At 41.1% G+C, this 144,179-nt stretch overlaps 4 protein-coding genes across 11 annotated transcripts in view; 3 read left to right on the forward strand and 1 right to left on the reverse strand.

Annotated features, from left to right (window-relative positions):
• Positions 1–1,125: 1,125 nt before the first annotated feature.
• LOC124857969 (NACHT, LRR and PYD domains-containing protein 12-like) lies at positions 1,126–46,180 on the forward strand. Of its 7 annotated transcripts, none has more exons than XM_047349601.1 (13): positions 1,126–1,615; positions 2,756–2,862; positions 7,598–7,741; positions 7,840–7,950; positions 9,957–10,067; positions 18,299–18,504; positions 24,186–25,962; positions 32,037–32,210; positions 39,946–40,119; positions 40,256–40,432; positions 43,029–43,202; positions 44,753–44,926; positions 45,291–46,180. In XM_047349601.1, the coding sequence occupies exons 3-13, from the start codon at positions 7,704–7,706 to the stop codon at positions 45,337–45,339; spliced, it is 3,165 nt and encodes a 1,054-aa protein (XP_047205557.1). In that variant the 5' UTR covers positions 1,126–1,615; positions 2,756–2,862; positions 7,598–7,703; the 3' UTR covers positions 45,340–46,180. The 7 variants fall into 7 exon arrangements, with proteins under 7 accessions (XP_047205557.1, XP_047205561.1, XP_047205560.1 ...); XM_047349605.1 differs by having other exon boundaries at positions 1,126–1,494; XM_047349604.1 differs by lacking the exon at positions 1,126–1,615 and adding an exon at positions 2,011–2,184.
• A 15,495-nt stretch (positions 46,181–61,675) lies between these two features.
• On the forward strand, positions 61,676–75,281 carry LOC124857970 (NLR family CARD domain-containing protein 3-like). Its single transcript, XM_047349608.1, is given in 10 exon segments — positions 61,676–61,703; positions 61,796–61,890; positions 62,541–62,785; positions 63,392–63,627; positions 68,691–69,641; positions 69,644–70,613; positions 71,881–72,054; positions 72,326–72,499; positions 73,748–73,918; positions 74,936–75,281. Coding segments are annotated over 8 exon segments (2,817 nt in total). The 5' UTR covers positions 61,676–61,703; positions 61,796–61,890; positions 62,541–62,654; the 3' UTR covers positions 74,946–75,281.
• A 5,327-nt stretch (positions 75,282–80,608) lies between these two features.
• On the reverse strand, positions 80,609–95,398 carry LOC124857901 (NLR family CARD domain-containing protein 3-like). The gene is given in 10 exon segments (XM_047349461.1): positions 80,609–80,912; positions 81,136–81,309; positions 82,070–82,243; positions 82,933–83,109; positions 84,634–84,810; positions 85,042–86,833; positions 88,906–89,141; positions 89,290–89,547; positions 90,858–91,047; positions 95,333–95,398. Coding segments are annotated over 9 exon segments (3,126 nt in total). The 5' UTR covers positions 90,986–91,047; positions 95,333–95,398; the 3' UTR covers positions 80,609–80,902.
• A 42,774-nt stretch (positions 95,399–138,172) lies between these two features.
• Positions 138,173–144,179, forward strand: part of inhbaa (inhibin subunit beta Aa) — a 16,530-nt gene continuing 10,523 nt past the window's right edge. Inside the window, exons 1-2 of one of the 2 annotated variants that reach the window (XM_047349643.1) lie at positions 138,173–138,277; positions 138,585–139,358. In XM_047349643.1, coding sequence (XP_047205599.1) covers positions 138,830–139,358 — 529 coding nt within the window. In that variant the 5' untranslated portion in view covers positions 138,173–138,277; positions 138,585–138,829. Of the gene's footprint in view, positions 138,278–138,303; positions 139,359–144,179 lie in introns of those variants that run through there. The other variant, XM_047349642.1, reaches the window with a different exon arrangement.

The raw sequence follows: 144,179 nt of genomic DNA on the forward strand, positions 1-144,179 counted from the left end.
TCCGCCTCTGCTTCCTGAGCGCGACCAATCCGATTCGACCAACAATGAATTATGGGAAATTGTGGCTGCTGCCGTATTCTGATCTACCGGAAGTAACAGAAATTACGCTGTGAACGCGATGGATGATAAAACTGAAGTAGTAAAAATAGAGGGGCTAAAATCAAGGCAATGAAGGAAAACAGGCAACATTAAATGTAATTACCTTAATATTTATGACATAATATTTACCATGTTATCATTTTAATGACCTCCAAATTCCCCGATTCCAGTTTTCACAGAGGCGACATTAATCACATGTTGGTTTTTATGGCATTTAATTTGACCAGGTTCAGAATTTCACACCTTCAATTCATTTCAAGTTTATTTTTGTTTCTACTGCCTCTCATACAAACCTCCACCTCTTCATGGGCACCTCCAGACATGATTGGGTCATAAATGTGATGTTAGAATCATTCTGGACTCTGAGCTGAACTTTAAACTGTTTCAACTGTCTCTTCTAAAGTTCTCCTGCTGTCAGCTGCAGAACTTTCCAGGATTAAGGGACTGATGTTTCTGAGGGATTTCATCAGATCCATAAGGATGGGCAGCTGATTGAATCCTCAGCAGAAACATGAATCTTCTGCCTCGGTTCTGACCCCATGTTGTTCACAGAGTTCATTTAAAACGCAGCTGCTGCTTTCAGAAGGTTTAAGTGGTCAAGGACCAAACCCTGGATCCCCCAGCATCTCAAATCATCTGGAAAATGTTTGTTTTCTGTCCTCAGAGCTCAAAGCAAGCACAGAGAAGCTGCTTTCAGTCCCTGAACTCCAAAAATGTGGAACAAATTCAGAAATATTCAAAACGTTAGTGTCTTTTACATATTTTCAGTCAAACCTTCCTGATTTCCACCGCAGATTGAATTACGCTGAAGGACTTTCATTCCTAATTTTAACGGCACCACATCTGTCTTCATTTGTTTGTGAAGTTTTTACTGCCGGTGTTGAAGACCCATGCTGCTTTTATGTGTTTCATGTTTTAAAGCTGGAATAATCTTTTATTGGGTTTAATGATACACTTTCAGCGAGGTATTACTGTAGAAATTTTAATTCAGGCTAACAGAAAAGTTTCAGTTTTTCTGAAAGTAAATCTGACCTCAGAGCAAACCATGAAGCTTTTATTAGCCGCAGTTTGGTGGTTTTTCAGGGGAAAAACTTTCTCCTCACCATCAGTCATTTACTGTGAAATATTTGCAGCTTCTCCATCTTTTTCTGACTACGTTCAGTTCAGATCTGTTAGATCCTTCCTGCAGAGACCTGAACTTTCCAACATGATTCCTGTTTGATTCCAGCAGAGCAACAACACAGAGGATGGTTTAAAGAACTGAACCAGATGCAAACATGAAGGATTGATGGTTGCAATTAGTTGCTTTGGACAGAAGGTGGCGCTGCTGCAGGACACAGAGGAAGAGCAGCAGCTTCCTGCAGGGACACATGAAGACAAACAGGAACCTGAGCTGTGAGACATGAAGCTTTAACATTTCCTGAACTCTTCAGTTTCATTTTCCCTCAGATTTCCCCTGAAGCAGCTTTAAGGTGGAAAACTGCTGCAGTGGTTTCAGTGGAATATTTATAAATAAGTGAGTGTAGAAAATGTAAAATGAACAAAGAAATATGTCTGATTTATAGTTCAACCAAAGGTAATTTGTGCTGCTAAGTCAGTCATTTACAAAGAAACACGTTTAAATAAAATGTTAACTTAAAAGAAGCAAACACTAAATATATTCAAATATGAGCCGAGTGTTTTACTGCTGAGAAGGATGGATTTAATGTAACTGAAGAGGTGAGGAGAAATGAAAGAGGAAGTGTTTAAACACAGGTAAACTCACCTGGTCTCCTATACAGGAGAAGGCAAGGAGCTTCAGGTGTCCAATCAGGTAAATGATAAAACCTAGTTCATTGTCACTTTTGTCTCAATAGACAAGCAGAAAGGAAAGTTCAAGTTTTAACATTTATTACAAATATTCACAATTATTCTCTTATCTGAACACGCCTTCAGCAGACATTTTGCTATAAAGTACGAAGTAGAGGATTTCTTCTTTGTCCTGCAACAAATTCTATGAATCCTTATGGAAGACCGTAAACGCATCACGATGATCTCCACTCTGAGTTTATAATTGTAATGTGAGATTGGGTGTAGAGAAGGCAGGTGAGGATCACAGCATGAAGATTTCTGCTTTGTATTTAAAGGTTGAGAAACTGCACAGACCTACAGTCACCTGTCAACAAATGTACAAACCTGAATTACAAATTTAGTTCTTTTTTTACCAAGCTGAAGCCAGAATATGTATGGAGCTAAATTGCGGCCACAAAGTTTGTTCAAAAGGAAAACATTTGAACGTGAAAAATTATTTTGAACCTCCAACCTAAAAAAATTGCACACTGGAAAAAAGTTTAGCAACTGAAAAAAGATGTGAAACGGACTTATATCTGGTAACCATTGCCCTAAACCATGAGTGCCTGGCTGCAGACCATGCATCTTATCTCTACCAGGCCGACTTTCCTGATTGCTTAATTAGGTCTATAATTATTTTACAGCTACAGTTCATTTTTAATCCTATACCTGGGTTTTGACCTCCATATAATTACAGGTTGTATTCTTTCTCCGCCTTATTCCCTCCTCATTATTCTAGAAATGATTTCTATTTTTTTGTGGTTTTCTCGTCGTTCCAAAGTGCATATCTAAACCCCAGTTTTATTTCTGCTCCTTTTTAAATCAGTCTTTTTCCACTGTATCTCCTCTGTCTTCTGTGCGGACCATTTCCTGGTTTGTGACCGGTTGGTGGCTGCCGTCCCAGTAAACACTGGCAGTCTGAGGAAGCTGCAGGTGAGTCTCCTGGTTCAGAACAGACGGTTGATGCGCATTATGAACACCTGAAACATGGTTTTACTAACTTGCCCTAAACGGAGTGTAACAGGTAAAAACTGGACAAGTGACTGAGACCAGTTTCTGTACTTTTAGGTTGTTTAAACATCTAATGACCATAATTCTAAATGGGCCGCCTGATTTATTTTTTGTGTTTTATTTAATGGCTGCTTTTCATCATTCATTCATTCATTCATTTGCATTCACTGCCGAACAGTCTTCCCTCGCTTAGCGTATCTTGACGCAGCATCTAGTGTATTGTGTAATATACTCTATGGAAAGCCATCTAGTTCAAAAACACGCTTCACGTGTTTTTGAACTAGATGGCTTTCCATACTTTTGGACGGGTGTCGTGCCAAGATAGATAGCGACAATAACTCAAAGAGTCATCTGGAAACAGACCCGATTATCCTCAGATTTAACCACTAACTGAACGATAAAGTAACGACACTCTTCTTTTACTTGGTTAACAAAAGTAAAACATCTTTATTTCCACGTCTAGTGGGTTGGAAATGAGGCGGAGTTGACTGGATCCGCTCTTCCTGTTGAATGCGCGCTCCCGACGCAGGGATCCACATTCTGTCGGGGGTCACTATCTTGGCACGACACCTGTCTTACCTGTCTTACCTGTCTTACCTACCTGTCTACAGTCAGGTGAAGCTTCCTGTGTTGACTTCGGGGCCGTCTATTTCCTGGACAGTTATTGAAGAATGAGCGGGAAACCGTCTAGGGGCGGCTTCCCTTGTTTCCTGGCGGGACATTGAGGTTGGGGTCAATAGTTGGACTTTTGGTTTCTCCCATTTTCTTCTCTTTCTAACAGCTGCAGTTTAGTTCACTATTACGGGTCAGTGTTCGGTGGTTCTGGCCGGTTTGCGGCATTGCAGTGATATGTGGGTCTGAGTGTATTTCTAGGGTAGTTGCTGCATAAATTATTCTTTGCTAATTACTGTTATTTGGATTTATTTTAAGCAATGTTCTTTATTTTCTGGAAAGTGACATTTGAGGTTCTGCTCAGGCCCGGTTCTAGTTATGCATATATGAGGAACATCATCTTGCTACACATTATGCTCCAGCATGTTTATTGTAGTTGTTTATTAGTGTTGTCTTTATGGGATTGGAGTAAACTGTGTAGTGCTGTGCCATTTACCAGACTGGACTGGTTTTCCCCCAGTTGGGCTTCTTTTAAATATGTTGGACTAGAATAAAAGAGCTTAGTGAGGGTTGTTAAAATGTGGGCTGCCTTCACAACATTTGGAGGGTTTTTAGAAATGATTCATGGGAAAAGTCATCATAATAATTGTCATTATGAGACAGAAAAGTAAAAACCTCCACATCTCAACATGTCGATTCTTTGTCCTCATATCAGTAGTTCATTGATTTTAAACAAGAGAATCTGTTGAACTAGACACCATCAATCAGTGATGGTCATTGGTTCATCAGCTGTCACTGGGAGATTATACTGGTCAATTGTAAACGGCCAAAACGCTGTTAAGAGTTCATCTAATATAGACTGAGGTGCAGCCTTTACTTTGTTAAGCTTTGACTTGATGTGGAGAGAAAGCTTCAGGCTCAAGAGGAAAATACAAAAGATATCCAGAAAGCTAAAATCAGACCAACACCACAACCCAGTTGGAACTGGTGCTGGTCAGAACATGCACAGACACGTTTGGAGGCAGGTGCCAAAAAGTGGCATCCATTGGCAAATTAATTTATAGAATTAAAATACAAAACCAGGATATATTTATGGTTTTCTAGCCTGGCTTTTCCTGGCATTATGCTGCAAAATGACTGAATGAGATCAATCAATGTTCTGCATCATAATCAATAGAGACTGAACCAGCTGAGAACACAGTCAACATTATCAGACTGTTTTCTGACGGAGCTGAAACATTACACTAATAATAAACCAATATACCAATATTAATATAATTCACCACACTTTCATGGAGCTCAGCTTTAGACCTGCCTTTCATTTCAAATCACAAACCTACTTTAGGTAGTTAATGTTCACATATTATTATGCTAATAAAATCAAACAGATTCCTCATTTCTGCATCATAGAGGATCATATTCAGCCTTTGACAAATATTAGCCTGTAATGTTAACCACCCAGCAACATGATTCCTCAGCTGTTGGAGTAGAAATGCTTGCATGAAAAGAGCTCCTTGAGTTAAAGTGACTTTTACACAGAACAGAGTTTAGGCTAGCATGCTGCAGTTATAAAATACTGTATGTGTGTTTCTGTTATCAGCACTTTACTGTGAGAGTTACTAGACATTGAGAAAAATGGTTGTAGCCATGATGTTTCTTTTCTTCAGACTTCAACATCAAAATAATGAAGTGAAATGGTCTAATCTGTCTGTCTGGTTGTAAATCTCCCTCTCTTTCTTTCTTCTTTAAACCTGACAAACATCAGTCAGCAGCTGGACAAGGCTTTGAAATCACAGATTTTAGGAGTAAAAACCATGTAGGCAATGCAGTCATGCATGGATGCGGATTGGAAGAAAATACAAGTGTTTTTCAGCAGGTTTACCGACCCCTCTCTCTTCAGCCCTTTTTTTTAAAGAAACATCTGGCCAGAAGCTGCTTAATGTTTTTTAGCAGCTCTATAATAATCCAACCTTTGAGGAACCTTTCCTTCTCTCTGTTGATGCCTCCTGCCGTGGTCTTTAGAGCCTTTGCCAGTAGAAACATAGTCATGCACACTTTAGTTTTTCGCCTTGAAGTGGGTGGTGTACGATTGGTTTCATCTCTGGTTGAGGAGTCATTGGTTTACTGTTTGGACGGATAAAAACCCTCTGACTTTTATACTCTCTATGTTATCAGAGGTGGATTGCAAACTAGCATATTTCCAGTTTGACACAGTAGACATTCCTGGTCCTAAAAATGCGGTTGCTGGTATGCTGATCAGGGAACCCTTTGTGCAGTGTTCAGTCCCTCCCATCGTTTAAGACTACCATATTATAAACCTCTGGTTGATGCATAAGCAGTGGCCATTGGTGGAGTACAGAAGGTCTTCACATGGACTGTTTACTCAGTTTATAAGGCCATCATATCGCTTCTCAATGCACAGCTGTTGTGCAGGCCGGAGTGCTGACATCTTCTGAGGTGGAAGCTGTCCTCCAGGTCCATAGTGAACATGAGTCCAGGGTGTGTCCAGATGCTCTTCTCCTGCGTCAATGCTCTCAAACTCTGCTTACAACAAACCGTACTGACTCTGAAGTCTTCTCTTGTGATGAGCTAGTGGGTCAGCAGAGATGTGATAATGTACTGGGTAGGTTGATCTTCTATGTGGAAAGAGGACGGAGACCATCAAGGAGAGAGCAGGCAAAAGAAGCAACCAGTACAAAGAGGCTTCTGAAGGCATGAGACAAGTTGACAGTGCAGAATGGTTTTCTGTACCGAGTCTCGAAAACCCAGTAAAAAAAGGAAACACCTATTTGTATGTTGTTCTACCGACCGTACATTCTGCGTTATTAAAGGGTCTCCGTGTTAAAGCGGGACACCGAGGCCAGCAAAGGACGCTTTGTCTTGCCAGGCAGAGGTTTCGCTAGGTTTCATATAACAAATGATGTCTCAGAGCATGTGCAATGCTATAGATGATGTGTTCTTAACAAGTCGACTGAGCCAGAGGCTGGAGCACCTTTTGAGGAAAATTAACACGTCGGAGCCTCTTGGGCTGATTTGTATAGACGTCTGGTTGGCAGAGGATTCTGCAAACGAATCATTGGGTATGTTTGTGGTCACTGACCACTTCACAAAGACTGCACATGCCTTTCTATGCCCCAACCAGTCTGCCATGGCAGCGGGGCATCAGCTGTGACGTGACTACTTCTGCGTCAATGGTTTTCCAAAACGTTACTCTCTGATCAGAGAGACAATTTCGAGAGTGTGCTCATGGCTGAGCTGTTGAGTGTAGCAGGTGTCCAGAAGTCCAGCACGACTCCATACCATCCAATTGGAAATGGTTCCTGTGAAAGGATGAACCGGACTTTGGGCAATATGATTTGTGCCTTACCCCCTAGAGCTAAGCAAAGGTGGCCCGATACTCTGAAAGCTCTCTTGCTTACATACAACTGTGCTGTCCATGAGACAACGTGCTATGCTCCCTTTCTGCTAATGTTTGGTATAGTGCCATGACTCCCAGTTAATGGACTCTTTAGCTCTGCCATTGATCACCATAACATCCTGGACTATGACTGGAATGTCCAGACATTGAGGAAAGACCTCAAGGAGGCTATGGAGATAGCCTAGGAGACGGCATCCAGACAACTGCAGCATCACAAAGAACTCTAGATCCAGAGGGTGCGAGGAGCCCCAGTAGAGATTGGTGACCTTTTTAAATTTAGATGAACAAATGGGGTCATGGCAAAAGAAAACTTGCTCATTGTTGGGAGAGTGTTGTCTACGCAGTTGTTGAAAAGAACAATCAAATCGCATTTAAGCTCTAGAATGGTTCCACGGGGCAAGTTAAAGTTCAACCTGAGAATGCCAGTGAACGTTCTCCCATTGGAGGATGCTGCATCGGAGGAAGAAGTGGATGTGTCGTCTAGACGTTTCTCACTGGTGATGGAGAAGCTCTCTGCGACATGTCTGTGGTTTCTACTGAGTCCTACAGACACAATAGAACAACTTTCTGCTTTACAGGACAGCTCAGAGAGCGACTGGAAACTGACTTTGCTGGTTTATTTCTCAGACTGGGGGAAGTCCAGACAAGTGGAAGTTCTGTGGAGGAAGAGGAGGACAGAGCAGAGCTTCCATTATCCAGCTCTATGCGAATGAAGACTAACTGGTCCAAATAAATGGCTCTAAAACTCAAACAGAAACCCTCAAACAGCAGGTAAGAAACTTGCTCATTAAGATTCATTTCTTAATTTTCTTAATTTCATAGAATTTCTCAGTTTGATGTGTCCTAAAAACAACATGTTGGTTTTTCAGAGGCCAGAAGCACAGACGGTCTCCAGGATCCAGCTGTTTTTCTATGTTCAGTGACCTTTCCAAAGAAGCACCTCCAGACTTAAGTAATGAACATGGACCATCAGACCCAGAGTAAGAAACTTGCTCACCAGTTTGAAAGATGATTGTTGATATTTAGAAGGTAAAATGTGAATCACTTAAAAACTTTAGTCAATATACATAATTAATAACTGTCATGTTATGGATCCTAGACATTTAAATCTTTAAAGGTCTGGATAACGTGGCCGATCAGAATGTCCTCAGTTTATTGTCCACGTTGTTGCTGAGTGACCTAAAGGCTACGCTTTCCATGCTGCTGAAAATGTGATCTCTTGGATGGTGATTTATTAGTAAGAACTTGACCTCACAAAGCTTGTGATTGTTTATTGCATCAGGCACCACATTATTACTATCTCATTATCTTGGCTTCGCTCCTGTTCCTCCATGCTGCTTTCGGATGTTTTTATTATTGTTAACTTTTTATGCATTCATATCAGCTGATGGTGTCTTTGCTGCTCGAACCTATGATTCATGCAAAGCATCAGAGTGTCTAACTATTATTCATTTAAGCCAACCGAATATTCAGTTATCTTCCTTGATAAACTGCATTCGCATTATCAAACAGTGGCTAAGTGACAACTATTTTCAGGTGTATCATTGTCCCTGAGAACTGAAATCTGAAATCAAGCAGCATCTTGGTGCTTTGGCATCTTCTATTAAACCTAACCTCAGAAACCCTGGTGTGATTTTTGATTCTGCCATGTCTTTGGAGCCACATTCCCCTGGATTAATAAGAAACTGTTTTTTTCTGCTTAGAAATATTTCTAAGGTGCCGTCTCTGGTGTTAAAGCTGAACTAGAGATGTAGATATCTTTTCATCTTGTCTTGATTATTGCAGCAACCATTTTATTGGGTTGAACTGGAAGGATCTTGACCGGCTCCATTGTGTTCAAAATGCTGCTGCAAGGGTTTTAATACATTTTAAAATTAGTCCTCACTTTTAGAGTTCTGTGTGGTCCATCTCCAGTCTATATGACCTTCTGGAGCCCCTCAGTTCTTCCCGCAGTCTGAGATCTTCCAGTCGAAGCCTCTTAATGGTCCAGCGAACCCATTTTAAAACCAGAGGGGATAAATCCTTCGGAGTTGTGGCCCCCAGGCTGTGGAAGGTTTTGCCTCCATCTTTCGCTGCCTTGAGTCTGTGGATTCTTTTCAGTTGAAGACACATTTATTCAGATTGGCTGTTAACTAGTTTTATGGTGTACTTTTTATGTGTTTACATTTTTTCATCATTTTATTTTGTATTTTTATTTTCATTTCATGTGTGTTTTTACTTCCTGTGTGTGTTTTAAAGTTCTTGCTTATTTAAAATTTGTTTCATTTTTGGTGTTTTGTTTTTTTATTTTTTTTATTATTATTTTCCTTATTTATTATTTTTTCCAAGGACAGAAAAGAGATTTGTGCAGTTTTAGTAGTTGGTGGCGATTCGTGTTATTCGTGGCTCGTGAGAAACAGAGACATAAGAAGATGTACTTAATGAACTTTAAAACCTTCTGATTCTCTTCTCTAGTTTTTCTCCAGAGCTTTTTAAATGGTTACAATCCAAGAATTTCTTCCTAATTAATATTGTAGTGTTTATTAGGGCTCTTATACCTTATATTATTGTATAGTTTACCAGTCAGGCTCATATGTTTCTTCAATAAAAATCAGACTCGGGCGAATTGTCTCTCAGGTTGTCTAGAGACTGTGAGGAAAATTACTTTGAGCTGTTAACTGATTAGGCTCGAAAGGTTCTTTAGACCTCGTGGGATTATCGTAAATTCTTGTGTTAAAACATCTTTGTTTTTCTGCGTTCTCTCTGGTCTTATTTATGCTTTGTTTCAGTGCAGCAGTGGGGCTCCTTTGCAACCATAAATAACCTGGGGGGGTTAAACTGCAATTAGTCCAAGGCCTCAGCTGTATGCCGCCCTGGACGAATACATTCCTTAAGAGCTGGTTTTAAAACTAACGCTCTGAATTACCTGGGAATAAAACAAAAGTAAAAAATCTGAAGGTAGACTATTGATACAACATGATCTACAAACATCATTTTTGTGTTTCAGAGGCCAGAACCACAGACAGTCTCCAGGATCCAGATGTTCTTCTATGAAGAGTGACCTTTCCAAGGACGCACCTCCAGACTTCAGTACCGGACATGGACCACCAGACCCAAAGTAAGAAACTTGCTCACCAAGAACTTTAACTTTAAAGCCTTCTGATTCTTTGCAGCAGTTTGTCTTCAGAGCCTTTTAAATGGTTTCCATCAGAGAATGTCTTCCTGATTGATGTTGTAGTGTTTTATTAGTGCTGTAACACATCATAGTATTGTTTATATTTTTATTTAATAAATTTATCAATATCCAATCCATCTCTGATGAATTTGTGGACCACCAGACCCAAAGTAAGAAACCCTATCCGTTCTCTTAATCATTAACAAATTTAATTACTGATTTTGCTGTTCTTCATCGTTCTTCATCTCACCTGCAGCACGTTTGTCTTGTTGTTTATCATATTTTTATTTTTTTACATGTTCTTAGAAGGACTCACCACACCTTTTCCACATTTCCTGAGTCAAAATCGCAAACCTTATTGGAATGGACAGCGGTGGTCACAGAATCAAGTCTTAAGTCTTTGGCCCCAACTCAGGGTCAAGTCTAAGGTCTTTAATGACTAAAATAAAAATGTCCTTATATAGTCCACCTCTAACTCTGCATCGCTGTAGGTAACCAAACCTAAACTGTTGGTTCTTAGGGTTAAAATATCACATGAACATTTAAAGTGCCTGTGAAACGCTTTTCCCACAAATACAGAAATTGAAAGAAAACATCTTAATGTTAAATGAACTGGGCAGTACCATCCAAATCCAGTCTGCTAAAGGCTAAGAGATTAAAACCTTAATATTGAATTTCTGCTTTTCTGTCTCTGTAAGTTAACAGCTGGTTGTCCCTGTCTTCATGTTTCCCTCGCCTTCGTTAGATATTCCTCTAAATCTGCTCTGGAGGGTTTTCTTCTCACTCTGAGCTGCAGAGGTTTTAATAATGTTGGGAAATTATTTTCTAAATCTTCTAAAACCTTTTGTTTTCAATTCTATATATTAAAGGTGTTCAAATTAACGTATATGTCACACCAGCAGCTTTCATCCTCATGCCGAAAGTGTTGAAAGGAATTTATATGGATTCACATGTATGATCATAAACAACGTTCATCCTCCTCAGTGCGTTTGCACCAAGGTACTTGTACATGACAGCTTGTTAAACTGCTAAGACTCTTAGCAACAAACTCCCGAACACTTGCTGCTGAACTTTCCACCATAATGAGCATGAGGAACAATCCGAACTAAGAAAATATTCCAGGTAAAGCTCAAAAGGCATCATATGACTTGACATATTTAATCACACAGGATCAGGGAAAGAAATGAAAATAATTGAGCCTGGATTGGGCTATGGCTGTCATAGACTACACACGAAGATGTTATGGCTGATCACCAGGAATCAGTGCCACTTTTTATTCGTAATAGTTCCTGATGAATCACAGACATGTCTCAAGCCAAAATTGTACACTAACTGACAGACTGAATATTAGGAAATATTCTGTACAGTAGGATGAATATATATGGATGTGTCTAAGTCTTCCCAGTTACTCAAAACATCTTGAAGCCCTCCAAGAAGAAACACCTGGAGAACAATGGTAACTGGATGCTGCACACCACCCCAGTGCATGCTGTAGGTCTTGACTAGAGAGGGCCACCAGGAGCACGTTATCTGCGAAAAAGAGAGACCAGAGCCACTGACCCCCAAACCAGACCCCCCGGACCCTTGGCTGTACCTAGAAATCCTGTCCATGAAACCTATGAACAGGACCTGTGACAAAGGCTAGTCTTAGTGGAGTCCAACATACACCGGGAACAGGCCCACTTGATGCCAGCAATGCGAACCAAACCCCTTCTCCGTTTGTACAGAGCCTGGATGGCCCCTAATAAAGGGCCCTGCACCTGAAACATCACCCACAGGGCACCATGAGGAACACGGTGGAATGCCTTCTCCTGGTCCACAAAACACATGTGGACCTGTTGTGCAAACTCCCAAGAACCCAGAGCCTGGGTAATAAAGGAGTCCAACTTCGAGTCCTTAGCCTCTGCTTCCGCTAGGGAAGGCATGACTGAAGGATTGAGAAGTACTCCTTTCCTGAAAATGTCCCCGGTTGAGGTCAGCAGCTCCCCACCTCTACTATAAACAGTGTTGGTAAAGCACTGCCTTGTCCTGAGGCGACATATGGTTTGCTAGAACCCCTCCTTCGACCGCCACCTTAACGTGCTGTTCCCACCACCTGCAGGGGGAACCATGAGTGACTAGTGCAAAGAGGATCGGGCAGCGGATGAAGGTGGAGACCTCAACGGCCCGATCCCCGGATGCTTAGGCTGGCTCTAGGGACATGGAATGTCACCTCGCTGGGGGGGAAGGAGACTGAGCTGGTGCGGGAGGTTGAGGGATATCAACTAGAAATAGTCGGGCCCTGGAACCCAGCTCCTTGAGAGAGGCTGGACTCTCTTCTACTCTGGAGTGGCCCGCGGGGAGAGGCTGCGAGCTGGAGTGGGTTTACTAGTTGCCCCCTAGCTCAGCCGTCTCATGTTGGGGTAAACCCCAGTAGATGAGAGGGTCGCATCCCCGCGCCTTCGGGTCGGGGACAGGTCTCTGACTGTCGGTTCGGCCTACGGGCCAAGTGGTGATGAGGATTACCCGGCCTTGTTGGCGTCCCTGTCAGGTTTGCTGCATAATGCCCCTCCCGGGGACTCCGTTTTTCTGCTGGGGGACTTCAACGCCCAGGTAGGAAACGACACTTACACCTGGAGAGGCGTGATTGGGAGGAATGGCCTCCCTGATCTGAATCCTAGTGGTGTTTCATTAGTGGCTGAGCTGGGAACGTCTGGTGGAGCCTTCGGCCAGGGATGTATTCAGGACCCACCTCCGTGAGAGCTTTGGCCAGATTCTGGGGGAGGTTGGAGACATAGAGTCCGAGTGGACTATGATTTCCGCGTCTAACGTCGATGCTGCCACCCATAGCTGTGGCCATAAGGTCTGCGGTGCCCGTTGCGGCAGCAGTCCCCGAACCCAGTGGTAGACACTGGCAGTAAGGGATGCTGTCAAGCTGAAGAAGGAGTCCTATCGGCTGTGGTTGGCCTGTAGGACTCCTGAAGTGGCTGACGGGTACCATGAGGCCAAGTGTGCCGCTTCCCGGGCTGTTGCAGAGGCAAAAACGCGGGCCTGGGAGTAGTTTGGTGAGGCCAGGGAGAAGGACTACCGGTTGGCCTCGAAAAACCGAAAACCGAAAACCGTCCGGCGCCTCAGGAGGGGGAAGCAATACTTCGCCAACACTGTTTACTGTGGGGCTGGGGAGCTTCTGACCTCCACTGGGGACATTGTTGGGCAATGGAAGGAGTATTTTGAGGATCTCCTCAATCCTGCTATCACACATTCCCTGGTGGAAGCAGAGGCTGGGGTCTCTGGGGTATGGAGTCTTTCATCACCCAGGCTGAAGTCACCGAGGTGGTTAAAAAGCTCCATGGTGGCAGGGTTTCGGGGGTTGGATGAGATCCGCCCTGAGTACCTCTGATCTCTGGATGCTGTGGGGCTGTCATGGTTGACATGCCTCTTCAACATTGTGTGGCGATCGGGGACAGTGCCTCTGGACTTACAGACCAGGGTGGTGGCCCCCCTTCATAAGAAGGATGATCGGAGGGTGTGTTCCAACTACAGGGGGATCACACTCCTCAGCCTCCCTGGTAAGGCCTACTCCAGGGTATTGGAGAGGAGAGTCCGGCCGATGGTCCAACCTCGGCTTCAGGAGGAGCAGTGTGATTTTTGTCCTGGCTGTGGAACACTGGACCAGCTCTATACCCTCTGCAGGGTACTTGAGGGTTCATGGGAGTTTGCCCAACTGGTCTGTGTTTTGTGAACCTGTAGAAGGCATTGGACTGTGTCCCTTGTAGTGCCCTGTGGAGGGTGCTCCAGGAGTACGGAGTCGGGGGCCCTTTATTAGGCTCCATCCGGTCTCTGTACAAGCGGAGCAGGAGGTCTGCATTGCTGGCACTAAGTCGGACCTGTTCCCGGTGCATGTTGGACTCCAGCAGGGCTGCCCTTTGTCACCGGTCCTGTTCATAAAAGTTAAGAACAGGATTTCTAGATGCAGCCAAGGGCCGGAGGGGGTCTGGTTTGGGGACCAGTGGATTTAGTCTCTTTTCTTTGCAGATGACATGGTCTTTCTGGCCCCATCTAGCCAAGACCTACAGCATGCGCTGGGGCGGTCCGCAGCCGAGTGTGAAGCGGCTGGGATGAATATCAGCTCCTCCAAGTCCGAGGCCATGGTTCTCGGCCGGAAAAGGGTGGCTTGTCCTCTTCAGCATGGAGGGAGTTCCTGCCTCAAGTGGAGGAGTTCAAGTATTTTGGGGTCTTGTTCACGAGGGAGGGAAGAATGGAGCGGGAGATGGACAAATGGATTGGTGTGGCCGCTGCATTAATGGGGAAGCTGTGGCGGTCCGTTGTGGTGCAGAGAGAGCTGAGCTGAAAAGCGAAGCTCTCGATTTACCGGTCGTTACTTTCCTACCCTCACCTATGACCATGAACATTAGGTCAAGACCAAAAGAGTGAGATCCTGGATACAAGCGGCTGAAATGAGCTTCCTCCCTAGGGTGGACGGGCACTCCCTTAAAGATAGGGTGAGGAGCTTGGCAATCTGGGAGGAGTTCGAAGTAGAGCCGCTGCTCCTCCACATCAAGAGGAGCTAGTTGAGGTGGCTCGGCATCTATACTGAATAAATCTGATTCTAATTACCACGCATTTCCCACGTTAGCAATACCCAGCATACTGTAGTTGCCCAACTCTACCTTTAAGGCTTATCCCGCAGGTCAGAATGGGTCAAGTAATAGTTTCTGCTTCAGTATGTGATGTGGACCATCTTCAATAATGGGTTTTTCTCAGGTAGTGGTTCTGTTCCCCACATTGAGTAGAAACCCACACCCAGATCTCTGGGTCCAAGAGTAGTCTTATGTCTGTTGTCATTCCAGTTAAACGCCTTTCCTGCGACGGTGCTGACAATGCTTCAGCTTCCCCACAACGCTAGGAAAGGAATTAGGTCTGAAGAGGATCCAATTTGATTGGTTCTGGACTGGAGAAAAAGAAGGGATAGTGTTAGATGTATACACAGTAATGAAACCCCCTACTTCCTTCCAAATTTTCAACAGCTTCTACCTACCTTCAGATTACTTCTGACCTTTTTCCCCTTTCACCCTAGAATGCTGTCAGTTTCTGTGAGTTTATTTTTTGAAATAATTCTATTGAAGCATGTTTGAAAAGCAATGTTTGACTTTCATTTGTTTATTTTCATATAATTTTTATTCATTATTACCTTTGTCAGATTCAAGTTATTTCTGTGACCATTGTGGGTTTTTCTTTCATTATCCAAGGGGTACCAACAATTGTGTCCATGTGTGTAACTGCATTTTGTGGACATCCTGATAGTAAAGAATTACAATAGTCCAGCCTTGAAGTAACAAATGCATGGACTAGTTTTCAGCGTCACTCCTGGATAGGATATTTCTAATTTTGGCAATGTTCTGGAGATGAAAGAAGGAAATCCTAGAAACCTGTTTAATATGTGATTTAAATGACATGTCCTGGTCAAAAATAACACCAAGGTTTTTTTCTTTATTACCGGAGGTTAATTTAATGCCATCCAGGTTAAGTGATTGACTAAGCAGTTTCTTTTTTAAAGACTCCGGTCCAAAGACAACAACTTCTGTCTTGTCTGAATTTAGAAGCAAAAAATTTAAAGTCATCCAAGTTTATATATCTTCAAGACATGCTTGTAGTCTATCTAACTGATTGGGCTCATCAGGATTTATGGATAAGTAAAGCTGAGTATCATCAGCGTAACAGTGAAAATTTATCCTATGCTGCCTGATAATTTGACCTATTGGAAGCATATATATAGTAAAGAGAATTGGCCCAAGTACTGAACCCTGTGGTACTCCATAATTAACCCTGGAGTTTAAAGATGATTTATCATTTACATGAACAAACTGGAATCTGTCAGACAGATAAGATTTAAACCAGCCTAGCGTTGTTCCCCTGATCCCTACAGCATATTTCAGCTTTTCTAAGAGAATATTATGGTCGACTGGATCAAATGCAGCACTGAGATCTAACAGAACCAGAACAGACACAAGTCCATTATCTGAGGCCATAAGAATATCATTAGTGACTTTCAGCAGAGCTGTTTCAGTGCTATGATGAGCTCTGAAACCTGACTGAAACTCTTCAAACAGGTCATTGCTGTATAAATGTTCACACATTTGATTAACAACTATTTTCTCAAGAATTTTAGATAAGAATGGAAGATTGGATATAGGTCTGTAATTTATTAAATCATCTCGATCAAGCGAAGGTTTCTTAAGAAAAGGTTTAATTACAGCTACCTTAAAAGGCTGTGGTTCTGATCCATTTACTAAAGATAGATTAATCATATCTAAAATGGGGCTGGTAATCAGAGGGAACACTTCCTTAAATAATTTGGTTGGGATTGGATCTAACATACAAGTTGAAGGTTTAGATGAAGCTAATATTTCTGATAACTCAGGAAGCTTCACAGGATCAAAACAGTCCAAACACAAATCAGGTTCTACAGTTATTTCCAATGTTGTCTCACTTGCTGAGGATGAAGTAATCATCTTCAGGAGTATGTCAAAGATTTTCTTTTTAATAGAATCAATTTTATTTAAGAAGAATCCCATAAAGTCATGACTGCTGAGAGCTAAGGGAATGGATGGCTCAACAGAGCTATGACTCTGTGTAAGTTTAGCAACTGTACTAAAGTGAAACCTAGGATTATTCTTGTTCTCTTCTATTAATGATGAGAAATAAGCTGTTCTAGCTTGGCGAAGTGTCTTTTTATACAATAGTAGGTTATTTTTCCAGATTAAGTAGGAATCCTCTAGGTGTGTAGAGCGCCATTTTCTCTCCAATTTTCTAACATTGTGCTTTAAAGTACGCAGCTCTGAATTAAACCAAGGAGGTAGCCTCCTATGAATAATTACCTTCTTTTTCAAGGGGGCTGCATTGTCTAATGCATCACGCAATGATGAAGAAACACTATGAACAAAATAATCAATTTGTGAAGGGGCAGAAACAGAATTATTGCCCTCCATTGTGCTTTTCAGTGATAATGAGGAAATTAAAAGTGGAACAGATTCTTTAAAGGTTGTTACAGCATCGCCTGATAATGATCTACTATAATGAAATTTTCTTTCAGGTGTGGAGTACTCGGTTAAATTAAACTCAAAGGTTATTAAGAAATGGTCAGACAGGACAGAGTTATGAGAAAATATTGTTATGTCTTTACACTCAATGCCATATGTCAGCACAAGGTCCAGAGAATGAAGACAAAGGTGGGTAGGTTTGTTAATGTTTTGAGCAAAGCCAATTGAGTGTAAGATAGCATTAAAGGCTATATTTAAGCTATCACTTTCAGTGTCAACATGAATGTTAAAATCCCCCACTATAATAACTTTATCTGTATTTAACACTAAATCAGATAAAAGGTCTGAAAACTGATCTAAAAATTGAGAGTAAGGGCCTGGTGGACGGTACAAAACAACAAACAGAAGTGGTTTCAGTGCTTTGCAATTTGGATGAGGAAAACTAAGGATTGAATATTCAAAAGATTTGTAGCTATTGATTGGTCTGGAACTAATCAATAAATCAGACTGAAAGATGGTTGCTACTCCTCCTCCTCGCCCAGTATTTCGAGGAATGTGAAAATTTTAATAATTATTAGGAGTTGACTCATTTATAGTAACATAATCCTCTTGCTGCAGCCAGGTTTCTGTGAGGCAAAATAAATCAATCTGATTGTCACAAATCAGGTCACTAACTAGCAAAGTCTTTGAAGAGAGAGATCTTATGTTCAGTAAGCCACATTTAATTGTTTTATTTTTAGTCTGAGTTGTGTTTATTTTTATGAGATTTTCCTGATTTCCTCCTTTTAGATTATTTTTTAATCTATTCAATTTTGGCCGTGGGCGAGACACTGTCTTAATAGGGTAATGGGTGGGTAGCAGTACAGAAGCTGCAGAGAGGAGTGTTGAACTACGACCCTGCTTCCTGGTCTGAACCCTGAGTCAGAGTTTTAAACATCATCGTGGTTATGGCTTTGTGACTCCTTCCTGTGGTGGATCTGCGGCGTAAAATTTGTGTGGCTACTTTAACACCCAATCTTGAAACCTTTCAGTGGACTAGGGGGCAACAATAAAATTTGGTTCTTGTGTTTCTAGTGAATTTCATACTTCAGGTTGCTACTAGTGGGTGGTTTTCTCATCATCATCCTGTAGATCAGCCTGTTGTTGTTTTCACAGAGGGAGGAAGAGGAGAGGTGTCTGTGATGAGGAGCAGATGTCCTGCTGTGTTTTGTGTCGGGACCTCCTGAAGGATCCAGTCTCTACCAGCTGTGGGCCCCGGTTCTGCAGACAGTGCATCAGCTTATACCGGGACCAGCCCACTTCAACAAGACCCTCCTCCTGTCCCCAGTGTGGAAAAAGATCCAGAAGCAGCTCTGAACGAGGTCAGACATTTCTGTTCATCTGTTGTTTTAATCCAGAAACCTTGTTTTGTGGAACAGATTGAAGATCTGGGATCATCAGGAACATCATTCAGATTCCACTACCAATAAAAGTGTTGGAGTTTCTGCCGCAGCATTCAGACCTGCTCTGTGTCCTAACTGGTTTCCTCTGGTCAACCAGTTTGGACTTCAGACAAAACAAAAACCAAAGTATTATCTCTTTCATATCAGGATTTTACATTCCAGGTCTTAAAAATATTCTATTCTTTACCAAGTTTTGATCAAATTTTAATCCGAACTTTGTGAGAAAAAATTAAGTGGCCCCTATGATTTAGTGGTGACCAGATCGATCAAAAGGTCAATCATATCAATACCATTGTTGGTATGGATTGATTTGAGCGTGACGAATTGAATGACGTGCCAATGCAACACTCCTTGTTTCTCCGTCCCGTCCTCTGCTTGGCGTCTGACAGAGCTCTAGAGATGGGATTTTCTGCTTCTTTTCGAGAGTCATTCAAAACATTTTTCTTTTTAAGAAACCAGCCGGAAAAAGACACATTTGAATTTGATTCAGTTGATTTATACAGCGCCAGTTCACAACACTTCGCTTAAAAAAAAATGTCTTCAACCATAATGATAATCACTTTTATTTGTCATTGCAATTTTACATTCCAACAAAATGTCCTCTGCATTTAACCCGTCCCTTAGGGAGCAGTGGGCTGCCACTGTACAGCTCCCAGGGGGCATTCAGGGACCCAGAACCAGAAAACTTTCATTCTCTCCAGGACACAAACGTCCTCTCCGACCACTAGGTCACCAAACCCCCATCGTACAGACAGATTCAGCAAATACATTCCAATAGATTCTAGTTATCAAACAGTGCAGTCAACTTCATGATATTATTATTAATGGTTTAAAATGTTTTTGTATTTTAGGAAACCCAGCAGATTGCATCAATTAATTCATTGAGTGTGTGCAACAGTAATTTTATATAGTCGTGAAAACTTGTGTTTCCGCCTTTTTCGGGTTTTTATTTACAGCTGATATCACTCAGGTAAAGTGAAATTTTTAAGTACAATTTGTAATGGTATTTATGACTCAGAAGTGATTGCCTATATACTATTTAACATTGAAATTGTAATAATAATAATAATGTAAAATTATAATTTGCTAAATTTATTGTTTTTGTCCAACCTAAAAATTTAAAGAAAAACGCAGAATATAAAAACAGCCTGTGTAGTAATGTTTTAATTGTAAGAGACACTATAAATTCATGTATACGCGAGCAATCAATTGGTTAACAGTGGACAGCACCGCCCCGGTGCCAGCATCTCCATACCCCCGGGCCCCCAATGCCGTGGTGCCAAGCCCATACGCCACTATGTGATGTTTTTAATTATTGGAGACCAAACAAATTCAAACTTCTTCGGCTGGTTTTTCATACAAGCAGACATTCTCTCTATAGAAACAAATGGTAAATGGCCTGAACTTGTATAGTGCTTTATCGAGTCCCCAGAGACCCTAAAGAGCTTCACACCACATTCAGTCATCCACCCATTCACACACTGACAGTGGTGAGCTACATTGTAGCCACAGCTGCCCTGGGGCAGACAGAAGTGAGGCTGCCATACAATCTGCACCACCCGGCCTTCTGACCACCATCAGCAGGCAAGGCAGGTGAAGTGTCCTGCCCAAGGACACCACGACTGAGACAGAGCTGGGATTCGAACTGGCAGCCCACCGGTTACAGGACGAACCCATACCACTGTAATAAGTCTAATAACATATTTTCTAAATAAATAATATTTAAACTCCTTTTATTCTTCCAGTTCTTATGTATTGTTCTTTTGCAATGCTTCAAACTGCAAGAAGGATGTGGCATCTATTTGTCTCCAAATATACTTTTGTGATGTCACCAAGAACGCAAAGTGAGCAGCAGACTGCAACTGTCTACTCTAGGCATGTTGATGGGTCTCAGCATACTTTTAGCTAGAAGCCACAGACAGGCGGATGGCACCAGAGAGCATGTACAGGTCCTTCTCAAAATATTAGCATATTGTGATAAAGTTCATTATTTTCCATAATGTCATTATGAAAATTTAACATTCATATATTTTAGATTCATTGCACACTAACTGAAATATTTCAGGTCTTTTATTGTCTTAATACGGATGATTTTGGCATACAGCTCATGAAAACCCAAAATTCCTATCTCACAAAATTAACATATCATTAAAAGGGTCTCTAAACGAGCTATGAACCTAATCATCTGAATCAACGAGTTAACTCTAAACACCTGCAAAAGATTCCTGAGGCCTTTAAAACTCCCAGCCTGGTTCATCACTCAAAATCCCAATCATGGGTAAGACTGCCGACCTGACTGCTGTCCAGAAGGCCACTATTGACACCCTCAAGCAAGAGGGTAAGACACAGAAAGACATTTCTGAACTAATAGGCCGTTCCCAGAGTGCTGTATCAAGGCACCTCAGTGGGAAGTCTGTGGGAAGGAAAAAGTGTGGCAGAAAACGCTGCACAACGAGAAGAGGTGACCGGACCCTGAGGAAGATTGTGGAGAAGGGCCGATTCCAGACCTTGGGGGACCTGCGGAAGCAGTGGACTGAGTCTGGAGTAGAAACATCCAGAGCCACCGTGCACAGGCGTGTGCAGGAAATAGGCTACAGGTGCCGCATTCCCCAGGTCAAGCCACTTTTGAACCAGAAACAGCGGCAGAAGCGCCTGACCTGGGCTACAGAGAAGCAGCACTGGACTGTTGCTCAGTGGTCCAAAGTACTTTTTTCAGATGAAAGCAAATTCTGCATGTCATTCGGAAATCAAGGTGCCAGAGTCTGGAGGAAGACTGGGGAGAAGGAAATGCCAAGATGCCAGAAGTCCAGTGTCAAGTACCCACAGTCAGTGATGGTCTGGGGTGCCGTGTCAGCTGCTGGTGTTGGTCCACTGTGTTTTATCAAGGGCAGGGTCAATGCAGCTAGCTATCAGGAGATTTTGGAGCACTTCATGCTTCCATCTGCTGAAAAGCTTTATGGAGATGAAGATTTCATTTTTCAGCACGACCTGGCACCTGCTCACAGTGCCAAAACCACTGGTAAATGGTTTACTGACCATGGTATCACTGTGCTCAATTGGCCTGCCAACTCTCCTGACCTGAACCCCATAGAGAATCTGTGGGATATTGTGAAGAGAACGTTGAGAGACTCAAGACCCAACACTCTGGATGAGCTAAAGGCCGCTATCGAAGCATCCTGGGTCTCCATAAGACCTCAGCAGTGCCACAGGCTGATTGCCTCCATGCCACGCCGCATTGAAGCAGTCATTTCTGCCAAAGGATTCCCGACCAAGTATTGAGTGCATAACTGTACATGATTATTTGAAGGTTGACGTTTTTTGTATTAAAAACACTTTTCTTTTATTGGTCGGATGAAATATGCTAATTTTGTGAGATAGGAATTTTGGGTTTTCATGAGCTGTATGCCAAAATCATCCGTATTAAGACAATAAAAGACCTGAAATATTTCAGTTAGTGTGCAATGAATCTAAAATATATGAATGTTAAATTTTCATCATTACATTATGGAAAATAATTAACTTTATCACAATATGCTAATATTTTGAGAAGGACCTGTAGATAGTTGTCAGGTAAATCTCCCATGCAGTTTGTGTTGGTAAGTGAGAATCTCATTTGAAACATCCTTTTTCTATGAAGGATTTTGTGTTGTATCAGCTGATGGTTGGCATTTTGAGTCATTCTGAAAAGGTTTGTGCAAATTTTAATCCAGTAGTTAATGTCTGTACTGGTATATAAATCAGCATCCATTTACTGATAGGAAAGGAGATTGTTAAATATAATCCTGAAAGTAACTTTGGGGGTTGAAGTTTAAGGAAGCTAGTTATTACTAAAGTAAGTTCTACATTAATTAGTTTAATCTTAAATTTGGACTGATAATAGATTTTAGTTGGTGATATTCAAATAATTTATTTTTATCGATGCCATATTCTTCTCCTTAAACATTAAAGGGTATGAAATCATTTCCATCAAATATGTCCCGTAAATTGAAAACCTATTCCTGTTGAGATATTGCCATCAGGCTGTCAGAGATGTACTGATATTGATGCTTTTAAAACAGGTGTTCTGCTTAATTAAAGGGCTGATAAATGGAACATCTGACCCACAGATTTCCCTAGATAGCATTTATTCAATTTCTATCCATTGTCCATCTAATAGAGTTATCTAAATCCATTTTAAGTCCTATTGTAATCTATTTGCCATGTAATATTTCTAAAAATGTGGGAGTTCCAATTCTCCTTACAATTAGCCTTTTTGTAGAGTCTTTAAACTTATGTGTGAAGGTTTAGGTGCCCATAAAAATGTTGATAGGATAAAATCTAAGCTTTAGAACCAGGTCCGGGTGGTTTAACTGGGATCATAGAAGGAGATATTTTTTAGGAAGGATCATCATTTTAAATGCAGAGACTCTTCCCATAAGCGACAAAGTGGGAGTTCTCCACCGCGTGAGGTCATCTTCTGGTTGAGAAATGGTGAATAAACGAACTGTCAGCTCATTCAGCCTGTTAGAAATAATGATGCCCAGGTACCTGATGTCTCCAGTCTTTAAAGGAATGGTTGGAGAGAGGTGAATATTAGAGGAGAGGAAAGGCCTTTCACTTGTTACAATTAATAGAGTAATCTGAAATTGTTGACCATTTATTTACTATAGATGTTGTAATTATTATTATGCTTATGTTAATTAATATTTAATTAAATAACCATTCAGTCTGTTAAGTGTTGTCCTGTGAATACCAGCCCATTATGACAGTGGTATTAGGACAATAGATGAAAGGGTGAATCGAGCTTTGACATTATCGAACAGCAAAACTCGGCACACACATGGAATAAATTCACACAATTTCTTAAAATACAAAAATGTATTAACAAAAATAGTTCAACTCCAAGTTAAACATTGATTAATAAACTATTTACTATACTAGAACAATTGAATTAAAACCACCAGCAAAATAAAAGAATGGGAAAAACAATGAACTATATACAATATGAATCAATAAAAATGGTTAAAAACCATGACCAACAGAGTGCTGCAACATTACCGTTCAATGTTATTTATGTTTGAGAACCAAGTTTTACCAACCAAGGAATGAACGAAGGAATCTGCAAAGGAAGTCAAGTTAGTCTTAGAACTAACTAATTGATATACATTCAAACCACCAATCACAATGCAAGATCAGAAGAGTAGATAAAACATTATTTTAATAAAATATTAGAAAGAATTATTTGCTGAATAAAAACCAACCTTCAGACAACAGTTGATGCGATTTGGCACTTTATAAATAAATTGAACTGAATTTCAATGAATTGCTATATTAAATTGTTTAAAGGCATGTTGCATGTAAACTTCAGAATTTAAAAAAGAAATAAACAATTATCTAAACAACTCTCTCTAATTAGTCTGGAAACCACGACAACCTCCTTGTTATAATGCAAAGACAAGCAGGTCCAGAAAATGAACAGAGACCTATCAGCAGTGCTGATGTTTGAGCAAACAGACTGATTCCTGGAGGAAGAAACAAGAAGAACAAATGATGATGAACTGAATCTATGTTGTTCTTCAAACAGGTGTTCTTTTTGTCTCGTTTCTTCTTTGTTTCAGCAGATGTTGGTCTGCAGGAGGTTCTAGAGGAACATAAGATCAGTCTGAGGAGGAGATGTGAATGTGTGACTGAAGGAAGTGATGAAACAGGAAGTAGAACCCTCCTCAACAGGATCTACACTGATCTCTACATCACAGAGGGACAGAGTGAAGAGGTTAATACCCAACATGAGGTGAAGCAGCTGGAGAGAGCTTCCAAGAACCAGAACCTCCATGAGTCTCCAATCAGGTGCCACGACATCTTTAAACCCTTACCTGACCAGCATGGACCCATCAGAGTGGTTCTGACCAACGGCGTCGCTGGTGTTGGAAAAACCTTCTCAGTGCAGAAGTTCACTCTGGACTGGGCAGAGGGCTTGGAGAACCAAGATGTCAGTGTGGTGGTTCTGCTTTCGTTCAGGGAGCTGAACTTGATCAGAGAGGAGCAGCACAGTCTTCTCACGCTGCTCCATGTTTTCCATCCAACACTCCAGAAGCTCCCAGCAGAGAAGCTGGCTGTCTGTAAACTTCTCTTCATCTTTGATGGCCTGGATGAAAGCAGACTTTCTCTGGACTTCAACGACAGTCAGCTTGTTTCTGATGTCACCGAGAAGTCATCAGTCAACGTTCTGCTGACAAACCTCATCAAGGGGAACCTGCTGCCCTCGGCTTTCATCTGGATAACTTCCAGACCTGCAGCGGCCAATCAGATCCCTCCTTCATGTGTTGCCAGGGTAACAGAAGTACGAGGCTTCACTGACGCCCAGAAGGAGGAGTACTTCAGGAGGAGGTTCAGTGATGAAAAGTTGTCCAGCAGAATCATCTCCCACATCAAGACCTCCAGGAGCCTCCACATCATGTGTGGAATCCCAGTCTTCTGCTGGATCACTGCTACAGTTCTGGAGAACATGTTGACCACAGAGCAGAGAGGAGAACTGCCCAAGACCATGACTGACATGTACTCACACTTCCTGCTGGTCCAGACAAAGAGGAAGAAGAACAAGTACCATGAAGGACATGAGAGGAGTCCACAGGAGCTGATGAAAGCTGACAGGGAAGTTCTTCTAAAGCTGGGGAGGCTGGCATTTGAACATCTGGAGAAAGGAAACATCATGTTCTACCAAGAAGACCTGGAGCAGTGTGGTCTAGATGTCCCAGAAGCCTCGGTGTACTCAGGAGTTTGTACAGAGATCTTCAAAAGAGAGAGTTTGATCTTCCAGAAACCAGTTTACTGCTTTGTTCATCTGAGCATCCAGGAGTTTCTGGCTGCAGTCTACTATTACACCAGTAGGAACACAGAGGTGCTCAAACGCTTTCTGGGAGAAGACAAATCCAAATCTCTGGATTACATCCTGAACCGAATCATGGAGAAATCCCTCAGAAGTAAAAATGGTCACCTGGACCTGTTTGTCCGCTTCCTTCATGGCCTCTCTGTGGAGTCCAACCAGAGACTCTTAGGAGGCCTGCTGGGTCAGAGAAAGTACAATCCAGGGATTCTTCAGAAAGTCGTCAGGAACCTGAAGAAGATGAACACTGGTTTTATCTCTCCAGACAGAAGCATCAATATATTTCACTGTCTGATGGAGATGAACGACCTTTCAGTTTTTCAGGATATCCAAAAGTTTCTGAAGTCCAAAAAGAGATCAGAGAAGAAGCTCTCAGAGATCCATTGCTCAGCTCTGGCCTACATGCTGCAGATGTCAGAGGAGGTTCTGGAAGAGTTGGACCTGAAGAAGTACAACACATCAAACGAGGGACGACTGAGACTGATTCCAGCTGTGAGGAACTGCAGAAAGGCTCGGTGAGTTTATATTTCTTTGTTCACATTGTTAGGTGGTGGAGATCAGTTGGTCAGTTCTTCAAACGCTGTTTAAAATAGAAATGTCAAACTCAAGACCCAGGGGCCTCACCTGTCCCGCTATACCACTGCATCCGGCCCGCCAGATAATTTCAACAGTCAGTTCTTAATGGCCCACCAGCAGGGTACATGGTGCTCACCTCAGTCCCACTAAGGCCTGATCTTCCACAAAGCTGATCTACAAACCAGGTGCTAACCGGATTGCGTGAGTATAATTAGTGGAACGGCGGGCGCAAACTGTTTAGCGTGTTTTCCTCCATGAAAATGCCAAACATCTGATAATGACCCAAATGCACAAATTAATGGGAGGAAGATATGCAAATGTAATGATTTACCACTCTGAACGCGATTTATCAAACCAGAAACGGATCGCGGTGCTGTTTCTGCGTCTAGATTTAGCGTGTTTGAAATGCAGGCGCTAACCGGGACGCAAAGATGTCTGCTGTCACTGTGGCCAGAAGGAGGCATAGATAGACTGACAGATGATGGAGAGAGAACCTTCTGTTCATGTGTCAACAGAGATGTCAAAGATAAAAATAATAAAAATAGGTGAGAATAGAGGATTCTATGTAGGATTATCTATGGTCTGATTTGGAGCCAATCACAAACAGAAGCCATGACATCTCCTATGGTTAAACTCTGTCTGGATCATTCCAGCACCATCACTGTCAGGGAGATCATCTGCTGCTGATCATGCAGAGCTGCACATAACGGATCATCTGCCAGAGAAACCCACAGCCTGTTAACTGTAATTGCACATCATGCTAAGGACCCACTGTGCTGTGATGTTGATAATATAATTAATAGAATAGAAATAAAGACATTATAAGACAGATTCAATCCTTCATCTGCAAACTGGCTGCTAAAATCACCGTTTAGTTAGTGAAAAATCAGCATTTTAAGGCATCGTCCTCCATGTGGTAAGAAAGACAGTATATGCTTTAACCTTGTCACTAAACCAAGCAAACTGCATTATTGACAGTAACATTGTATCATTGCAGAGCAATCGGATCTGGATCAGTTGGATTACGTTGTTTAGATGTGAACATATACCAGGGGTGGGTTTAAACGGTGAAAAATGACTTCATGTCACCATAAAACTATTGAAACAATCCAACACATTGTATATCGTTACAATATTGGCAAAACAAACAAAACAAATTCAGTAAAATCATTGGAAAATAATTTGTTTTTATGTACATTAATGTTTGATTTACAGTCTTTGCAGGACAGTTATGTGACGTTATGTTTTAAAATAAGCAAAGCTGTAATAATATACAGATAGCCAACTCCTACTACAAACTATTTTTATGTTGCTAATATGACGTTCAGGCTTAAATATTGTGGCTATTTATGCTAAACTCTGAACTCTTCAACCAGTTCAAGATCAAGGGAGACAAACCTCTAATAAGCGATTTAGCGCCCCCTATCTAGAGCCTTTAAAGATCAGGGCCTTAATGTTCTGTACTGCACAGCAACAGATGCTACAAGGAAACCTATGGCACTTCACGTGTTACCAAGCAATGGCAAACCAAGTCATCTCCACGGGGTTTCTAAGGAAAAGTTTTGCTGATAAATGGAGGTCAGTAGGGTTGTCATGATACTAAAGTTTTAACTCTATGCCGATACTAAGAAAATTCATCGGCACAGGGTTCTTTTTAAAAACTGATTTAATTTGGACCTAAATAGTCAGAGTTGGACTAAATATGGCATGACTGATGGACATCGGGTTCCTAATATTACTATATACTCTTGAGACCAGCTGCAAAATACTGTATATATTCAGTTGACATGTATGTTGGGTATGGCGAAGTGCATCTACTGTGCTCTGTGGATTATAAATAACCGGCATCAACCCATCATTTGACAGACGATATCAATGAAAGGCCTCTTACATTCATAGTCCAAACTCTACAAAAAGGGAACCATTTTTGATCAAAGCTGCCATTTTGTGTCTTATACACATCTTCTGTTTGAATGGATTCTTTAAAATGAATTGGTCAATTACTAAGGCTATGGTAAATGAATTGTTATCCAAAGCTTTACTCTGCAATCCTGCCTCCTCTCTTGCAAATGAGGTTGTTCATCTTAGCGAGTCCTTTTCTGGTTAAATAAGTTTTAAATAAAAATAAATTACAAAAAGTCATTCATTTTTTATAGGAATAGAAAGTGTGTACAGCTCACAATGGTATGTCCCATTTCAACTTACATTTTGCTTTTTAATAAAATATAACCTAACTGAAGATGACTGACTCACATACAGTAAAATTGAGTTGAGACTCGAACAGTTTGAGTAGATGAATTATCAAGCTGAGCCGGTGGTGCTTAAAATCTCGTTATCTCAACCCAGACTGGATTCCTCCAAGGTCCTAGGGTCTTTCAATGCTGCTTGAAGCTTTAATTTAATTTGAGTATTGGCCACTCAAATTCATTTCCGTAGACAACTGGGTCTACTGGAAGATCAAAGATGGCGCCGCTGATGGCAGCCTCTGAACTTTGCTCTCCTGTTTTCTGTGTGTTTTTGTGGTGCTTTCTGCCACCATTTGGTGGTCTTTTTCAGCAGAGAGGAACATCAGACAGTCTTCTCTTGGAATTTTTTCACCATCATTCAGCTTCATTGAGATCCTGGCCAGCGGAGCAGCGTCTCTCTATGGGCTATATCACCGGAGACCGCGGGGAGGGAAGAGAGCCAGCATGCTCGTGAAGCTGCGATCGGGGGGACCACCTTCAATCCACCTGGCAAATGTGCATTCCCTGGCCAACAAGATGGACGAACTGCTTCTCCTCACCTGTAAAAACTCGGACCTATGCAGATCTGCCGCCTTCTGCTTTACCGAAACCTGGCTGAGTGAGAACACCGCATACTTGTTATACCGGACTTTCAGCTGTTCAGACCGGACCGCAACATGGACTTATTGGGGAAAAAACGAGAAGTTGGATCTGCTTTTATATAAACAAAGGTTGGTGCAGAGATATCAAAGTGTTGAAATCATGTAGTCCTGATCTGGAGTCATTTCTTTAAACTGTAAACCGTTTTATTCTCCGAGTGAGTTCTCCTCGTCTGTACTGGTTGGTGCTTACATACCACCTCAAGGCTCCACTTCAGATGCTGAAAAACAACTGGCTGAGCTGATAACAGACGTGGAGAAAAAACAGCCAGACTCTCTCATCATTGTTCTTGGGGATTTTAACAGTGCAAACCTCTCCAATGAACTTCCCAAATACAAACAGCGAATTAAGAGTCCAACCAGGGATAAAAACACTCTGGACCACTGCTACACAACTTTAGAGGATACATATCATACTGTCACAAGGACTGCTTTGGGACTTTCTGATCACTCTTTGGTCCACCTCATCCCAACCTACAGGCAGAAATTAAAAGCTTTCAAACCTGTGGTTCGGACTTAAGACGTGGACTGATGAGTCAAACCAGATGTTACAGGCCTGCTTTGACTGCACAGATTGGACTGTTGTTGAAACTTCAGCCACTGGTTTAAACCAACTTACAGAGGTGGTGACATCATACATTAGTTTCTGTGGGGACATGTATGTGCAAACCAAGACCTTCTGCACATACAATAACAATAAACCTTGGTTTGTATAAACAGGCCAGGAACAAACTGACCAAGGAAATCAAAGCAGTGAAGAGAAGCTACAATGAGAAGCTAAAGAAAAGCTCCTCACATGGAGATGCTTCTGCTGTTTGCAATGTAATACCTGACTGCCTACAGGAGACCTTCCCCCAACCCTGAGCATAATCCTCGCCTGGCAAATCAGTTGAATGGCTTCCACTGCAGGTAAGAAAAGCAGCACTTCACACCTCAACCCAACTCCTCCACATCCCATTTAGACACAAATTCTTGCCATACACCAACCACCCTCCTACCTTCAGACCTCTTGCCTGCACTAAGGATCCCAGAGGAAGATGTAAATATGTTCTTTCAGCGCCTGAAAACAAAAAGGGCCTCAGGACCTGAGAGCCTGCACCAACCAACTGGCCTCCATCTTCACTGAGATCTTCAACAAGTCACTGTGTAAAGTTGCAGTCAACTTGGGACTACACTTCATTCTACAACACCTCGACCATCCAGGCACGTAAGCCAGAATCCTGTCTGTGGACTTCAGCTCATCCTTCAACACCATCAACCCAGACATCCTCCACCAGAAGCTCATCCAATTCAAAGTCCCGGCCTCCACCTGTCAGTGGATCACCAGCTTCCTGAAGGACCGTCAGCAGCAGGTGAAGCTGGGGAGCATCTTGTCCCACACAAGAACCATCAGCAGCAGCGCCCCCCCAGGGATGTGTTCTCTCCCCACTCCTCTACTCCCTCTACACAAATGACTGCACCTCAGCGGACCCGTCTGGGAAACACCTGAAGTTTGCAGATTACACCACTGTTATTGGACTGATCCAGGACAATGATGAGTCTGCACACATGCAGGAGGTGCACTGGTGTGGTCAGAACCACCTGGGTCTTAACCCACTCAAGACTGTGGAGATGATGGTGGATTTTTGGAGAACACCACCCCCACATACCCCCCTTACCATCCTCCACAGCACTGTGTCTGCTGTGGGCCACTTCCGGTTTCTAGGAACCACCATTACTCAAAACCAGAGATGGTCTTCACACATAGACAATGTTCGGTAGAAGGCCCAGCAGAGACTGAACCTCCTGCAGCAACTCAAGAAGTCCAACCTTCGCAGGAGCTGCTGGTCATCTTCTCCACTGCCATCATCCAGTCTGTCCTGTCTTTGTCCATCTCAGTGTGGTTTGGTTCATCCAACAAACAGGACAGGTCCAGACTGCAACGAATAATCAGGTCTGGCGAGAGAATCATCAATTCAATTCAGTTTATTTCTATAGCTCCATTTCACAACACATGTTGTCTCAAGGCACTTCACAACAGTCAGGTTCATACATTCCAATTAATCCTAACAATTGAACAGTACAGTCAGAGTTAGTTATTTATTCAAATTGGATAAAAGTTTTTCTATCTAAGGAAACCCAGCAGATTGCATCCAGTCAGTGACTTGCAGCATTCACTCCTCCTGGATGAGCATGTAGAGACAGTGGACAGTCACTGGTGTTGACTTTGCAGCAATCCCTCATACTGAGCATAAGTCCTCTATCCAGGACTTATACAGGTCCAGGGTCAGGACAAGGGCAGCTAACATCTCTGCAGACCCCACACACCCTGCACACAAACCTTTTAGGCTTTGATCTTCAGGTGGCGCTACAGAGCGCTGTCTGCTAAAACCAGCCTCCACAGAGAGTTTCTCCCTCCAGGCTGTTTCTCTGATGAACTCTTGACACTCAGAGCTCCAGAACAACACCATGCATACTTGGACTGATCTCAGATTATATTCTACTGTAAAGTCAATTGTGCACATATGTAAATTTTAAAAATATTTTCTATTTCCATTTATTTATATAATAGAAAATAATAAATAAATAAAATAATCTTCACTGAGAGTAAAGTGTACTGGATTGAAATCCTTGTTTGTGTCAAACCTGTTAATAAAGATGATTCTAAACTATGATCAGATTGCAGTTTCTGTAATCTGTGTAGATTTTGTTTTGTCATTTTTTGACTTTGGTTTTCACTGAAAACCAAAGTAATCTCTTTTATGAAGTGCCTCCAGGTGATATGTGATGACAACTGCCATTCAAGATAAATGTGAGAGGAGTTGGAGTTAGACTGTATGGTTTGAAATTATGAAATAAGGTACATTGTTACATGTGAAAATACACTTTGTGACAACAGAAAACTACAAATACTCCAGGAAAAGTAGGTTGGTTCAGGTAGGGTTTAGCCCATGTAGAATATCAGTAACTTAGCTTCAATGTACTAACAAAATTTAGACATATACCTGATGCCAAAGTGAGTCAACTGTGTCATGTTGAACCCGGTAAAATTAGTATGATCAAACTCTTCAGTGATCCTGATTTCAGTCTGTGTTCATTTACAGACTGTCTGATTTGAATTCACCTAAATGTATTTTTTTCTAATTACAGATTAGTCAGATGTGAGTTATCAGAGACACACTGTGAAGTGGTGGCCTCAGCTTTGAAGGCCAACCCCTCCAATCTGACTGAACTGGACCTAAGTTGCAACAAACTGGGAAACTCTGGAGTGAAGCTTCTGTGTGCTGGACTGGAGAGTTCAAACTGTAGGCTCGAGATCTTGAGGTCAGTGCAGCTGTCATTGGTTTTGTATTATTTTACTAGACATTCCTTAAAATGTATAGTAAGAATCTGTTCATGTCAAACTAAATTTTATAAAAACTGTTTTGGATGAAATTTATTATTTGCTTCACGATTTTACAAATATTTCAACATTGTGTGTGTGTGTGTGTATGTGTTCTTGTACTTGCTGCTGAGTGAGAAACATTTTTTGTATTGTCATCGCTGGTCCTGATTTTACCATATTCCATTCTTGGGACAGGGGTTAGGTTTAGGACTAGGGTATGAATTGAGTTATGGTTTGAGTTGGGTGTTTTCATACCTGCCAACTGAAATACCTGAAATTTGCCGTTAATTCATTGTTGCAAGCAGTGGCGGCTGGTTAAAAATATTCTTGGTGGGGTTGATGTAATAATGCATTTCTCTACCTACTCCAATATATGAAATGGAAACAAAAGTGAGACGACGAATACAATTGAACAGCATACCTTTCATCATGCCTGCGCCATGCTAGTTGAAAAGCACCACAAAACTTTATACAGTCAGAGATTAGATAAAATATGGCGATTCTTATCAACCTCTTCATTGTGCCTTCTTACCGCAACGCGGTGTCCGTCATCCAGCCGCGCCGCTATGCTAATCTTTCTGAGCACAGCTAGCTTGACACAGTTTTCCATATAAACTCTTGATTGTTCATGCTTCTTAATTAGGCAAAGGTACCAAATTTGGTACTTTTATAGGTACTGACCGAATTCCATCAGTACTACAGAGTACTGATTTACGTAAAATCAAAAGGTACCATGTTTTGGTACCTAAACTCATAATTATGACACTGAGGGAGTGGAAGCGTGGGCGATTTTCCATGCCGGACATGAACACAGAATGACACGCACAAGAGCATAATGACGGCAGCAGCCACTGGTACCATCAACAAAGCATGGCTGATAGAAAGCGCTAGAAAGTATGTCTCCACTGCAATATTTATGATGCAATGTCCAAGGCCAGGGGCGGGAATACTTCTAATCTGAGGAAGCTCCTGCAGCGTTTCCCCTACCAATATCCAAGGCAGGCGCCCCGCCCCGCCAAACAGACCGCCCGCCCCCCAAGAGGATCACGGCATGTAGTAACAGTATGTTTTAACAGTTAATGTAATTTGTTTTAAAAGATCACGTCGTGAAGGATTTCTGTTCCTGCATCGTCGCTACTCTATTTTCTATGGCAAAACTTGACAAAAGCTGGACGAAAACACGAAAACACACTCCTCATACTCTGTGTCCCCAACACTGATGCTGACACACTGAGCTACATGCACTCGCACGCATCTGAACACAAGCTCCTGACAGCGGACAGAAAAAACATGCAGCTAAAACCTAGAAAGCAGGCAAGGATATTTGCGGTTTTAACAAGCGCCAATTTTAGTTCTGATGGCGGCACTTCCTCTCCTGTGAGCAGCAGCAGGGCTAACTTTCCTCCTCCTGGTACATATGGCGAAGGTAGAAGTACACAAATTAGCCCAAGTGTTTCATGCCCTGCCCCTGACACGCAGCTAAAGTCCAGGCACCACCGAGACTGAGCTTGGTAATTAAATACCTAAAGAAAGACAGAAAGAAAGAGAGAGGTGTGATAAAGAGACAGAAAGATAAAGAAAAAAGAAATATATGGATATAATATATAAATACAGTAGGTAGAAGATAAACATTTCAGAGTTATTTTTTTTCCCGTAACAATATTCTGTCGAATATGTAGACCGCTTAAACAGGCTGCAGTTAGAGGAAACCATGGGCCCAGCCATTTATATACTTTCTGAGTGTGTGAGTGTGTGTGTATACACTGACCCGGTTAGGCACAAGAATTTTGTCAAGGCTGAAGAGCCAATTTTCGTCAGCTTCAGATCTATGGCTACAACTCGTGCATTCAGAACCGTTAGCGCGCCTGCGTCTGTTGGTGACTAGTCTGCAGCAACATGGCTGGGTTTTGTAGTCAGTTAAGGGTTTTAATGTTGAACAAATGTTTGAATCAACTGAGATGTTAAAATACAAACAGCTGGATGTTGTTTTGATATATTCATTAAAGTTTATATATTGAGGAATAAATATGTTAAATTGAACATTTTTGAGATTTTATTATTAAACGAATTAACATTAATTACCACAATAACACACACAAAAGTACCAAAAACTGGTATTGATTCCTAGGTACTCAGTATCGGTACTGTATAGGTTCAAATGTGAAAGCTACCACTCCCTATTCTTAATGCGTTCGGAGAGATGCTTCAAGTCTGTTTGTCCGGACTGTGTCCACTTTAAATCACATTTGACACTTAGAATGCAGGGAAAACAGAAAAGTGCATTGGCTATTCCACAGTCAGCTACGACTTGCGCTCAAACCAACTCTTGCAAAAACTGCGGTTGTAGACTTTATTTTTCTCCTTGGTCTGCTGGTTGATGAAAATGTCTGGCTTGTTGGGTCCCAGATCCTTTAAACCGGATTTTCTCCTCCACTGTCCTTCTTGCGAACGGGTAGATAAATGTCCGACCAGAGAAGACAACATTCTGGATCACTGTTACACCACCATCAGAGACGCTTATCACGCCGTCCCACGTGCTGCACTGGGCCAATCCGACCACATCATGGTCCACCTGATTCCTGCATACAGGAAGAAACTAAAGCTCTGCAAACCTGTTGTGAGGACGACAAGGAAGTGGAGCAGTGAGGCTGTGGAGAATCTCCAGGCGTGTTTAGGCTGTACAGACTAGGATGTGTTCAGGACTACTACCAACAGTCTGGACGAGTACACAGAGGCTGTGACTTCCTACATCAGCTTCTGTGAGGACAGCTGTGTACCATCATGCACCAGGGTGAGTTACAACAACGACAAACCCTGGTTCACAGCCTAAACTCAGAAGGTTAAGACTGGATAAGGAAGAGGCCTTCAGGAGTGGGGACAAAGACATATACAGAGAGGCAAAGTACAAGTTTGGCAAGGCAGTGAAAGAGGCCAAACGACTGTACTCTGAGAAGCTCCAAAACCAGTTCTCAGCCAACGACTCTGCGTCTGTCTGGAAAGGGCTCAGCAAATCACCAACTACAAGCCGAAAGCCCCCCACTCCATCAACGACCGACGCCTCGCCAACGACCTGAATGAGTTCTACTGCCGCTTTGAAAGACAAAGGGACAGTCCTGCAACCATCCCTCAGGACGCCCCCCAACAGCTGCAGCTACAATCCACCACCCCCATCTCTCCAACCTCAAGAGGGGTCTTGGCACCTCCAACCCCCACCCTGAAGTTCCCCCCCACCAGCCCCCTACCCACGCCGAGTGCGGCTCTTTCCATCCAGGAGAGGGACGTCAACAAACTCTTCAGGATACAGAACCCCCGGAAAACTGCTGGTCCGGATTCTGTCTCACCAGCCAGCCTGAAGCACTGCGCTGATCAGCTGTCTCCAGTCTTCACAGACATTTTTAACACCTCACTGGAGACATGTCATGTGCCAGCCTGCTTCAAGTCCTCCACCATCGTCCCTGTTCCCAAGAAGCCAAGGACCACAGGGCTTAATGACTTCAGACCCGTCGCCCTGACCTCTGTGGTGATGAAGTCCTTTGAGCGCCTTGTGCTCTCACACCTAAAATACATCACTGACCCCCTCCTGGACCCCCTGCAGTTTGCCTACAGAGCCAACAGGTCTGTAGATGATGCAGTCAACCTAGCCCTTCACTTCATCCTCCGGCACCTGGACTCCACAGGAACCTACGCCAGGATCCTGTTTGTGGATTTCAGCTCTGCCTTCAACACCATCGTCCCAGTTCTGCTACAGGAGAAGCTCTCCCAGCTGAGTGTGCCCGACTCCACCTGCAGGTGGATCACTGACTTCCTGTCTGACAGGAAGCAGCGCGTGAGGCTGGGGAAGCACGTCTCTGACTCCCTGACCATCAGCACCGGTTCCCCCCAAGGCTGTGTTCTCTCTCCTCTGCTCTTCTCCCTGTACACCAACAGCTGCACCTCCAGTCACCAGTCTGTCAAGCTTCTGAAGTTTGCGGACGACACCACCCTGCTCGGACTCATCTCTGATGGTGATGAGTCCTGCGTACAGATGGGAGGTGGACCATCTGTTGGACTGGTGCAGCCAGAACAACCTTGAGCTCAACGCTCTAAAGACAGTAGAGATGGTTGTGGACTTCAGGCAGAACCCAGCCCCACCTGCCCCCATCACCCTCTGTGACTCCACAATTGACACTGTGGAATCTTTCCGCTTCCTGGGAACCATCATCTCCCAGGATCTCAAGTGGGAGCCAAACATCAGCTCCTCTCATCAAGAAAGCCCAGCAGAGGATGTTCTTCCTGCGGCAGCTGAAGAAATTCAACCTGCCAAAGACTATGATGGTGCACTTCTACACAGCCATCATTGAGTCCATCCTCACCTCCTCCATCACCATCTGGTACGCCGCTGCTACAGCCAAGGATAAGGGCAGGCTGCAGCGTGTCATTCGGTCTGCTGAGAAGGTGATTGGCTGCAGTCTACTGTCGCTCCAGGAACTGTACACCTCCAGGACCCTGAAGCGGGCCGGGAAGATTCTGGCTGATCCCTCCCACCCCGGTCACAGACTCTTTGAAACTCTCCCCTCTGGCAGGAGGCTGCGGTCCATCCGGACCAAAACCTCACCCCACAAGAACAGTTTTTTCCCATCTGCCACCAGCCTGGTTAACAAAGCCCGGAAACCACCCTGACACTCTCCCTTTCCCCCACACCCCCCTTTTTTTTACTGACAGGACACCTGTAACCTGTAACTCTATGAGTTACATTAACGCTCAGCTTGGACTCCTGCTTTACTTGCACAATGATCACCTGCACTGTTGTATTGCTCTTGCATCTTATACTGCTCTATATTTACTCTCACTCACTTAAAACTGTGCACTTATATTTATATTATATTGTAGATATGTTTATACTGTTTAATTTGTATTGTATTGCACCGACTACGCTAAAACAAATTCCTTGTATGTCCAAAAACGTACTTGGCAATAAAGCTTTTCTGATTCTGATTCTGATCCTGATTCTGAAATAAATAAGGATCTCACCAAATCCAGTGGAAGCTGCACCTCGCTCGTTCAGTTTGCCATCATCCCTCTGACTGACTGCACCGCACCACCGTTTTTTGTTTTTTTTTACCTACGAGGGGCGATAAAATTATATGACACTGATTGGCCATATATTTATTCATTGGCCCTAGCAACTGTACATGAATGGCTATTTGGCTGCACTGCTGGGGCCCTCTGAACAGTGCCCCATGATAGAAACATAGAAATCTGTCTGTCGGAATTCACCGGTGAATGAATATCAGTAGGTGGGAAATGTAGTTTATATACACTGCTAAAATAAATCAAGGGGACACTCAAATAACATCCTAGATCTGAATGAATGAAATATTCTCATTGAATATTTCATTCATTCTTTGTTCTGTACAAAGTTAAATGTGTTGACAACAAAATCATACAAAAATCATTAATAGAAATCCAATTTATTAACCAATGGAGGCCTGGATTTGGAGTCACACACAAAATTAAAGTGGAAAAACACACTAGAGGCTGATCCAACTTTGATGTAATGTCCTTAAAACAAGTCAAAATGAGGCTCAGTATTGTGTGTGACCTCCACGTGTCTGTATGACCTCCCTACAACGCCTGGACATGCTCCTGATGAGACGGTGGATGGTCTCCTGAGGGATCTCCTCCCAGACCTGGACTAAAGCATCCACCAACTCCTGGACAGTCTGTGGTGCAACGTGACGTTGGTGGATGGAGCGAGACATGATGTCCCAGATGTGCTCAATCAGATTCTGGTCTGGAGAACGGGCGGGCCAGTCCATAGCTTCAATGTCTTCATCTTGCAGGAACTGCTGACACACTCCAGCCACATGAGGTCTAGCATTGTCCTGCATTAGGAGGAACCCAGGGCCAACCACACCAGCATATATGGTCTCACGAGGGCTCTGAGGATCTCATCTCAGTACCTAATGGCAGTCAGGCTACCTCTGGCGAGCACATGGAAAGAAATGCCACCCCACACCATTACTGACCCACTGCCAAACTGGTCATGCTGAAGGATGTTGCAGGCAGCAGATCTCTCTCCACAGTGTCTCCAGACTCTGTCACGTCTGTCACATGTGCTCAGTGTGAACCTGCTTTCATCTGTGAAGACCACAGGGCACCAGTGGAGAATTTACCAATCCTGGTGTTCTCTGACAAATGCCAAGCGTCCTGCACGGTGTTGGACTGTGAGCACAACCCCCATTTGTGGACATCGGGCCCTCATACCATCCTCATGGAGTCGGTTTCTAACCGTTTGTGCTGCTGACACATGCACATTTGTAGCCTGCTGGAGGTCATTCTGCAGGGCTCTGGCAGTGCTCCTCCTGTTCCTCCTTGCACAAAGGTGGAGGTAGCGGTCCTGCTGCTGGGTTGTTGTCCTCCTACGGCCTCCTCCACGTCTCCTGGTGTACTGCCACTGGTTGCATTAATATCTCAATCAGACTCTTCTGAGGTGGCTCTGCTGAAACAACAAATATTGCAGTCTTGCATCTTGCATGGTCCTGTGTTCTAGGACTTTCTCTCATGATTTTACAATGTCAGGTTCACACAGTGTGACATGTTTATCCTTGAATATCAGTGCTAGTTGTGACACGTATTTAAATCTGGCTTCCTGTCTCAGTTGTTTTGTGTATCTGGCCTGTACATCATACTCACCCACATCTTAGCTTCCACATTACAGTATGACCCTAGGCTGTGTTTGCATGTAACTGGTTGCATGGTGGACCCATCAAATATTAATGGACTCAATAACTCAACCAAGCACAGAGCACATTTTGAAAGATTTATTTAAAAAATCTGGAACTGGTGGGGGCCCACAAACTCATTACTCAAATGTTTAGGAGTAACAAAAATGAAGAAAAAGAGTTAGGTGACCGAAGAAATGACTGGTGAGTTAACCAAACTCAAACAGAATGTCACTAACATCTTAGATGATGGATTAATGGGTGAATTTTCACAAACACTCATGTTCAATAAATTTGAATATGCGTTGAAGTGAGGCTCGTTTGTCAGATTAAAATTATCTTTCTAAAATGATAACCTTTAAACAGCTTTCATTAGGCCTACATTTATGCATTAAAGAAGTTGTTTTTATTGGTCTGATGTAATATTCTAATCCTTAATGTCTCGTTTTCATTAACTAAAAGTGACAAATCTTCATAATAAACAGAAATATATGGTTTAAAACATCAGTCTGTGTGTAAATTGTCTACATAATGTGTTTTACCTAGTATATTAAGTTACTGAAATAAATGAACAATGGTGGCAGGGGTTCATCTTGTAACTGGTGGGTTGCCGGTTCGATCCCTTGCTATGTCTGTCTCAGTCGTCGTTTCCTTGGGCAAGACACTTCACCCGCCTTGCCTACTGATGGTGGTCAAAGGGCTCGGTGGCGCCTGTGTATAGCAGCCTTACTTGTGTCAGTCTGCCCCAGGGCAGCTGTGGCTACAATGTAGCTCACCACTATCAGTGTGTAAATGGGTGGATGAGAGAAGGTAGTGTGAAGCTCTTTGGGGTCTCTGGGAACTTGATAAAGCACTATGCAAGTACAGGCCATTTACCATTTTTGTAAAAATCTAATTTATTGAATATGACTGCATTAGTTTTAACCTGCATCCTGTTGGCTTCAGCTCACATAATTTACTCTTTATTCAGATTGGTAGACTGCAGTTTGTCAGAGATCAGCTGTGCTTCCCTGGTCTCAGCTCTGAAGTCCAACCCGTCCCATCTGACAGAACTGGACCTAAGTAAGAACAAACCGAACGATGATGTTGTGAAGGAGCTCTGTGATTTCCTGAAGAATCCCTCCTGCAAACTTGAGACACTGAGGTAAAACACTCTGTTTTAGATTTGCGCTTAGCTCATTTCCATTAGACCTTACTCTCAAACCTACCACCTGCCCATTAATATTTTCTGACATCTTTAGAAACTTCGTAAGATAACCATGATTTATTTTTTTATTCAGATTGTGGGGCTGCGGTTTGTCAGAGCTCAGTGGTGTTTCTCTGGGCTCAGCTCTTAGGTTCAACCCTTCCCATCTGACAGAACTGGATCTGAACGAGAACAAAAACCTGAGAGATGCTGGAGTGAAGGAGCTCTGTGGTTTTCTAGCGAGTCCACTTTGTACACTAAAGATAGTAAAGTAAGACACCGTGCTGTACCTTTGTTCCAAGATTAATATGAGGTGAAAGCTGTGCTAACACTAACCTATAATATAATTATCCACACCCAGGATCTTTCAAGGGTTTAGTACATTTTGTTTTCATAATTTCCTGATGTCATATAACATAAGTTTATTTATATTCACATTGGTTTATACAAATTAGGTTTATTTGCTGGTTTTTGCACCAATTAAAACAAACAGGAACACTTTAACAAAACAAATTTTGCAAATGTTTTGTCCAAATTCCAAATTATACTTAATGGCTGTGCAGATCTTGATAAAATTATTCAACTTCCTTCATGAAAGGCAACCTTAGTACAAATCACACTTATCTCAACATGTATATCATGTTTGCAACAAATCTAATTTGTTGCAAACATGATATAGAGCCAGAAACCACCTTCTGGCAGGATTGCAGAGGAATCTAAGCCCACTCCTCTGGCAAAGCTCTCCAGTTAACCAGTACTCTTCACTTTGTGTACTGCAGCTGTCCTTTTCTGTTTGTTTATTGATTGAAACAGGACTGTGTATAATTGCAGTAATTTAACATATGACAGTGGGGAGCAGCTCTTTTCATGCTGCTCTCCACTTCTGGAGCTCCTCACCCAAGATAAGTCTGAAGCTGAGGTATATAAAGCTGGGTTACAGGTGGACGCTCACATTCAAAGCATGTTGCTGTCTCAGGTCTGCGTGTATAAGGTTATGTGTGCTAATTATTTGTTAGCTGGTGTGGGCGTTTTTATTGGCACCAGCATCTTTATCTGGAAAGAGGAATATGTTTTGAATAAAAGTGTAGTGTCCCATTATTAAATGGATCAAATTTTATCCATGCAAGGTGTGAAAACCGATGCATCTTGGTTGAATCCCTAAAACTGTATCCTTTAAATCTGCTCTACTGTAGCTTATATAAAGAGAAAAAAACAGAGAGAACATAAAGTTAAAAACTGAAATAACAGCAAATAATGCAAAATTGGAGAGTAGTAGGAGAATGTAGCGAAGAGGGTTAAAGTGGTCATTATGTCCTCCAGCAGCCTAAGCCTATAGCAGCATAACTACAGAGATAGCTCAGGATAACCTAAGCCACTCTAACTATAAGCTTTATCAAAAAGGAAAGTTTTAAGCCTAGCCTTAAAAGTAGACAGGGTGTCTGCCTCACGGACTAAAACTGGGAGCTGGTTCCACAGGAGAGGAGCCTGATAACTAAAGGATCTGCCTCCCATTCTACTTCTAGAGACTCTAGGAACCACCAGTAAACCTGCAGTCTGAGAACAAAGTGCCCTATTAGGAACATATGGACCAATCAGATCTCTGATGTATGATGGAGCTAGATCATTAAGGGCTTTATATGTGAGGAGGAGAATTTTAAATTCTATTCTGGATTTAACAGGGAGCCAATGAAGGGAAGCTAAAATAGGAGAAATATGATCTCTCTTTTTAATTTTCATCAGAACTCTTGCTGCAGCATTTTGAATCAGCTGAAGGCTTTTAACTGCATTTTGTGGACATCCTGATAGTAAAGAATTACAATAGTCCAGCCTTGAAGTAACAAATGCATGGACTAGTTTTTCAGCATCACTCCTGGACAGGATATTTCTAATTTTGGCAATGTTCTGGAGATGAAAGAAGGAAATCATAGAAACCTGTTTAATATGGGATTTAAATGACATGTCCTAGTCAAAGTTAACACCAAGGTTTTTTACTTTATTATCAGAGGTCAATTTAATGCCATCCAGGTTAAGTGATTGACTAAGCAGTTTCTTTTTTAAAGACTCCGGTCCAAAGACAACAACTTCTGTCTTGTCTGAATTTAGAAGCAAAAAATTTAACGTCATCCAAGTTTTTATATCTTCAAGACATGTTTGTAGTCTATCTAACTGGTTGGGCTCATCAGGATTTATGGATAAGTAAAGCTGAGTATCATCAGCGTAACAGTGAAAATTTATCCTATGCTGCCTGATAAATTGACCTATTAGAAGCATATATATAGTAAAGAGAATTGGCCCAAGTACTGAACCCTGTGGTACTCCACAATTAACCCTGGAGTTTAAAGATGATTTATCATTTACATGAACAAACTGGAATCTGTCAGACAAATAAGGGCGCGTTCACACTTCCCTACTCCAAGTAGCCCCAGGAGACATTTTCAAACTCTTTCATCTTCAGATTCACACTCTCCTTCTACTTAAATGTGCTGCTATTACCTCACATCCTCTCATCTGGTTTTGGTACAGTGGGACACAGCAAGCATTCACACTGCAATCGAACCGCTACTGGGTCCGGATAAAACTTACCGAGACTGTCAGTTGTAAATGTGCCAGGGTCCGGTTCTCTGGTCTGTTTCATGGCCCAGAATGGGTTCACACCGGCGTGATTCAAACATGAGTGCAGAACCTGAGTTTGTATTGATGGAGCTGCTGGTGGAGCTGACAGAGTTTAAGAGCTGAAGTCAGCAGGTCTTTATTGAAGCAGCAGCATGTTGTCATTAATATTAATGAGAGCTCTTTAACTGGTTCTGTTGGACTGTTTTAACCTGCATCCTGTTGGCTTCAGCTCACATGTTTTATTCTTTATTCAGATTGAAGGGCTGCAGTTTATCACAGATTAGCTGTGCTTCTCTGGGCTCAGCTCTGAAGTCCAACCCATCCCATCTGACAGAACTGGACCTGAGTGTGAACGAGCTGAAAGATTCTGGAGTGAAGGAGCTCTGTGGTTTTCTACAGACTCCTCTCTGCAAACTACAGATATTGAAGTAAGACACCATGTTTTAGTTTACTTCTGATATTTCTGATGTGAAAGTTGTGTTGACACTAAACTGCAGACATATGGCTGATATTATACTGATCTACACTGAGGATCTTCATGGTAAAGTCTGGTTTCTTCTCCACTGGTTTGGTCTAGTTCAAGTTTCTTTTTTTTTTCAAACTTCCTCCCATGATTTATTAAATAATGAGCAGAAAACATGAAACAATGAGTTGAATTTCAGTGTGGGGTTGCAGCTATTATCCATAACTTCCCAGAATCCAGTGGATTTAGAGCTGATAATGCAGGAAATTCCCACTCCCATTCCCAGCAGCATTATTTAATAATGTTGAGCCAACATAGGCAGCGGTGTGGAACGCAGGAAGAATCCCAGAAACTCTCTAAGACTTCAGTCCTGGAGAGGACACTTGGTGCTCCCGTTCTCCTCCTCTGTACGAGGCTACGAGCTCCCGGTGCTGCTGTTGCATCTCTCAGTAACATCTACAGAGAGGGTGGATGATCTGGACTGGAAGGTGGAGGCATTGTTAGGCTTTAGTGTCCCTGCCCATCATCTCCAATGTTAGTAGCTGTATGTTTGTGTTTTCATCCAGAGAATGTTTCCCTTGTTTTAATGATCTGTGGTCAAATGGTTTTATTAGAAATAAGAAGAAAAACTGCTGATAAAGAGGAAGATAGAAGACATGAAAAATACTGATGGTTCATTTATTTTAATGTTTTTAATCTCTTTAAACCTTCATCAGATCAGTTTTTCTATATTTTCTTCATGATGACTTTAAAACGGTTCAGTTCATATTTCTGTGAATAATTTGATAGAATTCAGCTGAAAAACAAAGTTCATATCTTCTATTCTAGTAAATATTTCCTGAGTTTGTCCCTGGACTTGGAGCCAGTGTTTAATTGTGTCCCTCTGTGTAACTGAGTTGGACCCTCTGATCTAAGGTCAGAACAGGACAGCATTCGGACCCCCAGTGTGTATAAATCCCCCTCATGTGAAGCAGGTCAGAGGGGATTCAACCCAATTTAGAAAAGTGAATTTCATCTCCTGGAATCTGTCTGACATTAACAAATATATAATCACTGATTGATGCTTCAACACTTTTAGAAGCTCTGGAATAATTTTACTGACTAAAATACTCAAACACAACATGTCTCAGTACCAGGTTCTGGTTCTGTGTGTTTCAGCTCTTCAAGTCAGTTTTCCATGAAATATTCTCCATGACATCATGTTTTTATGGATGTGAAATAATTCAAATAGTTGAATTTATCTGCATTAATCTACATTTGTTCATATTTCCTCCAAAATTCCTCCTGACTTGATTGTTTTCTGTGAAACTTGAATAATTTGGCTGCAGAACCTGAGTTTGTATTGATGGAGCTGCTGGTGGAGCTGACAGAGTTTAAGAGCTGAAGTCAGCAGGTCTTTATTGAAGCAGCAGCATGTTGTCATTAATATTAATGAGAGCTCTTTAACTGGTTCTGTTGGACTGTTTTAACCTGCATCCTGTTGGCTTCAGCTCACATGTTTTATTCTTTATTCAGATTGTGGGGCTGCAGTTTGTCAGAGATCAGCTGTGCTTCTCTGGGCTCAGCTCTGAAGTCCAACCCGTCCCATTTGACACAACTGGACCTGAGTCAGAACAACAACCTGAAGGAGTCAGATGTTCAGCAGCTGGAGGATCTTGTAAAGAGTCCAGACTACAAACTGAATCATGTGTAAGTAGATGTTTGATGTGAGTCCAGCCGCTGTCAGCAGTATTGTTCTGAACCCAGTTAGCATCACAGCAAAGATCCAGTGTTCCCAGTAAAGCTGTAGCTTCTCAGTGGGAGGAGAATGGTGACAGGCTTCCTGATTGGACACAGAGACATCAATCAGCCAATCAGATGAGCCAGAAGCTTGTTGTGTTCCTGTGTTTGTGTTGATGTGAAGATGACTGTTGCTGTTGTGTTCATGTCTACAGGAAATAAAGCTGGATTCCAGCTGACAGCTTCCAACATGTATAGAGACAGTGGTCCTCATTCATCAGACTGTGGTAACATCAGATCTGATCTCAGACTGTTTGTTCTCTCATTTCAACAGGAAACAACTGATCAGGTTCATCTTTGTCACAGCTCTGAGATCAGTCTGACTGCAGCCTGGAAACCACTGGCTCTTATTTCACAAACCATCATTACATTTAGTGACCATGTGGTCTTTATACAGAGCAGAAGCTCTGCTGAAGTCCACTCATCACATCTGGACATGTGTCCTTCTGTCATTAGCTTCATCCAGATGTGTTCAGGGACAGCCTCCATGTTTGTTTGTCAGCTGATGTTTCAGAAACAGATGAGATGTTCATCAACAGCCAGAGTTTGTGTGTTTAAATGGAGCAGCAGTTGACATGTAGCAGCAGTAAATAATCACTACAGTGTTGGTGCAGAAATGAAGCCTTCATGACTCTCAGCAGTTGGTTTCCACTGTGGACTGGAGTGAAACCTGCAGAGGAACCAGACTTGATGCTGAAAGTGTGTGCAGGTGTGTGAGCTTGGAGCTCAGTGTGTTCACTCCAACACGTTAACATGAGAGCTGAAAGGAAGCTGGCTACGCTCCACAGCTGCTCCACAGCTGCTCTGAACAGGACTGAAGTCCCTGCTGCTCTTTATACTGGATGTGCTGCATCACTGACTGACAGCTGATGGAGAGAGGCTGGAAACACTCATTGATCTCCTCTGTTGCTCCTTCTTCTCTCTGCAGGTTGAGGGCAGATTGATGATCTTTGTTCAGGAGAGAAGCTGAGCTGTGTCCTGATGATCCACAGAGGTTGAAGCTGCAGCAGTTTGAGTTTAAAGAGACTCTGACTGGATCCTGATGATGAACTCTGAGTTTAGAGATTTTTATCCTGTTTATTTTCTAATGTCTGTCATTTAGTGTCTGATATTGTTTGTCTCTCTGGACCAATGAAGATGAAATTAAACCTCAATTCAGACGTTTTCGGGCTGCATGTTTTCTTCATTGTGATGCAGTTTTTACATCTTTTTATTAGATTTTAGATGTTTGATGCTAATGTTTCAGCAGCTCTTGTCATTTTATCTGTTGCTGCAAACATCTCAGAGAGTAAATGATGGTTTCTTCAATCAGAGGATGAAGCTTTTCTTGATGATTTTAAATCAGATATTTTTTATTTCCTTCTTTCTGACGGTAAAATATAAACTTAGTAAAGATAAAGTTTCTTCTTCTCTAGCATCTCCTTTGGTGAGCATTGGAAACACTTTCTGTAGCAGCTCAGAAACTTTCAGATCATGTTTGGAGGATTTTCTCTGTTCTTGCTGCAGAACGGTTCTGGTTCTGTTGGATCTGTGGCTCATCATGCAGCTCAGCTCTGCTGAGGTCAGAACATAGATTTTAATTTTTTTTATGGCACTAGAGGCCTTTATTTTTTGCTGGGTCCAGGACTCAGACCGCGCACTTTGACCCCTACACCACCAGCACCGCGCCCCAGAACACAGATTTTAATTATGTTCACTGTGGATGTTGAAGAAAAATAGATTTTTTTTTTTAAACATGAATCTTTAACTTTTTTCATTAAATGTTTGTAGGAATCTTAGAGGAATATTTATCTTTCTTTTTATTCCTTCTCTAATATTTCTTCTCTAGATGTTTCCTCTGGTTTCCAGCCTTCATTCTGTCTCCACCAGGATAGACCAGGAGGTGGCGCAGGTGAGCAGATTCAGGTTTCTATGGAGCCACATGATCAGGAACCTTAAATGGAGTCCAAACAGCAGACTGTGGTTCCTCAGGAACCTGAGGAGAAACCACATCTCTGCTGCTCTGATGAGGATGTTTATCTGAGCTCAACAGAGAGCAGATGGACCTACTCCATCCTGGTCTGGTTCTGAACCCGTTCAGAGGCAAACTGGGCCGCTCTCCACACGGTACCGAACATCATTGGTCTCCCTGAAAGACATCTACAGGTCCAGCTGCAACAGCAGAACCTACAGAACACTCTTCCCTCTATATCATGTGTTTCCATTGCTGCCCTCTGGGGGGCGCTACAGGGGCCTCAAGTGGTGCACCAGGAGACTGAGGACCAGTTTTTAACCTTCAGTTGTCCAAGAACTTCATTCTGGACCTCCTGTACCAGCTCCACCATCTTTGGACCTGCTGATGTGAACAACTGAGCCGCCACTGAGAAGAACTTTAATATCTTTAAGCTCTTTAAGTTTCATTTAAAATGATTTTTAGATTATTCACTAAAACTAGAATCAGTTTCTATCTGTGTGAGAGTGATGAAAGCTGCTGGAAATTAACTTCTATTGTCTCCAAAGACAAGAAAGACCTTCATTCTGTCTCCATCATGGTCACATGGTTGGACTTGTGGGTCCAGCTGATAGGTTCTGTGGTTCCTGAGTCCAGATATTCCACCAATGTGGTTCTTTGTTAGCAGGTCAGCTTTAAGGAAGGTGTGGAGCCATGATTGACCACAGATGGACTCAGGAAGGACTTCCAGTCCAGCCCCAGCAGGCTGGAGGAGGGCTGTTGTCATTAAGGATGATCTGGTTGGACTGAAGATCATCTCCAGAGCTGCTGCCAGTTTCTGGAAGCTTCTCTCTTCAAGCAGAAGTCTGCAGTGTTCAATAAGGATGTGATGTTTCTGCAGGACATGCAGCCAAGTCCTCCACTGCTGGTCTTTCTATGCTGAAGATCCCTGATAGCTGCTGCAGGCCAGCTGACCTCCTTGTCTGGGTCTGGGACAAGAACATCTTGGATAGACATCCAATTATTTCTCCTCTTTTCTCCTTCCCTTCTTCCTCTCCTTTCAGCTCCATACTGGTTTTTATTTTCCAGTTTTCAGCCTTAGAACAGCTTCTAAATGTTATTCCTGCTGTAAAATGTTGTGAAAAAGTAGAAATGTCAAATAAATCCTCAATTTATTACTCAAATAAGGTATTAAAAGGGTAAATTAAAATGTGAATCCTCTATATGGTTAAATGATATATGAATATTTCAGCCATTTTATAATTTTTACTTCCTGTGCTACAGTACATCATGAAATAATTTAAACTGCTGGTGTGTCCCAGTAAATGAGCATAGACATCTGATTGGTTAACCTGTACAGCCACTCAGCTGTCGACCAATCACCTTTTCTATACTAGTTTTAGTGCTGCAGTGATTTTGGTTCATAAGCCTGATCAAATAAATTCATGATGAGCTGCAGCACATGACCATGAAGTGAAAAATATGATTTCTATATTTATTTATTGAAGAGAAATATTTATTTATTGCATCTCGAGTCTTATTGAAAAATTTCACATGTATAAATATTACTTTGTGACTTTTACTGTTTGAATGTTGGCACTGATGGCTTTCCAAACGCTACACCCTGGTTGGATCAAATCGTTTGTATTTTCGGCTCCTGCTGGTGGGACATGTTTAGATTTGAGGTCCAAATGCCAGGCGCCGAACCGTCCTTCAGCAGTCTTGGAAGTCCAGTTTCTCAGCAGGTTGAGCCTCTCTGTAGAACAGGATCTTTGTTTTATTGATGGGTCTCTAGGATCCAGCAGCAGGTAGAGATATGCAGCCTGAATCGGTCATTCTGCTCCAGGTCCATCTCTCTGGTACACAGAACCAGAACCTTCTCTCAGCAGCTGCCTCTAGCCCTGCAGTTCTCTCTCCTGCTCCGCTGTGACCTACAGGTTCCAGATGGTCTTTAAGCTAATGGATGTTTTAATGAGAGCAGGTCCATCAGGTAAAGTTAGTCTGGCTGCACTCGTTCCTATAGATTGATGTTATTACCTGATCGTCCTCAGCGCTGCACCTGCACACTGGATTTAAGCAGGCTGAACATTTGTTTTTATGCTTTAGTGAACTAGAACATTTATAAAATGCTACAGAACAGATATTTACAACAAAAGGTTGGAAACATTTCATACATGAGGATTTAGGGAAGTTTCTAAAAGATAATTAAAGTTTATCGTGTGAACTCAGTTTCATAGTGTCTATGTTCATGTTGAAGCAAACTAAAAATACATTAAAATGAGGCTTTTAAAGTCAAAATGTGAAAGTGTGAATATGAGATTTATTGCAGCGACTTCAGGAGACAAACAAGCTGCTGAGGGGCTGAAGTTGGACCGTTCCTTGTTCGACCCGCTCGTCATAGAAAAAGAATCCACTGAGGTCCAAAGTAAAAGTCTTTTAATTACAGTATTAAAGAAAAAATAAACGATTCAGAATAATGTGTCCAAAGAATATAACTTAACGAACACAAATCACAAAAATCTTGATTGTTAGCAGTCAACAAAAACTACGGCGGCCCACACGTAGGACGCGAGTGGTAAGCTAATAAATAAACTGCAGGTACTGTGGGCAGAGTTTTAAAAACAAGTTAATCATTTATTTAAAATAAAAGACATAGAAAGACAATGAACGGCAGAGTAAAATGGATAAATCTATATAAGGAAGGATGGACTCTTAGCTAGCCCAAGAGAGGGACGGTCCTCTCCGGCAGCCGACCAATCCTCCACGGCCACGGGCGAGTCTCGGCGGCGATCCGACCACTCGTGCTCCAACCCCCGGTCGTCCGTTCTTCGACGGCGGCCAGTCGGATGAATCTCCGCGACAACCAGCCTTCCAGTCCCGTGATCCGTCCAACTGCACAGCTACCTCTTTATTACCAACTTCCGGTCTTCTTCTTCTTCTGGTGTTTAATGGCGGTTGGCATGAATCTGTAGGTGTGCATTACCGCCACCACTGGTATGGAGTGTGGTTCAACATGGATTAATATCTTATATACTCAAATTCTATGAAATAATTTTGTTCTTTTTAGGAATCTTAGAATAATTTGTATATGTTTGCTAGATATTGTCTTTTGTAATGAATTTATTATATTAAACATTTCTTTAATCCTTTCAAATTCTCTCTTCATGCTTTTTCTTTCCAGCTCATATTTCTGACACTCTATAAAAATATGTTCAATTGTTTCATTTATCCCACAGTGGTCACATTGTCCTGTATTATGTTTATGTATTTTAAACAGTTTATAATTAAGTCCTGTATGTCCTAATCTTAATCTTATTATTCTTTCATCCTTTTTATTCCTTCTTCCAGATCTTATTTCTCCTACTGCCTTTTTAATCCTATAAAACCATCTTCCTTTTCTTTCTCCATCCCACCTTTTCTGCAATTCTTCCTTCAATTTTTAGTTTGATGATGCTCTTTTCCCCTGATTTACCTAAATGTACTGTAAAATTGACATGATTTTGTGTTGCCTTCTTAGCCATCTCAGTTCCTTTCACTCCAATATGTGCTGGAACCCATAAAACTATTATTAATAAATCCATCATTTGTAGTCTGAATAAAGTTTGCTGTATTTCTAGTAAAATGTCTGACCTGCTGTCTGAATGGTTGTTTAAACTCAATAATACTGAGCTTGAATCTGAATAAATGATTGTTTTTAAAGGTTTTATGTCTTCCACCCACTGTACTGCTAAAAGTATTGATAACATTTCTCCTGTGTATACTGATAAACCATTTGTGATTCATTTTCCTATTTTTAATTGAATATCCGGTACTATGAAGGTATTGAAAATAATTAATAACATAAAATAATAACATATTCCTGTACTATATTTAACTCTAATATACATGTTCTTTTCTTTTTTTCCATTAAAGACATATCTACCTGTGCTTCTGGTAAAATCCAGGGTGGTACAACAGCTAGTGGCAGTATCAGACTTATTACTGTATTTTGTACATGAAACTCTTCTGTATCTTTTTAAATTTTTTCCCAGCATGGCTTCAATATTTCTCGTGTTGGATGATCCAGGTTATTGCCTTGTAAATGTATCCAATAATTTATTGTTAATTGTGTTCTCCTTAAATCTAACGGCATTTCTCCCATTTCTACTTCGACTGCTGTTGTTGGGGTTGTTTTAAAAAGCTCCTGAAAAACGTCTTAATGTTTGATGTTGTATAATATCTAATTTTTCCAGATGTGTCTTTGCTGCTGAACCATATATAATACTTCCATAATCTATATTTGATCTGATCAATCCTGTGTTAATTTGTTTTAACGCTTCCCTGTCTGCTCCCCAGTCACTGCCAGCCAAACATCTCATAATATTTAATACTTTCTTACATTTATCATTTTCTGAATATGTATATTTTATAGGATTTTCTCATCAAACCATATTCCTAGAAACTTTATACTTTTAACTTGTTCTAATTCTTGATCATATCATTTTAATTTTATTTCCTCTCTTATTGCTTTCTGTGTAAATACCATAACTTTTATTTTCTCAACTGAGAACTTGAATCTCCATTGAGAAGCTCATTCCTCCATCCTTCTTATCTCAGCCTGTATTTTCTTTCCAGTTATCTTTATATTTCTCCCTCTTTTCCATATGGCTCCATCATCTGCAAAAAGTGAATAACCTATTTATTTTCTAATGTCTGTAAATACATAATTTATCATTATGGTGAACAATAATGGACTTATTATACTACCTTGAGGTGTTCCATTTTCTACGACATATTTTGTTGAAACTTCTTGATCTATTCTAACTTGAAGATTTCTATTTGTTAAAAAGTTTTGAATTCATTTAAACCCAGTAATTTTCCTTTAATTTAATTTAATCAATAATCCTTCAACCCACATCATGTCATAAACTTTCTCTATGTCAAAAAATACAGCTACTACACTTTCTTTATTAACTTGCTCTCTTCTGATTTTATGTTCTAAACATAACGTTGGGTCATTAATATTTCTCTCTTTTCTAAAACCACTTTGCACCTTAGAAATGTACCCGTTGATATTCAAATAATATGTTAATGTATTATTAATAATTTCTTCCATTATTTTGCATATATGTGATGTTAAAGCAATGGGTCTATAATTTTCCTGGTTTAGTTGTTGGTTCGATGATTGATTCCTTTCAGCTCTGAGGCAGCTCCTCCTCCTTCCAGACTTTATTATAAAGCTCTAATATGACGTCTTTAGATGTTTCACTGAGATGTTGTATCATTGTGGATCAGATCTGATCTTTACCAGGTGCTTTATTCTTTATTTTCCTGAGTACAGAGTTCAGTTCAGCTTTTGTAAACCGTTCATTCATTAAGTTATTTGTTTCTTCAGTATTCTGTAGTAAATCTTTGTATTTCCTCCCTTTCCTTCCCTCATCAATAATGTTACTTAAACTATGAATTTTATTGAATGTTTTAGCTAGTATTTCAGCTTTTTCTTCATCTTTTATTATAGTTGTGGTTTTTGCTTCTAATATTGGATATTCATATTCTTTCTTAATACCATTTATCGTTTTAATTATTTTCCATATTTTATATATTTTTGTTTCTCTCCCTACCGTACTGCAAAAATTCCTCCAATATTCTCTTTTTGCATTCCTAATAATTTTCCTCACCATTGCTTGTTTTCTTTTATATTCAATGAGGTTCTGAAATACTGGATTTCTTTTAAATGCTTTATTTCTTAATTTTATTACTTCTCTACATTCACTGGTCCACCATGGTACCATTTTCTTATCACATCGTCTTCCTCCTTTCTTTATTGAATTTTCTGCAGCTTCTATAATTATCTCACAAACACATTCATTTATATTATTTACATCCTTTGTCATGTCTATTTTACCTAGATTTTTTTCACTGAGATATTTAAATTTAATCCAGTCTGCCTTATTAAAATTCCATTTATTTATTTTTATATTCTTCATATTTAATGTTAATCCTGTTCTGATCTTAATGGGATAATGATCACTACCTATTGTTGTATTTCTATCTATATTCCACTCACATCTACCAGCTAATGAATTTGATACCAAAGTTAAATCAATTACTGACTCTGTTTCTGTTCTGACATTAATTCTTGTACCCCTTCCATCATTAAGACATGCTAAATATTTTGTTTCTATCACTTCTTCCATAACTTGTCCATTTTTATCATTATACTTTATCCATATTGTGCTATTAGCACCATATTACTTTCTCCTCCAGATATTCTAACATCTCCTCCATCAACTCCATTGATAATGTTTTACATGGATTATAAAAATTAATGATCTTACAAATTTCAACAAGTATATACTCTAAATCTTTACCTTTTCCTAATACTTGATATTGAACTCTTTTCTTTATAAATATCACACACCCTCCTCCATTTCCTTCTGGTCGATCTCTTCTTAAACTATCATAACCTTTAATAACTAAATCTAATGTTGGTTTTAACCATGTCTCCTGTACATAAATCCCCTCTGGTTTCTCTTCAAGTTTATTAATAAATCCTTTCAGTTCTTGTCTGTTAGCTATCAGACTTCTAGCATTTCATTGTAGTTTTATCATAGATTATCAGCTGAGGTTCCTGGTCTCTCCTCTGTTTCCAACCTCTTATTGATGTTCTCCCAAGATCCCTCTTTGAAACCCAGACATTTTTCTGCTCCTCTCACAATTATTTTTATTTTTTCAGTTTTATGTTTGGCCTGGTCAGTGCAATTGATGATGTAAGCGATGAATTGTATTAATTTTTCTACCAATAATGTGATATTCTCCTCTGTTTGCAGTTTTTGAGGAATTTGTCTCTTTTTGTTCCATCTTTCTTATCTTTTGTTCTTTCACACGTTTGACTGTTTCTGCATAACTTGTATTTTTGCTCATCTTAACATGTTGGATTTTCTTTTGCTGTTTTTCTCACCTCACATCCTCCATATGTAACTCTTTGTTGACCTCCACAGTTACATTTTTCTTGCTCTTCTTTACAGTCTTCTATCTTGTGATTTTCTCCACACTTTGCACACCTCTGCTTTCCTTTGCAAACTGCTGCTATGTGTCCATATCTCTGGCATTTATAACATCTAAGAGGTGGAGGGATATATGGTCTTACTTGGAAGCTCAAGAATCCTATTTTTATGTTTTCTGACAAGATTGTTTCTGCAAATTCAATCACTGACAGACTTCCTTCTCTTTCTCCGTTAACAGTTTTTGATCATCTCTTCAGCGAGTTCACTTTTGCACCAGTAATGCTTCTTTTTATTTAGTCTAAATCTTCATCCAGAAGGAAACCAAAAATCACCCCCGGATTGATTTATTTTCTCCTAAGATCTTTCTCTCTACAACCATTTTTTTCCAATGCTCTCTACATGTAAAGCCTTCATTTTTTGTTCTTCATTTTTATACGTCACTAATAAGTTTCCGTCTGTTAATACTTTCACCATTTCTACATCTCCTATTTTCTTTTTTATTTCTCTAGAAATCACTATCAGGTTAGGTTATTATGTTCATCCTCATTCCTTACTTTTAATATTATTTTAAATTCTTCCTTCAGTATTTTCCTTCTAACTATTCTCTCTTCATCAGAGCTGCTTCCTTCCAACTCTCGCTTGTTACCCTGACTTTCAAACATCCCTCCTTCCTCCTTTTTCCCACGTCCTCTTCCTCACCCCCTACCTACTGGTGTCCATCCCTCAAAATCCATATCTTCTCCTTCTCCTGCCTGTCCTTCCATCCGAACCATTCATATACCAGTTTATGCCTTATTCCATTGTTTCCAGTATGAAAGCAAGTTTATCCAGTAAATCAAAAGAAAGCTGGAGGGAGCTTGTCAAGCAGTAGCCCAACTTCCCAGTCTGCACGCTGCTTAGCTAATGGAGAACACCTGTGCCGCTGCAGCGGGCGTCTCCAGGTATGAGTGGTCCATCACCTCAAAGGCAAAACAAAATCAAGAAAACATGCAATACAACAAACCAACAATTGAACCCAAACTAATCTAATAAGAAAAGTAAATTACTTCAAAATATAAGAAAAATAAAATGAACTCAAAAGGAAAAAACGAGCCCCCCCCCCCCCCCCCTCTCTCTGCCTTGATACTCAGGCAGGTGCGTTAATATTCCCCATCACCTGAACTCCGCCCATCTCCAGTTGACCCACACATTAACAAACATCTTACAAACCAGCCCAATTTCATTTATGGCTCCTACATTAGTTCCTATAGCGGTTCTGTCTGCATGCAGGAACTGTGAGGCGCCGACCCGAGGGAAGGAGCTGATACTCTGACTGAAGGATGTTATTGGGGTCTGAGATCATTTTCTGGGCCTGTCTGGTTATTGTTTCATCAAAGATGTTCTGAAGTGAGGGATGCTGCTCGACTCCCATCAGCTTCATAGAGCTTTGTGTGAGCCAGGTGAGCTGGGCCTTCTTTAGAACAGACAGGTTACCGAACCAGGCCGAGATGCTGTATCTGACGATGCTCCATATTACGGCATGGTAAAATAGCAGCTTCACCTTCTGACTGACACTGAAGGCCCTGAGCCTGTGGAGGAAGTTCAGTCGCTGCTGGACGCTGGTGCAGACATAGTCAACCTGAGCATGCCATGTGAACTTATTGTCTGTTTGTATTTCCAGGTATTTATAAGAATCCACCTGGGCAATACTGTGATGATGGAGGACCACTGGTGAGTGGTCTCCAACAGACTTTGGGTCAAAGATCATTTCCTGTGTTTTTGGACATTAAGAACCAGGAAGTGTTCCTCCCATCACTGAATAAAACTTTGGATCTGCTGTCTGTATGTTATTGAACCTGTTAGATCTGACATGAGGCAGAGGATGGCTGTATCATCAGAGAACTTAAACATGTAGGTGTTGGGTGTATTACAGATGCAGTCATTGGTATATAGGGTGAACAGGACCGCTGAACTGACACACCCATGGGGGCGCCGGTGCTGATGGTGAGTGGATCAGACAGAGACCTGTTCACCCTGACCTGCTGAGACCGATTAATGAGGAATGAGTGAAACCATCTGATTATAAATGGGTTAAAGGTCATCTGTTTCAGAGCGGTCAGAAGAATAAATGAACTAAAAGTCATGAATTAAAATCAACATAACTCACAATGCTGGATAACAAAGGTCCCTTACTTCTCCCACAGAAGAACAGAAAGAAGAGGGCAGAAGAAGGGAAGACGCTCTTTATATACAGGGGGAACCCAAAAACGTGACACGCAGACAACAAATAAAAGGTTCCATCGTCAGGTGGCAAATAATTCATAATTTTGTGGAATTATACAAACAAAAAAAAAAAACAACAATTAAAAACAAGAACACACATTTAGTCACACCTGTTAGACGTCTTTAATGAAGAAACTTCTCCTGGTGTCTCCGTCCACAGATCCTCCAGTCCTACGTGCCGGTCCTGGTGGGATAGTAATGGGCCTGAATGAAGGAAAATGACACAAATACAGGATCTGTTGATCATTACTGTCTCATCCTGCTGTGATGGAAAGAAAGAAATGATTTAACCTTAATGAGGGTTTGAAGAGATGAAGAACTTACTCAAAGATGTAAGGAGAGAAAAAACAAAGAGAAGAAAAAGAGACAAATCATTATGACCATCATTACATTTGGTAAAAGAAGGTGGAAGCTTGCTTCGTCCCAACTGTGAAGTAGAAGTGTGGCAGCATCATGTCAGGTGAGTGACCTCTAATCGATGGAAAGATCTGGAAGGAAATCATTTTGGCTGAGGTCTGGAACTTTTTATTCATGTAAAATACAAGCAGGAAGAAAAAATATTTTAACTGTGTAAAAACAAAAACATAGGAGAAATATATTACATAACCTGACAGTAAATTGTTGTTAAACATGTATAAAAACATTTAAAGGGTGGACAATGAGTATGTCAGGTCGTATAGCAAACCTGCGCCAACCTTACTGTGGAAATACATTGGTTATCGTCCAGAGGTCCATGAAAGACACCAGGATACGGTTGGCTGATGACCTCTGGACACCTCTTTCACAAATTGGAGAAGAATCATTTGTCACTAAAATATATTTCTTTATGCTGAAAAAGGTCCCAAAGAAGACACATAATTCTAGAAACAGCAAAGCTAATTGATAAAATGAAGAAAGACTTCCATACTGGGAGCTGTTTGGTAGAGAAATGAGAGCAGCAGCACAGACTCCTAACTGTTTTTATCAGACTGTAGTCAGTATTAACTCCAGCACACAACAACTGTTAGGAGTTCTACTGTTGAACTGGTTCTGAAACAGACTTTTGAAAAACACTTAGAATAAGAGTTGGGCTACTTGTAGCAAACCATGTGATCTTTATCTATAGGTGGACAGTCAACCATGGTGACAAGCTCTCTATTTATCGTAGTGGTTCTGTGATATGCTACGTCTCGTTACGTCACGCTACGTCATGCTATGTCACGCTACGTCACGCTATGTCATGCTATGTCACGCTACGTCTCGCTACGTCACGCTACGTCATGCTATGTCACGCTACGTCACGCTACGTCATGCTACGTCACGCTACGTCACGCTGCGTAATGCTACGTCAGGCTATGTCACGCTACGTCACGCTACGTCACGCTATGTCACGCTACGTTACGCTACGTCATGCTACGTCACGCTACGTCACGCTATGTTACGCTACGTCACGCTACGTCACGCTACGTCACGCTATGTCACGCTACGTTACGCTACGTCACGCTATGTCACGCTACGTCACGTCACGCTACATCTCATGTATGTATGGTGTGTTTATTTCACCAGAAAATGTCTTTTGTTTTGTTGTTTTAAACTTTGTTTGTATTGGGAGTTTTATTTCTGGTGTTACAGTGCCCTCTAGTGGGTCTGTGCTGTATTATCTGCTATCTCGCTAGTTTGCATTGAATGTTGCTGGGAGAGGCAGGTTTCTGACGCAGCTCGGTTTTAAAAGAGGGATTTCAGTGTAATGTCATTTACGTTGCGTACAGTGATTCCTACATGACCAGTATCATAAATGTTTGTGAAAATAGTTGTTTTAGGTGACTTGTTAAGTTTTTTAAATGAATTCTGAGAGCACAAGAAAGCTTAAACTATAGTCACATTGTTTTACATGTATATATTAACACTCTCCTTTTTATCCTCACATGGAGTAGATTTTGTATTTCAATTTACATTTTTTTCATGTTAGTGAGGACTGAGTCTACACTTGTGCTCTTTGTTACTTTTGTGAAGGTTGCAATAAAGTGCTGTTGAGGTAAAATAATTCTACCAGATATAATAATACGGCCTCAACCTCACCCCAGTCCAGATGTCGTGAGAAAGAACAGATGAAGAGCAGGAAATTAAGATTAACACAAGTTTAATTTGGTAAATAATAAGTCCAATGATTTCCAATGCATAATTAAATACAAAAGAATGATACAGAGAAAGATTACCTAAGGCCTTAAGGAGAGACCCGGTCAGCAGCAAAGCTAGGCTGGATTCACCCAGTGGTCTGTCTTACAATCAGTGTTAAACCATTTTATTCCCTTACTTCAAAGCTGACGGTTTGTTTACGAAGCCACAGGGTCACTAATGGAGTTTTCTACGTTCCTGTGTCCCCACTATAAGTTAGTTACTTCCTATGGGAGTACTTTATTGTCTATATCATGACTAACAGCCGGCATTTACTGCTCACAGTTGCTGGGAACATCCTGACCTGGGGTTGACCTTTCCTCCAACCTGAAGCCTGCTGTGACCTCTGTGACCTCTCTCTCTCAAGCTCACAATACATGTTATATCTCAGTTTTATGCATACACATGCAAACTGAACATATAAATGATTTTAATTCTCAACAGTGCCAGCAGAATCTGTCATCAGTATCCTCCTTCGAGTGTCTTGCATCTGAACACAACGCAGTGTGGCTGGGACTGCAGACCGTTCCGGCTACACGTGTGCAGCGTTGGTTACAGTGTTTGGTGTCAGCAACAATAAATGTGTTTATAATGATTGGTTCTGGTTCTGATGAGGAACACAGATACTCAGATCTGTTTAAACAAAGGTTGCTGAGAAAGCATAGCTGAAAAACGAAGATGTGTCATGATTTGAGGGTGTTTGGGTTTTAGTAATTCTTATTTCCACTTTACGTTTTGGATCTTGTTCCTGGTATTTTCCTGGCTGTGCTTTAGTTTCTTATTTTTGTTTTCTAGTTCATGTTCTATACGTCATGTTTTCCCGATTAGTTTGTATAATTGGATTTCTGTTTTGCCCTAGTCACGTTTTATTCTCCCTGCATCTGTCAACCTGCAATCAGCTTCTTTTGGTCCACCTGCATCATGTAATCAGTCTTGTTTCCCCTGTACCACACTCCATATATGCACAATCATTCTGTTCATTTCTTGCATGTAAACATGATAACTTTTCAGTTCTTCTGGTCATGCCATGCCTGTTCCTGCCTCCTCCTGAGAGTGAGTTTTGTTTTTTTTTTGGCTTAAAATAAAGCCTTTTTTTATTTATCGTTACACTGCCTGACCGTCTGCATTCTGGGGTCCTCCGCCACACCACGCCTGACAGCATGTGAGAAATTTCAGTGTATCTTCAACAAAGCATCACAAATGTGTGAAAAACTGAGCCTGTCTCCAATTGAAATGCCTCGGGTTCGACACCCTCCCAAACGCCTGGCTGGTAAGGCTGCAGCGCAGGCTCCTCTCTCCTCAGTTGACTATTGCAGAACAGAATTTTTCAAGGTTCTGGACACTGAGAGAATGCAATTCACAGACCGTTTTGAAAATGAAGGGGTGCTTATGATCAGGAAACTTGAAAATGGGCTCTTAACAGGAGTGACAGATGATGTTTTGCTGCAGTACCTAGAAGTGAACAGACCTTCCCTTCAATTGCAGTTAGCAATGTTCGAGTCCAAGTATGAGTATCGGTCAAGCAGTGAAGCTGCTGCCATTTTGCGAGGAATGGTGCCAGAGGTCCGGGCCCTTTTTGGACAAGAGGAAATACTTGTGAGGTTGCTTTTTACTGTGCCTGCTTCGTCTGCTGAGGCTGAAAGAAACTTAGTGGTCTTCTGAGGTCTGCAGCACAATGACGCAGTCCCGGCTCAACAGTGTTGCTGTGTGTCATATCCACGAAAACAAATTAGACAAACTAAATAGTTGAGAAATTGAATTTGTTGTGGATAATGAGAGGCGCAGAAACACATTTGGGTGCTTCAGTTAGATGAAATCAGTGAACTGCTCCATGTATGCAGATATTGTGGGAGACTTCTTTTGAGGATTAGGTGGAGATATTTTTATTTCACCCATAGGTGAGGGTAGGAACGTAGACCGACCGGTAAATCGAGAGCTTCGATTTTCAGCTCAGCTCTCTCTTCACCACAACGGACCAGCACAGCGCCCCCATTACTGCGGCAGCTGCACCGATCCGTCTGTCTTTATTCTCCATTATATCCTTGTGAAATTATGAATGAAATCTGATTAACCACAGTTTTTGGCTTAATGTCATGCAGCAAACTAAGACTTAATTATTAGCTGCTATCAGAATCGGAAATAGTCACTTCAATAAAATCTGAAGTAGGCTAAGCAGGAGAAGCAGAGAGGAGAGAAGCTGCTGTCTGGATGGTGAAGCTCTAAAGTTTGCCTGAAGAAGTTACAATTTTGAGATTTATGAGGAAGTTTTAGTCCCAGCCATGGCAATAACAAGAACAAGGACTTTAAAGCGCAAAACCACGGACTTCTGACCGGGGTTAAGTTAGTTTTAGGAAGGATATTTGTGCTCCGTGGATTCAGCAGGGTCTTCCTCCACTTTGACCCAACAGCCGATTCTACGTGTGATCAGCTGGTTTAGGATGTTATTAACTACAGCGCCCCCTACCTGCGTGTAATTCAAAAAGCGGATGTGTCCTTTTTCTTTTCTTTCAGCCTTCAGGCTGGTTTATGATTAAGAAATAGTAAAATGATACTTTACTTTGACCTGCTCCGGCCATTATGGTCTCTAATAATATTGTAATCGCTCTTGAGTTTTATTAACCTTTACCTGCACCACCGCAGGAAAACCTTCTCATTCCTCCTGGTCCCACGGCCAATCAGAGAACAGTAGTCTGTTCACGTCACATGTAGTCCCGACTCCGCCATGGTCGGACGTCAGGAGCAGGGACCAAATAACTAGGTAACACTAAGGAAAAAAACGTAATGGAAAGCGGGTCTAGCAAAGTGGGTCGAGTGGAGTGGAGCCGCGCTGAATGGAGCCAGTGGAGAAGGGACATGAAAGTCCTCCTCACTACTCTTAATATCTCCTCATGTTAGGAGCTCTCTCAAGGCCCAAAGTGTTTAGTGAATAACTTTTATCTTACTGAGGGAAAATTCTAACAAAAATCTTGACGTCACTAGGAGCTTAGGATTCTTTACAATATGGGCCCTGACTTCAATTATTTGGATGGGGGAGTGAATACCTTTGGTAATATAGTGTACATCTAAAAAATGAAGGACAGTGGACCCTGAGGACTACTGTGGTCCACTGGAATAAAATCAGAAAAATAAATTAATGTACAAAATGTAAATAACATGAACATCGTTCGTTCGTTCGTCGTCTTCCGCTCATCCAGGACCGGGTCGCAGGGGCAGCAGACTCAGCAGAGACACCCAGACGTCCATCTCTCCAGACACCTCCTCCAGCTCCTCCAGGGGGAGCCCAAGGCGTTCCCAGGCCAGCCGAGAGACATAGTCCCTCCAGCGTGTCCTGGGCCGTCCCCTGGGCCTCCTCCCGGTGAGTTATGTTATGTTCATAACATGAACATAAAACTTCAAAATGAATGTTATGTTCTTCAGTTCTCTGACAGGATTTCCTGTAAAACTAAGGGGGAGGAGACATGAAAGTGAAAGCATCTCAGTCGATCAGACTCCATTCGGTGTGAACAGACCAGAAGAAAGAGACGTAAAAACAGTGAATCAGGGTAAGCTATACCTTCTCATTCCTTTTGTCTTCCTCTCGGAACCTCTGAATGGGTTTTTCTGTGGCAGAACCAGCAACAGAACTCAGTCTGGTTAGCCCACAGCTAACCATATGCTGTCTTAAACTCTGCTTTCCAGTTTCTGCAGCAGAAACAAATACTGAGTTTTATTTAAAGTTGCTGCTGTTGTCCACAAGTCAGCTGTTTATCTCCTCTGGAAGAAATAATGTGAATAACAATTAGAAACTGGATTGAATTATTTAGCAATCTTTAAGTCTTAGACAAGTAAAAACTGTGAAACTAGTCATCAGATCTAAATCAGACTCCACATTTGTGTTTAACACTGGGTCCACATAAATAAGGTTTATCATGAGTGATTTAACTTTTAAAAAATTCTTAACAAGAAACAATGTTAAATCTGGCTCTATTTAATGACTACAGTAGTATAACATTCCAGAACACAGTATAGATGCACACCAGGTGATTGTGTTACAGTCAGACTGTTACTTTGACCTCTAGTCAGAGGATAAACTGTCAGCTGGAGGCAGTACCAGCAGAGCAGAATGAAGCAGGATCATCTGAACATCTTCTTTATGAGACAGATAACTGAGATTTTCTGACACCATCATGTTCATGTTACCTCCTGAAATCAGGTTTCTCTGACCCTCTACACACATGCGGAGAATCGCCTTTCTATTTTCCAGGACCGCTCAGAGAGCTGCTGACTCGAGCTGGATCACTAGAAACTAAACGTTAAGATCCAGAAGATGGAAGTTTCACTAGATGGGAAGAAGGACAAATCAGAATCTCTAGGGTCCAGCTGTCTGTCTATGAAGAGTGATCAGTCCAAAAACGCTCCTCCAGTCTTCAGTAATGAGCCTGGGCCCTCAGCGCCAAGGTAAGAAACCAAACTGTGATTTATTCTCCTGATCTTTAATAACTTCAGCCTCTGACATGAAATGTTCTGTCCAAGAACATTTAGTTGCATGGTTCTGTGCTTGCCAACATCAGGTTTGTGTTTCTAGTTGTGTTCATGGTGGCCCTCAGCCACTGAATCATTTTAGTTTCAGTGCTTCAGTCTAGAACCACCACTCCATACTGGTCCAGGTGGTTCTGCAGCAGCTCCAGAACTCTTGTTGACAACTTTCAAAATATCTGAAACAGGTTATTCAGGATGTTGATCGCCTTGTAGAGTTTTGGTTGTTTTCAGATTGAACTGTTTGATAGTTAACTTGTTTTTTAATCTTTTTATGGATTAAAAACATAAATTTGACTCAGATCAAGTCTACACAATATTTTGCATTAGTTACACTAATTATTGAAAATAGCTGCATGTTAGTGATGTTCTGGTCTCCACCACTCATGGCGCAGGGGGTTTATAGTGGACAGGTTTTCTCACCACAGTCTTGTATTCATAGTGAAGCAGCAGCAGAGATGTTAGAAATGATCTGTTCAGGTTCTTTTGTTCCAGTTCTTCATCACTGATGATGAAATGTCTTCACAGAGGCAGGAAGAGGAGTGGTGTTTGTTTGGAGGAGCAGATGTCCTGCTGTGCTTGGTGCCAGAACGTCTTGAAGGATCCTGTCTCTAACAATTGTGGGCACTGGTTCTGCAGACAGTGCATCGCCTCATACTGGGACCAGTTTGCTTCAAAGGGACACTCCTCTTGCCCCCAGTGTGGAAAAAGATTCAGAAGCAGCGCTGGACAGCAGACAGCCAATCAGAGCAGCTCTGCACATGGTAAGACATTTCTATTCATCTGTTTTCTCTCAGCAATTAGTTTATGTTTTGTAGATGTTTTTTTTTTAAATATAGCACCTGTCTGTGCTTTATTACTGATTTTCACGTAAGACAGTGAGCAGCTGAAAGGGGCATGCATGTGGTAACAGTGGAAATGTGAACTAACCTTTAACAGGAGGAAACCTCCAGTAGAACCATAAACTGGCTCCACCTTAGCAGCCATCTGCTGCGACTGACATAAAAAACACTGAAGCACTGGTCCAGTAGCACTCTATGATGAAGAAAAAGCATTAGGTTAATGGCAGTACTGACTTTATTAGGGGCTTCATCTATGTGTGTATGTGTCATCTATAGGAAGGAACCATGAAGTCATTGGCAGCAGTAGCTCAGCCGATGCCCCTCCAGAAAGACGTTACAACTAAGCAGAAAATCAGGGCCAGGAGTAGCTTTTATAAAGTGAACAAAAAGAGAGAGAACATAAAGTTAATGTCAGCAATAACTGCAGATAATGCACAATTGAAGAGTAGTAGGAGAAAGTAGTAGAGTGAGTGAAAGTGGTCATTATGTCCTCCAGCAGTCTAAGCCTATAGCAGCATAACTACAGAGATAGCCCAGGATAAACTAAGCCACTCTAACTATAAGCTTTATTAAAAAGGAAAGTTTTAAGCCTAGCCTTAAAAGTAGACAGGGTGTCTGCCTCACGGACTAAAACTGGGAGCTGGTTCCACAGGAGAGGAGCCTGATAACTAAAGGATCTGCCTCCCATTCTACTTCTAGAGACTCTAGGAACCACCAGTAAACCTGCAGTCTGAGAACAAAGTGCTCTGTTAGGAACATATGGACCAATCAGATCTCTGATGTATGATGGAGCTAGATCATTAAGGGCTTTATATGTGAGGAGGAGAATTTTAAATTATATTCTGGATTTAACAGGGAGCCAATGAAGGGAAGCTAAAATAGGAGAAATATGATCTCTCTTTTTAATTTTCATCAGAACTCTTGCTGCAGCATTTTGAATCAGCTGAAGGCTTTTAACTGCATTTTGTGGAAATTCTGATAGTTGAAGAATAATCCAGCCTTGAACCATTGTAATTTGTACATTATTACTAATTTAATGCAACCCAGAATAAGTTACTGACCAAGCTTGTCACTATTTGTTAATGTAGCGCAAATTGCTTTCTGGACACCACCTAGAGAACCAGTGGTTGAATGGCTGCTGTCAACGCTGCACCTTCTCTATTGCTGCTCCTTACCTGTGAAATAACCAGCCTCTGCACATCATTATCATCTCGTTCACCACCTAGTTTTAAAACTCACATTAAAACCCATTTTTATTCTTTGGCTTTCAGCATCAGAATCAGAATCAGAATCAGAATCAGAATCAGAATCAGAATCAGAATCAGAATCAGAATCAGAATCAGAAAAGCTTTATTGCCAAGTACGTTTTTGGACATACAAGGAATTTGTTTTGGCGTAGTTGGTGCAATACAATACAAATTAAACAGTATAAACATATCTACAATATAATATAAATATATGAGCACAGTTTTAAGTGAGTGAGAGTAAATATAGAGCAGTATAAGATGCAAGAGCAATACAACAGTGCAGCTGATCATTGTGCAAGTAAAGCAGGAGTCCAAGCTGAGCGTTAATGTAACTCATAGAGTTACAGGTTACAGGTGTCCTGTCAGCAAAAAAAGGGGGGGTGTGGGTGAAAGGGGGAGTGTCAGGGTGGTTTCTGGGCTTTGTTAACAAGGCTGGTGGCAGATGGGAAAAAACTGTTCTTGTGGGGTGAGGTTTTGGTCCGGATGGACCGCAGCCTCCTGCCAGAGGGGAGAGTTTCAAAGAGTCTGTGACCGGGGTGGGAGGGATCAGCCAGAATCTTCCCGGCCCGCTTCAGGGTCCTGGAGGTGTAAAGTTCCTGGAGCAACAGTAGACTGCAGCCAATCACCTTCTCAGCAGACCGAATGACACGCTGCAGCCTGCCCTTATCCTTGGCTGTAGCAGCGGCGTACCAGATGGTGATGGAGGAGGTGAGGATGGACTCAATGATGGCTGTGTAGAAGTGCACCATCATAGTCTTTGGCAGGTTGAATTTCTTCAGCTGCCGCAGGAAGAACATCCTCTGCTGGGCTTTCTTGATGAGGGAGCTGATGTTTGGCTCCCACTTGAGATCCTGGGAGATGATGGTTCCCAGGAAGCGGAAAGATTCCACAGTGTCAATTGTGGAGTCACAGAGGGTGATGGGGGCAGGTGGGGCTGGGTTCTGCCTGAAGTCCACAACCATCTCTACTGTCTTTAGAGCGTTGAGCTCAAGGTTGTTCTGGCTGCACCAGTCCAACAGATGGTCCACCTCCCATCTGTACGCGGACTCGTCACCATCAGAGATGAGTCCGATCAGGGTGGTGTCGTCCGCAAACTTCAGAAGCTTGACAGACTGGTGACTGGAGGTGCAGCTGTTGGTGTACAGGGAGAAGAGCAGAGGAGAGAGAACACAGCCTTGGGGGAACCGGTGCTGATGGTCAGGGAGTCAGAGACGTGCTTCCCCAGCCTCACGCGCTGCTTCCTGTCAGACAGGAAGTCAGTGATCCACCTGCAGGTGGAGTCGGGCACACTCAGCTGGGAGAGCTTCTCCTGTAGCAGAACTGGGACGATGGTGTTGAAGGCAGAGCTGAAATCCACAAACAGGATCCTGGCGTAGGTTCCTGTGGAGTCCAGGTGCCGGAGGATGAAGTGAAGGGCTAGGTTGACTCCATCATCTACAGACCTGTTGGCTCTGTAGGCAAACTGCAGGGGGTCCAGGAGGGGGTCGGTGATGTCTTTTAGGTGTGAGAGCACAAGGCGCTCAAAGGACTTCATCACCACAGAGGTCAGGGCGACGGGTCTGAAGTCATTAAGCCCTGTGGTCCTTGGCTTCTTGGGAACAGGGACGATGGTGGAGGACTTGAAGCAGGCTGGCACATGACATGTCTCCAGTGAGGTGTTAAAAATGTCTGTGAAGACTGGAGACAGCTGATCAGCGCAGTGCTTCAGGCTGGCTGGTGAGACAAAATCCGGACCAGCAGCTTTCCGGGGGTTCTGTCTCCTGAAGAGTTTGTTGACGTCCCTCTCCTGGATGGAAAGAGCCGTCCTCGGCATGGGTAGGGGGCTGGTGGGGGGGAACTTCAGGGTGGGGGTTGGAGGTGCCACGGCCCCTCTTGAGGTTGGGGAGGTGGGGGTGGTGGATTGTGGCTGCAGCTGTTGGGGGCGTCGTGGGGGATGGTTGCAGGACTGTCCCTTTGTCTTTCAAAGCGGCAGTAGAACTCGTTCAGGTCGTTGGCGAGGCGTCGGTCGTTGATGGAGTGGGGGGCTTTCGGCTTGTAGTTGGTGATTTGCTTGAGCCCTTTCCAGACAGACGCAGAGTCGTTGGCTGAGAACTGGTTTTGGAGCCTCTCAGAGTACAGTCGTTTGGCCTCTTTCACTGCCTTGCCAAACTTGTACTTTGCCTCTCTGTATATGTCTTTGTCCCCACTCCTGAAGGCCTCTTCCTTATCCAGTCTTAACCTTCTGAGTTTAGCTGTGAACCAGGGTTTGTTGTTGTTGTAACTCACCCTGGTGCATGATGGTACACAGCTGTCCTCACAGAAGCTGATGTAGGAAGTCACAGCCTCTGTGTACTCGTCCAGACTGTTGGTAGTAGTCCTGAACACATCCCAGTCTGTACAGCCTAAACACGCCTGGAGATTCTCCACAGCCTCACTGCTCCACTTCCTTGTCGTCCTCACAACAGGTTTGCAGAGCTTTAGTTTCTTCCTGTATGCAGGAATCAAGTGGACCATGATGTGGTCGGATTGGCCCAGTGCAGCACGTGGGACGGCGTGATAAGCGTCTCTGATGGTGGTGTAACAGTGATCCAGAATGTTGTCCTCTCTGGTCGGACATTTTATAAACTGTCTATATTTGGGGAGTTCGTGGGTGAGATTACCTTTGTTAAAGTCACCAACGACGATAACTAAGGAGTCCGGGTTGGTCCGCTCCACACTCAGTATCTGGTCGGCGAGCATGCGCTGTGCGACCTGCACGTTAGCTTGTGGCGGGATGTAAACACCGACCAGGATGAACGAAGCGAACTCACGGGGGGAATAGAAAGGCTTACAGTTTATGATGAAGGCTTCCAGGTTTGGAGAACAGTGCTGCTGAATCACTGTCATGTCGTTGCACCAACCACTGTTGAGGTAGAAACAGATTCCTCCACCTTTCGCTTTGCCGGAGAGTTCCGTGTCTCTGTCCGCTCTGTAGAGCTGGAATCCTGCCAGCTGCAGTCTCATCAGTGAGACTTAGTTTTGACCTTGTTTGTTTTTATGATTTTATTGTGTTGAATCTCTTATGGTTATAAATGCTATATTTATATATGCTTTTTCTTTTAATGTACGTTTATAGTTTGCAGTTATGTGCAGCACTTTGTTTCAGCTGTGGTTGTTTAAAAGTGCTTTATAAAGTTTGTATGGTAAATCAGGCAGGGGATCAGAAAAGTGCTTTTGGTAAAGTTGCACCAAAGCAATACAGATGTAATGGTACATGAATACATTTTGAACATTTTCTGAACAGCCCTTTTGGTTTGGCACACATGATTTTAACAATGACTACACCTGTTTATCATTTATTAACAGAAACAAATCTAACCAGTTCTCTGGTAGTTCTGTACTGGTAACTTATTGAACATCTTAAACATAATCCTTTTAAATTATTTTCAGAAATTACAAAAGTTCCTTGTTCACTGATGAAAACTTGAAGCATAATGTATTTGTTTGTGTACACCTGAGTTCTGCCACCTGCAGCTCTTTATAGTAAATATAGTTAGATAAAAATCTGACTGTATTTGCTCTTATTTGAGGATTTCAGGCCAACTGCTCCGACTCTGGAATGCACTGAACTATAGTTGCTGGTGTCTCTATCTTCTACCAAACAAAAGGACCTCAGGAGAAAAAACCCAAAAAGAACACATGACGGTGAATTGAATCTTTTTTTTGTAAATTTCCAAACAGAATGATTACTTTTGTCTCGTTTGTTCTTTGTTTCAACAGATGTTGGTCTGCAGGAGGTTCTAGAGGAACATAAGATCAGTCTGAGGAGGAGATGTGAATGTGTGACTGAAGGAAGTGATGAAACAGGAAGTAGAACCCTCCTCAACAGGATCTACACTGATCTCTACATCACAGAGGGACAGAGTGAAGAGGTTAATATCCAACATGAGGTGAAGCAGCTGGAGAGAGCTTCCAAGAACCAGAACCTCCATGACTCTCCAATCAGGTGCCATGACATCTTTAAACCCTTACCTGACCAGCATGGACCCATCAGAGTGGTTCTGACCAACGGCGTTGCTGGTGTTGGAAAAACCTTCTCAGTGCAGAAGTTCACTCTGGACTGGGCAGAGGGCTTGGAGAACCAAGATGTCAGTGTGGTGGTTCTGCTTTCATTCAGGGAGCTGAACTTGATCAGAGAGGAGCAGCACAGTCTTCTCACGCTGCTCCATGTTTTCCATCCAACACTCCAGAAGCTCCCAGCAGAGAAGCTGGATGTCTGTAAACTTCTCTTCATCTTTGATGGTCTGGATGAAAGCAGACTTTCTCTGGACTTCAACAACAGTCGGCTTGTTTCTGATGTCACCCAGAAGTCATCAGTCAACGTTCTGCTGACAAACCTCATCAAGGGGAACCTGCTGCCCTCGGCTTTCATCTGGATAACTTCCAGACCTGCAGCGGCCAATCAGATCCCTCCTTCATGTGTTGCCAGGGTAACAGAAGTACGAGGCTTCACTGATGCTCAGAAAGAGGAGTACTTCAGGAGGAGGTTCAGTGATGAAAAGTTGTCCAGCAGAATCATCTCCCACATCAAGACCTCCAGGAGCCTCCACATCATGTGTGGAATCCCAGTCTTCTGCTGGATCACTGCTACAGTTCTGGAGAACATGTTGACCACAGAGCAGAGAGGAGAGCTGCCCAAGACCATGACTGACATGTACTCACACTTCCTGCTGTCCAGACAAAGAGGAAGAAGAACAAGTACCATGAAGGACATGAGAGGAGTCCACAGGAGCTGATGGAGGCTGACAGGGAAGTTCTTCTGAAGCTGGGGAGGCTGGCGTTTGAACATCTGGAGAAAGGAAACATCATGTTCTACCAAGAAGACCTGGAGCAGTGTGGTCTAGATGTCCCAGAGGCCTCGGTGTACTCAGGAGTTTGTACAGAGATCTTCAAAAGAGAGAGTTTGATCTTCCAGAAACCAGTTTACTGCTTTGTTCATCTGAGCATCCAGGAGTTCCTGGCTGCGGTCTACATGTTCTACTGTTTCACCAGCAGGAACACAGGGGTGATGAAGAGATTCCTGGGGAAAAAGTACAGTTACTCATCTGTGGATGGCTTTGCTGATAAAAACGTATTCAAATCTCTCCGAAATAAAATAATATATTTGAACAGAGTTGACAGTTACTCATCTTTGCATCACTTTCTGAAAAGAGTAATGGAGAAATCCCTCAAAAGTAAAAATGGCCACTTGGACTTGTTGGTTTGGTTCCTTCATGGCCTCTCTGTGGAGTCCAACCAGAAACTTCTAGAAGGTTTGCTTGGCCAGACAGATGACAGCCCTGAAACCATACAGAAAGTCATTAACAATCTTAAGGAGATCAGTGTGTACCTGCGTGAGACTGAGAACAGTTCTGGCATCCAAAAGAAGATGAAGAGGTCCAATCTCTCCCCAGACAGAAACATCAACATCTTCCACTGCCTGATGGAGATGAATGACCTCTCTGTTTATCAAGAGATTCAAGAGTTCCTGAAGTCAGAGAACAGATCAGAGAAGAAGCTCTCAGAGATCCAGTGCTCCGCTCTGGCGTACATGCTTCAGATGTCAGACGAAGTTCTGGATGAACTGGACCTGAAGAAATACAACACAACAAAGGAGGGAAGATGGAGACTCTTTCCTGTTGTTAGGAACAGCCGAAAGTTCCGGTGAGTGCTAATAATTGGATCAACTTTAGATGTGTTGGACTAAAGAGTTCTATGGACTCTAGATGGCGCTGCAGTAGTGGGTGGTGTTCATCAGCCAGCTTGTTTCTGTTACTACACCTTCCATGTAAGCTATAGTTGTTGCTTTTATACCCTGCAATTAAGTTATACCTCAGTTGTTCTTCAGTTGCTTCCAATAAACTGGATTTTGTTACCTTTTTAAGGTGGTTTTGATGTTTAGGTTTTTACCTGATACAGCCTGAGCCACCTCACATTTCTAGCAGAGGGACATTCCTGTCTGTCCAGAAGTTGACCTCAATTAACTTTTTACAAGATGGTTCCTTACTTTCAACAACTGTATACAGTCAGACCTCAAACATAGGGAGAATGTTTTTTCCTCTTGTTTTGCTCCATCTTCTGGAGAAAATTGCAATATGTTTCTAATATTTAAAATAAAAAGTCACTTCTACTATTTTTCATCGCAAGTGGAGATGTCTTTCCATTTAGACTCTTTTACTGTTTACTGCCTTAAATTATTTTTGTAGGTTTTATAGGATTATAAAAAAATAAACGTATTGGATTTATTTTTATATAACAATTTTTTAGGTGATGTAGTGAGCTCCCCTGTGAATAAATAATTTTTTGGTCTTGGTGAACAATGAGTCAATGCTGGCATCATAATTTCTGGTAACCCTTCATTTTCTAATAATTTTCTAACGATTTTTTAAAGCTCAGTGATTTGTCATTAATAATAGACAATGAAAGTACTAGCCAAGTTTCAATTTTTCTGTAAGGGCTCGAGTTGTTCTAATTTAGGAATGATATTATGGACATTGAAGTGAACATAAAGCAATCCTTTCATTCTACTGTCAAAATACCAAGTTATCTAGGCCTGACAGCCTTTTAAAGATTAGTTATCATTTGTTGTTTCATCGCTGGATTTCTGTATAAGGCTTTGCTTACAATCAACCTTTGTGTGCTACCTTAGAATAAATGAGCAGGGAGGTGAGCTTAGTTAGTCTACTAGCAGCTGCACATGAAGGAAGACAAAATCTCATCATTTAAAGAAACATAACCCAATTATATCTGTACTCACTGGAAATACCTTTACACCTTGGATTAAAGAATATTACATTTTCTGTAATATATAGGTGGATACTCTAATGTCTTTAGATTGTGGTATTACTGTTAATTTGTCACAGGGTTTACACTCTGGTTTAATCACCGATTTTCCACATTGTAACTGGCTTTATATTTTCTCCAATCACAGAGTCGTTCAGTGTGAACTCTCAAAGCCTCACTGTGAAGTTGTGGCCTCAGCTCTAAAATCCAACCCATCCCATCTGAGGGATCTGGATCTGAGTTGGAACAAAATAGGAGATTCTGGAGTGAAGCATCTGTGTGCTGGGCTGGAGAGTCCAAACTGTAGGCTAGAGATCCTGAGGTTGATAAATTCAAACTCTTTATCGGAATAAAATGATTCACTTATATCAATATTTTTTTTTATTATAAGGCGTAAACTGTCTGATTTTTAACACATTTGACTGATAACAAAATATTTTTTTTCTAAAATGTTCTAAAATGATAATGCTTTATAAAATTATTCTTTCCATTTTTAAATGAAAGCGTGTACACAGGTGCCTTCTACAAAACCACTGAAGGTATCTAATGTCACTTATGTAGTCAAGCATTGACTTGTTTTGCTCTTTGTTCAGATTGGTTAAGTGCAGGTTGTCAGAGATCAGCTGGGCTTCTCTGATCTCAGCTCTGATGTCCAACCCATATCTACTAGAACTGGACCTGAGTGAGAACAAAGACCTGAAAGATGCTGGAGCCAAGAAGCTCTGTGGTTTTCTGAAGAGTCCACTCTGCAGACTAAACATTTTGAGGTCAGCCATTATGTTTTAGTTTTGTATCTGTTTAAAATACATATGCCTTATATTTTCCCTAACATCATGAATTCCAATAAATTAGGACTCTGTTGCATGTCCCAGAAACAGATGAGGGTTGGTTCATGTATAGTTGATGGCATTGTTAGGCTTTAGTGTGCCTTCCTATTTGGTAGAATGCTAGTAGCTTTGTTTGAATTCTAATAATTTTAATAATATAGTAATAATAGAAATAAAAAAAACTGCTGACATGAGAAAATGAAAACTGAACTGATAATTGTTTTAGTGAAATCTTGATAAACTTTATTTAAAAATAGATTTGTTTCATATGCAATCCTTGGAAAGCTTAAGCTCGTAGTCCTGTATGACAACTTTAATATTATTAGTCAAAAAATCTAATATATCTTTAAAATCAATATTGAATGAGGTAATGTATTAGATGTTATTTTGTTACTAGCTTTGACAGTTATTAATTGTCTTTATTGTTTTAAATTTTGTGTGTAATTAAGTTTTCTTTTTATGTTTTATGGTCTTTAATTTGTTTCCAGAGAATGGTAACGGACACAATATTTGTTTTACATTATTTCAGAAAGTTTCCTACATCTTGATAAAGAATCTGTCAGTTATATTATGGCCAGATTCAACAGGAAAGTGCCAGACAAAACCTTATGTCCAAAACCATTTACTGTTCCCCAAGTGCAATAAATGCATTATTTTCTGCAAGCTACATGGATAATCATTTCAATTCCATCAATATTGACCAAAATCTATTGTCATAATGTTTTCCATAATCAAGCAGCCTTATGATTATCCCATCCATGGTTAAATGTACCAAATGCTCTTAGGTTATCGGGAAATAAAACCTTTGCCTATGAAACATACTCTTGACATGAGCAGTCAGATGTACGTTTTTAAAAGTATTGAAAAAGATGTTTCTAATCAATCTCGTTGCATTATTGATATTCTTGTTGCCACAGATTATTATTCATTCTTGCCAGAGCACACAATATTCTTTTGCAGAGACTCATTGGAGAGATCAATGGAATGGCACTTGACTGGTTTACATAATATTATTTTGCAGTTTATTAGTATTTGGTCCTCCTGAACAAAGAGCTGAAGTCAGCAGGTCTTTATTGAAGCAGCAGCATGTTGTCATTAATATTAATGAGAGTTCTTTAACTGGTTCTGTTGGACTGTTTTAACCTGCATCCTGTTGGCTTCAGCTAACATGTTTTATTCTTTATTCAGATTGTGGGGCTGCAGATTGTCAGAGATCAGCTGTGCTTCTCTGGTCTCAGCTCTGAAGTCCAACCCGTCCCATCTGACATACCTGGACCTGAGAGGGAACAACTTGAAGGAGTCAGATGTTCAGCAGCTGGAGGATCTTGTAAAGAGTCCTGACTACAAACTGAATAATGTGTAAGTAGATGTTTGACGTGAGTCCAGCTGCTGTCAGCAGTACTGTTCTGAACCCAGTTAGCATCAAAGCAAAGATCCAGTGTTTCCAGTAAAGCTGTAGCTTCTCAATGGGAGGAGAATGGTGACAGGCTTCCTGATTGGACACAGAGACAACAATCAGCCAATCAGATGAGCCAGAAGCTTGTTGTGTTCCTGTGTTTGTGTTGATGTGAAGATGACTGTTGCTGTTGTGTTCATGTCTACAGGAAATAAAGCTGGATTCCAGCTAACAGCTTCCAACATGTATAGAGACAGTGGTCCTCATTCATCAGACTGTGGTAACATCAGATCTGATCTCAGACTGTTTGTTCTCTCATTTCAACAGGAAACAACTGATCAGGTTCATCTTTGTCACAGCTCTGAGATCAGTCTGACTGCAGCCTGGAAACCACTGGCTCTTATTTCACAAACCATCATTACATTTAGTGACCATGTGGTCTTTATACAGAGCAGAAGCTCTGCTGAAGTCCACTCATCACATCTGGACATGTGTCCTTCTGTCATTAGCTTCATCCAGATGTGTTCAGGGACATCCTCCATGTTTGTTTGTCAGCTGATGTTTCAGAAACAGATGAGATGTTCATCAACAGCCAGAGTTTGTGTGTTTAAATGGAGCAGCAGTTGACATGTAGCAGCAGTAAATCATCACTACAGTGTTGGTGCAGAAATGAAGTCTTCATGACTCTCAGCAGTTGGTTTCCACTGTGGACTGGAGTGAAACCTGCAGAGGAACCAGACTTGATGCTAAACGTGTGTGCAGGTGTGTGAGCTTGGAGCTCAGTGTGTTCACTCCAACACGTTAACATGAGAGCTGAAAGGAAGCTTACTACGCTCCACAGCTGCTCCACAGCTGCTCTGAACAGGACTGAAGTCCCTGCTGCTCTTTATACTGGATGTGCTGCATCACTGCTGACAGCTGATGGAGAGAGGCTGGAAACACTCATTGATCTCCTCTGTTGCTCCTTCTTCTCTCTGCAGGTTGAGGTGATGATCTTTGTTCAGGAGAGAAGCTGAGCTGTGTCCTGATGATCCACAGAGGTTGAAGCTGCAGCAGTTTAAGTTTAAAGAGACTCTGACTGGATCCTGATGATGAACTCTGAGTTTAGAGATTTTTATCCTGTTTATTTTCTCATGTCTGTCATTTAGTGTCTGATATTGTTTGTCTCTCTGGACCAATGAAGATGAAATTAAAACAAAGCTGCATTTAGTGGCTCCATGTAGTTTTGATCTGGATTTGATTAAACTGTAAAGTTGATCTTTTTTCTCACTGATTCATTTTCAGCCTGAAACCAAGAAACATGAAATAAAGCTCAATTCAGACGTTTTCGGGCTGCATGTTTTCTTCATTGTGATGCAGTTTTTACATCTTTTTATTAGATTTTAGATGTGTGATGCTAATATTTCAGCAGCTCTTGTCATTTCATCAGAATCAGCCTTATTGCCAAGTTCTTACATACAAACAAGGAATTTGACTCAGGTACACTTTGCTCTTTGGTTTTGTTTTTGCATTACAGAATATACATATTTACAATATACACATATCTAATAAAGGTGCATTTGCAACATCTGTATGCTGTTGTTTTGTACTCTATTAAATGTTCTTCAGAGAAACAGCCTGGGGGAAGAAACTGTCTCTGTGGCGGCTGGTTTTAGTAAACAGTGCTCTGTAGCGCCACCTGAAGGTAAAACTCTGAACAGTTTATGTGCAGGGTGTAGGGGGTCTGCAGAGATTTTAGCAGCTCTTTTCTTGACCCTTGACCTGTATAAGTCCTGGATGGAGGGAAGGTCAGCTCTGATTATTCTCTCTGCAGTCCTGATTATTCGTTGCAGTCTGGACCTGTCCTATTTTGTGGATGATCCAAACCACACTGAGATGGATGAAGACAGGACAGACTGAATGATGGCAGTGTAGAAGATGACCAGCAGCTCCTGTGGAAGGTTGAACTTCTTGAGTTGCCTCAGGAAGAACAGTCTCTGCTGGGCCTTCTTTCAAACAGTGTCTATGTGTGAAGACCATCTCAGGTCCTCAGAGATGGTGGTTCCTAGGAACCTGAAGTGGTCCACGGCCGATACAGTGTTGTTGAGGATGGTGAGGGGGGTGTATAGGGGTGGTGTTGTCCGAAAGTCCACCACCATTTCCACAGTCTTGAGTGGGTTGAGTTCCAGGTAGTTCTGACTGCACCAGTGTACCAGCCGATCCACCTGCTGTCTGTATGCAGACTCATCACCATCCTGGATCAGTCCAATGACAGTGGTGTCATCTGCAAACTTAAGGAGTTTCACGGACGAGTCCGATGAGGTGCAGTCATTAGTGTACAGGGAGAAGAGGAGTGAGGATAGAACACACCCCTGGGGGGCACCAGTACTTATTGATCTGGATCAGGAGAAGATGCTCCCCAGTCTCACCTGCTGCTGTCGGTCCGTCAGGAAGCTGTTGATCCACTGACAGGTGGAGGCTGGGACGTTGAGCTGGCTGAGCTTCTGGTGGAGGATGTCTGGTATGATGGTGTTGAAGGCCGAGCTGAAGTCTACAAACAGGATCTTGGCGTACGTCCCTGGACGGTCGAGGTGTTTCAGGATGAAGTGTAGACCTAAGTTAACAGCATCATCTGCCGACCTGTGAACTCGGTAAGCAAACTGCAGGAGGTCCAGCAGGGGGCCTGTGATGTCTTTTAGGTGCTTCAACACCAGCCGCTCAAAGGATTTCATGACCACAAACGTCAGGGCTACAGGCCTGTAGTCATTTAATCCTAGGATGATGGGTTTCTTGGGAACCGGGATGATGGTGGATCGTTTGAGGCAGGAGGGGACCTCACATTTCTCCAGTGACTTGTTGAAGATCCTTGTGAAGATCGGAGCAAGTTGATTTGCGCAGGCTTTCAGGCATGATGGGGAGACGTTATCAGGTCCTCCAGCTTTCTTTGTTTTCATGCGCTGAAAGAACCTGTTTACATCTTCCTCGGAGATCTTTAGTGCAGGCAGAGGATCTGAAGGTAGGGGTTTGGTAGCTTTATGGGAAGAATTTGTTACTGAATGGGATGTGTAGGAGATGGTTTGAGGTGTGAATGGCTTCTTGTCATGTCTGCGATCCGCTCTGAACAGCTGGAAGTCTGGCATCAGCAGTGCGCGGTCCGGGATGTTTTCACTCAGCCATGTCTCGGTGAAGCAGAGAACCGCTGATCCGCGGAGGTCCGTGTTTTTACAGGTGAGAAGAAGCAACTCGTCCATCTTGTTGCTTAGAGAACGGACATTTGCCAGGTGGATTGAAAGCAGTGGTGTTCGTAGTCCTCTGGCGGACTTTTACCAGTGCGCCAGCACGGTTTCCCGTCCGCCGCTCTGTTGCCTCAAACATCTCAGAGAGTAAATGATGGTTTCTTCAATCAGAGGATGAAGCTTTTCTTGATGATTTTAAATCAGATATTTTTTATTTTCTTCTTTCTGACGGTAAAATATAAACTTAGTAAAGATAAAGTTTCTTCTTCTCCAGCATCTCCTTTGGTGAGCATTGGAAACACTTTCTGTAGCAGCTTAGAAACTTTCAGATCATGTTTGGAGGATTTTCTCTGTTCTTGCTGCAGAACGGTTCTGGTTCTGTTGGATGACCTCAGCAGAGCTCATCATGCAGCTCAGCTCTGCTGAGGTCAGAACAAAATTAAAGTGGAAAAACACACTAGAAGCTGATCCAACTTTGATGTAATGTCCTAAAAACAAGTCAAAATGAGGCTCAGTATTGTGTGTGGCCTCCACGTGTCTGTATGACCTCCCTACAACGCCTGGACATGCTCCTGATGAGACGGCGGATGGTCTCCTGAGGGATCTCCTCCCAGACCTGGACTAAAGCATCCGCCAACTCCTGGAGAGTCTGTGTTGCAACGTGATGTTGGTGGATGTAGCAAGACATGATGTCCCAGATGTGCTCAATCGGATTCAGGTCTGGGGAACGGGCGGGCCAGTCCATAGCTTCAATGTCTTCATCTTGCAGGAACTGCTGACACACTCCAGCCACATGAGGTCTAGCATTGTCCTGCATTAGGAGGAACCCAGGGCCAACCGCACCAGCATATGGTCTCACAAGGGGTCTGAGGATCTCATCTCGGTACCTAATGGCAGTCAGGCTACCTCTGGCGAGCACATGGAAAGAAATGCCACCCCACACCATTACTGACCCACTGCCAAACCGGTCATACTGAAGGATGTTGCAGGCAGCAGATCGCTCTCCATGGTGTCTCCAGACTCTGTCACGTCTGTCACATGTGCTCACTATGAACCTGCTTTCATCTGTGAAGAGCACAGGGCACCAGTGGTGGATTTGCCAATTCTGGTGTTCTCTGGCAAATGCCAAGCGTCCTGCACGGTATTGGGCTGTGAGCACAACCCCCATTTGTGGACGTCGGGCCCTCATACCATCCTCATGGAGTCAGTTTCTAACCGTTGGTGCAGACACATGCACATTTGTGGCCTGCTGGAGGTCATTTTGCAGGGCTCTGACAGTGCTCCTCCTGTTCCTCCTTGCACAAAGGTGGAGGTAGCGGTCCTGCTGCTGGGTTGTTGCCCTCCTACGGCCTCCTCCACGTCTCCTGGTGTTCTGGCCTGTCTCCTGGAAGCCCCTTCAGGCTCTGGACACTACGCTGACAGACACAGCAAACCTTCTTGCCATAGCTCGCATTGATGTGCCATCCTGGATGAGCTGCACTACCTGAGCCTCTTGTGTGGGTTGTAGAGTCCGTCTCATGCTACCACGAGTGTGAAAGCACCACCAACATTCAAAAGTGACCAAAACATCAGCCAGAAAGCATAGGTACTGAGAAGTGGTCTGTGGTTCCCACCTGCAGAACCACGTCTTTATTGAGTGTGTCTCAATAATCGCCAAAGATTTGCCCCTGTTGTCTATTCAATTTGCACAACAGCATGTGAAATTGATTGTCAATCAGTCTTGCTTCCTAAGTGGAAAGTTTAATTTCACAGAAGTTTGATTTACTTGAAGTTATATTGTGTTGTTTAAGTGTTCCCTTTATTTTTTTGAGCAGTGTATATAGTAAATTGAAGTGGCCTAAGCACCGAACCCTGTGGTACTCCACAATTAACCCTGGAATTTTGAAGATGATTTATTATTTACATGAACAAACTGGAATCTATCAGACAAATAAGATTTAAACCAGCCTAGTGCTGTTCCCCTGATCCCTACAGCATATTCCAGCCTTTCTAAGAGAATATTGTGATGGAGTGGATCAAATGCAGCACTGAGATCTAACAGAACCAGTACAGACACAAGTCCATTGTCTGAGGCCAGGACAATATCATTGGTGACTTTCAGCAGAGCTGTTTCAGTGCTATGATGAGCTCTGAAACCTGACTGAAACTTTTAAACAGATCATTGCTGTCTAAATCTTCACAATGCAAGGTCTCTGAGGTACAGGTTTAATTACAGCTACCGTAAAAGCCTGTGGTTCTGATCCATTTACTAAAGATAGATTAATCATATCTAAAATGGGGCTGGTAATCAAAGGGAACACTTCATCAAATAATTTGGTTGGGACTGGGTCTAACATACAAGTTGAAGGTTTAGATGAAGCTAATATTTTTGATAACCCAGAAAGCTCCAAACACAGATCAGATTCTACAGTTACATCCAATGTTGCATCACTTATTCAAGATAAAGTAATCCTGTTTGTGAGGATGTCAATGATTTTATTCTTAATAGAACTAATTTTTATTTCTAAAGAATCCCATAAAGTCATGACAGTTGAGAGCTAAGGGAATGGATGGCCCAACAGAGCTATGACTCTGTGTAAGTTTAGCAACTGTACTAAAGAGAAACCTAGGATTATTCTTGTTCTCTTCTATTAATGATGAGAAATAAGGTGTTCAGGCTTGGCAAAGTGTCGTTTTATACAACAGTAGGCTATATTTCAACATTAAGTAGGACTCCCGTAGGTGTGTGGAGCATCATTTTCTCTCCAAGCTTCTAACAGTGTGCTTTAAAGAGCCCAGCTCTTAATTAAACCAGGGAGCCAGTCTCCTATGAATAATTAGCTTCTTTTTCAAGGGCGTTACATGTTCCAATGCACCAGGCAAGAAGGAAGTAACACTATGAAGTATTAAAATTATATTATATTATATTATTATATTATATTAAAAGCTATAACATGAATGTCCAAATCACCCACTATAATGAAATTACAATGATAAACAACCAGACACTCATGCCTAAGGATGTTTCAGCGCAAATAAATAATAATTAATCTCATTCAAAAAGCTTTCCCAAGCTTTCTAGGTTGTTGTTAGATCATCCCACTAATGAAGCCTTGGCATTACAGTAGTTACTGATCCTTCCATCTATCCCCTGAACCATTTGGGCTGTTACTACTTGTGTCAAATACTTAATAATAATGCGAATTGTGAGATGTTTAGGTCACATGTCTCCAGGTGTGATTGACTGTAAAACCACCTGCGGAGACAATTCAAGGCTGCACTGTAGGTGTTAGACAGATGTAACCTGAGGCTGCATCCTCTGTTTAAAGTTGGTTTTTCAAGTATAATGTATGTAGCTAGCCTGTCTGAACAGCACAGTTTTACATTAAGCACATTTAAGGTAAACTAAACAAGGTCAAATGTAATCTGTCATAGATAAACTAAAAATTAGGCTTCAACTGATGCAAAAAATCTTTTATTTGAATTAATTTGCCAACTCCTTAACATGTGCATAATTTTCCTTGATTACAATTTTTATGTTTTATTTATTTAAAAAAGAAATACATGACCATACACAAGCATCGATGTAAAAAAGGTTTAACCATACATTTGACAATAAAAAAACTTAGCTGAAATAGTGCTACACTTCATCATGATTGTGGTTTATTCTGTGGTCATTTGCAGGTTTCATCTCTAGATCATCAGAACAGATGTCATTCACTCTTAAGACAACCACTGTCCTGTTGAGTGTCATCACTTCCATCTGCAGAGACAATAATATTGGTCAGAGGAGATAAATGAGTTACTGTCAGCGATGTGCTTAATGATTTCCTTCTGTCAGTCTTTCAGTCCAATCTGAAACCCATCACAGTGAACGTCCCGTGGCTTCAAAGAGCTGGTTTAACCCCAAAACTTTGCTTTGATAAAAATTGTATGTAGTAGAAAACACCAATGTTAATTTGGACAAAGCTCAGCCATTTACTGACCTCAGAGTCTCCAGTTTGTAGTTTGGACTCTCCACAAGGTTCAGTAGTTGCTTAACATCTGGATCCTTCAGGTTGTTCTCCCTCAGGTCCAGTTCTGTCAGATGGGAGGGGTTGAACTTCAGAGCTGAGACCAGAGAAGCACAGCTGATATCCGACAAACTGCACCAGCACAACCTTAAATACAAATTGTAGCTTGCAGTTAGAGCAGCTTTCTGCTGTTGTAAAATGGGAGGTTTTACTCTCTTTCTTCCCTGTGCACCACCGGGTCCGTTTCTCTCCAATTCTGAGACCCAACCAGTAAAACCAGCAAAGTATTTACCTTGTGAAATAATGAGAAATGGTTAAGTATAAAATAAAGATTTAATGCCAAAATGATCAGTGTCCACAGTATACAACTGAACAGATACAGAGTGACATTCACCTTCGGCACTGGGCCCCTCTCAGCCCATCTTAGGGATGAACCAAGCAAAGAATGGAGCATGAGTCCTGCTATTATTTATGCCTGTTCTTAACCCTCCTAAAGGGTGTCATCCAGTTTTTTGTCTTCTCTAGCACACATTTAATATCAACTTTTATAGACTGCTTCACCTCTGCAAGATTTAATATGTTAGACCACACAGTGTGGATTGTCTACGGAGCACACATTTAGCCTTCTGAGGCCATGCCAATCACATTTGCTCACATTTATATACTTTACATATATGCCTTTAATCCTCTGGCTTGATTTTCAGCCTAATCACATATTAGCAGAAACTTTCATCTGCACAAAAACTCTTTAAAGACATGATATAAAATCAATATATAAATACATTGGCAGAAGATTAAATTTTTTTAAACTTTTGTTTAATGCAGATAGCATAAAAAATTCCCCCAAAACAATGAAGCAAACAGACAAATTTCTTATATGGATAACTGCTCCCATCATTGAACAGACCTCAACATTTCTATCCTGCTGTTTTGATTTTCAAGAACTCCACAAAGCTCCTTCACTCCAGAATCCTGCAGGTTGTTATAACTCAGGTCGAGTTCTCTTAGATGGGAGGGGTTGGACTTCAGAGTTGCAACCAGAAAAACACAACCAGCCTGTGACAAACTGCAGTCCTTCAGTCTAAACAAAAATCAAGAAAATGTAACATGATACCAACAGCATGGTAATTATAGCAGTTAAACTATGGAAAATGTATTTTTTATTAGCATAATCCTGTTCCACTAACAATGTGGAAAGGTTACCTCCTAAAAATGACTTTTGTGAGACTCATTATTTAAAATATATTTGTTTCTAAGTCATTAAACGCACAAAAGTAGCTCAGAAAAGAAAGTTTCCCAAACAAGGTGTTGTCATCACATTTTCACTTCCGTTTTAGGTTTTTCTGTCCTTATTCTCTTTCTGTAATACTACTTTGTGTAATATTTTTATTGCAAAGCTTGGTGAGGTTCAGTATGAAGCTACACAATAAAATATACTTTGTATAGCAAGCTTTGCCAAGGACTTCTGCATTCTGTTTATGATCTGATTCAAATGCAGATCATTATAATATTTTGAGTTTTAATATTTAAATCTCTTACATAAAAAAGAGAAATAGAGGTAAAAACATTTCTTTACTTTACATGTAAATTACAGTTTAAATAATCAAAATATGAATTAGTAATCAAACATTGAGCAGATAAAGTCTTGATCTTGAGCATGTAAAACATAATTAGCATATGCAGGAAAGAGCATCCCGTGGACCAGAGTTTGGAAAATACTGGTCTAATGTTTCAACTTTATTTCTGCATTTTAGGATCAATAAATCTTACCTCAGAGTTTCCAGTTTGCAAATTGGACTCTGAAGAAACCCACACAGGTTCTTCAATCCAGAGTCCTGCAGTTGGCAGTTGTCACTTAGATCTAACTCTTTCAGGCAGGAGGATTTAGAGTTCAGAGCTGAGCCCAGATAAGAACAACTGATCCCTGATAAACTGCAGCACTCAAGTCTAAAAAGAGGATACAGTGAATCTGTCAGTATGTCAGTCGTGTTTCACAACAGTTTTTTTTACATACCCTTTATTAATCTGAATAAAACTAAATAATGTTCTATCACAGAAACCCAGATAAGCTTGTAAGAAAACATGTTTATCAATTTAAAATAAGACTCCTTTTCATTATACTTACTGGTTACACCTAATATTAATAAAGAACAGAATACAAGATTAAAACAAGATAGAATTTTATTAATAGCCCATCCTACAGCACCATTTAACAATTCCTGTTAGTTTACATCAGCCATATGTCTTCTGTAAGCACAAACTTGAAACCCGATTTGTATGCATCTAAAGTTGTTTTAATGTTATTTTAATGTCACATTAACAGCCAACTTAAAATAAAACAAATTACTTTTGTACGTCAATTTTTGTCACCAAAATGCAAACCTTACCTTAAAATGCTAGTTAGCATTAGCCTAGAATAGTTGAACTGTTTACTGCAAAGAACATCAGAAGTTGAGAAAATTATCCTATGTGTGTGGATATTCAAACTCTAGAGAATCAGGTCCATGTTTTATCTATTCAGGAACTACAGCAGGTTAACAGGAAGGTTTAACAAAGAAAGGTGGACACATAGAAAACAAGCAGCAAACAAAAAATATTTACAGATCAGATAAAAATCAGTTTGGTCAGTCTGTCAGTCATTTTTCTCAAATGAGATCGATTTATGAAGTACTGCCTATGATTCTGGTCCTACACACGTCAGTTGGTTCCAGCCACCACCAGCCTTGGATGACCCATCCTGACTCGTACTTTGACCTGCAGTGTTGCTATTTGTAAATTGTGCTGATTTTTAAGGTGTTCTACAGGGTATTCCAAGAGTTTTACTTGAAAAATATGTCTCAAATATGACCCCATTGGTTTAACATTTTACAAAATTTGTGTTTCTGAACCCAGATACAAAAAGGTGTGAAAATGTTTTTTGTATATAAAGTTATGTATTTTTCCATGCTGTCATAATCTTCTGATGCACTTTACTTTTTAAGCATGTAATATGCATTCACTTGCAAAAGGCAACAGACTGAATGTTGTAAATGATGTTTATGAAAAAATGTTGTTAATAATCCTTGATAATTAATGCACCTCATGGTGGAATGTACTTTCACAAAAGCCTAGTTGATAGAATGATTTATGGTTGCTTGCTATGAAATGTTTTATTGTTATATTTCAAATGAAGCCATTGTGTTTTTGTAAAAGTTACACAATAAATATTAAGGTTCTTAGACTTGGTTTTTCCAGAAGGTAAAAACACACTTTTGTGTAGTCAATAAAATTGGATGTTCAATAGATTGGTAACAAGAAGAACTGTTTAGAGCAGCTTATTCAACTACACAACTGAAATTTACTGTTAAAAGATTTACCTTACTGATGGTCTGCTGTACATTAAAATTATTTTTACTGTAACTTAAAATACAGGAGCCACTGAATATTATTTGCCAGTTGCTCCTTAATGCTAAACAACACAAGCAAACTCACCTCAGACTCTCTAGTCTACAGTTAGGACTTGCGAGTCCAGCACAGAGATGCTTCACTCCAGAATCCTTCAGGTCATAATTCTTACTCAGATCCAGCTGAACCAGAAGGGAGGGGTTGGATTTCAGAGTTGCAGCCACAACTTCACAGTGAGTCTCTGAGAGTCGACAGTCAGCAAATCTGATATGAACAGATAAAAAGTGATCCAGCAGAACAAGGCAGAAGATCCGAATTAGAAAAAGAAGAATAAATATCCGGACAAAAAAATGTCATTATCCAATAAACATAATTTCTCACTTGATTCTATTGTTTAACGCCAAAACATTTTTATGTTTCTTAGACATGAAAAATAACCTTTTCGCATGTCAAAGTAACTTTTTGGTCCAAAGTCATATAAAATATTTTTTGAACTTACAAAGCCGTTTACAGTTTCTCACAGCTGGTATTAGTCTCAGGTAACCACCTGCTGTTGTCTTGTACTGGCATAGATCAAATGTATCCTGAACCTCATCTGAGATCTGCAGCATGTAGGCTAAAGCCGAGCAGTGAATCTCTGACAGTTTCTTCTCTGATTTGCTCTCTGACTTCAGGAACACTTGGACCTCCTGATAAACTGAAAGATCCTTCATTTCCATCAGACAGTGGAAAATGTTGATGCTTCTATCTGGAGAAACTCTATCATTATTCATGTATTTCAGATTGTTGATAATTCTCTGGATGGTTTCTGGACTGTTCTCCATCTGACCCAGCAGGCCTCCTAAGAGTCTCTGGTTGGACTCCACAGAGAGGCCATGAAGGAAGCGGACAAACAGGTCCAGATGGCCATTTATACTGGTGAGGGATTTCTCCATCACTAATTTTATGAGGTCATCTAAAGATGAGTAAATGTAATCTTCTCCCAGGAAGTTCTCCATCACCTCTATGTTCCTGTTGGTGAAACAGTGGAACATGTTGACTGCAGCCAGAAATTCCTGGATGCTCAGATGAACAAAGCAGTAGACTGGTTTCTGGAAGATCAAATTCTCTCTTTTGAAGATCTCTGTACAAACTCCTGAGTACACCGAGGCCTCTGTGACATCTAGACCACACTGCTCCAGGTCTTCTTGGTAGAACATGATGTTTCCTTTCTCCAGATGTTCAAATGCCAGCCTCCCCAGCTTCAGAAGAACTTTCCTGTCAGCTTTCATCAGCTCCTGTGGACTCCTCTCATGTCCTTCATGGTACTTGTTCTTCTTCCTCTTTGTCCGAACCAGCAGGAAGTGTGAGTACATGTCAGTCATGGTCTTGGGCAGTTCTCCTTTCTGCTCTGTGGTCAACATGTTCTCCAGAACTGTAGCAGTGATCCAGCAGAAGACTGGGATTCCACACATGATGTGGAGGCTCCTGGAGGTCTTGATGTGGGAGATGATTCTGCTGGACAGCTCTTCATCACTGAACCTCCTCCTGAAGTACTCCTCCTTCTGGGCGTCAGTGAAGCCTCGTACTTCTGTTAGCCTGGCAACACATGAAGGAGGGATCTGATTGGCCGCTGCAGGTCTGGAAGTTATCCAGACGAGAGCCGAGGGCAGCAGGTTCCCCTTGATGAGGTTTGTCAGCAGAACGTTGACTGATGACTTCTGGGTGACATCAGAAACAAGCAGACTGTTGTTGAAGTCCAGAGAAAGTCTGGTTTCATCCAGACCATCAAAGATGAAGAGAAGTTTATAGACAGACAGCTTCTCTGCTGGGAGCTTCTGGAGTGTTGGATGGAAAACATGGAGCAGCGTGAGAAGACTGTGCTGCTCCTCTCTGATCAAGTTCAGCTCCCTGAATGAAAGCAGAACCACCACACTGACATCTTGGTTCTCCAAGCCCTCTGCCCAGTCCAGAGTGAACTTCTGCACTGAGAAGGTTTTTCCAACACCAGCGACGCCGATGGTCAGAACCACTCTGATGGGTCCATGCTGGTCAGGTAAGGGTTTAAAGATGTCGTGGCACCTGATTGGAGAGTCATGGAGGTTCTGGTACTTGGAAGCTGTCTCCAGCTGCTTCACCTCATGTTGGATATTAACCTCTTCACTCTGTCCCTCTGTGATGTAGAGATCAGTGTAGATCCTGTTGAGGAGGGTTCTACTTCCTGTTTCATCAATTCCTTCAGTCACACATTCACATCTCCTCCTCAGACTGATCTTATGTTCCTCTAGAACCTCCTGCAGACCAACATCTGCCAAAAAAACAGAACAAATCAGATGATGTGCCCCAGCCATGGATAAAAACATGGATGCTGATAGGAAGCTTTGCACATTTAAATAAAGTATTTAACCTGCACTATGTCCCAGAGGCTTGCTAGCCATTTGAGTGCCCGAAGTGCAAACGCTTTGTGCCCCACCCTCCCCGGAAATAAACAATAATACAGTATTTGTCAGTGCGCTATTTCCAAAATAACTTCTCAATATCAAGGCCTGTCAATCAATTAGAATATTTAATTGCAATTTATTTAAGTAGTCTCTGTTACACATGTACGCATCTACATACACCCATTCATACACACATTCATCTTGTTGATGAATGTGATTCTAAAATTGATTTTATTAAAAATAAAATCTTGGACATATTCCTGAAGATGATTACTTTATCCTCAGCAAGCGAGACAACATTGGAAGGAATTGCAGAACCTGATCTGTGTTTGGACTGTTCTGATCCTGTGGAGCTTCCTGAGTTATCAGAAATATTAGCTTCATCTAAACCTTCAACTTGTATGTTAGACCCAATCCCAACCAAATTATTTAAGGAAGTGTTCCCTCTGATTACCAACCCCATTTTAGATATGATTAATCTAATCTTATCCTATCCTAGATATTTGTTCTGAGTTAAATTTAAGACGAACTTTCTTTAATGGGTGGTTTTAAACACAGATGGGCCATAACGTGCTGCCAGCGCTCCTTCGCACATTAATATGTATATTAATGGTAGTTAATTGTACATGTTTAACTTTAAATAAGTGGTGAACAAGCTAGAAGCTTTCCTTCGTTAGCTAAAACCGCTAACGGCTAATGCTAGTGCTAGGTCCAATGTTTACATTCGACTCGTCCATCTTATGAGAATCCAAAGACATTCTTCTCCGCCATTTTAGTAGTCTATTATTCCATGTGATCACTAGTTAAAATATTAAGATCAGTTATCCAAAAGAGTATTGATTTGTAATCCAACAAATAATCTTTTCTCAATGAATTATTTTACTAAAATAGCGATAGCAAATCAAACAGCATTTAAAATTATTATACAAAAGGTTGATTTCTAATCCAGCAATCATTATTTATAATGTCATATTATTAAAATTATGTTTACTCTTCTGATTTTGCACACACACCAATTATTGTTCTTAATTAGTTCTACAACTAATTAGACCTCATTTTCAAATCAAGATAAACTATGGTTCTTAAACATAATTCCACATTGAACTGTGATAGCACTGCATCATTTTTATTAGTTCCCACGTTCCTTTGTTGTTTATAGTTAATTAGTTTTCTTTATTCCTTCATTTTGCTTGGTAGTTTTAGTTGAATTGTTCTAGCCCAGTAAAGAGTTTGGTCATTGAAACATGTTTAACTTGGACCTTGTCTTAAACAAGGCAGCCTCAAGAGATACCAGAACAACTCGCTGGACTCTTTCAATACAAATGACTTTTAAAGAGGCTTTAGTTTTAGCCAATCTGGGATAGCTGAGGTTCTCAACCAACCACTGTATGAAGCCAGCCACTCTTACATTAAATAACCCTTAAATAATGTTTAATCAACCTGTTTAGCTTTTGATCTTTAACCTTAGTTTAGAGTATGTGTAGATGCATGGTTTTGTTGCCCTGTTCTCATTGTATCTTGACTTTAACCTGTTGAGTGCTAGAATAGATTTCAGTCCCTCACAAACCTGAACGGGATCAAGCATGTAGATGAAGAAGCGACAGAACAGCAGAATGGTTCTTCAACTGCTGGGAAAAACTATTCCATCTCTGAATGTTTGAGGCAGAACTTTGTTCTAGTTAAGGTTTCAGATGTTTTCTTCGTTCTCAAAGGAAACATTGAAGCTTATCCAAACAAATGAGAAACACATTTATTAACATTAATTTATTAATAACAGGGAATTTGATCCTATTACAAACCCTAAAATCAGAAAATTATATATTGCTCAACATGATCTTATCAAAAAGAATATTTATTATATATTATTTAAAACAAATGTCAGTTTAATTACTGATTCATTGTGAAAAATCATGTCTGGATTAAAACAGAAACGTCTTACCATATACACAGCTGCCCTGATTGGTTGTCTGCTGTCCAGCTCTGCTTCTGGATGTTTTTCCACACTGGGGGCAGGAAAGGTGTCGTGATGAAGCAAACCCTTCCCAGTATGAGCTGATGCACTGTCTGCAGAACCAGTGACCACAGCTGGAAGAGACTGGATCCTTCAGGGCATCCTGACACAAAGCACAGGAGGACACCTGGTCATCCACATAGACACAGCTCCTCTTTCTCCCTCTGTGAAGATAGTTCTTAATTACTAATAATTTACTGATTTTTAGGTGAAATATCAGGATGTGATGATGCTGACTCTGATGGTCACAGCTGAAATTCATGTCAAAATGTATTTCCATCAGGTCAGTTTAAAGAAGAAGCAATGTTTTACTTAGTTTCAGATTATCCAGGTCCATGGTTAAATACCAGAGGTGCTTCTTTAGACCAGACACTCTTCAAAGACACACAGCTGGATACTGAAGGTTCTGACGTTTGTCTGTGGTGGTGTCCTCTGAAACCCAAATGTAATACAAGAATATAAGGCTGCTCGCACTTGATCACGTATATCATCTGTAAAAATGCAGACACAACATTACGTTTTATTTCCAGGCTGCCATTGGTTAGTTTGTCTTTACTCCATTTCGTGTACCTACATCAGCATATCATCAGTTTTTGGAACAGTAAAGGAAATTGTCATCCCTGAAACCTGTGCTTTTCTGAAGTGTAACCCTGGCATTCCTCCATCAGAGAAGAAGACAGGGATTGATGGCTCTACTCAACATCTCACTGCTAACTGGGTTTCATTCATGTTAAAATGATATGTCAAAAATATGTTTAGAAGTGGAAACTATCGGTTCTGTTTTAAATCATCCAAAATACAGAACAAATCCCATCCATTGATTCCTTTAGGATCAATAATAATCAGATTTCTAATTCATTAAAGTGTAAATCCAGTCAGTTTAAGTCTGAAGGACCAGCATAAATCTTATTATTTTTCCTTTAAATTGGCTCTTTAAAATTGTCAAGCCATCAGAACCCATTGGTCCAATCCAGCTCTGTGTTAGCCGGCCAGACATCGCTCACAAGTCCTTCAGTTTACTGGAACAGAGACAGAAATATTAGAACAAACAGGGAGCATTAGTTTACACTTTTCAGGAGAATCTATCTATTTTTATCATCATCAGCAGCAGCTGATTTGTTTTCTTTTAAACAGTTATTGTTTCCCTTTTTAAATATATGAAAGATGCAACATGCTAAACATTTGAGCTGTTTACCTTCTGCAGGTATAACACAGATTGGGCACTAATACCTAAAGCATATTTTAATAAACCCCATTTTAAAACCAAAGTGATATTAACTGAAGAGTCTTCATGGTGATGTTTAAAATTATGTTTAGGTTGTCTTGTTCCTTAGATGACCTCCTCACCTGTGCTGTTTTTGTTTACTTCAACTCACTTTCTGGATTAACTGATAGATGCTTTCACTTTAGTTACTATACTTCACTTGAATACATTTTTTATTCTAGTTTCCATCTCTGAGTAGTTTGACTAAAATCAGTCCTGTTGGTTCAGTAAATTCCTTCTTTAAATACTGTATATTAACCATCGGTCTGATCCACGAGATGTTAGAGGATAACTAGTGAGTTTAGTCAATGTTGCTTGGGTTGACCAGAAGTTAATAAAGCTCATAAAATGTTTTATAATCTGCCTATACAGACTGAACCTCGGTGGTTCTACATTAGGTTAAAGCCCTTGGATTGGACATTTTAAGTTGCTGTAAAACTAAGAGGTTCCTAAGGTTTTGTGAGTTTCCATAGTTAACCAGCAGGGGGCAGATTTTGTTCAGACATTCCAACAAGTCACAACTAATTCATTCTGGTTGGATTTGAGCTAAATAACAGTGCTGTAAACCAGTGTCCATTACTGTGAAGTCTTTGAGAAGTTTCAACAGTTTTCATACGTTTTGTCTGAAGCTCCAGGTTCTTTACAGAAAGCAACAGGTTGGTCTTTAGACTGGTCACTCCTCATAGACAGACAGCTGGGTCCTGGAGACTCTGCTTCGTGCTCTTTCTTCACACAAACCTCCATCTTCTGGACTTGACTCAGTCAGAGAGAGAAACCAGTACCAGCCAGTTGGTCTCTGAGCTGCCCTGTAAAGCAGAAAGTTTATTCCCATCATGTTTGTGGAGGATTAGAGAAACACGATTGCAACAGGTAACATGGACCTGATGAGGTGAGAAAATACCAGGAAATGGATGTTCACGTGATTCTGCTTAATTTAGTTTCAGTTTATTTCAGTTTATTTATTTATATAGCGCCAATTCACAAGAGATGTTGTCTCAAGGCACTTCACAAAAGTCAGGTACATACATTCCAATTATTCTAACCGTTGAACAGTTCAGTCAGAGTTAGTTATTTATTCATTTATATGTGAGGAGGATAATTTTAAATTCTATTCTGGATTTAACAGGGAGCCAATGAAGGGAAGCTAAAATAGGAGAAATATGATCTCTCTTTTTAATTTTCATCAGAACTCTTGCTGCAGCATTTTGAATCAGCTGAAGGCTTTTAACTGCATTTTGTGGACATCCTGATAGTAAAGAATTACAATAGTCCAGCCTTGAAGTAACAAATGCATGGACTAGTTTTTCAGCGTCACTCCTGGACAGGATATTTCTAATTTTGGCAATGTTCTGGAGATGAAAGAAGGAAATCCTAGAAACCTGTTTAATATGGGATTTAAATGACATGTCCTGGTCAAAAATAACACCAAGGTTTTTTACTTTATTATCGGAGGTCAATTTAATGCCATCCAGGTTAAGTGATTGACTAAGCAGTTTCTTTTTTAAAGACTCCGGTCCAAAGACGACAACTTCTGTCTTGTCTGAATTTAGAAGCAGAACATTTAACGTCATCCAAGTTTTTATATCTTCAAGACATGCTTGTAGTCTATCTAACTGGTTGGGTTCATCAGGATTTATGGATAAGTAAAGCTGAGTATCATCAGCGTAACAGTGAAAATTTATCCTATGCTGCCTGATAATTTGACCTATTGGAAGCATATATATAGTAAAGAGAATTGGCCCAAGTACTGAACCCTGTGGTACTCCACAATTAACCCTGGAGTTTAAAGATGATTTATCATTTACCTGAACAAACTGGAATCTGTCAGACAGATAAGATTTAAACCAGCCTAGCGCTGTTCCCCTGATCCCTACAGCATATTCCAGCCTTTCTAAGAGAATATTATGATCGACTGGATCAAATGCAGCACTGAGATCTAACAGAACCAGAACAGACACAAGTCCATTATCTGAAGCCATAAGAATATAATTAGTGACTTTCAGCAGAGCTGTTTCAGTGCTATGATGAGCTCTGAAACCTGACTGAAACTCTTCAAACAGGTCATTACTGTATAAATGTTCACACATTTGATTAGCAACTATTTTCTCAAGAATTTTAGATAAGAATGGAAGATTGGATATAGGTCTGTAATTTATTAAATCATATCGATCAAGCGAAGGTTTCTTAAGTAAAGGTTTAATTACAGCTAACTTAAAAGCCTGTGGTTCTGATCCATTTACTAAAGATAGATTAATCATATCTAAAATGGGGCTGGTAATCAGAGGGAACACTTCCTTAAATAATTTGGTTGGGATTGGGTCTAACATACAAGTTGAAGGTTTAGATGAAGCTAATATTTCTGATAACTCAGGAAGCTCCACAGGATCAAAACAGTCCAAACACAGATCAGATTCTGCAGTTATTTCCAATGTTGTCTCACTTGCTGAGGATGAAGTAATCATCTTCAGGAGTATGTCAAAGATTTTATTTTTAATAGAATCAATTTTATTTAAGAAGAATCCCATAAAGTCATGACTGCTAAGAGTTAAGGGAATGGATGGCTCAACAGAGCTATGACTCTGTGTAAGTTTAGCAACTGTACTAAAGAGAAACCTTGGATTATTCTTGTTCTCTTCTATTAATGATGAGAAATAAGCTGTTCTAGCTTGGTGAAGTGTCTTTTTATACAACAGTAGGCTATTTTTCCAGATTAAGTAGGAATCCTCTAGGTGTGTAGAGCGCCATTTTCTCTCCAATTTTCTAACATTGTGCTTTAAAGTACGCAGCTCTGAATTAAACCAAGGAGGTAGCCTCCTATTAATAATTACCTTCTTTTTCAAGGGGGCTGCATTGTCTAATGCATCACGCAATGATGAAGTAACACTATGAACAAGAGAATCAATTTGTGAAGGAGAAGAAACAAAATTATTGCCCTCCATTGTGCTTTTCAGTGATAATGAGGAAATTAAAAGTGGAACAGATTCTTTAAAGGTTGTTACAGCATTGTCTGATAATGATCTACTATAATGAAATTTTCTTTCAGGTGTGGAGTACTCGGTTAAATTAAACTCAAAGGTTATTAAGAAATGGTCAGACAGGACAGGGTTATGAGAAAATATTATGTCTTTACACTCAATGCCATATGTCAGCACAAGGTTCAGAGAATCAAGACAAAGGTGGGTAGGTTTGTTAATGTTTTGAGCAATAGGGTAATGGGTGGGTAGCAGTACAGAAGCTGCAGAGAGGAGTGTTAAACTACAACCCTGCTTCCTGGTTTGAACCCTGGGTTGTCAGAGTTTTGGAGAACTAATAAATTTGACCAGATTCCTAGAAAGAAGAGCTGCTCCATCCAAAGTGGGATGGATGCCGTCTCTTCGGATCAGACCAGGTTTTCCCCAAAATGTTCGCCAGTTATCAATGTAACCCACATCATTTTCTGGACACCACCTAGACAGCCAGCGGTTGAATGACAGCATGCGGCTAAACATGTCGTCACTGGTCAGATCAAGGAGGGGACCAGAGAAAATGACGGAGTGTGACATTGTTTTGGCAAACTTACACACCGAAGCAACACTAACTTTGGTGACCTCCGATTGACGTAACTAGGTGTCATTACCGCCAGCGTGAATAACAATCTTACTGTATTTATGCTGATCCTTAGCCAGCAGTTTCAGGTAGGATTTGATGTCGCCCGTTCTGGCCCCTGGCAGACATTTGACTATGGTCGCTGGTGTCTCTAGTGCCACGTTTCTGACTATGGAGCTGCCAATTACCAGAGTTGGCTTCTCAGCGGGTGTGTCGCTGAGCGGGAAAAATCTGTTAGAAACGCAGATGGGTTGGTGGTGACCTGTGGGCTGGGATCTAGAACTATGCTTTCTACGTACCGTCACCCAGCCGGCCTGAAGCTCCGGCTGCGCGGGCTCTGCTGGAGGACTGCTACGGGGAGCTACCCTCGGTGGCTCCGCACTGGCTAAGGGGCCTCGGCTATCTGCTGGTTTTTCAACAGCGCGGAGCCGGGCCTCCAATTACGACACCCTCGCCTCCAAAGCTACAAAAATGCTACATTTATTACACGTCCCATTATCACTGAAGGAGGCAGAGGAGTAACTGAACATCTGACACAGAGAGCAGGAGAGAGGAGGAGACTCAGAGAGAGAAACAGCAGAACGGGTAGCCATGGTGGAGCTAAAGCTAAGCTAGCAACCTCTTAGCACTACTAGAGAAACCGTGTAAAACACGGAGTCCCCAAACGTTAAATACACCAACAGAAAGTAAGTGTTTTAACGTGCTTATGTATTAGAACAAGTAAGAGATATCACAGTAGAGAGAAATCAGATCAAACGAGAGAGCTTCACACACCAAACAATTCACCAACAGTGAGAACAGGAAGTGACGAAGACCCCTTACCACGCCTTCAATGTCAAAATTCTAGGTTTTTGTGACTTTTGTGACATTCAGCTCTGTTGGTACAGACAGTAATACATTCAGCCGACAGCTAATACTCTGAGCTCAAAGTAAACAACTCTGAACCAACAGCTTCGTGATAACATCAGATAGCTGCAGGGTGCGATGTTGTATCTAAACCAGAGGGAAACAGCCTCAACATCAGGGCCTCAGCAGTTTCTTCACGTCCAACACGTACCGGCCTCAATGAGAATAATAAAATAATAAGCATCGTCCCGCAGCCCTCTGTCACAGATAGTTTCTTAAATGATCCTTCAAAGAAAACCTAAAAAGCTCCATCATTTCCTATTTCACAAATATAGTGACAGAATTATATTGAATAAACCTGGTTACTGCATATTATAAAACACTCATCCATTTAGAATCACCAGCAGACAATACTAAAAATCCTCTGTTAAACTTCTTAAGCTTGGGACCAAAGTGTTTATAATGTAGATGTGAACAGAACCAGTTTCTGCTTGGCACACTAAAAGCAGGAAGTTGTGTGGTTCAGTTATACAAATCAGCATCAAACCCAAGTGTCAGAGAACCAGCCTGAGTTCTGCTTCTGGTTCCTCCACAGCTCACAGAGAAAACCCACTCAACCCCACTTAGAGAGCAAAATGAGAATGTGGAGTTAATGCTCACCCCTGGTCAGCTTTTATATCCTTCCTTCTGATCCGACGACACAAGATGGAGTCAGAACTATTCGACAAATGAGCTCCTCCTTTTCCTTACTTTAAAAAATCATGTGACTTATTGGAGGAAAGTTTGGGGTTTCTCTCTTCTGTTTTTAAACCTGGCATTTGGGTTTTTAGGTTAGAAATATTTCATGTTTGTTATTTTATCTCTAACTTCTGGTCAGTGTGCAGCTCAGTAACTAGAACCACTGGCTGAGTAATGCTTCTCCTTCCTTTTCAATAAGAGTCATACATTTATCGCTCCAATATAACAATATCATACTGATGTGTAAACAGTCCATCAGGCAGGCAATGTGAGTAAGTAAATCCTAAAATATATGCATAGATACATACATGTGTAAGTCTGACATCAGCTGCACTGTGAAGTAAAGGTGTATGATGTTCTGGAGGTAGTTTGTGACCATATCCAGCAGGAGGCAGCGGTGAGCCACAGTTCTGGTGTTTCCATGTTCAGACACAACATGCATGATCTGACAGAGATGACATATATGACACAAAGAGAGGAATCGCTTCTGTCTCACTGATTAGTGATGGGACAGAAGAGAACTTACTGAGAGCAAAAATAAAGCAAGAAAGGATTGAGTGAATCAGCAGTCTGTGACATGAGGCAAAAATATGAATTACAGAAATTAACAATAAAATATAACTAGAATTACAAAAGAAAGTGAATCTCCAAAGTGAATAAAGTTGTTTTCTGAAGAACCAGGATCTGAACATTAGTTCAAAGCTGTCAGATGGTCTCAGAGCAGAGAAAGATGTAAACACTGAGGTCTGAGGAGGCTTTTAAGATGCAGCAACAAGTGAGAAAATAAGCATACGAAATGTGCCCATATGTTAGGAGATCAGGGCACCACTGGAACCAGGTCTCCTTGTCTCTGGTAAGTTTGTTCATCTTCTTCTGAGGGTCTAAGGATTCTTTCAAACCAAATCAAAGATAGATGTTCCTACAGCGAGGTAAATAAACCTTGAAATTATTTGATCAGTAGGAACTTCCACCATGACTTTAAGAAAGAAGAGATGTTCCTTTTAAACGGAATCAAATGTGGGTCAGCAGCTTCATATGAATCTCCGCCTGTGCTCTCATCTGAAGCTGGACAATGTGGAAGAACGGGGAACAGAATAATGCTCTTCAGAACCAGTTTCTGTCCTCTGAACAGTGACTGTGAATGAATGTAAAGACTGTAGATTCCTTGAACTGAGATTATTAACTTTCCTAATGTTGTATTCTATGACTTCATTTATTATGATTGAATCTTATTTAACAGCTGAGGGGAATAAAAAACGCCGAAAAGCTAAATACCTTCAGAAACTATTTTGAGGGAAAGAAAAACCATCTGGTTCCTTGTTTTCTTCTGACAAAAACCTTAATACGTAATCAGGAGGTAACGCCCAGCATTAACTGCTAATAGAGTACCTAGATGAGAGTTTTGACCTCCGATGTACAAATTACTAAAGGAAACATCAAAGATCTAACATCATCTTCTGTCCAATTAGAGCAGCACAGATGAAACTGTACCTACCATGGATTGTTTCCTTAGCTTTATTTTTGTTATGTCTTGTGGATTAGAAGGACCCAGTCACATGCAGGAGTAAGGCAGAATCATTTCCAAGTTAATAAAGGAAAGGCCCTTAGGAACCAGAGGAGCATCCATCTGAAGAGAGGCCTGGATAGATCCATTGGTTTCTGCAGAATGAGCAGAACTGGGAGCAGATAAATGATCTAAACATGAAAGAACACTGAGATCATATCAATTTAAAATACTAAAAATGATCAGAAAAACACCACAACCAGATGAAGTGAGAGATGTTGGGCTGTTTGTCTGTTTATCACTTAGAATGTGTCTGTGGGACCTTTATGTGGGACAGATGGGCCCCATAAGGGACTGAGCACATGTTCCATCCTGGTCCGATGCTCAGCTGGGTGTGCTGTTTTCTCTTCATTCACCAAACCAAACTTGCTTGGTATCTCAGTAATGATCCAGAAGGTACCACCATCGGGCCATCTGTTGGTTGAGGTTCTCTTGTTGGATCAACCCGAGTTTCTTCTTCGTGTTCTTTCAGTCCGACTGGATGTGATCATAGCTCCTGTTAGGAATAAAAGCTGCTCCCATATAGAGTCAGTAACTAGAGATAAAATACCATCATTTTTACATGAAATAAAAACCAAACAGACATTTTGAGACGAGTCAAAGCAAAGAATAAAACCAACAGCTATTGATGTTTATTTAGCCGGTTTGGTTCTCTGCCTTCAGTTGGTTCTGCATCTGATGACGGCTCCTCTGCTTTCACTTCAAACAGTTAAAAACCTGTAAAATCACAGCACAATCTATTAAATGTTTAAAAATCACTGAAGATGCTCTAAAGTCACAGAAATGTTTTAGTAATGAGCGATCTGCAGCTTCAGTCTGATTAATAACCTTCGATGGTCAAACAATCATCAGCAAATGTCTGAAAGTCTTAATGAAAAGCAGATTTTTCCCACTGCGTCTCTCAGTGGAAGAAGCGTAAAACAAGGAAGCTTGTTTGGCAGTTTGGGGAGTAATTACTGTCAGGTTCTTTAAATGTCAGCGAACAGAGGAGGCTTGTGGACTTGGTCCGGCTGGTACCATCAGTGTGTGGCCTGTGGACTGGAGCCGTCCCTCAAATGAAACTTGAGGCAGGTGGATGGAAAACAGACGGTTTACTGTGAGCTCATCTGCTTCCTTCCTTTTTACTGCTCCTCACATCACTCAGCTTCCCTGCTGTTCTTCATCAGCATCTGGTTTCTCCTTCGCTTAGCTCTTTTGGACCCACTTCTTTGTTTGATTCTTCTCTAAGTTAAAGTTACACCATCTCCTCTTCACAAAGTAATCATTTAATGTCAAAAGACAAAGTCACAGGGAAACCAAACATCTTCTGACAGTTTGGCGCCTTCCTGCTGCCGTTTCATTCCTGTCAGCAAACTGTCTCATCCCAGCATAGTTCATCATAAAGGAAAGATACAAAACTTTCAGTTTAGTTTAGTTCAGTTCAGTTCAGTTCAGTTCAGTTCAGTTCAGTTCAGCTCAGTTCAGTTCAGTTCAGTTCAGCTCAGTTCAGTTCAGCTCAGCTCAGATCAGTTTAGTTTAGTTTAGTTTAGTTTAGTTTAGTTTAGTTTAGTTTAGTTTAGTTTAGTTTAGTTTAGTTCAGTTCAGTTCAGTTCAGTTCAGTTTAGTTTAGTTTAGTTTAATTTAGTTTAGTTCAGTTTAGTTTAATTTAGTTTAATTTAGTTCAGTTCAGTTCAGTTCAGTTCAGTTTAGTTTAGTTTAGTTTAGTTTAGTTTAGTTTAGTTTAGTTCAGTTCAGTTCAGTTCAGTTTAGTTTAGTTTAGTTTAATTTAGTTTAGTTCAGTTTAGTTTAATTTAGTTTAATTTAGTTCAGTTCAGTTCAGTTCAGTTCAGTTTAGTTTAGTTTAGTTTAGTTTAGTTTAGTTCAGTTCAGTTCAGTTCAGTTCAGTTCAGTTCAGCTCAGTTCAGTTCAGCTCAGTTCAGTTCAGTTCAGCTCAGCTCAGATCAGTTTAGTTTAGTTTAGTTTAGTTTAGTTTAGTTTAGTTTAGTTTAGTTAGTTTAATTTAGTTTAATTTAGTTCAGTTCAGTTCAGTTCAGTTCAGTTTAGTTTAGTTTAGTTTAATTTAGTTTAGTTCAGTTTAGTTTAATTTAGTTTAATTTAGTTCAGTTCAGTTCAGTTCAGTTCAGTTTAGTTCAGTTCAGTTCAGCTCAGTTCAGTTCAGTTCAGTTCAGCTCAGTTCAGTTCAGTTCAGCTCAGCTCAGATCAGTTTAGTTTAGTTTAGTTTAGTTTAGTTTAGTTTAGTTTAGTTTAGTTTAGTTTAGTTTAGTTTAGTTCAGTTCAGTTCAGTTCAGTTCAGTTTAGTTTAGTTTAGTTTAATTTAGTTTAGTTCAGTTTAGTTTAATTTAGTTTAATTTAGTTCAGTTCAGTTCAGTTCAGTTCAGTTTAGTTCAGTTCAGTTCAGTTCAGCTCAGTTCAGTTCAGTTCAGTTCAGTTTAGTTTAGTTTAGTTTAGTTTAGTTTAGTTTAGTTTAGTTTAGTTTAGTTTAGTTTAGTTTAGTTCAGTTCAGTTCAGTTCAGTTCAGTTTAGTTTAGTTTAGTTTAATTTAGTTTAGTTCAGTTTAGTTTAATTTAGTTTAATTTAGTTCAGTTCAGTTCAGTTCAGTTCAGTTTAGTTTAGTTTAGTTTAGTTTAGTTTAGTTTAGTTTAGTTCAGTTCAGTTCAGTTCAGTTTAGTTTAGTTTAGTTTAATTTAGTTTAGTTCAGTTTAGTTTAATTTAGTTTAATTTAGTTCAGTTCAGTTCAGTTCAGTTCAGTTCAGTTCAGCTCAGTTCAGTTCAGTTCAGTTCAGCTCAGTTCAGTTCAGTTCAGCTCAGCTCAGATCAGTTTAGTTTAGTTTAGTTTAGTTTAGTTTAGTTTAGTTTAGTTTAGTTTAGTTTAGTTTAGTTTAGTTCAGTTCAGTTCAGTTCAGTTCAGTTTAGTTTAGTTTAGTTTAATTTAGTTTAGTTCAGTTTAGTTTAATTTAGTTTAATTTAGTTCAGTTCAGTTCAGTTCAGTTCAGTTTAGTTTAGTTTAGTTTAGTTTAGTTTAGTTTAGTTTAGTTCAGTTCAGTTCAGTTCAGTTTAGTTTAGTTTAGTTTAATTTAGTTTAGTTCAGTTTAGTTTAATTTAGTTTAATTTAGTTCAGTTCAGTTCAGTTCAGTTCAGTTTAGTTTAGTTTAGTTTAGTTTAGTTTAGTTCAGTTCAGTTCAGTTCAGTTCAGTTCAGTTCAGCTCAGTTCAGTTCAGCTCAGTTCAGTTCAGTTCAGCTCAGCTCAGATCAGTTTAGTTTAGTTTAGTTTAGTTTAGTTTAGTTTAGTTTAGTTTAGTTTAGTTTAGTTTAGTTTAGTTTAGTTTAGTTTAGTTTAGTTCAGTTCAGTTCAGTTCAGTTCAGTTTAGTTTAGTTTAGTTTAATTTAGTTTAGTTCAGTTTAGTTTAATTTAGTTTAATTTAGTTGAGTTCAGTTCAGTTCAGTTCAGTTTAGTTTAGTTTAGTTTAGTTTAGTTTAGTTTAGTTTAGTTCAGTTCAGTTCAGTTCAGTTTAGTTTAGTTTAGTTTAATTTAGTTTAGTTCAGTTTAGTTTAATTTAGTTTAATTTAGTTCAGTTCAGTTCAGTTCAGTTTAGTTTAGTTTAGTTTAGTTTAGTTTAGTTTAGTTCAGTTCAGTTCAGTTCAGTTCAGTTCAGTTCAGTTCAGCTCAGTTCAGTTCAGTTCAGTTCAGCTCAGTTCAGTTCAGTTCAGCTCAGCTCAGATCAGTTTAGTTTAGTTTAGTTTAGTTTAGTTTAGTTTAGTTTAGTTTAGTTTAGTTTAGTTTAGTTTAGTTCAGTTCAGTTCAGTTCAGTTCAGTTTAGTTTAGTTTAGTTTAATTTAGTTTAGTTCAGTTTAGTTTAATTTAGTTTAATTTAGTTCAGTTCAGTTCAGTTCAGTTCAGTTTAGTTTAGTTTAGTTTAGTTTAGTTTAGTTTAGTTTAGTTCAGTTCAGTTCAGTTCAGTTTAGTTTAGTTTAGTTTAATTTAGTTTAGTTCAGTTTAGTTTAATTTAGTTTAATTTAGTTCAGTTCAGTTCAGTTCAGTTCAGTTTAGTTTAGTTTAGTTTAGTTTAGTTTAGTTCAGTTCAGTTCAGTTCAGTTCAGTTCAGTTCAGCTCAGTTCAGTTCAGTTCAGCTCAGTTCAGTTCAGTTCAGCTCAGCTCAGATCAGTTTAGTTTAGTTTAGTTTAGTTTAGTTTAGTTTAGTTTAGTTTAGTTTAGTTTAGTTTAGTTCAGTTCAGTTCAGTTCAGTTCAGTTTAGTTTAGTTTAGTTTAATTTAGTTTAGTTCAGTTTAGTTTAATTTAGTTTAATTTAGTTCAGTTCAGTTCAGTTCAGTTCAGTTCAGTTTAGTTTAGTTTAGTTTAGTTTAGTTTAGTTTAGTTTAGTTTAGTTTAGTTTAGTTCAGTTCAGTTCAGTTTAGTTTAGTTTAGTTTAATTTAGTTTAGTTCAGTTTAGTTTAATTTAGTTTAATTTAGTTCAGTTCAGTTCAGTTCAGTTTAGTTTAGTTTAGTTTAATTTAGTTTAATTTAGTTCAGTTCAGTTCAGTTCAGTTCAGTTTAGTTTAGTTTAGTTTAGTTTAGTTTAGTTTAGTTTAGTTTAGTTTAGTTTAGTTTAGTTTAGTTTAGTTTAGTTCAGTTCAGTTCAGTTTAGTTTAGTTTAGTTTAATTTAGTTTAGTTCAGTTTAGTTTAATTTAGTTTAATTTAGTTCAGTTCAGTTCAGTTCAGTTTAGTTTAGTTTAGTTTAGTTTAGTTTAGTTCAGTTCAATTCAGTTCAGTTTAGTTTAGTTTAGTTTAGTTTAGTTTAGTTTAATTTAGTTTAATTTAGTTGAGTTCAGTTCAGTACAGTTTAGTTTAGTTTAATTTAGTTTAATTTAGTTCAGCTCAGCTCAGTTCAGTTCAGTTCAGTTTAGTTTAGTTTAGTTTAGTTTAGTTTAGTTCAGTTCAGTTTAGTTTAATTTAGTTCAGTTCAGTTCAGTTCAGTTCAGTTTAGTTTAGTTTAGTTTAGTTTAGTTTAGTTTAGTTTAGTTTAGTTTAGTTCAGTTTAGTTTAATTTAGTTCAGTTCAGTTCAGTTCAGTTTAGTTTAGTTTAATTTAGTTTAATATAATTCAGCTCAGCTCAGTTCAGTTCAGTTCAGTTTAGTTTAGTTTAGTTTAATTTAGTTTAATTTAATTCAGTTCAGTTCAGTTTAGTTTAGTTTAGTTTAGTTTAGTTCAGTTCAGTTCAGTTTAGTTTAGTTTAGTTTAGTTTAGTTTAGTTCAGTTTAGTTTAATTTAGTTTAATTTAGTTTAATTCAGTTCAGTTCAGTTCAGTTTAGTTTAGTTTAGTTTAGTTCAGTTTAGTTTAATTTAGTTTAATTTAGTTCAGTTCAGTTCAGTTTAGTTTAGTTTAGTTTAGTTTAGTTTAGTTTAGTTCAGTTTAGTTTAATTTAGTTCAGTTCAGTTCAGTTCAGTTCAGTTTAGTTTAGTTTAGTTTAGTTTAATTTAGTTTAATTTAGTTCAGTTCAGTTCAGTTCAGTTCAGTTTAGTTTAGTTTAATTTAGTTTAATTTAGTTCAGCTCAGCTCAGTTCAGTTCAGTTCAGTTTAGTTTAGTTTAGTTTAGTTTAGTTTAATTTAGTTTAGTTCAGTTTAGTTTAATTTAGTTTAATTTAGTTCAGTTCAGTTCAGTTCAGTTCAGTTTAGTTTAGTTTAGTTTAGTTTAGTTTAGTTTAGTTTAGTTTAGTTTAGTTCAGTTCAGTTCAGTTCAGTTTAGTTTAGTTTAGTTTAGTTTAGTTTAGTTTAGTTTAGTTTAGTTTAGTTCAGTTTAGTTTAGTTTAATTTAGTTTAATTTAGTTCAGCTCAGCTCAGTTCAGTTCAGTTCAGTTTAGTTTAGTTTAGTTTAGTTTAGTTCAGTTTAGTTTAATTTAGTTTAATTTAGTTCAGTTCAGTTCAGTTCAGTTTAGGTTAGTTTAGTTTAGTTTAGTTTAGTTTAGTTTAGTTTAGTTCAGTTTAGTTTAATTTAGTTCAGTTCAGTTCAGTTCAGTTTAGTTTAGTTTAATTTAGTTTAATATAGTTCAGCTCAGCTCAGTTCAGTTCAGTTTAGTTCAGTTTAGTTTAGTTTAGTTTAGTTTAATTTAGTTTAATTTAATTCAGTTCAGTTCAGTTTAGTTTAGTTTAGTTTAGTTCAGTTCAGTTCAGTTTAGTTTAGTTTAGTTTAGTTTAGTTCAGTTTAGTTTAATTTAGTTTAATTTAGTTTAATTCAGTTCAGTTCAGTTCAGTTCAGTTTAGTTTAGTTTAGTTTAGTTCAGTTTAGTTTAATTTAGTTTAATTTAGTTCAGTTCAGTTCAGTTTAGTTTAGTTTAGTTTAGTTTAGTTTAGTTCAGTTTAGTTTAATTTAGTTCAGTTCAGTTCAGTTCAGTTCAGTTTAGTTTAGTTTAGTTTAGTTTAATTTAGTTTAATTTAGTTCAGTTCAGTTCAGTTCAGTTCAGTTTAGTTTAGTTTAGTTTAGTTTAGTTTAATTTAGTTTAATTTAGTTTAATTCAGTTTAATTTAGTTCAGTTCAGTTCAGTTTAGTTTAGGTTAGTTTAGTTTAGTTTAGTTTAATTTAGTTTAATTTAGTTCATTTCAGTTCAGTTTAGTTTAGTTTAGTTTAGTTTAGTTTAGTTTAATTTAGTTTAATTTAGTTTAATTCAGTTTAATTTAGTTCAGTTCAGTTCAGTTTAGTTTAGGTTAGTTTAGTTTAGTTTAGTTCAGTTTAGTTTAGTTTAGTTTAGTTTAGTTTAGTTTAGTTTAGTTCAGTTCAGTTTAGTTTAGTTTAGTTTAGTTTGATTTAGTTTAGTTTAGTTTAGTTTAATTTAGTTCAGTTCAGTTCAATTCAGTTCAGTTTAGTTTAGTTTAGTTTAGTTTAGTTTAGTTTAATTTAGTTTAATTTAGTTCAGTTCAGTTCAGTACAGTTTAGTTTAGTTTAATTTAGTTTAATTTAGTTCAGCTCAGCTCAGTTCAGTTCAGTTCAGTTTAGTTTAGTTTAGTTTAGTTTAATTTAGTTCAGCTCAGCTCAGTTCAGTTCAGTTCAGTTTAGTTTAGTTTAGTTTAGTTTAGTTTAGTTTAGTTCAGTTTAGTTTAATTTAGTTTAATTTAGTTCAGTTCAGTTCAGTTCAGTTTAGTTTAGTTTAGTTTAGTTTAGTTTAGTTTAATTTAGTTTAATTTAGTTCAATTCAGTTTAATTTAGTTCAGTTCAGTTCAGTTTAGTTTAGGTTAGTTTAGTTTAGTTTAATTTAGTTTAATTTAGTTCAGTTCAGTTCAGTTTAGTTTAGTTTAGTTTAGTTCAGTTTAGTTTAATTTAGTTTAATTTAGTTCAGTTCAGTTCAGTTCAGTTTAGTTTAGTTTAGTTTAGTTTAGTTTAGTTTAGTTTAGTTCAGTTTAGTTTAATTTAGTTCAGTTCAGTTCAGTTTAGTTTAGTTTAATTTAGTTTAATTTAGTTCAGCTCAGCTCAGTTCAGTTCAGTTCAGTTCAGTTTAGTTTAGTTCAGTTTAGTTTAGTTTAGTTTAGTTTAATGTAGTTCAGTTCAGTTCAGTTCAGTTTAGTTTAGTTTAGTTTAGTTTAGTTTAGTTAAGTTCAGTTCAGTTCAGTTTAGTTTAGTTTAGTTTAGTTCAGTTTAGTTTAATTTAGTTTAATTTAGTTTAATTCAGTTCAGTTCAGTTCAGTTTAGTTTAGTTTAGTTTAGTTTAGTTTAGTTTAATTTAGTTTAATTTAGTTCAGTTCAGTTCAGTTTAGTTTAGGTTAGTTTAGTTTAGTTTAATTCAGTTTAGTTTAATTTAGTTCAGTTCAGTTCAGCTCAGCTCAGCTCAGCTCAGTTCAGTTCAGTTCAGTTTAGTTTAGTTTAGTTTAGTTTAGTTTAGTTTAGTTCAGTTTAGTTTAATTTAGTTCAGTTCAGTTCAGCTCAGCTCAGCTCAGCTCAGCTCAGCTCAGTTCAGTTCAGTTCAGTTTAGTTTAGTTTAGTTTAGTTTAGTTCAGTTTAGTTTAATTTAGTTTAATTTAGTTCAGTTCAGTTCAGTTTAGTTTAGTTTAGTTTAGTTTGGTTTAGTTTAATTTAGTTCAGTTCAGTTCAGTTTAGTTTAGTTTAGTTTAGTTCAGTTTAGTTTAATTTAGTTCAATTCAGTTCAGTTCAGTTCAGTTCAGTTTAGTTTAGTTTAGTTCAGTTTAGTTTAGTTTAGTTCAGTTTAGTTTAGTTTAGTTCTGTTCCATAAACTAATGACTCAGACAGCTCTTGTGTTTTTGGGTTCTTGTCTTCATCAGTTCTGGTCTTTGTGAAGATTGCTGCAGGTTTTTTGCATCGTGTGTCTTCAGGTTTCTAACTGTAGATCTTCAAACTGTCCAAAACAAAAGCCAGATGACGTACGCTCCCTGAAGGCACCACTGATCACTCAATCAGTTTCTGTGACATCAGCCTGTGATGAGCCAACAGTAAGAAGAGATGTTTGTTCTGGTAACTTTCCACATTCTCCTCCTACTCTCCTGGTTTAGTGCAACAAACCACCTGAATAATATCATTAAACATTTTGATTCACTGAAAGAAGGCAAAGGTTGCGAGAAGCTGATCAGTTCACCAATCAGAGACCCATTCAGTGAAGTGGTGATTCATTGAAGGAGCTAAACTACCATAATGTCTGCAGAAACAGGAGATCAACAGAGTCACCTTCTGCTTGAACAAGCTGAACCATCATGGTGCAGAAACAGGTGATTTACTGCCTCCTCCTTATTGTAAAAGCCGTGCTGAGAGATTCCTCTCTGTTCATGGTGAGAGAAGGGGTTTCAGGTATCTAACCAAGGTCCACCCTACAGGCAAGTGTTACTTATCCAGCCAGGAGGAGATGCTGACTTATTTTGCATCAGGTTTTCTTCCACCTCAGCAGGTTCCCAGACCTGAGAGCGTCCTCCTCATCAGAAGACAGCAGCTGCGCTCTCACATCCTCCTCCATCATTCTGATTCAGCTGAGCCTGCTCGGCTGATGGGATGTAAATCTACTGACATCAGCTGGGGACACGTGCAGATTGAAGAGGAAGGTAATAACACTGCAGGGCTCATATTTACAGAAGAGGTCAACTTGGTGTGTGGGAGATTTTAATATTCATGCAGCTTCACAGCTTCAGTTTATGAAAACCACCAAATGACCTTTTTATCATCACGTGTAAATATCCAACATGTGAGAACATCTGAACTCTGCAGGATGGTTCTGTCTTCTAACATCTTTATGCATCATTTAGATTATTGTCTTTAGTATTAATGACTTGGCTGATGTTTATTGATTGATTTGTGAAGTTTTACTCTGTTTTGTAAAACTTTATTAATATATCAGCTTTACATAGAAAAGTATCCACAGAACAACCTCATTGGGACTTGCAAGTCCAGCTCAGGTCACCTTAGATCTGCAGTTTTATAGTATCTGATATCTAATGACAGTCCAGGAAGTTACCAGAATTAGGACTTTTCATCTTTAACATATATGGTGTCACAATTCATCCAACGAGCTGTTCATAAAATCCACCCGAAAAAAGACTGACGATGCTTCTCTCCAGTCCAGCTCCTGCACTTCAGTTTTGTCACTTTCATTGTCGATTATTAGAGACTGACCAACAGAAGTAGTGCAGAACCAAACATGAACATAATACAATACAAATCTGAAAAGTGTGGTGTGCATGTGTGTTCACCCCCTTGAGTCAGAACTTTGTATAACCACCTCTGGCTGCAGGTCCAGCTGCATGTCTTCTAGGATTTGTCTCCTCCAGTTTTCAACATCTACAGACTGATGTTCTGCTCATTCTTCTTTCTAAAACACCTCTAGCTCAGATTGGAAGGAGCACATCTGTGAACATTTTTTTAAGTGTAGCCACAAATTCTTAGTTAAATTTAGGTCTGGACTTTGACTAGGCCATTTTAAAACATAAATAGAAGATCAGGGGTCTAGATTCTATGATTCTGTGGCTCCAGAGCTGCTAGAGACTCTTCAGACCCTCCACTCTGGCTGTGTTTCAATGCAATGTTTTAAAATGTAACAGTAATACATAAATGCTAGCTTTACCAGTTTTTACACTAACAGTCTAAGGAATATATTCTTGTGAAGTAATTTTTTGTGTCTTTAAGTTCCAGACTTCATACTTTTATGATGTCAGTTTCTCTCTTCAATCTTCAGCATTCCACAGAAGAAAATGTATTTCTTCATTTTTATGTCAAGGTTTGCTGATTATTTTTCTTTTTTCTTTCTTTTAAATAAAATATTATTAAAAAGGTTAAAATTAAAATAGTTTTTCCTTTGACTTAAAAATCTTAACAAATTTCATATAGCAAATATTGCAAAAAAGAAGCTTGTGGCTCTAAACAAATTTTGTTTAGCTGGACCAAAGGCAAAATGGCTTTTAGGGTTTCAGAGGTTGCTGGTCCCTGGTCTGAACCACAACTGAACTCCACAACTTCCTCCCTGATCTGTCTGCTGTGGTCCTTGGTCTTCATGATGCTGGTTGTTCTCCAATGTTCTCTAAAGTACCTCTGAGGCCAAAAACAGAACGGCTGCAGTTAGACTCAGACTAAATCACTCACAGCTGGCCTCTGGTTAACTGATTTAGGGGCATCAGATTAAAGGGTATGAATACATGTGCACCATGCTTTTCTTATTTTGTTTTAGTAAAGAATTTTTAAGGTCATTATCATTTTAGTTGCTTTTCACAATTATACAGCCATGTGTGGCTGAATATTTGTGCAAGGTACATTATTTTCCTAACGAACGAATTTGCTTATATAATTTTACACAAAATAGTGGTAGATTCGGGGCTACATGGTGGCACAGTTGGTAGCAGCCTGGGGTCTTTCTAAACAGAGTTTACATGTTCTCTCTGTGGGTTCTCTCTGGGTACTCCTGCTTCCTCCCACAGTCCAAAAACATGACTGTGTTTGTTGGTCTCTCTAAATTGCTGTGATGGACTGGAGACGTATCCAAGGTTAACCCCACCTCTTGCCCAATGGCCACTGGAGACAGGCACCAGCTGCCCCGCAACCCTGCAAGGACAAGCAGGTATGGACAGTGGATGGATAGTGGTAGAAGTGATTCACAAATTCAATCCAGATCATTTGGAAAAAAATGAAATCATTTAAATCGACTTAAGTCTTCTGACAGCAACCTCGTAGATCCTCCTGCTGGGTCTTAACTTTGACAGCTGGCTGCTGCTGCTGAGATCCTCATACAGACCTCACCTTACAATCAAACATCCTGCAGAGGGAAACTGGATCTAAGTCACAATCTATTAGAGAAGTCCTCATTATGATCTGGAGGGTGGAGGATGATAACCTGCTGCAGATCCATGTTCAGAGGGCAGATTGTTGTCTTCCTCCAGGTGCACACAGGCAGTACTGACTCACAGTGCTCTCCATCAGCAGCTTCTTGCTCCTTCGGAAGTGGCTTATATGGTTCATTGTCTTTATGGCTCTGAGGTCTGGTTCTGAAGCAGCATCAAAGATGGATCTGTCAGCCAGAAACCTTTAGTCATCTAAAGGTTTCTGTGCTGCTTTCTGTTATTGCACAGTTTTAAACTGTCCAGTAGCTGGTACCATTTACCCATTTTTAACTGGACCTTATGTATCTGTCTTCCAAAATAGCTGCAGCACAAATAATGTTTCATGGAAAAAACTCACTTTCCTCAAACAGGAATTCTGTTCAGTATCAGTAGTTTTGTCATTAACATCGATTCCATTATATTTTTAATTCAAATAACTTTAATGTCAAATTTCCCAGACCCCATCCTTTGTGATGGACCAGTTTGAATCAGTGTTCTGATTCAAAGTTCTGTAGCTGAATCCAAAACTCCTCTAGAGCATCTAAGAACATATTTAGGATTCAGGAGTCAGTCTTTAAACAGTAAATTTGACATATATTTTTATTCCATATACAATGTATTATCATTTTTGTTTTTAAACTGCTTTAAGAACCAGAATGTTCTTTTCACTTTCAGTTAGCCCAAGTTGATTTATATCCCTGGCAGGTTTAGGTTTAAACTAATCTTTTGCTTTGACAAGATAAGGGTGATGGCCCGGGGGCCATCCGTTGGTATAAATCATTTTCAACATGCCATTTTTTGAAAATGTAAATAAAAGTATTTTTTTTACAAACTGATGCTATTTTACATTCCTTTATCTGTGACAAATCTCTGCCCTGTTTCTTGTCAGAATCAAACCTCCTGGTCCTACCAGGGGTATGAATAATCTTGGCCTTAACTGTAGCTACATGAAGCAGCTCTGTTTGAAATGAGTTAATGTCTGATTTTCTTTTTGATCTTTTCAATGATAATTTGTGGTTTTGTTGCTCCTCAGGACACAATGTTTGGGCCCCTTTCATTCAATGGTGTGGTTTTTCTCTTGGCTCAAGGTTGAAATAAAAAAACAAAACATATTTAAAATGAAATTGTTTGGGTGGCAGCAAAACCCAAAGGTGTGGAACAAAGACATTAAATATTCAGCTCTGCAGTAATGGCAGCAATTAATTGGTCACAGTTCTAGTTTCAGACTGAGTGAATCCAGTTTAATTTAAAGTTCTGGTTTATATTTGTTAGCAAATAATTATTTGGAAGCAGAAAGGTTTTAGAGAACTATACAACTGTTGTTCCCATATTTTTACCAACTGCTGCTTGATCAGAACTTTGCATATAGTCTCACTCTGCCCAGGTAAATTCATTCTGGTCCCTGTCCCAGTGGTGGCACCTGTGCTGAGGCGTACCTGAGTGACCTGCACAGATGTGAAACCTCTTACTGATGCGGCTGCCCCCATGCTGCCTCATAAAAGCTGGCGAAGCATTTCAGCGTTTCTGCCAGCAGCTGCAGCCTCCGCCGGGTCACTCTGGGGAAACGATTGAAGTGGCTGTAGGTGTTTCATTTCATTTCTCATTTGGTCACAGAGTTACACGAGGAGGCCTGCTCACATATGCATGAGGGACATTTACATTGAACTCTGCAGTTTGACCTACATACAGAGCATGACAGGGGGGTGGAAACAAGAAGACTAAAAGAATAAAACAGGAAGGTGATGCACATGGAGCTCTGGGTGACTCACTGTGGCTGAAGGTTTGAAGGTGCTTCTTCCAAAGGACAGAATATCAGAACATGAGGTGAAATCAGAAGGAAAATAAGCTACAGATCAGCTAAATCCATCATCATTTTCGTGTGTAATATGCTGCATAAATATTACAAAGATTTCCAGGAACTAAACTTGAATTTTTGGAGACATCATGAAGAAATTAAGCAGAAGGAACTGCATCATTGCAGTTCCTTCTGTAACATCAGGACATGCTGACACCAAAATGTAGATGGACCAGCCTGACTTTCAAGAATGAGACAGATCATCACTCAGCTGGTTGGAGGTAAAACATGATAAGTATGAGAACCAGCTAATACATGTCCTGGTGCCAAGTGATGGGATAAAACAGAGTTGCAGACAACAAATGGATATTTTGATAAAACATGAAAAACATGAGGCTTGCATTGCAAAAGTTTTACATAAGCATCAGAACACAGATCAAACCAAATGGTCTAACAACCTGCAAGTAGGCTTGTCTGAGTGAAGACCAGGGATGAGAAGGTCCGTCTATGATTAAAACTGGACTCTTCTACCTTAAAGTCAGCAGAACATGGCTGCTGGTCCATAACCTGCATTGTTTTTTTTGTATTTGTTCTGTCAGCTGGCTGCAAACGATCCAGGTTTCTGTTGAACTTCAGGGAATGAATTATGTAGAAGCATCGTTAAGTTCTGGTGTGGTTTTCACTTCTTCTGCTCGCATGTCTACCAGGTTCTCCTGACCAAACCTGCTTGCTATTTACAGGAAGTCACATCCAGGACCAGAGCCTACCAATCAGACCAGAACCTACAAAAGTAGAACTCTGGCTCCAGTTCGATGCAAGTCTGCTTCCTGAGCAAATAAGAGTTTGTGGTGTATTCATGATGTCATGAAGCAGTTGGCGCTTCTCCACTGACCAACATCTCCTGAGATGTTTGAGGTCTTAAACCCACTCTGAGTTTCTCTGTGGAAGTTCCCGCTGTTATGAAGCAGAAATTCTGTCTTCATCTCTGGAAATCCCACCTGAGATGTTTGATCTGCTTGCTGTTTATTAATGACAGGACTTCGAGATCTACACTAACATTTATACGCTGAAGGACGAGCACAACATCTGCAACAGATTATTGCTGAGAGAAATCTGACAGAATTTGGTCCAATTTTTGCATCAAATGTGTTCAGATTGAATAGATTTATTCTACGATGTCATGCCAGCTCCAACAGAGGACCATCTCATGCTCTCTGACTGTCATGCTCAGTATGAGGGATTGCTGCAAAGTCAACACCAGTGACTGTCCACTGTCTCTACATGATCATCCAGGAGGAGTGAATGCTGCAAGTCACTGACTGGATGCAATCTGCTGGGTTTCCTTAGATAGAAAAACTTTTTATCCAATTTGAATAAATAACTGAATCTGACTGAATTGTTCAATGGTTACGATTAATTGGAATGTATGAACCTGACTGTTGTGAAGAACCTTGAGACGACGTGTTGTGAATTGGAGCTATAGAAATAAACTGAATTGAATTAAATTGAACTCTCATCTATCCACCTCTTCAACAGACAGTACTGGTCTCTGCTGTCCCTGTGAAGACACTGCCTCTATGTCAGAGCTTCATGACCTTCATCGCCTCAGCCTGGCTGTCTGCTTACTCACACAAAGTGGATGAAGGTCACCATGTGGAGATGTGGGATGTTCATCATAGGGTTGTAGTGAATCCACCCACCTGAAACTGGAAAGGTTTGCTGAGTCATCAAGCTTTCTATTTCTATCTGTATTAGTGTCCCATCAGTTCATCTCTAAACCAGGAATGAACCCGGACCTGGTTCTGATGGGAACCAGCAGATATTTTCATATTTTGGTGACATTCTGCGTTGGAAAGGAATTATTTCAACTGCAGAAACCATCGTTCAACCCTTAAAGGGCAGCATAAAGTGGTTATAAGGGTCCTATAGTTGGTAATAGTCTCCCCTCCTTGAACTTCCACCTTAACGTGGTGGGGGGGTCGAATGATCCTAGAGGTTATGTTGTCTGGGGCTTAAATGCCCCTGGTAGGGCCCACCCTAGAGCCAGGTCTGGTGTGGGGTCGGGACTCGTCGGAGAGCGCCTGGTGGCTGGGTTGCTGCTTGTGGGACCCGGCCAGGCCAAGCCCGAACGAGAGGCATGAGTCCATCCCCCAGTAGGCCCACCGCCTGCAGGGGGAATCGTGAGGGATTGGGCAGTGAACGAAGGTGAAGACCTCGAAGGCCTGATCTCCGGATGCTTAGGCTGGTTCTAGGGATGTGGAATGTCACCTTGCTGCGGGGGATGGAACCTGAGCTTGTGCAGAAGGTCGAGAGATGTCAACTAAAAATAGTCGGGCTCACCTCCATGCACAGCGTGGGCTCTGGAACCCATCTCCTCAAGAGAGGGTGGACTCTCTTCTATTCTGGAGTGGCCCGCAGGAAGAGGCGGTGAGCTGGGGTGGGTTTGCTTGTTGCCCCCCAGCTCAGCTGTCTCGTGTTGGGGTTTTTCCCCAGTGGATGAGAGGGTCGCATCCCTGCGCCTTCGGGTTGGGGAAAGGTCTCTGACTGTCGTTTCGGCCTACGGGCCGAGCGGTAATGGGGAGTACCCGGCCTTCTTAGCGTCCCTGTCGGGGGTGCTGCATAATGCCCCTCCCGGAGACTCCGTAAACCTGCTGGGGGACTTCGATGCCCACGTGGGAAACGACAGAGACACCTGGAGAGGCGTGATTGGGAGGAATGGCCTCCCTGATCTGAATCTGAGTGGTGTTTCATTTTTGGACTTCTGTGCTAGTCACAGATTGTCCATAATGAACACCATGTACAAGCATAAGGGTGTTCATCAATGCACTGGGGACCAGGACACCCTAGACAGGAGGTCGATGATAGACTTTGTTGTCATGTCTTCAGACCTTTGGCTGAATGTTTTGGACACTTGGGTGAAGAAAGGGGCTGAGCTGTCCACTGATCACCACCTGGTGGTGAGTTTGATCCGCTGAAAGAGGAGAATGCCAGACAGACTTGGCAGGCCCACGTGTATAGTAAGGGTTTACTGGGAATGCCTGGCAGAGCCGTTGGCTAAGGATGTATTCAACTCCCACCTCCGGGAGAGCTTTGACCAGATTTCGGGAGAGGTTGGAGACATAAAGTCCGAATGGACCATGTTCTCCCCGTCTATCGTCGCCATAGCTGTGACTGTAAGGACTGCGGTGCCTGTCGCGGCGCCAATTCCTGAACCCGGTGGTGGACACCGGCAGTAAGGGATGCTGTCAAGCTGAAGAAGGAGTCTTATCGGCTGTGGTTGACTTGTGGGACTCCTGTGGTGGCTGGCGGGTACTATGAGGGCAAGCGTTCCGTGGCCTGGGCTGTGGCAAAGGCAAAAACTTTGGCCTGGGAGGAGTTGGGTGAGGAGAAGGACTACCGGTTGGCCTCAAAGCTTGAGTACCTCAAATCTCTGGATGTTGTGGGGCTGTCATGGTTGACACGCCTCTTCAACATTGTGTGGCGGTCGGGGACAGTGCCTCTGGACTGGCAGACTGGGGTGGTGGTCCCCCTTCATAAGAAGGGTGACCTGAGGGTGTGTTCCAACTACAGGGGGATCACACTCCTTAGCCTCCCTGGTAAGGCCCATGCCATGGTATTGGAGAGGAGAGTCCAGCCAATAGTCGAACCTCGGCTTCAGGAGAAGCAGTGTGATTTCTTCCCGGCCGTGGAACACTGGACCAGCTCTATACCCTCTACAGGGTACTCGAGGGTTCATGGGAGTTTGTCCAACTGGTCCACATGTGTTTTGTGGACCTGGAGAAAGCATTCGACTGTGTCCCTCATGGTGCCTGTGGGGGTTGCTCCAGGAGTATGGAGTCGGGGGCCCTTTATTAGGGGCCATCCAGTCCGGCACTAAGTCGGACCTGTTCCCGGTGCATGTTGGACTCCGGCAGGGCTGCCCTTTGTCACCGGTCCTGTTCATAACTTTTATGGACAGGATTTCTAGGCGCAGCCAAGGGCCGGAGGGGGTCTGGTTTAGGGACCAGTGGATTTCGTTTCTTCTTTTTGCAGATGACGTAGTCCTGCTGGCCCCCTCTAGCCAAGACCTACAGCATGCGCTGTGGCGGTTCGCAGCCGAGTGTGAAGCGACTGGGATGAAGATCAGCTCCTCCAAGCCCTCCAAGTTTCTCAACCGGAAAAAGGTGGCTTGTCCTCTTCAGGTTAGAGGGGAGTTCCTGCCTCAAGTGGAGGAGTTCAAGTATCTCGGGGTCTTGTTCACAAGTGAGGGCAGAATGGAGCGGGAGATTGACAGACGGATTGGTGTGGCTGGAGCAGGAATTGGGGGCACTGTGCCGGTCTGTTGTGGTGAAGAGAGAGCTGAGCCGAAAAGTGAAACTCTTGATTTACCAGTCGGGCTACGTTCCTACCCACAATTCGAGGCATCCAGGAGACACTGTATGTATCTTTCAGAGCTGTGTAACAATGGTCCCGTGTCTTCTCATCTCTGGTCGGGCAATAATCGTGCTGTCTGTATCGAGGTCGTTCATTACAGAAATTTGAGCTGTTAAAATCCCCAAGAACAATAATGAGAGAGTCTGGAAGTTTTTTCTCCCCATCTGTTATCAGGTCTTTTGAAGTTCAGTTATGGAGGGATGTAAACAGAATGAACGAGGAGAACTCCCTCAGGGAATAAAAGGGTTTGAGGTTTATAAAAATGACTCTAGTTAAGGACTACATGTGTTCTGTTGCAGTATGAGACCTGAGCACCAGCCTTTGTTTATTTAAAAGCAGATCCCACTTTTGTTTGTTTATTATTATTGTATATGTTTTTTTAAGGTTATTTATTGGTGTTTAATGGACATTTTGTGTCTCTTTGATTTTTGTCTTTTTTTGGTTCTTTCTGTCTCTTTCTTTTCTTCTGGAGCTCTTTATTATACTTTAGTGTCTTAGGAAACTTTTATGTTTCTAGCTATAGTGTCCTCTGAACCTTCACATAGCTCTAGTGACCAACCAGTGTGTCAGATGTCCTCACACAGATGGACATGTAGCTCTTTGGGCTTTCTAGCTTACTAATCAGAGCCAAAGGGTTCCCCAGGTGTTAGGAAAAATCACACAATTGCTGGATGTGTTTTGGCTTTTCCTGAGTGAACACGTCATCCTTTCATCTCAGAGGGTTTCAGAGCTTTTCATCCTGAACAGAAACTTGCACAGAGCCCTCAGTAGTTTCCCCTAACCAGAACCTGGTTTCACTGACTGGCTGTGGGACAAAGGCAGTGGAGTTAGCATGTTGGGTTTCAGTCTGGTTCTATGTGAGCTAAATTCACACAGACCTCCTGAAAGTACCCTACAGGTCAGACTGCATAGTGAAACAAACTGGTCTGGTTCTGATCAATTGCAGGGTGTGGTCTTCCTGGTACCGGTACTGTCCTGACTTTCATCTGATACATGTTGAGTCAGGATGAGAGTTTGTGTTTATTACTGGAACAGTCTTTGTGTGTGTGTGTGTGTGTGTGTGTGTGTGTGTGTGTGTGTGTGTGTGTGTGTGTGTGTGTGTGTGTGTGTGTGTGTGTGTGTGTGTGTGTGTGTGTGTTGTTCCAGCCTCATGCAGGAATCCTGCAACCGGTATTTCAGTGATGTGGTCATCCATCCCCCAACGAACTAATCAGAGGGAAGGAAGCTGATGATGTTTCTCCACTGGGTGAGTTCAAAGATCAGTAGGACCTAAGAATGGAAACAGCACACTATGAAGAAAGTTGGGCAGTAGGGTGAAAATGTAAAATCTTTCAATTTATCCCTGAATGATGTCATATTTGTCAGTACAGCTACTGTTCTTCTATTCCAGGCTGTGGGACATCTGTTTAAACCTTTTATGTGGTTCACCAGCTGCTCAGTCAGCTGCATTAATTATAGATTCAGCAGGACTAAAGTTTATGAAACATCAGATAGGATTTATGGACCATCAGGCCACATCTGCAGTCTTTATCTAATAATCCAGTCTCAGTTTTCTGTCCAAAGTATTAGTGGTCCTGGGAAAAGGGAAGTGACCCAAACTTGACAGAAACCCTAAAAACCAGCAACGAAAAGTCCTTTGAATGTCCAAACCAGTTAGGTCCTCACTGTGGTCATCAGAGCTGCAGCTGGACACCAATACATTCACACGGCATGTTCCACAGCCTGCTCTTCAAAGGTCCAGACACAGTCCAGCTTCATTCCTCTGGCACCTCCAGGTGTCTGAGCTGATTCAGGGTCTGCTCCACACACGTTCCAGATGAAAGGCTCTGTATGTAGAACAAGTTGTGAATCAGGACCTCCAACATGCTCGTTGCAGGGAAACACACTGATTCATTCCCATCCTCTCCAGTGTCACCAGATAGGATCCGAATGGAGCCAAACCAGTGTCTCAGACTGCTTCTGAGGGTTTAAATGGAAAGATGTCTTTTGTCCACAGTTTATCTGATTCTTTTTAATACGTTAAATGACTTTCTACGATCTTTAGCAGCAGATGAAGGGGGCTGTGACTGTTAATTTTTAGGACTTCAGCAGCTGATCTTCACATGGTGACTAAAAGACCAGCAATGGTCCAACCTCTTCAGCTACTGGTTTGAGTGGTTTTTCTCAGTCTGAGGCTGGGAACACACTGAATCTTAGCCAATGTGATGAAGCTCCAACCAAGATCCCCTCAATGGAAATAGTATGAGGATCTGAAAATGGCTTCATTCTGTTGGTTTGACCACAGCAGGTTACCGTACAGCCATGAATTTTTAATGGGGTGGATCCGGTCCTCTGAGCCAATGAAAAGAGAATAAATCACCGAGGCAACATACAAAATGTGGATACATTTCAGTTTTAAGCTGACTGTGTTTTATCTTGTATTTGTCATACTGGCTTGTTTTTTGAGTTTGTGTTTTTGTTAAATTACCTGGTCTAGTCTTTTGTTTTGTCTCCCTGCACCCCAAGCCCACACCTGTTCTGTGTTTTCCCCTGATTGTCTGGTCATGTTTGTCATTGGTTGCCCTTGCAGTTGAGTTTTGTATTTAAGCCCGTTTGTTTCCGTTGTTTCCCGCTGGTTCCTTGTGCGTGTTTGCTACCCTGTCTGTTCCTACCATGAACATTAAAGACTCGTCTTACCTGCAAACCTCAAGCTTCAGGAGTTCTTCACTGCATATTGGTCCATCAAAAACCCATATTATGACAGTATTTCTGAATGTATGAACATGAAGTTTCGACCAGTAAAACAAACATCATCATCAGGCTGAAATCCCTGTAATTTTCAGAGCCTGAAACCCAAACCAAATTGTTGTCTTCCACAGAACCAGCTGTCACAAATTATAACACAACTTCAAAAGTGGGCAAATTTCAGGGCTTGTTTTTTCTCCTCAGTGCCCCGATGCTGAAGGAAGTGGACCACAGCTTCTAAACATCTTGACGATTTAGTCAGAATATTTCCACTGGAAATGAACTTTCAGGTTTATATCTTTTAAAACTCACATCAAGGATCATGGAGAGTCTCTGGACGAGAGGCCGATAAATAAGTGTAAAAAAGCATCATGATGGAAAAGCTCTGCATTTGGTTCCTGTTGTGCAAATAAAGCTGAGATGACAACTGGACTTATTTTCTATTCCAGTAATTTCAGTTCTGGAATAAACAGGGATAATCTACAGTCTGGTGTGGACAGCACACACATCTAACTTATGATTGATGCAGATGAGAGTCGCCATTTTACAAACAAGAATCCATCAATGTTCCATGAACATGAAGCAATATCCACTGGATGGAGCCTTTTAAGGTCAGAAAGAGCTGAAAACACGCAAAACTGCAGCAGATTCTGAATAAAAGCCTGAGTGTTTATGTTAAGGCCACCTCACTTTTGTAATTTACTGTAAGAGTTGTGACGAAGGCCGCTGACTAACTGCATGTGTTTCATACAAGGAAAGAAACGCTGCCAGTTCAAAGGTGACTTCGCAACAGACACTGAGACTCCTTCCTTCAGCTCAGTTCCTCCTAAGTGCAGCGAAACAGCAAAGTCTGAGTGTAAACAGCACATTAAGGTCCCAAACACTGCACACTGAAATATGAATGAGACTCTGAAGCATAAACAAACTAAATAAAAAGCTTCTTCTGCACATTAAACAGGCAGCCGTATAAGCCGTGACATTAAACCAACATGACTTATTCTTCATGTCAGAAGAGAGTTTCTGGTTGCTGGTTCAATTCCTCTCAGATAAGGAGAACAAGAGAGGACAAAGGGCCTGGTTGTACCTACTGATATTTACACTGAACCACTTATGTGACCTTTATTAAATCTGAAGCTTCTTCTCAAACAGGCTGAGATGCAGGAAAGTCTCAGGCTGGACGTTCCGAACTCTAGATGACATTCCTGAAAAATGTTTTAGCTATTTTATTATAACCAGAAGCTCCATCAGGAAGCTTTGTCTTAAAGCCTCTAGACTCTAGTGGCAGACTTAGTCATTTTAAGGCCCCGGGCTAACCTTTGTAAAGGGGCCCTCCCCCACGTTTGCTGTAACATACCAGTGGGCCCTGAGGGCTGCTACAATTTTCATACTGGAGTACTGGAAACCAGACAGAAGCAAATTCCAACTTTAATAAGATACAACTTATTACTTATTAAAATACTTTTAAAAAACCCCATTGTTTTATTATTATAATAAAGGTCAACACCACTAACTGTGTACAAACTAATAATGACAGGGTAGAAGTGAACAATATAGTAAAATAGAATATATTCCTAAACTAGACGATTTTTATTACTTTAGATCACAATTCTTGTAAAATGTAAAGATAAAATGAAAGTCATCCAGTAAGAGTCATATAAAACCATTTATGTGTGAGGAGATGGGAGGAAAATGAGGACCGAGTGAATGGAGTTGGCAGATATAATCAGGTAGTTAACAGGTTAGTATGGATAACAGTTGGTACTGACTGGTCTCTGTGACGTGTTTATAGAGAATGTATCTAGATTAAAAAACATTAAACGTGTTAATATTGGATGACCTCTCTATGCTGGACTTCTTGTTTTTACAGCATTAAGTGATTACCTTCATTCTCCGGTAAGATGTCTATAAATGAAGACAGAATCACATGAGAGCATAACAGGTTAATTCCAACACTTATAGAATAATGTAATTTACTAATAAAATGTACTTTATCCTGCTGTCTTCTAGGCTCCACGTTTCTGTCTCCTATTTTATGCCTTTTTCCCTGGAATATTAATGTACTCTTCATTTATTTTCTAGAATTGAATTGAAATATCCTTTATTGTCCTTTAGAAGGGAAATTTGGCTGTGCCAGTGGTAAGGCTAAAAGGCAGATAGAAGCATACAGATGAGGCGAAAACTAAAAATCAAAAAGCAAAGTCAAAAAGTTAGAGTAGACTGTGCTGCTAAGGAAAAACCAACATCACAATTATTATTCATTGTCCCTTCTTTCCTCTTCCCGTCCTTTATTGTTCCTCCTAAATTAAGTGCAACTTCCTCTTCTTCGTGGCTCATTTAAGATGGATGCTGTTTCTAGTTTATTGTATTGGTATGAGTGATCAGTATTTATCTAACCAGCTTTAACAATTCAGTCACTGTTTTAAAGCATGCTGGCACAGTTGATACCGCTAGTTGAATCTAACTCCGCATGCCTTGGCCTCTGGAAACCTTTCTATCAGTGCATCCATGTCTGTTGTTCCCTTGAACTCATGTTCAAAGCCAATGAGAACCTGTCCTGGAACATGAAGGAAGCTTCTTTCACAGGGAGGGAGAGCAGCAGTCTTAGAGCTATACTTAGATACAGGTCAAGCACATTCTGCTGATATAATAATAATCTAACATGTCAGATAGTGAGATTGGTATGGAAGGATACATTTAATATTTTGACATAGAAAAATAAAAGTGGTACTACAGTTTGTCTCAGCTGTATTGACTTTGCTGTCAATGTGGGTCCCTTCACCCAGAATTCATGTAGAAAATAAATTCTAAAACTCTTAAATTCGTCCATGTGGGCTGTACTATACAACAACCATCAATGGCGATGGTGGTAGGGGTTCGTCCTGAAACCAGCGGATTGCCTGTTCCAGACCCCCACTCTGCCCGTCTCAGTCGTTGTGACAAGAGACTTCACCCGTCCCGTGGCCAATTGTATGGCAGCCTCACTTCTGGTAGTCTGCCCCCAGGCAGCTGTGGCTACAGTGTACAGGTGATAAAGTTAATTATTTTCCATAATGTAATGATGAAAATTTAACATTCATATATTTTAGATTCATTGCACACTAACTGAAATATTTCAGGTATTTTATTGTCTTAATACGGATGATTGTGGCATACAGCTCATGAAAACCCAAAATTCCTATCTCACAAAATTAGCATATTTCATCCGACCAATAAAAGAAAAGTGTTTTTAATACAAAAAACGTCAACCTTCAAATAATCATGTACAGTTATGCACTCAATACTTGGTCGGGAATCCTTTTGCAGAAATGACTGCTTCAATGTGGCGTGGCATGGAGGCAATCAGCCTGTGGCACTGCTGAGGTCTTATGGAGGCCCAGGATGCTTCGATAGCGGCCTTTAGCTCATCCAGAGTGTTGGGTCTTGAGTCTCTCAACGTTCTCTTCACAATATCCCACAGATTCTCTATGGGGTTCAGGTCAGGAGAGTTGGCAGGCCAATTGAGCACAGTGATACCATGGTCAGTAAACCATTTACCAGTGGTTTTGGCACTGTGAGCAGGTGCCAGGTCGTGCTGAAAAATGAAATCTTCATCTCCATAAAGCTTTTCAGCAGATGGAAGCATGAAGTGCTCCAACATCTCCTGATAGCTAGCTGCATTGACCCTGCCCTTGATAAAACACAGTGGACCAACACCAGCAGCTGACACGGCATCCCAGACCATCACTGACTGTGGGTACTTGACACTGGACTTCTGGCATTTTGGCATTTCCTTCTCCCCAGTCTTCCTCCAGACTCTGGCACCTTGATTTCCGAATGACATGCAGAATTTGCTTTTATCCGAAAAAAGTACTTTGGACCACTGAGCAACAGTCCAGTGCTGCTTCTCTGTAGCCCAGGTCAGGCGCTTCTGCCGCTGTTTCTGGTTCAAAAGTGGCTTGACCTGGGGAATGCGGCACCTGTAGCCCATTTCCTGCACACGCCTGTGCACGGTGGCTCTGGATGTTTCTACTCCAGACTCAGTCCACTGCTTCCGCAGGTCCCCCAAGGTCTGGAATCGGCCCTTCTCCACAATCTTCCTCAGGGTCCGGTCACCTCTTCTCGTTGTGCAGCGTTTTCTGCCACACTTTTTCCTTCCCACAGACTTCCCACTGAGGTGCCTTGATACAGCACTCTGGGAACAGCCTATTCGTTCAGAAATGTCTTTCTGTGTCTTACCCTCTTGCTTGAGGGTGTCCATAGTGGCCTTCTAGACAGCAGTCAGGTCGGCAGTCTTACCCATGATTGGGGTTTTGAGTGATGAACCAGGCTGGGAGTTTTAAAGGCCTCAGGAATCTTTTGCAGGTGTTTAGAGTTAACTCGTTGATTCAGATGATTAGGTTCATAGCTCGTTTAGAGACCCTATTAATGATATGCTAATTTTGTGAGATAGGAATTTTGGGTTTTCATGAGCTGTATGCCAAAATCATCCATATTAAGACAATAAAAGACCTGAAATATTTCAGTTAGTGTGCAATGAATCTAAAATATATGAATGTTAAATTTTCATCATGACATTATGGAAAATAATGAACTTTATCACAATATGCTAATATTTTGAGAAGGACCTGTAGCTCACCACTGTCAGTTAGTGGATGAGTGTATGACTGAATGTAGTGTAAAGAGCTTTGGGGTCTCTGGAGACTTGATCAAGCGCTGTACAAGTACAAGCCATTTCGTCCAGTCTGGTTCCCCATCCACACTTGCAATGGGCCAATGCCCGTCAGTATCTCCGTCAGCCAACGCCATAATAGGAACACTGAAAAATGTTTTTCTGCTTCATCTTTTTCCTGTCTGATGCTGCCTCTTGTTCAAGCACACCACACTTCCTGGATATTTTATGTGACGAAAACGGAAGAACCCGATTTCGTATGAGTTTTTTTGTTATTGTTTTGATTGTAAATTGTAATCATTTTATCTCAAAGATGCATTAATAATGCGTGGGTATTGTTAGGGGGTCAGGCAACCAGCGGGGCCCCTTACTGGTTGGGGGTCCCAGGTGGCTGCCTACCTCAGCCTATATGGCAAGTCTGTGCCTGCTGGACTCAATGACAAAATGTCAGTGTTAGGATTGTGTTCTGTTTGGTGGATCTGGTTGTGTTTACTCACCTTCCAGAGTCAGAGTAGCATGGGTGGAGTTTTCCAATCTACGCACCTGTCCAGGATTCTGCTGATGAGAGCAGCTGGCATTTAAGCTCCTGGAAGTGATCCATTCCTCGCCGGATTATTCAGTCACACTGGTACTGAGTGAGACAGCCAATAATTTATCTTTGAGACTTACTTGAGTAACCTGGTGACTTTTGTGTTTTTCTAAGGACACTGATTGGATTGTGGAACTCGCCTTTTGCTGGAGCTTAAGGACTTGTGTATTTGGATTCCTCTCCTGGAAACTATCACCTAGAAATCAACCATCCTCCGTCCTGCCACTCTCTCTCTCTCTCCCGCGGACCTCCTGGATTTCCTTTGCCTCCTCCTCCGAGCTGACCTCCCTCCCAAGAGCCTGTAAGAAAGAAAGAGACAATGTCCTCATTATACTCACCATTACTCCTGTGGATGACCAGCTAACTTCTTCCTATTCCCTTGCAGGACAAACTCACTGTTGTGCACTCATAGTTAATAAACATCATTTAACTTTTCATCTTGTCTCTGTGTCATTGTTCTGTTTTGCCTGAACTTGGGTACTCCTCTAGTTAAACCGCAACAGTCAGTAAGGTGGAACTAAGCAAAGCACTAGATTATTAGAGGAGGTATACCGTTTTCATGCAACAAAGTCTCAGAAATCCAACTTCTACCCAATTATAATTCGGGTTCAAAAATGTAAAATCAACAGAAAATAATATGAAACACACTCTGATTTTAACATATTTTACTTTAAAGACACATTAAATCAGAGCATGATGAGAAAAAGTCCATTGGTCATATCTATCTGTCAGATTCATTTTGTTCACATTGACTGTTAATCTTCCTCATTCACCTGTTACATGTGGAGTACCACAGAGGTCTGTGTTCAGGCTGTGCCCTTCAGGCATGCTTCCACTTACCATTACCAGACAGCATAGAATGAATATTCATTGTTATGCTGATGATACTCAGATATCAGGCTCCTCCTCGGTAGAACCAGCACCCAATTTCTGCCCATGAGGAGACATATGGTGACCAGAAGTCCAGCTTTGTGTGTGACTTCACAGCATTTTGGTTTCTTTTTTCTCCATCATACAAACTAAGACAATGTCAAAGGTTGTGATTGGTTTTCAGTTATGTCAAGATGACAGACTGGTTGATGTCTGGCATATATCCACTACCTATGAAGATAGCAGTGAATGGTCTTGTATCAGCAGCTGAGAACATTTGGGGTAAAGCTCAAAGTGTTTTTCTCAGCCCATTCAGGGCATTTAAAGAACATTTGTTTTCATTGACCAGATGTGTTTTAGTGGAGATTTGGATCATAATAACAATCATGATGAGCAGTGCTTCAAAACTGAACTTCAGGTGCAGAGATCAGAGATATGGATTAGACCCTTCAGAGATTCTTATAATCAGAACCAGCTTTATTGGCCAAGGTCTCACAAACAAGGAATTTGACTTCTGTTTCCGGCGCTCACATCAAGTATAAATGAATCAACTTTAGAGGAAATAAAATAAAGATAAAGGTTTCTTACAGTATTTACATGTAAGTGTACAGCCAACAGAATAATAGTGCAAATAGGCTTATTTGTTTCCAGCAGAGTAGCTGACTACTCAGGCTGTGAGATGTTCATGGTGTCCATCAGAGAAACAGCCTGGAGGAAGAAACTGTCTCTGTAGCGGCTGGTTTTAGCAGACAGTGCTCTGTAGCGCCACCTGTAGGTCAAAGCCTAAACAGTTTGTGTGCAGGGTGTGTGGGGTCTGCAGAGATGTTAGCTGCCCTTTTCCTGACCCTTGACCTGTATAAATCCTGGATGGAGGGAAGGTCAGCTCTGATTATTCTCTCTGCAGTCCTGATTATTCGTTGCAGTCTGGACCTGTCCTGTTTGGTGGATGAACCAAACCACACTGAGATGGATGAAGACAGGACAGACTGAATGATGGCAGTGGAGAAGATGACCAGCAGCTCCTGTGGAAGGTATAACTTCTTGAGTTTCCTCAGGAAGTACAGTCTCTGCTGGACCTTCTTCTGAACAGTGTCTATGTGTGAAGACCATCTCAGGTCCTCAGAGATGGTGGTTCCTAAGAACCTGAAGTGGTCCACAGCAGAGACAGTGTTGTTGAGGATGGTGAGGGGGGAATGTGGGGGTGGTGTTCTCTGAAAGTCCACCATCATCTCCACAGTCTTGAGTGGGTTAAGTTCCAGGTGGTTCTGACCACACCAGTGTACCAGCTGCTCCACCTCCTGTCTGTATGCAGACTCATCACCGTCCTGCATCAGTCCAATAACAGTGGTGTCATCTGCAAACGTCAGGAGTTTCACAGACGGGTCCGCTGAGGTCCAGTCATTAGTGCAGAGGGAGAGAAAAGACCCCCCAGGGGCCATTTTTAAAAATAAAAACAGGTTCTTCACTTAAAGATTAAATGTTTTATTTTGAAATTGTTCTTTCTTTGAGGTTTGTGTTTCATCTCTGAGGATCTTTTCCAGCTTTTAGTTGGTATCTTGAATCCTTCTTGTCTTGGGTTGTGTCCTGGTTCTGGTTTGGGTTTATTCTGTTTATCCTGCAAGCACTCTACTCTCTATATTTTACACCTTCTTTTAAGATCCTATCATCAAACTTTATTGATTATTAATTCTGCAGGAACATTTTTCATCTCTAACACAGCCGATCCACCTGCTGTCTGTATGCAGACTCATCACTGTCCTGGATCAGTCCAATGACAGTGGTGTCATCTGCAAACCTCAGGAGTTTCACAGATGGGTCCGCTGAGGTCCAGTCATTAGTGTACAGAGAGAAGAGGAGTGGGGAGAGAACACACCCCTAGGGGGCGCCTGTGCTGATGGTTCTTGAGCTGGAGAAGATGCTCACCTGCTGCTGCTGTCCTTCAGGAAGCTGTTGATCCACTGACAGGTGGAGGCTGGGACTTTGAGCTGGATGAGCCTCTGATGGAGGATGTCTGGGTTGATGGTGTTGAAGGCTGAGCTGAAGTCTACAAACAGGATCCTGGCGTACGTCCCTGGGTGGTCGAGGTGTTGCAGGATGAAGTGTAGACCTAAGTTAACAGCATCATCCGCCGATATTGTCTATTAACCCTTTGCTGTTTGCCCGGTTGGCAAACTGCAGGGGGTCCATCAGGGGCCTGTGATGTCTTTCAGGTGCTTCAACACCAGCTGCTCAAAGGATTTCATGACCACAGACGTCAGGGCTACAGGCCTGTAGTCATTTAATCCTAGGATGGTGGGTTTCTTGGGTACTGGGATGATGCTGGAGCATTTGAAGCAGGAGGGAACCTAACACAGCTCCAGTGACTTGTTGAAGATCTCAGTGAAGATGGAGGCCAGCTGGTTGGCGCAGGCTCTCAGGCAGAAGGGGAAACATTATCAGGTCCTAGAGCTTTCCTGGTGTTCTGGCGCTGAAAGAGCCTGTTCTGATGAGTTCTCAGCAGGTTGTATGACAGTAGCAGGCCCCTAAGGTCCTGATTTTCCCAGTCCAGCCTCAACCCCATCACTGAAGGACGCTTTGGGCACACTGACTCATTCTGCATTCAAAGTAAGCTTGAACAATCATCAGTAGCAATGATGCTGAAGAAGTTCTCAGAAACAGGGCAGAGGTTGAGAAACCAGCTGACCACAGCGTGAGTTTGATCCAAACCGCCGTATGCAGTCTGTTCAAACATGGCAGAGAGGAGGAAAAGCTCAGTGAGAAGGAGAAGAGAGGGTGGAGAAGGTAACACACACACAGAGTGAGGAAACCATAAGGAGAACAATGTGGTTTTACAGCTGGGCAGTCAGAGAAGCTGGACAGATCATCACGTCCAGCTGCTGTTAAAGAGCAGGAGAAGCTCAAATCTTCCTCACATCAGAAAGCATCAAACAGTGACTGATAAATGCCACCTCCATCTCAGTGAAAGTGACAGACATGAACAAAAACAGGCAGAGAAACCACAAGGTTCTGGTGTGTGGTCCATTCTGGGCTTGTTGGTCCAGTTTAAAGCCTCATGTAGAACATTATGTTGGTGGTCAGTATGGCAGCTGCTTCTGTAGTGTTTTAGCAGGTTTTAGATATTTTATGGTCACATGTGTCCCTCTATAGAACTAATTAATAAAGTGATGATATCAGGGTCTGAGGAACAGGGTTCTGGTCCAGATGAGTTGATCTTCACCTGTCATCCTTATCATTAGCGTTATCAGCAGCTACCTTGTCTGTCCTCTAAAGTTGTATTTGTTGTTCTAATGTTCTTCTCTTTATTTCCTGTCACCACTTCAGAAATCCAGCAGTTTATGTTTCTTCTACTGGCTTTCTTCTCATCTGTTCTCCCAGTTTATCCTCTTTCTCTCTGTTCTCCTCCTCTGTTTGTTCTCTCTCTCTCTCCATCTCTCCCTCATTAACCGGCTTCTTCTCTTGTTCCTCACCTCCCTGCGCAGGATGACGAAGGAAGCGGTGAAGCAGCTTCTTCAGATCTCATTGGCTTTTTGAAGTTCTGTCATCTGTTTTCTCTCTTTAACTCACTTTGTGCATCATCTCCCTTTCAGAGTGTGTGTTCGTGTGTGAATGTGTCGACTCTTCTGTCTCTGAAGAGCTCTGAGTGCTTTATGTAACACACAGCCAGCCATCTGACACACACACACACACACACACACACACACACAGCAGAGGCGCTGTGTTAATGGGACCCTGAGCTGAACCTGAATCTCACCTCAAACACCAAACAGAGTCAGAACTCTGAAAAGTCCTCTGAAGGACACAACGTCTCTCAAACTCTGAAGCTTCATTGAGTCCTCTGAGTCACACAGATCCACAGGTAACCACTCAGACACACGGAAAATCCAAGACGTGTTCTTGTTCCACTTCCACCCTGGTTTTCATGTTCTCCAGATCACCTCATAGATGAGGGTAAAACTACAAGTGCTGCCAGTAAATACACATTTTGCCACAGAAAACCAGAATATTTCTTCATTAGGAACCATTGGAATAACGGCTTTAAAACAGGAACATCTTTTTTACTCCTTATTACTTAAATGATGGATGTACACGTGAAAATATTTAGCCTCCAAAGGACCATCTGAGCTGGAAGTGGTCCTCAGGAGACACAGTGTTGTTGAGGATGGTGAGGGGGGAATGTGGGGGTGGTGTTCTCTGAAAGTCCACCATCATCTCCACAGTCTTGAGTGGGTTAAGTTCCAGGTGGTTCTGACCACACCAGTGTACCAGCTGCTCCACCTCCTGTCTGTATGCAGACTCATCACCGTCCTGCATCAGTCCAATAACAGTGGTGTCATCTGCAAACGTCAGGAGTTTCACAGACGGGTCCGCTGAGGTCCAGTCATTAGTGCAGAGGGAGAGAAAAGACCCCCCAGGGGCCATTTTTAAAAATAAAAACAGGTTCTTCACTTAAAGATTAAATGTTTTATTTTGAAATTGTTCTTTCTTTGAGGTTTGTGTTTCATCTCTGAGGATCTTTTCCAGCTTTTAGTTGGTATCTTGAATCCTTCTTGTCTTGGGTTGTGTCCTGGTTCTGGTTTGGGTTTATTCTGTTTATCCTGCAAGCACTCTACTCTCTATATTTTACACCTTCTTTTAAGATCCTATCATCAAACTTTATTGATTATTAATTCTGCAGGAACATTTTTCATCTCTAACACAGAACCAGAACCAGAATCAGCAGTTCTAACAATAATTCCTGATGATCCAGCTGTGTTATTCCTGAACCTTTTCTCACCACCTTCACATCAATGTTTTTGTTATAAAGTTTGAATTTCTGTTTTAACAGCAGGGCAGCCATGAAAATAAATCCAGTATTTTATTTCGGACTCTGATGAATAAATCCGCCCGCCAGTGCTGGGAAGTCAGAGGTCCGAACAGCCTGCAGAGAAACTGGACAAATGTTTGCAGGTCTGATGCCGTCCTGACCTGACCTGATCTGACTGCAGGTCTGGATCCAGATATGTGCTGTCAGCTCCATAATCCTACAACCCTCTGAGCCGAGCTCTCAGGGCGGGTTCACATACTTTTCTAAATGATTTCACCTGGAGATCTGAAGGAGGAACATCTGCTGGGCTAAAAAGCATCAAATATAAATCTGTCGGTATTTATCCCAGGCTTTTTATTTACAGCTCAGGTTCTGCTGCTCGGTACCATCAGCTTGTTTGTTAGAGAAAGATCTTCAAGCAGCTTCCAGCTGCAGGAAGTGAGTTTTGTTTTCTTCTGTAGCAGAGGGAGAAACCTCAGCAGAAACCTCGGCGGTTTCTGAGTAAGCCGTTTGTTTGTGTAGGACCGATCTGATGACAGGACGCCGAGGTTGAGACACCGTCCACTGAAGCACCATGACTTTTTTTTAACACTTGCTGGGAAGTGTTTGAGAAGTAAAACTGGAAAAGTTAACACAATTAATTAGAAAGGTACATTTGGTGAGAAATCAGAATAGTTTTGGAGTCAGAGAAAGAAGCTCTGTTAGAAACTAGGAACATTTTAAAAAGTAAAAACATGAAATGAAACCAGGATGGATACACCTGACTCTTCAGTTATTTCTGACCCAGAAATGCTCCTCAGAGCCTAAAGAAGCCGTCTTCAGCTGGGTTCTGGCCCACTGATCCCAAACAATATCTGATGAATCTGGACCTGAGCTCATCACTTCAGAGAGTTCGGTTCTAACTGCAGAGAGCAGAATGCAAACCCAACCACAGAGTCAGGCTGCCTTTTGATTAGTGGATCATGGCAATTTATTTATTTTGTAGAAATACTAACTGTGCTGTTTGCTCCTGCATTTCATGTATTTGGGTTTTTAAAACTTTTATTTAATTGCTTTTTTTTGTTGTTGGTGTGTTTTGCCCTGTGGTTTGGGTTCCTGGTTATTGGACCGACTTTAGACAGTCATTTTCCAGTCTTAGTGACACTCAAACAGCTTCTTTTACTCAATCACTCATATATGCAACTTGAATTTAAGTGTCTTGCCAAGGGGCACCTGCAGCAGGAGGGTGCAGGAATCAAACCCTCATCGTGGCCTAATGCGAGACGATTATTCTGCATTCACCCCAGCTTCGGTCCCCCTACCAATTTGGTTCTTCTGTGTTCTCTGGGACCGGTCTGTAGTCCCAATTAGAACCTCATCCTCACCTGGAGCTCTTTCCTCATCTTCACTTCCCTCTGACAGAGATACAGAGTTAGAAATAAAGAAATGAAAAAAAGAAATAAAGAAATGAAGAGTGGAGAAAAATTATGGAAGCACATTTTTTTAGTAACCTGAGCTGATCCGTAACTTTGTCCTCTCAGTTGAACGTCTCTGATGAGAACAGGGCTGTGATGGTTCACTTTCACCAGATTGTAGGTCATCCCAGATCAGTGATGGTGTTCAGGTGTGAAGGTAAAACCTGCTGGTTGGATTAGCAGGCAAGGACACAAGATAAGACCCCTGATCATCCACCTAGCTGGAGAGAAGCTCTTCATCAACCCCCTGAGCTTGGTGCTAATTTGGAGGCTCACTAACAAACGTTAAGTGTTTGATTTGGTCCTTGGTAGCGCTGAGTGTAACAGCATGCAGGTGTTCAGAGAGATGTGAAGCTGCTATGTTCACATCATCTCTCACTGATGCATATCTCAGATACTTTGCTGCAGCTCTGGGAGCAAAATCAAAGAATATTGAATTATTTGTTATATATTTTTGAAGAATTCTGACAAATCTGCAGCGCACATGTTTCAAGTGTTTCTTGGTTTTTTAGATCTGAGTTGTTCCTGAACAAAATACTTTCTACTCAACTTGACAAACATTCAAGGTTTCACAGAATGGTGTTGGACTGCCGCTTCGTTGAGACAATTTACCGGGATCAGTTAGAACAGCAGTCCCTGTTTTCAGCTCCTTCTTCTTCTTTACATTTATTAGCATATCATAATACCCTGTTAAGGTGCATGTGACTATGTACTGGATCAGAACATCTCACACTATGTCACATATTTCCTCAGCAAACAGATTTTGTTTCATAATGCAACAGAAGATGTTAATCAGCACACCAGTCTCCCATCCTGCTGTCCTACATATGCTGCTCCTTTTAAATTTAATTATGATTGGAACACCAAACCAGTTAGTCCAATAATCGGCGAGAGACGTTAGTAAGAAAATGTTTTACATTTTAAACCTTTGGTGTTGTGCATCATGTCCAGACATTTCCACTTTAGTACAATCTGCACATCTTCCAAGTACTATAGGACGTCAGACTTGCAAATGCAGAAAAGGCTGAAGCTCATTGATCAGTTTCCAGCTGATCTGAGCAAACTTCAGGGAGAAGCTTTCTCCTTCTACCCTTCCAAACAACCATACCTGTTCAGGGTTTCTCTAATATTCCTGTTATGACCTTTAACTTCTAACTTGCTAACTGAGGCCTGTAGAGTCTGAGATGGAGCTTTTGGGTTTTGGTCATTTCTCTGAGCTTCACGATCTGATCTTGGGCTGAATCTGCTGAGAAGTTTACTCCTGGGAAGATTGGCAGCTGTCTGAGATGTTTTCCACTTTCTCTCTGTAGAATGATTGCAGATAGCTTGGAGATAACCTTATAACCCATCTCAGGTTGATGGGCAGCAACAACTGCTTTTCTAAGGTCATTGCTGATGTCTTTCCATTTTGACAATGTGGCAACGCACACCGGTATGCTCCAGAGCAGGAAACTGACTAAACTCCTGTTTTCTTAGAGGTCTTCATTCCGACAATGATCAGTTGTTTGCTCAGCAGCTCCTGGATACCAATGAAAGAAGGAAGGATGAACCTATTTTTTTCCAAAGACTGGGAGATGTTCGTTTCTCATTTTGTTCCATGAACTCATGTCAAAATAAAAGAGCATCTCTTTGAGTCAAGATCTTCAAAAATACAAAATGTTACATAAACATTTCTCAAATTACAGCTGAGGATTCATCTCCTTCTGACATTAAACACAACACTCACAACAGAAAACACCAGCAACTTGTTTGTGAAACTGAGACAGGATCTGGGGCGAAAAGTGAAAATTCACTTTCTGTGTGTCAGTCTGAGCTCTGAGCTGACATGTTTGCGTCTGTAAAGTGCTCCGAGTATAAATAGGAGGATAAATTAAACAGAAGAAGCAAACACTGGTCACATCGTGGACTTTAGAAGAAAAAGTGTTTGTGCAAAGTAGCAATTAGAGGCGACGACAGAGAATCAGGTTCCAGAGACGCACAAACAAACGTCTGCCTTATATAAGCTGTCTGTGTCCTCACACAAAAATAAACTGATCCAGTTCGTCCAGCGCAGGAACACCAGAGGGGACATTATATATGTTTCCTTTAAATTGGTGGAAAACACGTCTCAGAGAGTCAGAACCTCATATAATCACATGTTTATCACTGATGCACAAATATTTGAACCTACAGAAATAATATTTTTTTTTAATTTCATAAACCAATGGCCTTTATTTTTCACATTTTTTAAAGTTGACAGGAAATAGGAAGGAGAGAGGGGGAGGACATGCAGTAAACATTAACAGGCCAGGACTCAAACCTATTACAGCAGGAATAAGGCCCCCATAAATGGGATGTGGGCTTTACTCCTGCACCACTGTCACTGTCATGTTTCTGATATGTTTCAGCTCATGTTTCTGACACATTTGAGCTTATGTTTCAGTTATGTTTCCATTTATATTTCTGACATGTTTCAACTCATATTTCTGAAATGTTTCATCTCGTATTTATGACATGTTTCAGCTCATATTTCTGAAATGTTTATCTCATATTTCTGACATGTTTCATCTCATATTTCTGAAATGTTTCAGCTCATGTTTCTGACATGTTTCATCTCTTATTTCTGACATGTTTCTGCTCATGTTCCTAACGTGTGTCAGGTCATGTTTCTGACATGTTGCAGCTCATATTTCTGAAATGTTTATCTCGTATTTCTGACATGTTTCATCTCTTATTTCTGACATGTTTCTGCTCATGTTCCTAACGTGTGTCAGGTCATGTTTCTGACATGTTGCAGCTCATGATTCTGACATGTTTCAGCTCATATTTCTGAAATGTTTCATCTCTTATTTCTGACATGTTTCAGCTCATGTTTCTGAAATGTTTCATCTCTTATTTCTGACATGTTTCAGCTCATGTTTCTGAAATGTTTCATCTCTTATTTCTGACATGTTTCAGCTCATGTTTTGGATGTGTTTCAGCTCATGTTTCTGACATGTTTTAGCTCATGTTTTGGATGTGTTTTAGCTCATGTTTCTGACACATTTGAGCTTATGTTTCTGATATGTTTCAGCTAATATTTCTGACATGTTTCAGCTCATGTTTCTGACATGTTTTATCTCTTACTTCTGACATGTTTCAGCTCATGTTTCTGACATGTTTCATCTCTTATTTCTGACATGTTTCTGCTCATGTTCCTAACATGTGTCAGGTCATGTTTCTGACATGTTTCAGCTCATATTTCTGAAATGTTTCATCTCTTATTTCTGACATGTTTCAGCTCATGTTTGGATGTGTTTCAGCTCATGTTTCTGACATGTTTCAGCTCATGTTTCTGACATGTTTTAGCTCATGTTTCTGACACATTTGAGCTTATGTTTCTGATATGTTTCAGCTAATATTTCTGACATGTTTCAGCTCATGTTTCTGACACATTTGAGCTTATGTTTCAGTTATGTTTCCGCTTATATTTCTGACATGTTTCAGGCCATGTTTCTGACGTGTTTCACATCATGTTTCTGACATGTTTCAGCTCATATTTCTGAAATGTTTCATCTCGTATTTCTGACATGTTTCAGCTCATATTTCTGAAATGTTTCATCTCCTATTTCTGACATGTTTCAGCTCATGTTTCTAACATGTTTCATCTCTTATTTCCAACATGTTTCAAGCCATGTTTCTGACGTGTTTCAGCTCATGTTTCTGACATGTTTCAGACCATGTTTCTGACATGTTTCAGCTCATGTTTCTGACACATTTGAGCTTATGTTTCAGTTATGTTTCCATTTATATTTCTGACATGTTTCAGGTCATTTTTCTGACATGTTTCAGCTCATGTTTCTGACACATTTGAGCTTATGTTTCAGTTATGTTTCCATTTATATTTCTGACATGTTTCAGGCCATGTTTCTGACGTGTCTCAGGTCATGTTTCTGACATGTTTCACATCATGTTTCTGACATGTTTCAACTCATATTTCTGAAATGTTTCATCTCGTATTTATGACATGTTTCAGCTCATGTTTCTGACATGTTTCATCTCTTATTTCTGACATGTTTCTGCTCATGTTCCTAACGTGTGTCAGGTCATGTTTCTGACATGTTGCAGCTCATGATTCTGACATGTTTCAGCTCATATTTCTGAAATGTTTCATCTCTTATTTCTGACATGTTTCAGCTCATGTTTTGGATGTGTTTCAGCTCATGTTTCTGACACATTTGAGCTTATGTTTCTGATATGTTTCAGCCAATATTTCTGACATGTTTCAGCTCATGTTTCTGACATGTTTCATCTCTTACTTCTGACATGTTTCAGCTCATGTTTCTGACATGTTTCATCTCTTATTTCTGACATGTTTCTGCTCATGTTCCTAACATGTGTCAGGTCATGTTTCTGACATGTTTCAGCTCATATTTCTGAAATGTTTCATCTCTTATTTCTGACATGTTTCAGCTCATGTTTTGGACGTGTTTCAGCTCATGTTTCTGACATGTTTCAGCTCATGTTTCTGACATGTTTTAGCTCATGTTTCTGACACATTTGAGCTTATGTTTCTGATATGTTTCAGCTAATATTTCTGACATGTTTCAGGTCAGGCTTCTGACGTGTTTCACATCATGTTTCTGACATGTTTCAGCTCATGTTTATGACTTGTTTCAGCTCATGTTTCTGACATGTTTCAGCTCATGTTTCTGACACATTTGAGCTTATGTTTCTGATAGGTTTCAGCTAATATTTCTGACATGTTTCAGGTCAGGCTTCTGACATGTTTCACATCATGTTTCTGACATGTTTCAGCTCATGTTTATGACTTGTTTCAGCTCATGTTTCTGACATGTTTCAGCTCATGTTTCTGACACATTTGAGCTAAAGTTTCTGATATGTTTCAGCTAATATTTCTGACATGTTTCAGGTCATGCTTCTGATGTGTTTCACATCATGTTTCTGACATGTTTCAGCTCATGTTTATGACTTGTTTCAGCTCATGTTTCTGACATGTTTCAGCTCATGTTTCTGACACATTTGAGCTAAAGTTTCTGATATGTTTCAGCTAATATTTCTGACATGTTTCAGGTCATGCTTCTGATGTGTTTCACATCATGTTTCTGACTTGTTTCAGCTCATGTTTCTGACATGTTTCAGCTCATGTTTCTGACACATTTGAGCTAAAGTTTCTGATATGTTTCAGCTAATATTTCTGACATGTTTCAGGTCATGCTTCTGATGTGTTTCACATCATGTTTCTGACATGTTTCAGCTCATGTTTATGACTTGTTTCAGCTCATGTTTCTGACACATTTGAGCTAAAGTTTCTGATATGTTTCAGCTAATATTTCTGACATGTTTCAGGTCATGCTTCTGATGTCTTTCACATCATGTTTCTGACATGTTTCAGCTCATGTTTCTGACATGTTTCAGCTCATGGTTTATCTTTTGTGTTTTATCATGTAAAGCACTTTGAATTGTCTTGTGTTCTATACTACCAAACCTTTCCTTGTCTAGAACATTTTAACATTTGGTCAAATTAAAATGAAAAAAAAAAACTGTTTGGAGGAACTGATCAAGAACCCTAAATAATGAACAAATAGACAAAAAGAAATCTCCTAATGGACCAAATAGTGTATGAGACCATGTGTGTTTGTTTTTAATAGAACCATAAAAACCTGCTCTGTTCACATGAAAAGAACCAAGGCACCGCAGCAGGGTCCAGGCCTGGTCTTTGGTCTTTCTTTTCTGGGAGTCTGAACTGACTCATATTTATTTTTTCTTTTCCTCTCACATCCCAACTTCCTCCTCCTCCCTTCCTAAACTTAGCTCTTTTTTCCTTCTCATCTTCTCATCTGTCTGTCTCCTCTCCTTTCCTCTCCTCCGCTCCTTCTCTCCTCTATGTCCTCTGAGTGAGATGATCTCTGTCACCTGGAGATCTGATGCTGACACCATGAGCAACAGGGAAGCAGAAGTGTGTGTTTTTGTTTTGGCTTTCATGAATCTGTTGACATTTTAAGGACTTTTACATCCAACATGTAACTTGTAGGGTGGATACACGGTTGCTACGGTTACAGTCAATGTGACGTCTTCTGAGAAGCAAATCTTGTGAATGTCCTGTAGACCTTCATGGATTCAGTGTTTTATTATCCTGTAGGGGTTGTGACAGCTATTGATCACTAGATGGAGCAGGCGAGCATGTTGTGAACAGTGTGACTGACCATCAGGGGCTCCAGTTTATTTACAGGTGATGGTTCAGAATCCAGAACACAAACACACACTGTGAAGAGGTTTACAGAAGGTGACACAGAGTGAAGTGGAGGGAAGAGCAGAAGATCTGCCAACAAACAAACAAACATGGAGACAGCTCAGCCTCCACCTCCTTGTGCTGCAGCGCCCCTGAAATATTTAACCAAAGACCTTTTCTCATGACTGAAGACATTAGCACAAAGTCTGCAGCATGTTTGAGGGACTCTGCATGACTGCAGCATCATTTCACATCCATTTCCTCCAGATTCTCTTTGACATGTTTGGTATCTTTGGAAACTGTTGCATCTCCAGCAGACCTTTAAAAGAAGCTGTGTGGTTTCCGAAGACGCTCGCTGCCTCCCAGACGTCTTTTCCAGCTGTTCCGGATGCATCCCAGATGCGTTTTTTTATGCCCGCAGGCTGATTTCTGAACCAAAGTGCATCAGGGCCCTGCTGGCAGTATGAAAGGTTCATGACTGAAAGGTGGGGAGCCACCGGCCCAGACACGCTCAGACTAATAATCCACAGAGCAGAGTCTTTATAAGGCAACAGCCAAGCGATGAGCTCACACAGGCAGGGCTGTTTTCATGAAAAACAAGCATCCCACTCATGGAGTCACACACTTTCCCCACAACGCTGATGATGTCAGAGCTGAAGAGGGAGAATCCCAGACGTCTGATCACAGCCGGAAGCTTCAGCGTGTCTCTGCTTCCTTTACACTCACATCTGACTCGGTTCTAGCGGGTCTCTGCGTTAGGGGACCACATGTTTGAGGGGGAGAAGCATGATGTCATCAGACTCTAATTAAACATTTCCCCTAACACAAACGTGACGGTTTAATATCAAATTAGATTTAATTACAGTTTAGGTTAGAACTACTTTTGGTTTTGCTGTTCTCCTTTTTGGATCCATCTGAGTTCTGTTAGAACTTACTGAACTCTAGATTGTTCACTTTGGGGAAGTAAAAAGCGATAAAAGCCATGATTACTCAACATCCAACTTTTTCATCTTTATCAAGTCTGGACCATCTCAAAACATCATAACTTATATATAATACATAATCCAGTTGACTAAGAAACACATTTCCATTATTTTTTGAAAATTAATAGAAATGTTACACTTACACTTGTTAAAAATGTTCCAAACTGTTCTAAAAATATCAGAGAATTTAAATGATTTTATAATGCTGCAGAAAATCCAGAAATTCTCGTAGTTTGCTCCTGAATCCAGTTTGGTTCAGCTGATTTTTCGAAGAAAGATCCTACAAAGCTCATCCGGATGATGCCAGTTGTTTTTTCCCATCAGCTGAAATAACTCTGGGTGAAGCTAAAGTTTTTCAGGATCATTTCTCAACCAAGCAAACACAATGACACATTTCAGCTGTAAGCATCTGTGGTAAATCCAGCAGGAAGATGTGGGAGCATCAGGCAAGTAATGACTAGGGGATATTTTTGGGATTTGAGGAGATCATGATGTTTAAAATCAACACAAAGCTTCTCTGGTTTATGAAGAGAAACCAGAACGTTTGATGAGGCGTGTTTATGATGAGGATGTTCCTCCAGATTAAAAGTAGCTGGTTAATGAGCTCTGAGGAAAGAGCTGAGTGATAATAGGGTGAAGTGGCCCCATAATGAGCTTTAAAAGATGTGGAACTTCTTTGGATCATCTAAGTCGTTTTCGTTTTATAGTCCTATTGCTTAAATGATTGGTTTTAAATCCTGCTTGTCTGTTAGACTTCAGAGCCAAACTTCTTGTTGCGCGTCTCCTCCTCTCCCTTTCTTCAACTCAGACCAACCTGTAACTTTCTGTTGTTCTGGTTCTTTCTAGACTCAGTTGAAATTTGGCAGTAGAAGCAAAGAAGGGACAGTCTGAACGTGCCTGCAGGTAACTCCAGGTAACTCCAGGTAACTCCAGGTAACTCCAGGCAAGGTTAATTGCAGAAAGTTGCTGTCATGTGTTTTGTTGCTTTAAATATGAATAAATGATGGTACAAGACCTTAAAGCTGTTGGTTATTAGATGGCTGCAGTAGATTGTTACTGTTACCTTCACCGCTTCGCCACAAGACGAGACAATAAAGTCGATGACATAACTTTGACTGGAGCTGAGGAACAACTAGACTAAACATACTGAACGTGTCAGACTGACTGACTGATAGACCATCAAACAGATACCAGATGGAAAGAAGAGTCACGGTTCAAGTGAGATTTTTAACCCTCAACTCATTCACAGCCGACTGTAGGAGGAGGGGCGAAGGAGTCCCAGCTTCACAAGCTGAGCAGAGAGAGGGAAGGAGGATGGGGAAAGGTAAGATGAGTCACCAGGAGGGAGGAGATTAGGGTGAAAGAGAGAGAGGGAGGGAGGGAGGTGTACTTATGGTAGAAGGCTCGCAGAAGCTCACAGCAGAGAGAGACCGGCCCATTCCACTAAAATCATTCAACTGGTGAACGAGGAAGCGCACTCAACTCTGACGGAGCGAGAGAGGGAGGGAGCATGAGAGGTAAAGAGAGAGAGAGGAACTCCCTTCATCTGGGATAACTTAGTCCTCTCTAACACACACACTCTGCAGAGACTTCACCTCGGGAACAGCTACCAATCCTGCAGCTTTCCTTCATCCATTCATCTCTCAGAGTTTTTCCTCCTCTTGTTTTCTCATTTTTTTTCTTCTCTTTCTTTCCGTCTTTCTTTCTTTCTTTCTTTCATGTGACGCCTCCACATTTTGCAGCCATCTGTCCCTGACAAAAAGATAAGGATTACTCATTTTTCCCTGGCCGTTGTGTGTTTTTCTCTCTCTCGTTTCTTTACAGTTTTCCCTTCGATTGGCAGGTGGACTGTGAGCTGAGCTGAACTTTGCAGCTCCCAAACTTCTGAGAGAGAGGAAAGACAAAGACAGCAGGACTGAGAGGAGGCAGAGCAAGGAAGCAACTCTTTTCTTTCCCCAACTGGACTGAATTTTATTGACTTTTGTCCTAAATTGGACTTTTTGGACTCTATCTGTGCCTCTGTACACTACGGCATCTTTAAATAAGCCACTTAGGTGTTTGTTGGCAGCATGTCTGTGTTACCTTCACTCAGTTGGGCCCTCCTGGTCCTGGTTCAAATCCAGAGCGGTGGCTCATCCTCAGACCTGCCGTCCAGGCTTCAGCCTCTTTCCCTGACGGTCCAGTCGTTGCCGGATGCCTCCAGCGCCCACTGCCCGTCCTGCGCTCTGGCCCGGATGAGGAGAAACGAAGGGGTGACAGCGGCGGACGATGACTTGCTGTCACACGAGGAGGAGAAGGCGGCTCAGCAGGACGTGGTGGAGGCAGTCAAGAGGCACATCCTCAACATGCTCCATCTGCAGGCCCGGCCCAACATCACCCGGCCGGTGCCGCGAGCCGCACTCCTCAACGCCCTGCGCAAGTTGCACGTGGGACGAGTGGCCGAGGACGGAAGTGTGCAGATTGAGGGGGAGGAAGAGGTGCGAGGGAGGGGAGGCCAGGGAGGAGGAAGGGGCGGAGGAGCGGCGGCAGCAGGAGCTCGGGAGGCAGACAGCGGCGACATGCCGGAGACGACGGAGATCATCACCTTCGCCGAGGCTGGTGAGTCTGACAGAAAGTGTTCCTGGTTACAAACACACTGTGTTGGAAACTATGAGAGTGTGTGTCCACCTGCTTATTTCCACCTGTGAACTCACTCAGCTGAACACACACTTATACACACACACACACACAGGCAGTAACCTCTGTAATTGCCTCCTGCTGTTCTCAGAGAATACCTCATTATCTACTTAAAGTCAGCGGGGATTTGGGCGCCGCCGCCTGCGTGTTGCTGCTCCGTTTGTTTTCTCTGGAACGTTTCTCTGACAGACGGTAGCAGCGGAGCGTGAATCCGTGAGAGGAGGAACGGGACGCAGGTCAGGTGTTAAATGCAACTATGGCACCTTTACACTGCACACCAGCTGCAGGGCACGTTTTAACACAGGTTAAATAATTTTAAATCCGGGTCACTGACAGGTCATAGTGCTGGTGTTTCTGAGGGTTTCTAAAGGTGAGATGGGTTGGAAAAGTCGGATCATGTCCAGAAGGTCGAGTTTTGTTGTTTTATTTATTTTTGGTGCTTTTAAAATGTTGCACTTGTGTCAAAATTGTCAGGCTAAAAACGGAAAATTGCTTCTAGATTTGAGAGAATGTATAAACCACATGGAACTGAAGTTTGCTTTATTTTTTGTTAGCTAATTTACCTGCTAAGAATCAGAAGAGGTCAGAAAGGTCAACCTTGTCATGAGCTGTGAGAGTGGATCCCAGGATGCAGCAGCTCACCTGTCAGCTGTGCAGTGTGGGCAGGACTCTGACGTCTGTCTTCTCCTCTGGATGTTCTGTTGCTGCAGTTTGGGTTTCTGTAGGCGAGAGTCAGGAACAACAGATGGAAAAGATTTTTATGAACTGGATCTGAACAAACAGGCTGAGCAGAGCAGCTTTACTGAAGCTGCCTAAGGAGCTCCTCTCTGTGGCGGAAAACTGGTGCAAGAAGCTGCAAATCAGAGCTGCAGATGTTGTTTCTCCACAGTGTTTGTTAGGGTTCATTACTCTGATCAGTTCCAGCAGAGCATCAGACAGAAAACCTCGTTTTCTCAGTAAGATCTGAGGTTTTGCTTCTAAATCAAGAAGAAACTTTTCTGTCAAGATATTTGCATCAGAAAGAATCTGCAGCGATAAACCAATAGAACTTCTTTCTAGAAGCCCGTTTAGATCTGATTCCTCTTCTTCTCAAGGACTTCACTGAAAGTGTGAGGTCTTTAAACCCACAGTTTTGCCTCACAGCCAGAGTGGTTATTGAAGCTTGCTCCCTAAGCTCCTGCTGGTTGCTCATACTGAGCCTGGTTCTGGTTCTGCCAGAGGTTTTCTTCCCCTTCAAATAGAGTTGTTCCTCTTCACTGTCGCCCAGCGCTTGGTCAGAATGAAGGATTGCTTCAAAATCTAGATCTTCTTTGGATAGATGTTCTTCACCAGTTGCACTGTTACAACGGAGACCCAGTTGGGATTTATAGAATTTGACTGGATCTGTTTGTCTTGTTCAGAACCTGGAGACGATATTTGTTCTGAATTAACTTCTTCACAGCAAAACAAACTGATGGTTTTCACAGGTTTAAAAATGATCTAAGGATGAAAACTTTGAGAGGAACGACCTGATTTAGTTCAGGAACAGAAACTAAATGAACGGACCTGCAGCGGGTCAGTCAGGCTCTCTGATGCATCCAACACATCCAGAGATTTTAATCTAACTTCCATGTTCTGGGCCATACTCAGAAATAAAGGCTTTATAATGTGTTGTTGTGTCTAACATGGTGTTGGTTCAGCTTGACTCTGAATTTGCTCAGTGAAGTCCAGCAACTTCTGCAGAACTTGTCTTTGTTCTCCAGTGGGTTCTGTGCGGTTTGCAGCTTCTTTCTCAGCCAGCGGCTGCTGTCAACGAGGCGTTAAGCAGAATATGGGAGACTTGTTGCTACGAACCTGACGTTCTCCTCATCAAACAGCTGTTTGAGGGTGTGATTTATGGACGGTACCGGGTTCTCTGGGTCTGTTTTAATGTTTGTTTGTTTTTTATGTTTTTTGCCGGACTAGTGACCTTTATTATTTTTTGACAGATAGGATATGGTGGAGAGAGTGGGGGAAGGGTGTGTGGAAAACGTTGCCAGGGCAGAGATTCGATCCTGCGTCGAGGTCTAAAACCCTCTACATGGGTCACAGGCTCAGAACCCTGCCAGCGCCCCGCGCCTGTTTCAATGTTTTAATTGGACTTTATCTGGAGGTTCTCATGTGAACGTCTGGCTGAGTGTTTGAGGAGGAATTTAACACGTTTCATGTTGTTACCACTGCAGAGTTGCAGAGAAATTGTGGGATGCAGCTAAAAACACTTGTGGTTAGCTGGAGCGTACTTTATAGTCAACATCTTGAAGTAATCTTACCATGTAACATAAGAAAAGGCACATTTACAGATGAACTATTTACATTTTTGTCAAGTTCAAAATAATTTGATCACAAAGCAGCTTGAAGATTTTTTCCTCATGAAAGAGAAGCAGTCAAACTGCTGCTGGGGCAGATTTAGTTTCTAAACAGAAACCGGTTCATCAGTCACTTTTAAAAAGATCTGACTTGTCATTTTTCTGTGAGCAGATTCCTTTTTAATGCCTGAGTTTACATAGTAATTTCTCAACATAATGAGGCCATCAGCACTCAGACTCTTTGAAGTTACGTTTCTGCAGCTTCAGGCTGCAGTTTTGGCTCCTTAACAGATATTCAACAGACTTTTTCTGACATCTCCAAGCTGCAGTGAAGCTTTGCACAAGTTTGGCCTATCGTTTCTTCTTCTTTCAGACCTGGAAAATCTTTTTGGATCCAGTTGCATCCAGTCCCAGATTTAATAAAAAACAATCAAGTTCTAGTTCAGAGGGAGGAGGAGCAGAAAGTTAGAGGATGAAGGTTATTGTTGGAGGCATGAACTTGTTAAAGAAGAACATGATGAAGCAGATCTGAGAACGTTTGATGATCCTCCAACACTTGCATGTCTGTCAGGTGTCCTTGTCCATGCAATGGGTCCACACCCTCAGGTCTCTTTGGACCTACTTGACAGACGATGATCTATTATCTGCACAAAGTCTACTGTGTAGAAATATGGTTATTTTACTCATAATATCAACCAGCAGGAGGCGCCTCAGAGCTGCTTGCCTTGATCAGCAGTCCTACTGTCTAACGCTGAAGAATCAACTGGACCAACCTGAGATCAGAACCACTGATAATGCAAATAGAGGGCAATAATAAAGAAGATAATGTAGGTAAATTGAATTATAAATTAGATTTCTGTAGTAATGTGATGTCATAGATATCAACGTTTTTAACACCAGGCACTGAAATCACTTTAACCACACTCTCATTTGGTACCATCAGTTTGGCTTGTAAAGCAGCATCTGGCCATAGAAGATCCTTGACCCCTGATTTAAATACAAACCAGCTGTCCTGTAAACCCACAGAAACATCATTGGTCCTGGTTCTGCAATCATATAAGAAACACCTGCTCATTTTAGCTACACAGAGTAAAATGTATATGAGCTTTCCGTACAGCTTGCTTTTTTTCTGAGTTGCAACTCTCCATCTCTGTTGGGAAATAGGCGATGCATTCAGGGAGCTCAGTAATTATTTTGGGCGGTGGAGATGGCGAGTACCGGAGCGCAGGGATGACTGGATTCTTGGCGGAGACGAAGTGTCAACCTCTGTTTAGCAGCTCTGGGACAATAACTTTCTGTCCCCTGTTTTTTCCTGTCTTCTGTTTAGAGTCCGTCCCTGTTTACCTTCCCCCGCTTCTGCCCGTCTCTCACCACACACAGAAGGACAATTAGGCTAATTGAACTTAATTGAACACATCATTAGCGACATTCCTGAATCCACTTTCATCCGCCTGTTCTGGGCTCTAACCTCAGCCTACCCCTCGCTGTTCGGCCCACAGAATAAACCGGTCTTTGTTGTGTCTATTCTGGCAGTGCAGCGGCCAGCTCGGGGTCACTTCCCTGACCTTTGACAACCGGGAGAAGTTGAATCAGAGCAGCTGATTGGAGGACAGAAACATCTGTCTGATGTGAACTCAAACCACAGCTGGCAGGTTCTTCGGGTTTATCTTTGTTTGGTCCTGTTTTTCTTTTTCTTGGCAATAACTGGCTTTCGTTCATCTTCCCTTCTGTTTATTCTGTGTTCCTGTCATGTCTTCTCTCACAGTTTGTCATCTGCTTCTCCTCTGCTCCTCTCTCTCCCTCCCTTCCCGTTCCAGCACTTTCCTTGGCGTGGCTTTAGCGTGTTTAAGGCGCATTTACAGTCGTGTCTGTGCAGTCAGAGCCGCGGTGGTTGGATCTTTTTATTCCTGCTCGCCGTTGCCGTCCCATCACCTCATTTGGCTCTGCTTTGATGTGTGACAGAGATGCTCTACGTGTGGACAGATGAATCACTCGATAGTAAACAGCTACAGATTGGGAGCAGACCTGCTGCATGCCGACACGGAAACTGAATCTGAAGATTCATCCAGAGCACAACTCAAGCTGGGATGAAGGTGGCACTCAGTTTAACCTCAATTATGGATCCATCCACCACTGAAAGTAGTTCCTTTAATTCCTCGTCTTATAGACATTGTGAAATAAGGTTTATGATTCAGTGAGTTTTAGGTGATGAATAAAAGGACCAAACATTATGAAGCTTGTTGTGTTTGACAAGAACCTGCACAGAAGGTCAGAGGTCTGAGGAGCTCTCTGACCTTCTTACAGTCATTAGAGAAGAAAAACTAAATGAACTTAGAGTTAATGAAACCTGCTGAGCTTCTCAATATCTTTTCTGTTTTTAAACTGATTTTAGCTTTTTTACAGTTTTATTAAAAAGGTT

Source organism: Girardinichthys multiradiatus, chromosome 21, assembly GCF_021462225.1.
Source record: "Girardinichthys multiradiatus isolate DD_20200921_A chromosome 21, DD_fGirMul_XY1, whole genome shotgun sequence".
In the NCBI taxonomy this organism is placed as follows: domain Eukaryota; kingdom Metazoa; phylum Chordata; class Actinopteri; order Cyprinodontiformes; family Goodeidae; genus Girardinichthys; species Girardinichthys multiradiatus.

Coding starts and splice junctions, on each gene's coding strand:
- LOC124857969 (XM_047349601.1), top strand. CDS start 7,704: ATGGCTCTAAAACTCAAACAGAAACCCTCAAACAGCAG. Junction 7,742..7,839: donor CAGAAACCCTCAAACAGCAG/GTAAGAAACTTG, acceptor TTGGTTTTTCAG/AGGCCAGAAGCACAGACGGT. Junction 32,211..39,945: donor TGTAGGCTCGAGATCTTGAG/GTCAGTGCAGCT, acceptor CTCTTTATTCAG/ATTGGTAGACTGCAGTTTGT.